Consider the following 144,179-nt stretch of genomic DNA (forward strand, 5'->3'; position numbering starts at 1 on the left):
TACTGCACAGAACAGGCACTTCGGCCCTCGATGTTGTGCCTACCTTTTATCTTACTCTAAGATCAGACTAACCTACACACCCTTCATTGTACTATTATCCTATGCCTACCCAAGAGTCGTTTAAATGTCCCTAATGTATGACTTTGCTATCACTGCTCTGAGTGAATATTCTGAAGGATGTTGTGATGGAGCTTCTGTTAGTCTGTTTACAGGGGATTATTGTTGCGACAATCGCCTTACTCTTCAGGCAGATTACTGAGGTGAAGCTGCTACTAATCTGTTTCAGCAGGAGAGGACATTACTGATTAGACAATCCCCAGCAGATTAAACCATGTCTGAGAGATTGGTTCATGTGATATCTGGCCAAGTCACTTTGCAAACAGTTGGTCACAACTCCAGAACGATGCTGCTCAGGCTATTTTACTGTGTTCCTGCAAGAAGGTGAATAACTGATGGAGATTGCCAGAGACCGTGCTGATATCAGGGCTGACCATTTATCAAAAAATACACTCCAGAGCAACATTAATTTCACAGATTGACTGACAGGTAGCCCCTCTGAGAGTGCAGTATTCCCTAACTGTTGGACAGAGTCCCTCTGACAGTGCAGTATTCCCTCACTGTTGTGCAGAGCCCCTCTGACAGTGCAGTATTCTCTCACTGTTGGACAGAGCCCCTCTGACAGTGCAGTATTCCCTCACTGTTGGACAGAGACCCTCTGACAGTGCAGTATTCTCTCACTGTTGGACAGAGCCCCTCTGACAGTGCAGTATTCCCTCACTGTTGGACAGAGTCCCTCTGACAGTGCAGTATTCTCTCACTGTTGGACAGAGCCCCTCTGACAGTGCAGTATTCCCTCACTGTTGGACAGAGTCCCTCTGACAGTGCAGTATTCCCTAACTGTTGGACAGAGTCCCTCTGACAGTGCAGTATTCCCTCACTGTTGGACAGAGCCCCTCTGACAGTGCAGTATTCTCTCACTGTTGTGCAGAGTCCCTCTGACAGTGCAGTATTTCCTCACTGTTGGACAGAGCCCCTCTGACAGTGCAGTATTCTCTCACTGTTGGACAGAGCCCCTCTGACAGTGCAGTATTCCCTCACTGTTGGACAGAGTCCCTCTGACCGTGCAGTATTCTCTCACTGTTGGACAGAGTCCCTCTGACAGTGCAGTATTCTCTCACTGTTGGACAGAGCCCCTCTGACAGTGCAGTATTCCCTCACTGTTGGACAGAGCCCCTCTGACAGTGCAGTATTCCCTCACTGTTGTGCAGAGTCCCTCTGACAGTGCAGTATTCCCTCACTGTTGGACAGAGTCCCTCTGACAGTGCAGTATTCTCTCACTGTTGTGCAGAGCCCCTCTGACAGTGCAGTATTCTCTCACTGTTGGACAGAGTCCCTCTGACAGTGCAGTATTCTCTCACTGTTGGACAGAGCCCCTCTGACAGTGCAGTATTCCCTCACTGTTGGACAGAGTCCCTCTGACAGTGCAGTATTCTCTCACTGTTGTGCAGAGCCCCTCTGACAGTGCAGTATTTTCTCACTGTTGTGCAAAGTCCCTCTGACTGCAGTATTCCCTCGCTGTTGGACAGAGCCCCTCTGACAGTGCAGTATTCCTTTACTGTTGGACAGAGTCCCTCTGACAGTGCAGTATTCCCTCACTGTTGGACAGAGCCCCTCTGACAGTGCAGTATTCCATCACAGTTGGTTGGAGCTGTTGTCTTAGACTTAGTATCTGTCTGGCAGTGGGATCAAAACAGATGACCGTCCGCTCCACAGCACCAGCTGACTCAGGAAAGAGCCATTCAGCAAACAAACTGATCCATGCAGATGTTCCTAGAACAGGAAATGGCTCTGGAAAAATTCAAAGTGCAGCAGTTCATGGAATAATATAAACTTGGGACTGGAAGGAAATACAGACACTGAAATCAGCTGATTTAATTTGAACTATTATTGTCACAGGTACCAAGTGAAAAGTACAATTTTGCATGTTATCCAGACAATTCATATCTTAGCTAAGTACAGAAGGGTAATCGAACAGAATGTAGTGTATAGAGAAAGAAACTGGAGAGGTCTGCTCACAAGTCTGATAACAGCAGGAAGAAACTGTTCTTAAATCCGTCGGTACATGTATTTAAACTCTTGTATTTCCTGAGTGGTGGCAGAGGGTGCGTGAGGGTATAACTGGGTGATGGTACTGGCCGCTTTCCCAAGGCAGTGGGAAGTCGAGATGGAGTCGATGAATGGAAGGCTGTTTTTCAGGATGGACTGGGCTGTGTTCAGGACTCTCTGTAATTTCTGATGGTGTTGGGCAGACCAAGCTGTGATCGATCCGGATAGGATGCTTTCGATGGTGAATCTATTAAAATTCCTCAGAGTCATTGTGGACATGCTGGATTTCTTTAGCATTCTGAAGAAGTAGAGGCGATGGTGTGCTCTCTTAACCATTGTTGCAATCTCTCTTTCGATGCCACCCAAACTACTGAGTATTCCTGACATTTTCTGTTTTATATTTCCCAATGCTCACCATTTGTTTCGGGGGTGGGGGGGGGGGGAGCTGAACTCAGTCTCAGGTGAACTCTCCTCCAACTTATCTAAGAGCCAGGTTTAGTCAAGACAATCGCTTTGGAACTTTTTAAATGCCAACAGTAAACTTCCAAAGTATCACCGCTCACTTGGGTAAACACACCGCTATTTGCCGCAAAAGTTAAAGGTTTCATTTCAGCGCAGTTTTTAAGTGAAGGTCTTACAGCCTCAGAGAGATTGTGACAACTCCATAGCAGAGTTAATCCAGACTGCAGAAAATGCTGAAACTAGTTATTTATTACATTATACAGCATTATTTGAATTTCCGGAGGTTTTTGCTGTAATTGTCAAGGGCATTTGTTCAGGTCAACATTGAGATAAAATGCAAAAAAAACTACAGATGCTGGAAATCCGAAAAATTGCTGGAGAAACTCCGCAGGTCTGGTAGTCTCTCTGGAGAGAGAGGTTCTGCAGAGCTGCCGAGTTTCTCCAGTAATATCTCTGTGACTCTCAGCTGGTGGGGCTCCTTCGACCTTCGTTCCCAGGACAGTCCCACAGTCACAATGATCCCAACACGACGGCAGGCTGCACTGCCCTGACCGTCCGCTGGATGGCAGACGTGAGACGGGCTGCAGTTCTCTTTGTGGCCGTGGGAGGCGGCTGTGAGGCCGGGCTGTAGTTCCCCCGGTGTCCGCGGGGAGCGGGTGTGAGACCAGGTTGCAGTTCCCCCGGTGGCCACAGGGAGCGGGGCTGAGCTGAATTGCAGTTCCTCCGGTGGCCACAGGGAGCGGGGCTGAGCCGAGTTGCAGTTCCCCCGGTGGCCGCGGGGAGCAGGGCTGAGCCGAGTTGCAGTTCCCCCGATGGCTGCCGGGAGCGGGTGTGAGACCAGGTTGCAGTTCCCCCGATGGCCGCGGGGAGCGGGTGTGAGACCAGGTTGCAGTTCCCCCGGTGGCCGCGGGGGGCGGGTGTGAGACCAGGTTGCAGTTCCCCCGATGGCCGCGGGGAGCGGGTGTGAGACCAGGTTGCAGTTCCCCCGGTGGCCGTGGGGGGCGGGTGTGAGACCAGGTTGCAGTTCCCCCGGTGGCCGCGGGGGGCGGATGTGAGACCAGGTTGCAGTTCTCCCGGTGGCCGCGGGGAGCGGGGCTGAGCCGGGTTGCAGTTCCCTCGCTGGCCGGTGGTGTCGCGCGTTCCCCTTGGTACAGGCACGCCGCCATTTTGTGACCGTGTCTCCGCCGTGGCCCCGGATCCGGCTTCTCCCGCTCGGTAAGTTCCGACGCCGCCACCCCGGGCCTCGCTTCTCCACGGTTCCAATTCCTTCTGCACCTTGGTGGCCATCTTGTGCCCGAGCCTGGCTCATTGGTCGCAGGTCAGTGCTGCCCGGACGGGGCTCTCGAGCAGAGAGAATGGCAGAGCCTGAGGCCTGGGCCCTGGTCAGTTTGAGGGGATCAGGCGGAGGGAGGGGGGTGTTGTTGTGGAGATGGAGCGAGGGATGCTTGGGTTTGGCATTGACTCCGATACCGTATTCTTCTGGATCCTGAGTGTGAGCGACACGATTCAGCCCTTTATGCCAGCATGGTGTCGCCTTGGCAACGGTGCCCTCCAACCTGGAGTTATTGTTACCGAGAGCACCGCCGATGGGGGATGGGGAGGGGGTGCCCGTGGCTCCGTCCTCAGCCGGTAACGGCACGGACCCGTGCTGTAGAAACGCCAGCACACACACAAAAAGGAAGGCCTCGGCCCCACAACCAAAATCACCCGAAAACGGCCACTTCTCCCCCGTTCCCCCGGCGCTGCCTCAGTGCTGTGTAGCTCTGGCACTTTGGGTTTTACTTTATTTCGATGAGTGATAGACCCTCGGCCTGAGGAAGAGGAATTGGTGGGAAAGCAGAGAGTGCCCAAGCTCTGCACTGGGCTGGTGTCTGAAGGTCTTTGTGCGGTTTGTGCACTCGTGCTGGCTGCTTGAGGGAAGCTGTTGACAAAGGAAGATTCATAGCCTGTGCATTCGTATCACATCTTGCTGTCTGCAGAGATCTCGAAGTCTTTCATACAAAATCCATCACTTTCTAGACTGCAGGTTTCTGTTATAGGAAAATCAAAGTTGACACAATCCATTCTGTGCATCAGCAAATCAGTAATGCGGTGCTGTTACTTTCACAATAGCTCAACATTTTCACCAAGTGTTTCATAAACAAGCCCCTTCTTGTCAAATGTAATGAGTAGCTAGGAACTTTGTGATTTGGTTCAGTAAATTGGAGTATATATCTATGAAACCGTGCTATCAATACTGCTGCACATCACAGGCCCCAGAAGTGAATTGTGTTGTTCGGCATCACTTATCCCCCTCTCCTTTTACGGTATTCAGAAAGCTTGTTGTCCCTGTAATGCATACTTGGCATCACAACATTCTTAGATGTGTGTCCCTGCTTCTGTCGACATCTTAGCATCAAGGCTAAAATGAAATTGGTGCTTTTCTCTCAGTTTTGTAAATTTTGCAACAGCTAGCAGTTAGTTTTACAGAATTGAGAAGCAAGATTTAGATTTGATCTCATTCAGGGAAAGGAAGGTTGGTGAATCAATACAGAAGCTGATACTAGCTAGATTTTGTACTGATAGAACACACACATGGTGAGTCAAGTGCAACAATATTCAGAAGGGACTCTCAGTTCCTGCACGTTCTACACTGAAAGTAGGGGGTGGGTGTGATGGCGATGCAAGACACAAAGTACTAAACTGTGGTAGTCTATTGCATGCCCAGTAACCAACTTGACATTGTGACCCTCTTAATTGTTTTATGGAGGTTTTTCAGATCAGAGAGTGCTTTCTCTATTATCACAGAATTCTCCACAGAGTAGGACAAGGAGTGACTGCCCTAAGTGTTTTTGTGGGCAGCATGGTGGCTCAGTGGTTAGCACTGCTGCCTCACAACGTTCAATTCCCGCCTCGGGCAACAGTTTGTGTGGAGTTTGCACATTCTCCCCTTGTCTGCGTGGGTTTCCTCCCACAGTCCAAAAATGTGCAGGTTAGGTGAATTGGCCATGCTAAATTGCCCGTAGTGTCAGGTGAAGGGGTAAATGTCAGGGAATGGGTGTGGGTGAGTTGCTCTTCGGAGGGTCGGTGTGGACTTGTTGAGCTGAAGGGCCTATTTCCACACTGTAAGTAATCTAATCTTAAAAAAATGCCAGTTTTCAGGGCAGAGTTGGAGATTTTACTGGGAACTGAAATGAACAACAGTCTTATCAATGGATCTGTGATTACCTATAGCATATATCAATGAGAGCTGTGATTTGGTTCACACACACACACTGTAAAATATGATGTGCAGGAACCGCTGTTGGACTAGGGTGGACAAAGTTAAAAATCACACAACACCAGACTATAGTCCAAAAGGTTTATTTGGAAGCATTTGCTTTCTGTTATGACACACCGTAAACCACTCAGCTAATTTAAACCCGACACACAGAGAAGCTCATCTCATGCCATAATCTGTTAAATTTCGAGAGGCAAAAACTATCTCAGAGGTTGCTATTTAAAGTAAAAATTATCAATTTTATTCTTTAAGTCCAAAAGAGAACTTTAGATAACTATTTACAACACCTTTCTCTTAAACCTATCTTTTACCTGCCACTCTACAATACTGGTCTGATTTAAAAAAGAATCCCAATTAAATTTTACAAAAAAAAATCATGTTTCAAAACCAGTCAACTTTGTCAATTCGCCTTTATAGATTTTCCTCTGTAGACTTTTCTAGGTCAGCGTTTCTTTGGTCTTCTGCTGCCCAACTTTTCTGATGGACAGGTACCTTTCAGAGAGCTAATCAGCGAGCAGTCTATACTTGTTGGTGTTCTTGACAGTTCTCCCCCTAACTGTTCAAAATGTCTGGTTTTATATCTCAGCATTAGATAATTTCGTTGGTTTGATGTCATCAAAACATTCAATTCAAATTCAATTGGATTTTGGTATCTGAGGCATAATTTAAACTGATTGGCCGAATTTGAATTTGTTTTTGTTCCATGGCATTTGAATCCCAGCTATTTGTTTCGACCAAGTGTTACATTTTTAAATTGTTCAGTACACTGTGCTTTCAGTCAGTCCTTGCTAGCTTCCTCACTCTCTTGAAGGTATAGTACATACCTACATCTTCATAACACCTCCCTGTTAAGAAAAATTGAACAATCAAAATGAAAAGATGGCTTCATTTTTTTCTCTATTCCTTAACCACATTACTATGACATACATAAGACTTTAACTTCTTATTAACTTCTTCCCACCTATATAACATTGAATAGAAATCAATCTCATCTATACTTTCAGTTAAATCCATGATAACGCATCTGCGATTACATTCTTATGACCTGCTAAATGTACGATTTGTAAATTAAAACTCTGCAACATAAGACTCCACTGAAATAGTCTCATATTCTTGTCTTTAAAGCATTCCAAGAATATAAGAGGATTGTGATCTGTCTCCGACACATTGCTTGTGATGTACAGATTAAAATGTTGTAAGGCCAGAACCAAACTCAATAGCTATTTTTTGATCGTGGAGTATTTCCTCTGGTGGATGTTGAATTTCTTTGAAAAGTGCTCAACTGGCAGTTCATTCCCATCATCTTCCTGTAGCAGTACAGCTCCAACTCCTGTGTCACTAGATCGATGGCAAGTTTGAAGGTTTCAAAAAGATTGGTGTGGCTAAAACTGGTGCAGTGGTTAATATTGCTTTTAACTGGTCGAATGCCTCCTGGCGTTCTGTCCACCGAAACTTTGTGTTGTTCTTCAGCAAATCAGTTAACGGTGCCATTACACTGCTGAATTTTGGAACGAACCTCCAATAGAATCTGCTTAATCCTGAGAATCGAAGCACTTCTTTCTTTGAGGTTGGTTGTGGAAATTCCTCGATGGCCTTCATCTTTATGTTCCATGGGGTCAACCTTCCATGACTGATGTTATGGCCCAAGAACGCTGCTTACATGAATTCAGTTTTATTTAAGTTTATCACCAGTTTTGCTTCTCATAGGCGTTCAAATAGTTTAACAACTGTACCATGTGATCTTTCCAGCACTTAATAAAGATCACTACATCATCCAGCTGTAACCCAGCCACAACTCTGTTCATAAGTTTTTGGAATGTGGCGGATGCATTCTTCATTCCAAAGAGCATCACTTTGAATTGATATAGCCCATTTGGGGTTACAAATGCAGAAATTTCTTTCGCTGTCTCTGATAAAGGTACCCCCAATAACCATGCTATAAGTCCAACTTGGTGATGTAACTGGCTTATCCAACTTTCTCGATACAGTCCTGCAATCTTGGTATTGGATATAAGTCCAATTTTGTAATGGCATTGACCATCCGATAATCCATGCCGAATCATTGAATCCCGTCCAGTTTGGAAACTAAGACAATTGGCAAACTCCACTCATGCTGGTTTGGTTCAATGATATCCTCATTGAGCATGGCCTCCACCTCCTAGACCTGTCCGGCTTTGAAAGGATTAAGCCGATAGGGGTGTTGTTTTATTGGAACAGTATTCTCTATGTCTACCTCATGAACAATAGCATTATTCCTCCCCATCTGTTTCCTACATATGTTCTCATACTGCAGTAACAAACCCTTTAACTGTGTTCTATCCTCCTGAGACAGATAGTTTGCTAACCTATTCCACTCCTCAAGGACTTCATCGTTTTTTAACATATTTTGAGGCACATCAAACTCCACAACATCTGGATTTGATCCTTCACTCTGCGGTTAGTAACTAACATATGTTTCTCCAGTTCTTCTAGTTCTCTGGAAGACCTACACAATCAATTATTACCCGCGTGAAAGGTTCTTCGAATGCAGAAATTGGCAACAAAGGTGCTGGTTTTATTACCGTCTGTGGCTTACGTACCATTTGGCATGTATGACACTATGGCAAAAGTTAACCACATCCTTGTGCATTCCCAGCCAATAAAAATGTTTTTGTATTTTAGCCTGAGTCTTTCGTACTCCTAGGTGACCTCATACAGGTAGTTCATGTGCTACCTATAACACTTCCTGTCTGTATGCTACTGGCAACACAATCTGGTGCATTCGGCCCATTTTACCTCCGCACTAACCTGCTGTGGTCTCCATTTTCGTCTTAGGATTCTATCTTTCAGATAATAACCCTCAGGAATATTCTCCGCCTGCTTTTTGGAATACATATCAACATATATATCTTTTATCATCTTGCCTTTCTGTCGCAAGTGTCTTAGCTCTTAAGGACTAAACACTTCAGTCTGACCCTCTGCCTGTTCAGGTTTTTCCTGCACCATTACGTCAAATAGGTAGTCTCTTAACTGAACCTTAACTCCTTCATCTTTCTCTTTAGTTTTTGCTTCATGATGTGACATATGATTTTGGGATCTTGTTACTACACAGTCTGGGAAAATACCAGAGTATTTTTCTTTTAACTCCTCAGCTTCTTGATCTTCCTTGGACTTCTCCACAACAAGAGGTGTCACTCCCACCTTGGACCCTGCTAAATTGTTCCCAAGAACAAACTGGATTCCTGGAACTGACACTCTGTCAATCACTCTCACTGTAACTTCCTCAGTCTTGAGTTGGCACTCCAACCTGATCTTACATAGGGGAATGCTAAATTTCTGTACATCTATCTGATAAATTACCACTTTCTCGGATAATGTCAGAAAGAGTGCAGATTCACTGATCTCTTACTAGTAGAGACTGGTTAGATCCTGTATCTCTCAAAATTTCTTGTGTTGTTCCCTGCCCTCCCCTCACCCAACCGTTCTTTCTGAGTAAACTTTACCCACCAAAGTGAATTCTTTATAGAGATCAGGTACTAATTCCATACCCAGCCCGTGCCTAGGCTGTGCACTCTCCTGCAGCTCCTCGGCTCTTCTTGGGGTTTCCTTTACTACTTTCACTAATGCCACTGGCTTAGCTTCTTTTACTACATTTTTTCCCGCTCTGCCTTTCTTTAATGGCCAGCACTGTGACTTTACATGTCCCCCTTTACCACCATGGAAACATCTGAGGCCTTTCACCTACTTGCCACCCTCTTGGGCTTCTTTTTTAACCTATTATAAACACTTAGCAGTGTTCTGTATTCTTTGTTTTTTGTGTAGGATCTCCCCTTCTCCCAATTTCTATCCCTCACAGGACAAAATTCTGCCCGGAATCTCGGCTTATGTACCAACATGTATTCATCTGTGAATTCTGCTGCCCTTCTCATTTCCTGAACTTTCTGTGAATTAAACTACCCTAGCAGAATAATCTATCTTAGACCCCCATAGGTCTTATCTATCTTTAATGCCCACACCCATCTATCAAAGTGACTATGTTTAATTCTTTTGAACTCAAAATAAATCTGACCTGGTTCCTTCTTTGTGTTTCTGACCTGCTGTGTGTTTGCTTCTGTTACCAATTCATAAGCACTTGAAATAGCCTGTTTGATCTCTTCATAATCTCTTGACCCCTCATCTGACAGCATGGCAAATACCTCACCAACTCTGCATACCAGTTTAGTCTGAACTAGCATTACCCATAAATCCTCGGATCACCCTGTCTGCCTCACCAATTTTTCAAATGAAATGAGGAAGGCTTTTGATATCTTTCTCATCAAAATATGGCAGAGTTTTGACATATTTGTATATATCACTAACTTCTCTTTTAAAAAAATCTCCATCCTGTTAACTTGACTTTGCTGACTAAGTTGCAACTTCTCAAGTTCAAATTCTGTCTCCTTTTGCTCAGCTAAGAACCTTCTATCTCTTTCTTTTACCTCTCTTTTCTCTTCTCTCTCTTTCTTCTCTTTCTCTTTCCCTTTCTTTTCTCTCTCTTTGCACAACTAAAAACCTTCTCTCTCTTTTTCCTCTCTCTCGCTTTGTCTATCTTCTAAATCCATTTTCCTCAATTGTAATTTAAGTTTTTTTTTAACTCCACTGTACTTATCTGTTTCTCTGGCATGCCTAAATGTTTGAGTAATTCCCTACAATTTCAGCTTTGTTTTTGTCCTTGGTTAAACCCAATTCTAATCTCTTTGCTAATTATACAAGTATGTCTTTACTTTTCTTTCTAAACTTTCTTGGCAAATTTGGGATTCATCTTCAAACCCCAGAACTTCTTTAGCAATTTTAACAGCCATTCCTCTCACTTTTAATTGAACCAACCCCAAGTAACCGAGATTAAACAAATTGTCCCCCACGTTTTATTTAAAGATCTAGGACACTAATTGGTAAGTGTTTAAATGTGCTAGGCTTTTGTCAAACCCCAATCTATTCAAATCTGTCCAAATCTCAGACTGGATCTGTCTAAGCCCGTTCAGATCATGAATCCGAGACCCAAACTGTTCAAATCCTGGCATGGAGCCCCCACACTGTTATGACATGAGGTAAAACCCTCTGCAAATTTAAACCTGACACACAAAAGCTCACCATGCGCCATAAATCTGTTAAATGTTGAGAGGCAAAGAACTATCCCAATGGTCACTATTTAAAAATTAACAATTTTATTTGTAAATGTCCAAAAAAGAACATTAGACAGCTATTTAAAACTGGTTTTTCTTAAACCTATCTTGCCTCCCACTCTACAATACTGTTTGGATAAAAAAAGTTAAGATTTCCAAAAAAAAATTATGTTTCAAAACCAGTCAGCTTTGTTGACTTGCCTTTGTAGGTTTTCCTCTGTAGATTTTTCTAGAGTTAAGGAGATGTCCAGCATGGAAACAGACCCTTCGGTCCAACCTGTCCATGCCGATCAGATATCTCAACCCAATCTAGCCCCACCCGGCCCATAACCCTCCAGTCCCTTCCTATTCATATATCCATCCAAATGCCTCTTAAATGTTGCAATTGTACTAGCCTCCACCACTTCCTCTGGCAGCACATTCCATACCCGTACCACCCTCTGTGTGAAAAAGTTGCCCCGTTGGTCTCTTTTATATCTTTCCCCTCTCACCCTAAACCTATGCCCTCTGGTTCTGGACTCTCCGACCCAGGGAAAAGACTTTGTCTATTTACCCTATTCATGCCCCTCATAAATTTTGTAAACCTCTATAAGGTCACCCCACAGCCTCCGACGCTCCAGAGAAAACAGCCCCAACCTGTTCAACCTCTCCCTATAGCTCAAATCCTCCAACCCTTGCAACATCCTTGTAAATCTTTTCTGAACCCTTTCAATTTCACAACATCTTTCCGATAGGAAGGAGACCAGAATTGCAAGCAATATTCCAACAGTGGCCTAACCAATGTTCTGTACAGCCACAACATGACCTCCAAACTCCTGTACTCAATACTCTGACCAATACAGGAAGGCATACCAAATGCCTTCTTCACTATTCTGTCTACCTGCGACTCCACTTTCAAGGAACTATGAACCTACACTCCAAGGTCCCTTTGTTCAGCAACACTCCCTAGGACCTTACCATGAACTGTATAAGTCTTGTTAAGATTTGCTTCCCCACAATGCAGTACCTTGCATTTATCTGAATTAAACTCCATCTGCCACTTTTCAGCCTATTGGCTCATGTGATCAAGATCCTGTTATAATCTGAGGTAATCTTTTTCGCTGTCCACTAGCCTCCAATTTTGGTGTCATCTGCAAACTTACTAACTGTACCTCTTATGCTTGCATCCAAATCATTTATTTAAAGACAAAAAGTTCTAGGTCAGCTTTTCTTCGGTCTTCTGCACAACTTTTCTTACGTACAGGTACCTTTCAGTGAGCTATTCGGCTAGTAGTCTATACTTGTTGGTGTTCTCGGCAGTTCTCCCCCTAACTGTTCAAACTGTCTGGTTTAAACCCCAAAACATCAGATCATTTCATTTGTTTGATGTTATCAAAACATTAGATTCAAATTTGTTTGGATTTTAGCACCTGGGGCATAATTTAAAGTGATTGGCCGAAATCGGATTTGTTTTTGTTCCATGGTATTGGAACTCCAGCTACATGTTTCAGCCAAGTGTTACATTTTTAAATTGTTTAGTGCCGACTGTGCTTTCAGTCAGTCCTTGCTAACTTCCTCTCTCTCTTGAAGGTACAGTACACACCTACACCTTCAAAACACTTTTGCGGTGCTGCTCCTTCAGGTAGCCGTGGAGCAGGCTCATGGACACAGAATTTATAGCAATGCATTACAGTGTCATGCAACTGAAATTATATATTGAACAAACCTAGATTGCTGTTAAGTCTTTCATTTTTTAGAATCGGTTACAGGTTTGGATCATTAATATGTAAATCCCAGAACTTCTTTTAAGTCACATTCTCAAGATAACTTAAAGTTTTATAAAACAAAGTGGCATCTCAGCTCAGATAGTGCATTAAAGGTATGCAGTTAGAGTCTGTCTGTATCCCCATCTTGAGTTGGACTGGTTCTATTTCCAAAGTAGGAATTTATAAAATATTGCGTGGATTGATTGTGCCTGCATTGACTACTTGTAGATTATGTACTTTTTGAGCAAAATAGAACATATCTGCAAATATAATTCTGCAAAACTCCATAGACTTATATGTGTGTGTGTGTGCATGCATGAGAGACTGAGTGTGTGTGTTTGCATGTGTGCATACTTGGTAAAGTGTGTGTGTGTGATGGAGTATAAGCCTGTGACAGGGTGTGTGCATGGATATGAGTGTGGAGGGTGTGTGTGTGTGTGTGTGTGTGTGTGTGAGCGTGAGCGTGTATGTGAGAGTCTCTGCGTGTATGTAAGAGTGTGTGAGGGAGAGAGTATGGTACAGTGGGGTCACCTGTAATGTGACATGAACCCAAGATCCTGGTTGAGGCCATTCTCATGGGTTCTGAACTTAGCTATCAGCCTCTGCTCCGACTTTGCGTTGTTGCTTGTCCTGAAGTCCGCCTTGCAGGATGGTCACCCGAAGATCCAAGGCCGAATGTCCCTGACTGCTGAAGTATTCCCTGACTGGGAGGGAACACTTCTGTCAAGCAATCCCTTGTCGTAGTGTCTGCTTGGTCTTGTCGATGTAGAATGCCTCAGGACATCCTTGCCTGCAACGTATGACATAGATAGCATTGGCCAAGCCTCATGAGTATCTGCTGCATACATGGAGGGTGGTTTCCCCACATGTAATGGTGTACATGTGGGGGCACCACCCACCATGTACACGGCAGTTTCACATGTGACTCGGCTAACCTTGTCTATCTCATCTGCTGCAGGCAAGGATGCCTTGAGGAATGGTACATTGGCGAGACCAAGCAGATGCTACGACTACGGATGAATGGATACTGTACAACAATCGCCAGACAGGGATGTCCCTTCCTAGTCGGGGAATACTTCAGCGGTCAGGGACATTCGACCTTGGATCTTCAGGTGACCATCCTCCAAGATGGATTTTGGAATATGCAACAACGCAGGGTGGTCAAGCAAAGGCTGGTAGCTAAGTTCCAAACCCATGAGATTGGCCTCAACTGGGACCTTGGGTTCATTCACACTACAGGTGTCCCACCACACTATTTGCTCTCTCTCTCGCGCGCACACACACACCCTGTCACAGGCTTATACTCCTTCACACTCTCTCAGACACTTTACCAAGCATGCACACAAGCAAACACACACTTTCTCACGCACACTCACGCACACACCTCTCTTGCTCATGCATGTACACACACTTATAAGTCTGAGGTAAATTTGCATTTGCAGAACTATTTTTGCAGATATATTCTATTTTGCTCAAAAAATGTACACGTCTGCAGGCAGTCAATCCATGCAATATTTTGTAAATTCCTACTGTGGAAACAGAATCAGTTTGACTCAAAATTGGGATATAGACAGACACTAACCTCAAACCTTTAATGCATTGTCTGAGCTGAGATGTCACTTTGTTTTATAAAACCTTAAGTTATCTCAAAAATAGGACTTAAATGAAGTTCTGGGTTTTACATATTAATGAACCGAACCTGTAACCCATTCTAAAAGATGAAAGACTTAATAGCAATTTAGGTTTCTGTTGCATAACACTAATCTTTTGCTATAAATTCTGTCTTATGATCCTGCTCCACAACCACTTGATGAAGGAGCAGCGCTCTGAAAGTTAGTGCTTCCAAATAAACCTGTTGGATTATAACCTGGTGTTGTGTGATTTTTAACTGTAAAACATACCAATACACTATTTAAATGTCTAAAAATTACAAATTATCTGTTAGTTTATTTCAGCATTACTTATGGGAGCTTGATGTTTACAAACTGACAACTGCTTTTTCTACATGACAGTAGTGACTGAATCTCAAAACAATAGCATCTCATTGGCTAAGGTAGGATTTCCTGAAGCACTATATAAACAAATTCACTCTTTGGTCTTTTGTCCAGTGTAGTATTTGTATTTATTTAATAATATTCAGTAAAGCCAGTTCTTTCTTACTGTTATTTGGTAAAGTGAAAGTGAATTAGTGAAAGTGAACTTCATTTGCTAGAGACAGCAGAGTTTAGAGATGAATTGACTGTTCATTACAAAAAAAATATTAAGAATACCAGAAATGCTTCATTGCAATCATTGATCTGACAAAAACATTTGATTTATTAAAAATTAGGAGGTTCTGTGGATTATGTTCCTGGGATTAGGATGCCTAACAAACATCCTCACAATCTAGCAGCTGTTTCATGATGATATGACTGCAACCATCTTGAGTAGGAGATCTGAAACAGATGGCAAACTCTTTAACCGCAATCACTTCTGTGTACCAAATTGAAATAACTACCGTAGACATACATGATTTACAGTTTGTGGATGATTGCTGTAAAGCTGCTCATTCTGCACCACGTTTGCAAGTCACTGAATCTTTTGAACTTTGCACACAGGAAATTTGGTTTGACCATGAGTGTTTCCAAAACAAAACTTATGTCAACCCATACCTGGTCAGACAAATATTCTACCTTCCAAATGTGCTCAATGTGGAAAATGTTGAGCATATGCCACCTTTGATGAAGAGATCCAAGATAGGAGCGGTTGTGTCTGTTCAACCTCCTGTAAATTACAACAAGAGTGCTGATAGCAAATACCTCCACAAATTAACAGAAGTCCTAGTGTACAGAGCAATTGTATTCACCAAATCCCTATACTGCAGTGGGATTCAGATAGCATATTAGTCACGCACAAAAACATAAAAGAAATTCTGTCAGCAATCTCTCTGCCAAATCCTTAAAATTCAATGGAAGGATTGTTGAATAAATGCAATGTCCTCCTTGAAGCCAGTTCCATAGCATTGAGTTAAAACTCTTGCAGAATAATTTTCCATTGGCTGGACATTCTATCTGAGTGACTAGAAACTATCTTCAAGATGAGGTTGAGGAAAATGCTTCAAAGAGACTCTGAAACTCTCTTGAAGAATGGCAGCATTGATCACCAGGTGGGGCTTTCTGCCAATCACTGGTGAAATTCATCTCTCACTGTATCAGGTTTTGAGGCCAAGTGATGGTGATGAAAAGAAAAGGTAAAAACCAGGATTGTGGTTTACTTCGCTCATTTTGTAAAATATTCTGTGGCATCTCTCTTGACCTCAAATCTAAAAATGATTAATTCAGCACTCTGGAATCTTGCTGTGCATAGATTGACCACTGCAGTTCCTGTGTTACAATATCTTTGCTACTGCTCCCACATGGATGTCCTACCCTGTCTGTCCAAAGATTGAAGGGTTGCGATTTGACCTGTGAAGTCAAGTGAAAACATCATCCATAAATGGAGGGGCAACCAATGATGGCATCATGTGGTGGGAATTATGATAAATCATAATGTGTGGTGATCAATGATTTATTTACCAGGCATATTTATTTGGGGTATTGATGACTGCTGCTCCATTCGGCACCTCAGACTTTCATTTCTTCCAATGTTTGCCCTCCACAAGATATACGGCAACAACTCACCAAGATTCTTTTGACAGCGTCTATATCATTTGGAAGAATAGGGCAGCACGCACACATACCATGTTGCCTTCATCGTTGCTGAATCAAAAGCCTGGAACTCCTTCCTTAACAGAATTGCACACACAGCTGCATCAGATGGTGGTTCCAGAAGTTAGGTAATCCCCAACTTCTTAAGGACAATTAGGTTTGGACAATGAATGCCTACACGTGACATTGACATTTCAAGAACAAATAAAGTTGAAGCTAAAGATGGGAGGTATGGATAAGGATGTTAAAAAAATTTAGGTGAAAGGTTAGGAAAATGAAAGGCAGGAAATTGAGGTGAAGGAGAAAATGGAGGTGAAAATACTAATGTCTGAGTGAATGAGACAGAAGATTTGTTCATTCCTAGCATCTCAGGGGAATGAAGTTTAGCATGAGACATTGAAGGATTCCTTGCAGCTATTGAATTTCCTTGAGAGGTTAGGTCGTATGGAATATTTTGTCCCCAAGTAAATTTGAGCAGAGGTTTAACCTGGATCCTACAATGCATCAGCACTGTCACAAAACTAAACCCTTTTTGATACTAACAAATATGCATCATGCTAGTTACTTCTAAGGGGAATTCTCAATTCCATTGAACTGTGCTGGCCTGTTTGTGAAGTGGGAATATTTCTTGAATTATTTGGAAAATCCCTCACTTCAACCCTAAAGTGGAGCTGCTGGTGTTGGACTGTGTTGGACAAGTTCTTGTCTGATTTTTGACCTTGTTGAACCCTGAAGTAAGCTACTAAATGACTTTTGTCTATGCTGGGAAGGTTGTTTCAATGATTTGGAAAGTGACTGTGTTATATCTGGAGATGTTGACTCACCTTACCCACAGCATGTACCTGTACCATCATTGAATCAAATTATTGTTTAGGTATCGTGTTACCACTTAAAATGAGTAGTTATTTTTACAGCACCACTGTGCTTTTGACACTACTTATAATGCAGTGTAAATGTGTATGCACTTTGTTATACAGAGATGTACACGGATTGGTGACATAGCAGCTGATACTCCCCTCATACTGCTCAGGCATTTCACAGCGTAAGATCACTTTTTACATTCTTTACCAAAGTTCAGTGGTTAGCATTCTCATCTGAGAGGTCAAGTCCCACTCCCGGACCTGAGTACAAGAATATATACTCTGGCTCTGTAGCGCTGACGTGAGAGAGTGCTGCACTGTCATATCTCAGATAAAATGTTAAACCAAAGACCCATTTGCCCATTCAGATTATTGTAAAAAATCCCATGGTAGTATTTTGAAGAGAAGCAGGGAAGTTCACCCTTGTGTTCTGATCAGTACTTATGCCTCAGTTACCATCACAATGTGACAAATTATTTGAACATGGTTACATTGATTATGGGATCTTGCTGTTTGCATATTGGCTGCTGCATTTCCTACATTGCACCAAACAGGGATTACACTTCAGAAGTACTTATTGGCTATAAATGATTTTGAAATGTTTAGTAGCTATGAAAGTGCTGTATAAAATGTACTTTTTTCAATCGCATTATATGCAGGGCTCTGTTTCTGTTTGGTCCTGCCCCATGGAATTCATTTCTTCCTTCTTTGATTTGATGTTTTCTTCCCTTGTCCAGTCCCTTTTCACTTTAATCCATAATTCCTCTGATGCTTTATATCAGTTTCAGAATTTCTAGATCCAGCTGCCTTCTCTTTACTATGAACATCCAAGCCCTTTACACATCCTTCCCCTCATCAGGATGGTCACGGGCTGTCTCTTTTTTCCCGGAAAACAGGCCTGAACTGTCCCTATCCACCACCACCAACTTCCTCCACCTGACCAAGTTTGTCTTCTCTCTGAACAACTTTTTTTTTAAACTCCTCTCGCTTTGATCTGGTCTAAGGGATGACCATAGGTACTTGGGCACTAGTTATGCCAGTCTCTTTGTGGGTCATGTAGAACATTCCTTGTTCCAGTCTTACTCCAGCCCCCACTAATAACTCTTTTTGCAGCAGATCGATGATATCATCTATGCTGCTTCCCTCTCTTGTCCAGAATTAGAAAAGTTTATCTATTTCCCTTCCATTTTCCCCCTTGCCCTCCCAGCTTCACCTGGTCGATCTCTGGAGAGAAGAACAGTTGGGCAGACAAAGGAATTGGTAAAAGTCAGCGTGGGAGAATCAGTAAGTGTCAGTGGGGACCAATAGTGGCTTGTTTGTGAAGGTAGCCCATGTGATGACAATGTCTGGTTTGTGGCACTTGGGTGAGCAACTTGGAGAAGATGCTCAGGCCCTAAAATTATTGACCTCAATATTGGGTCCAGAAGACTCCAAATCAGAAAATGAGATGCTCTTTTTCCAGCCTATGCTGAGCTTTGCTGGAGTACTGTAGCAAGCCTGAGACAGAGATGTTGACTAGGGAATGAGTTAGTGGGTTGAAGTGCGTTAGTGGGTTGAAGTGGCAGGCAATAGGAAGCTCATGATTATTTATTTATTTATTGCCACGTGTATTTTGCTACAAAATACTGTGAAAAATGTTGTACAGTATCGCTCCTCTCTTGCGCCATCTTAAAACACAAATAAACCAAAAAATAGAACACAAATGCAGAAAATAAAGAAATAGTGTTCAACTTTACAGTTCTTCAGGTTAAGTGTTCTGCCATGATCCTGGTGGCCACGTACGAGTTCCCTTCGCAACTGCACTGCTACTCTTGCAAGAGTCGCCACTCTTTGATGCCATCTCGCCTCCACTGATGTCCTTGCCACTCTCGGGCCTCACTGGACATTGCCAATGCAGTCGTCACTGATGCCGCTGAGTACTGCACCAGCCCAAACTTGACTCTGTTGCTGTGAGTTCGCTTCATGCCCACCTCGTGCTGCAGCCTCTGCCATTGGTTCTTGTATTGGGCCTAAACCCATCTCTGCTGTCTCCTCCATGAACCTGCGTGGAAAGCAAACGCTGCCAGGGACCCAAACTCATCTCCTTCACACAAACATGAATCAATGCGAGGTCCACCTTGTCGATGCAGAAGCTCTGGGCTCACTTGTCAATGTCGTCTCCTCGACTGAGCAAGAGGTAAGTAAGAGAAAGGAGAGAAAAAGGAAAAGAAACGAAAACGGAAGCCAACAGAGCAGGCAGTCCCCGAGCTCAGGAGCCCTACCCTACTGCCACCTTGGACCTATTTGCATTTTTTTAGACAGAACATAGGTGTTCTGCAAAACAGTTGCCCAGTCTGAATTTCACCTCCCCAGTGGACAGCAGACCACATTACAACCAGCGAATACAGTAGACTAGATTGAGTGAAAGTTCATGTAATGCTGTTGGAGATTGTATACGTACGTGTTTCTAGAACCTTGATAGCAGGAAGCTCATGACCAATATATTCATCACACTAACTTCAGTTTTTTGCCTCAACTTTATGCAAATTTCAACAACTTCCAGTTTAAAAGTACTGAAACTTCAGAACTCACTGATTTTGAGCAGACAGAGAATCAGCAAAAAAAAAGTCTGCTTGCTTGAAAGTCAAACTTCATTCTGCTCATGCAGGATAAATAAAGAAATAATGAAAAAGTGACTCTTCAGTTGAACAGAGTAAAAGGTACAGAGAGGTTGAAAAATGTGGAATGCAGTTAAGATTTGGGAGTTCTGAAATGAAGCATCCTGTATTTCTGCCCTCCACCATCAGCAGTTTGCATTCGGACAGCACAGACGTGAAATCAGGCAATAATGAATGGTAAAACAAAGAGGAGATTAACTTTAGGAGAGGTGGTTGAAAGCTTCATGAACAAGATGGATTTTACAGGGCTTTAATAGAGAGGATTGAATAGGGGAGGAGTTTTAAAAGAGATTCACAACATGTGTGGCCTAAACCTGTGAAGGAACAGCTTCAAAAAATCCAGATGTCTGAAGATTACAGATAAAACTGAAGGGATTTATGTGCGAATGAGAATCCTAAACCTTTGCAAAAATGGCAACTATTGTTCCTTAACAGAGACAGTAATGGGTTGTGAGCAGGCTGGTGTAGTGTAAGGTAAAGATAGCAGAGGTTTTGATGAAATGCAATATTGAGGTTAGGGAATGGTATTGTTGAGTGTGGGAGATAATATAAATCTGGAAGAGATTTTCAATGGTAATTGAACTGAAGCTAGGGTATGGCCGATGAATAAATTGGAGGTGCGTATTGCTGAAGATTCTCTGGCTACAATTGGATTGAGAAAAATGGAACCAAGTGTGAGCAGTTTTACTGTGCTGCATTATGGAGGAAATGATTGGTATGATTGAGTGTGTTAGAGACTGCAGAGAGGTTCAGATGAAACAGTTCACCACACTCACAGTGGGTATCATGCTATTATGATTAGGACCATTTCAAGCTACAGCAGTAACAGCACATTAGTTGAGTTCATTGGTCACAAGCACTGTGATTTTGAAGAAGCTAGATTGTTGAAGACCTTTGTGGCGATCAGAATGTTGGAGGTGAAACATTAGTTTGCTACTTGTTATTGTCTGCATATCTTGCTTTAAATCTGCTCTCTGACCCACTATACCCAAAGATTACTGTTGGTCATCCTGTGTGGAGGGTCAAATGAGGTCAACCAGTACATTGACATAACCAATCAACAAATAGCATAGTTTAGTGTGACTCTTTATCCAATTGTCAGAATGCCCTAAAGTAGCTGTTAAAGTGTAGTCACTTTATAACAGATAAGGTCCTATAAGTCGCATTGCAGTGAAAGACCAGATGTATTTATTTTTGCCAATGTTGAAACAGGGGAAATGGAGGTCAGGACAGTGGAAGAAGTCCCTGGTCTATAAACAGTACTATATGATCTTTATCATCCTTTTGAATCGCTGGTCCAGGAAGATGGTCTCCATTTAAGGTTTCACATTACTTCCTTTGTATTTCATTGGAACATCTGTTAAGATAATGTGCTTCAGTCTTAGAACACAACACTGCATCAATATAACATTCCTATTTCTCAAGCCACCACTACTGAGACCTCTCCAAATGAGTGATTGTTTTGACTTAATTCTGAACAACATAGAAACATAGTATATAGGTGTAGGCCATTCGGCCCTTCAAGTCTGCTCCGCTGTTCACTATAAGAATGGCTGATCATTCAACTTAGTCTCCTGTTACTGCTTTCTCGCCATATCCCTTGATGCCTTTAATCCAAAGCAGTATATCTACATTATTCTTGTGAGTGTTCAAAACTTTGGCTTCAAAAGTTTCCTGTGGCAGAGAATTCTACAGCACACTCTGGGTGAAGAAATTCTTCCCGAGTCTAAGTTGTCCAATCCTGTTAGAATTTTATAGGATTCTATGAGATCATCTCCCCCCCCCCAACCATTCACTAGTGAATGTGGAACTAACCAATCCAGTCTCTCTCCAAATGCCAGTCGTACTATCTCAGGAATCAGTCTGCCGAAATCTTCTTTGCACACCCTCAATAGTCAGAATATCATTTTCCAATAAGAAGGCCAAAACTGCACACAGTACTTCAGGTGTGGTCTCGCCAAGGCACTATACAGTTGCAGCAAGACTTCCTGGCTCTTGTACTCAAATCCTGTATGAAGGCCAATGTACAATTTGCATTCTGCATCACCTGCTGCACCTGCATGCATAATTTCAGCCAAAAGAACGGCGAATGCTTTAAAACAGAAACAAAAATAGAAATTGCTGGAAAAGCTCAGCAAGTCTGCCAGCATCTGTGGGCATAAATTAGAGTTAACATTTTTGGTTGAATGAAGGGTCACCCAGGTTTTGTTGCACCTCCCCCTTTCCCAAGATATCTCCATTCAGATGATATTTTGCCTACTTAGCTTGCCCACATCTCTCTGATGCAGCTCTGCATCTTGCTGTCAAATCACCCTCTCATCCAGCTTTGTATCATTTGCAAAGTTGCAGATATGACATGTGGTTTCCTTATCAAAGTCATTAATAGATATTGTGAATAGCCACGGCCCAAGCAATGATCCCTGCAGTACCCCCACTAGTCACTGCCTGCCTTTTGGAAAAAGACCCATTTATTCCTACTCTGTTTTTTCTCTCTCTGCCAGCCAGTTGTCTACACATTTCAATACATGACCTCCAATCCCATCCACTTTAATCTTATGTGGGAATCTCTTATGTGGGTCCTTATCAAAAGTATTTTGAAAATCCAAGTAGATCACATCTATTGGCTCCCCCCTTATCCACTCCACTAGTCACATCCTCAAATGATTTCAGCAGATTTGTAAAGCATGGCTTCCCCTTGTTAAATCCATGCTGATTCTTTCTGATCTTGTCACTATTTTCCCAATTGTTCTGCTATTATATCATTCTAATGAACTCGAGCATTTTTTTCCAGTACCAATGTCAAGCTAACCGATCTACAATTGTTTTCTCTCTGCCTTCTTTCTTAAATAGTGGGGTTACATTAGGCATTCTCCAAATCATAGGAACCCTTCCACGATCTATAGAATTTTGGAAGGTGATTACTCACCCCTCTGCTATTTCTCTGGCCACTTCCTTAAGTACTTTGGAATGAAGCATAACAGACCCTGGGGATTTATCTGCCTTCAATTCTGTTCGTCCTCCAATACTATTTCACTACTAATATTAACTTCTTTCTTTTTCTTCTTCCAGTTAGATCCTGTAATTCCCCCATATTTTTAGTATGTTACTTATGTCCAAGTTCAGTTTGAGCATGTTTGAGGGTTATAAACCTACGTTTACAGCCAGAAAAGAGAGAGAGGTTTTCACATTTTTTTTGTTGGAAGTTAGAGGTTCCCAGTTCAATTTGTATTTGACCAAAGACTCCGAAATGAAGGTTACGTGCTGATCCACCATATCAACCAGTGCCTTTGTACCCCATGTCACCCTACTTGTCACCTCTGTGTCTCTGTAACCCATACTACATCATGTCTGTCTGACTTGTGTTGCCCAATGTCTCTGTGACCCGTGTCACCTAGTGTTTTTAAATCAAAACAGACAAGTAATGATTTCTTATTGATGTGGGCTTTATGATCAGTGTGACAGGGGAGAATGGGCTCAATTGCTAATATTCTATTAAAGCTCAGAGCTGAACAGGGAATGAATTTCCTGATAACATTATTTAACACACTGTCCAGATCATTTTGAAAGGAAGCCAAGAATAAGCTGAGTTTTCCTGCCAGATCATTACATGAATATGAAACTTTGCTGTTTCACTTGTATATCCATGGGTAAATTTCACTACACCAAGAAATGTATTTCACCCACATTTTCATTTCTTTCAGTCAACTGTCTGTGTTGGTTTGTGGTGTTTATCCATTTCAGTATGTGGAAATGCTAGATGTAATGCAGTATAATGTCCCAGACTCCTATTCCAAGCAATAGGAAATGTGCAGTATAGTGTTGTATCCAGGGTGAATGAATAGAGTTATAGAGTCATACAGCAAGGAAACAGAGCTATCGGTCCAACTGGTCCATGCCAACCATAATCTCAAACTAAATGAGTCTCATCTGCCTTTGCTTTGCCCATATTCCTCCAAACATTTCTCATTCATATACTTTTTCAAATGTCTTTTAAATGTTGTAACTGTACTCTCATCTGCCACTTCCTCAGGAAGTTCATTCCACACACGAACCACTCTGTGTAAAAACATTGCCTCTCATGTCTTTTTAAATCTTCATCCTCTCACCTTAAAAATATGACCCTTTGTCTTGAAATCCCTCACCCGAAGGAAAAGACACCCCATACCGTTAAATGTGTTTATAAACCTCTATGAGGTCATCTCTCAACTTCCTACGCTCCAATGAAAACCTCCATTCCCAACAACATTCTGACACATCTTTTCTGGACCCTCTCCAGGTTAGTAATATCCTTCTTATAATAGAACTGGACACAGCACTCCAGAAGATGCTTCACTAACACCCTGTACAATATCCATGTGACTTCCCAACTCCTGTATACCAAAGGACTGAGTAATCGTGCTAAATACCCTCTTTACCACCCTATTGACATGTGATGCAAACGTCAAAGAATTACATGCTTGAACCCCTAGGTCTCTCTGTTCTACAACACGACCCTGGGGCCTACTTTTAATTGTGTAAGTTATTTGCCCTTATTTGTTTTACCAAAATGCAATACCTTGCATTAATCCAAATTAAACACCATCTGCCACTCCACAGCCTATTGACTCAACTGATAAAGATCAGTTTGTAATCTTAGATAACCTTCACACCAATTTTGCTGTCGTCCACAGACTTACTAACCATGCCCTCTATATTGTCATCTAAATCATTTATATAAATGACAAACAAAAGTGGACCCAGCACCAATACCTGTGGAACACCACTGGTAGCAGTCCTCCAGTTTGAAAAACAGCTGTCCACCTCCAGTTTCTGTTTCCTGCCATTAAACCAATTTTATATCCAATTGGCAAGCTCACCTGGAATCCCATTTTTTAAAAACTTTACAAATTAGTCTATCATATGGAATTTTGTCAATGGCTTTACTGAAGTCCAAGTAAACAATGTTTACCACTTGTCCTCATCAATCTTCTTGGTTACTTCCTCAAAAAATTCAGTCAAGTTTGTGAGACATGGTTTCCCTTGCACAAAACCATGCTGACTATCTCCCAGCATTCCATCCTTCTACCAAATGCATATAAATTCTATTTTTCAGAATCACGTCCAACAACTTGCCCATCACCAAAGGTTCCCAGGTTTTTCCTTACATCCTTTCTTAGACAAAGGCACAACATCATTTAACTCCTCACCAATATTTATAGATGATGCAAATATTTTTGCAAGAAGACCCTCAGTTTCCTCCCTAACTTCCTGCAAAGTTCTGGGATACATTAGACCAGGGCCCAGAGAATCATCCATCTTTATATTTTCTAAAATCTCCACAAATTCCTCTTCTGTAATGTGAGCTATTTTCAAAACATCAATGTTTATTTCCCAGAGTTCTCTAGCCTCCATTTCTTTCTCTGCAATAAAAAGTGACACAAAATATTCATTTAATATCTCCTCCCATGTCCTAAGGTTCAAAGATGACCTCTTTCATCTTTAAAAGGCCCTATGTGCTCTCTTGCTCTTAATGTATTTGTAGAATCTCTTTGGATTATCCTTAAAATTATTTGCCAAGACTGTCTCATATTCTCTCCTGGCCTTCCTGATCTCCTCCACAAGAATGCCAATACACTCTATACTGTTCAAGCAATTCATTTGAAGCCAGTTGTCTGTTGCTAAATGTGGTTCTTCTTTATTCTTATGTGATAAGCTCTTCATCCCTGCGGTAAATCTTGTGATGAACCCTCTGGACTCCCTCCAACACAAGAACATCTTTTCTTAGATACAAGGCCCGAAAACTACTTACAATATTCCAAATGAGGTCTGACCAGAGCCTTTTATAGCCTCAGCAGTACTTCTCTGCTCTTCTTTTCTAGCTCTCTTGATATGGATTCCCAGATAAGGACAGGGATTGGTTCATTTAAAAAAATCAAGTGAAAATTGTTTGTTCTTTGTGAGATTCTGGAAGAAGTTTGAGCATTTGGTAGAGTTTGATGGAATGGCACCATTATAAATTCTTTGTAATCTTGAACAGTTGGAGCAAACATTTGGAAATTAAACGACAATGCAAATATGTTAGCATACCAGGATTAACAGTGTGTTGGATATGCCGGAATTGATAATGAAAGTGTATATAAAATACAAGGATTGACAGTGTGAGTAACATCAGGATTGACCATAAAGCCCAGGAGTTGAAATAACCCATTTCCAGCCCATCAAGTCTGCTGCACCATTTGACATTGCTGATATGACTCTCAACTTTTTTTCCTGTCTTCTCCCAACCCTCAATCCCCTCACAAATCAAGAACCTATCTGTCTGTGTCTTAAATACATTCAAAGATTTGGCCTCCACAGTCCTCTATGGCGATGAATTTCATAGATTTACCACACCTTGTTTGAAGAAGTCCCTCATCTCAGTTCTGAAGGTTCTTGCCTTCATTCTGAGGTTGTATCTTGGGTGGAAACATCTTCTCCATGTTCACTCTAACATGGCCTCTCAGATTCTGTAAGTTTCAATGAGCTCCCTCCCCTCAGCCTTCTAAATGCCAGAGACTATGTATTTATTAACCAGGATTGGTATTCCAGGATTGATAATGAGAATATGGGATGTACTGTGATTAACAAACAGTATGGCATAATGAGAGTGTGTGTTAGTAAATGAGAATTGACATTTATTGGTAAACCAGCATTAACAATGAAGTGATTTGGAAATCCAATACAGGGAGCTCATATTTTGTATGATTTTTGCATTTTATTAATCAAGGAAGTTTTAGGAATGTGATTGACTGGAAGTGTTTTCACTTGAAGTGACTCTGAAAAAATTCTCATATTTCAGTGTACAGTGACTGCAGTAAATTGTGGTAACATAAATTCAACAAACCACAGGCACAGGAGATGATGTTGTTGGATATCCCATATATTTGAGGTTTATCAAGCCTTATGTTTATTTGGGACTGAGGGAACATGAGATATTTTAAAGTTTCAAGAGAAAACAACTCCAAAATCATGAGCAGCACACATGAGCAATTTTCCTTCACTCCTTTTACATGTTTGATTGTTTAAGGAATACTTTTAATGTGAACATTGCACAATTTTCATTGACGCGGGGAGGGGGGATCTTTCTGGGGGAAAGGGGTCCTGGACAAGAAGTGGGAAAGAGGACTGGTTTGATTGCTGAGAGGAGGGTCTGGCCATGGGAAGACTTGGTTTTTTTTGTTTTTTTTTCCCCAGACAACTCTTTGTTTTAAGAAGCTGCAGACAGGAAGAAAACTTGAGGCTGTGTTTATTTACAGAAAAGTTCCCTCTGGAGTTGAGCTAGAGCAATAAATGCGCCTTATCTTGCTTGCAATTGAGGAAAAGCCAATCTGTGCAAATTAACCCAACTTTCCAATGGAGTCTGCTTTGTGGGCAGAGGCTGGTATTTCTGACATTGTTGGTGTATTTCACTCATCATATCAACACTATACTTCACAAGCATGCTCTTTAATCAGTGCAGAGCAGACAATCACCTCGAGCAATAAAATAGCTGCTTCACCTGGGAAAAAGATTGTAGAAACAAAACATGCTCAAGCATGCTTAACTACTGCAAAATGGGATTATAATAATTAGGTGATTGTTTTTGACCAGCACAGACTCCATAGGCTGAAGGACCTTTTTCTGTGCAGTAGCCCTCTATGACTGTATAAGCACTCTGCAGTTTATCATTTCCCCTTTCAGTTGGATATTTAGAAATATATGTAAGTCAGATGAGGACAGGAATGTGCTATTCTCATGGTTAAATAGCAATTATAAATAGGGGAGACTTCATTCAGATGTTGATTGATTCATAGTAACCATGGAACCATAAGCTTGCAAGGAATCAGGTTTGTGAGATCAAGGAAGGGAAAATGGGGATGCATTTAAGAATATAAGCATACAGTGGATGAAATTGTACAAACTGTTATGTGTCAAATCAGATTTTAGTGGCCATCATCACTGAAGAATTAAAGGAAATCAGAAAGAAAAATGTACAATGGTGATTACGCTGTGGAGATTTCATTAAAAATTATTGCTGGAACAGGGTTAAGGATATTTTGTGAACAGAAATAATGCAGTTTAGTTTCAGGTGCTTTGGACCAGATGGTTCATGTGGAGAAAATGCTGGCATTTACTTCAAGATTATTGAACGATGTGTATAACTTGATCCAAGTTACAATGTGTAATTAGTCAGATGCTGAAATTAGTTTACCTTAAAAGTTGTTTATCTTATATGTGTAACCAGACTTTCAACAGTGTTATTTTTAACTGAATTCTGGAGACCTGTTTAAAGTGCACTCCATATTAATTAAAAGCACTTACACATCTCCAAGAAGAACTGATAATTGTAAATCAGCTAACAGTGCAAAACCAGCCATAAATATATGCTTGTGAAGAAAACTGCTGATTTACAGATGAATAATTCACATCCCATTTGTATTAAGTGGGGAAGGGGAGATTTTGCAGGTGTTTTGGAATTGTAAAATAACGTGGCTCGTAAGCACAGACAGAGCTTTCTACATAAACAAATTGCATGCACCCAATGGCCCCTTGTTCCTAATGTTCACCCCATTATATACAGTCAGAGATCTAGAAATTTCTCAGTGTACGCTTTGAAGGAATAAGATTTCTCATTGCCCCAGCTTTACTTGTCCCACATCTAAAAAATATTTCTCTTGATACAGTTTGCAGTAGATTCAGATATACTTGCGCACACACTTCACCATCGCAACAAAAGAATTTGCTTAACATAGCTGGCAGGAGGGAATTTTCTGATCAATATTACTGTGGATTACACTGGAGCACTGGTCACCACCTATCCATCAGTCAGAGATTTCACATCCAAACCACAGGCCAGACTGCTTTACAAACAAGGAATTTAAAGTGCAAGCTTATAATTTGAATATTAATTAATGGTAAATGACTTATGTAGTATGAGCACAATGCTAGACCAATGCACATTTTGAAATTGTGACAAGTTAGCAATCTTGTTTTAATATTTGAACAAGTTTTTAGTGTACTTGAATAAAGTGTAGGAAATGCAATGAGTTTGTAATGACAGAAACTGAACTAATACCAGGAAATAAAGAGACAATGTAAATCGATGTTTTAAACCTGAAAATGTGTAAACTTAAAAACAATCTGTTGTATATTTTGTAGAATGTCTGTGTATTCTTCCAGAATCCTGTAAGTAAGCTGTGAGATAGTTGGCTGGACCTCCAGTATAATATTATTGGGTTCACATACTTATAAGTGGATTGAGTTAAAATTCACACAACACCAAGTTATAGTTCAACAGGTTTATTTGGAAGCACTAGCTTTCTGAGCGCTGCACCTTCATTAGGTGGTTGTGGAGTGTAAGATCATAAGACACAGAATTTGTAGCAAAAGTTTGCAGTGTGATGCAACTGAAATTATATTTTGAAATTACCATGTTGGTTTCAGTGCTTGGTCATTCTAAAAGATGAGAGACTTAACAAACAATCCAGGTCTTTTTCAAAATGTAATTTCAGTTGCATCACACTATAAACCTTTGCTATAAATTCTGTGTCTTACAATCTTGTACTCCACAACCACCCAATGAAGGAGCAGCGCTCAGAAAGCTAGTGCTTCCAAATAAACCTGTTGGACTATAACCTGGTGCGTGAATTTTAACTTTGTACACCCCAGTCCAACATTGGCATCTCCAAATTATAAGTGGATTGTAATTCACACAAGACAATTGACATTCAATTCAGTATCTTTCTGCACGTATATTGACTGGGAAAAAAAAATCAGAATAAATTTAAATGTCCCAGTCTGGTTATTTCAAAATGTCCTCTACTGTGTCATTTTGGTGGGGTGAAAAAGTCTAAAAAAGTAACCACAAGGTTGAATTGAAATCCGCTGCGCTGAGATGGTGGGGTGAAATGGCCAGGGCATCTTTGGAGGACCCGATGAAAAGAATGGATTGGAGTAGGCTGGATCCAAATGGAATGACGACTGATGTTTTATTTGTATGGTTGAGAAAACAGTTGTGTTTTGAGATCAAATCCAGTCAACAATTTCAGCTGGAGTGTGACTGGTTGTGATGTTATCAGAGTGGACTCTCAGGTGCACGAGCTCTGTCTGAGTATAATGGCGTGATTTGATGGCTACCATCGTGGTTTGAGCTATTGAGATATTCACCATCTTCCCGGCCACATCCTCAAGTGGTTAAGAGTTGTCCACAATTTCCTTAGATCCAGAAACCTGGATCTTCTCTATTCAGTTCGGTTACCAGATTGTGATTGGTGATGTTTGTCGTCACCTGGATGGTAGGTCATGGAAAGGCTATCAACAGTTTGTTGAGTGAGGAGTATATTCCAATAAGAGCTCTGGGAATTCAGATGAGTACATGATTTTTTTGTGTTTCTGGATTATTGGGAGTGTTTTGTTAGCTGTGGCTGGTTGTGCTTTTGAAGAGGGTGTTTCCCCCTTTGCATGAATGTAATTCACTTTGATAAATACACAGATATGAGAGTGTCAGTTCTCCTGAAGTTATCACAAAAGTTAAAGATTTAATCAAATTACTCAGTTTAACTGCCTGATGGACTTAGATTAATAGAAAACACAGTCCAACTTTCTGTATTTACCATGGTGATATAGTGGACAGTGAAGAAGGTTATCTAAGATTACAAAGATATGTCGGTCAATTGGGTCAGTGGGTTGACAGGTGAAAAAATTGAGATTAATTTGGATAAATGTGAGGTACTGTTGGATTTTGGGTAATACAAACAAGGACAAGACTTACACAACTAATGGCAGGGCCCCAGATAGTTTTGTAGAACTGAGACACCTTGGAGTTCAGGTACATAATTCTTTGAAATTTGTGTCACAGGTACACAGTGGTTAAGAAGGCATTTAGCACATTTACCTTCATTGCTCAGATGTTTTGAGTATAGGGGTTGGGATGTTGAGGTTGTACATGATGTTGGTGAGGACTCTTCTGGAGTACTGTGTGCAGTTCTGGTCACCCAGTTAAAGAAAAGAAATTATTAAACTGGAGATGGTTCAGAAAAGCTTTATGAGGATGTTGCTGAGCACCAAGGGTTTGAGATAGAAAAATAGACCGGAGCATGGGAGATTAAGGGATTAACTTATTGAAGTTCATAAAATCATGAGGGGCATAGATAAGGTGAATGATAAGGTATTTTTCCTAGGGTGGTGGAGTTCAAAACTAGGGATATATTTTTAACGTGAAATGAGAAAGATTTAAAAAGGACATGTGGGGCAACTTTTTTTTACACAGAGTGATTCATGTGTGGAATAAACTGCCAAAAAAAGTGGTGGATGCAGCTACAACATTTAGGAGAAATTTGGATGTTAATGAATAGGAAAGGTTTGGAGGGATATGGGCCAAGTGCAGGCAGGTAGGACAGCTTCTATTTGGGAACATGGTTGACATGGACTGGTTGGACCAAAGGGACTGTTTCTGCATTGTATGACTCTATGAGCTATTATTTATTGCAAGTAAATCAATTCTAACCACAAGCAATCACAAATGTGAGTAATCAACAAATAACTCAATGAGTTGAAATTCTTAATCTCTTCCTAAACCCTTACATACATGCAGACAAGCGCAATAAACATATTATTATGTGAAACGGAGGGAAAAGTATTGGGGAGATGCAGGTGACAGGATTTGATAAGGCACCACTTCTGTTTCTAAGTCTTCTGATCTTCGATTTCCTTACTTCTGGATTTTTTCAGTTCTTTGCTGAAGGCACACAGTGGTTGATGCATTAATTACTCAGTTTTCTGGTCACTGGATAGTCAACAGCTTACAGCAAATGGTGGAAGAGTAGAGCTTGCTATCTTCCAGTTTTTGATAACTTCACTGCAGGGAGAGAATAAGAAAGATGTAAAAAGTGTAGCAGCTCCTTCCATAGTCCTTGGTTTACAGCTGTTTCCTATGTCCATTTTGATTCACAGTCAAAAATAACAAAAAATACAGTCTTTACAATGTCAGGAGGCTCATTGCATCCTCGCACAGGAAGCTACACAATCTGTCTTGGTCTCAGTACTCCAGAAATAATCCTCATGACTTCCTGGAGAGTTATCCACCATGTTTATGTAACCATTCTTGAGCCAGATTGAGCAACAATACTCTGCTATTGGATAAAACAGTGCAAGTGAAGCAGAGTGCGCAGTGGGTTGATTCACTGTCTCCTATGATATACCTATAAAACTCACAATATGACAAGCTGTGGCGATAGGTAATGACTGAAGACAATATGCCCATTGCTCTTTAATTTAGACAATTAAGTAAATACACCTGAAACCAATAACAGATCTGCTCAATGAGAGGGTCAGCATCATCGTCTCCCTCCAGGATGGTACAGGCTTCTTCAGATTTGTTCTTGGCAAGATGACTAAATTGCTTCATGTATCTCATTCATCAGGGATGATGTGGAGGTGCCAGTGTTGGACTGGGGTGGGCAAATTGAAAAATCACACAACACCAGGTTATAGTCCAACAGGTTTATTTGGAAGTACTAGCTTTCAGATGAAGGAGCAGTGTTCTGAAAGCTCATGCTTCCAAATAAACCTGTTGGACTATAACCTGGTGTTGTGTGATTTTTAACATTTTTAACCATACTGTGATTATGTCATAATACATCCAATATACATCACTTAATTTCATGATGTTGAGCTATTGTGAATAGTAACATGGTATTGTAGTCACACAATACTCCATTGCTTTAAATATAGTCAAGATGTTGCAGGGAGCAGTTGCAATTTAAATTTCTGTATGGAAAATGGTATACTCATTGTGAGTGAGAATTATTTACAGCCTTCCTGTGGAGAACCCAGTCTGGTTAGAGCATTGTATTAGGTTTCATTTCACTGGTTTCTCTGCTGCTAAATTCAATAGTGATTGCTCTATCTCTGCATCGCACATTCCTGTGCCTTTCACTTGGCTATCTGCCAAAGACAACTGGTCTCTCCACCAAGTGCAGCAATCATATAGCCCAGTAGTGTAAATGAAATAGAAAGCAGTAGCTCAGGAAATGTTCTGAACTGAAAGTTTGTACTTGTGTTTAGCAACAATGCAGATATTAGTCTGATATTTGCAAGCACAGATTCCATATTTAACTGATGCAATTGTTTATGGTGTCATTTTAACTAGTGATTCATGTTTAATTGGATACCTGTATATTTTTCTTTGTAGTAATGGAGAGTCTTTTGATTGTTATCTGGCTGATATTGATTAAAGGTATTTGCCAAGATTTGATTTTAGAGCTCTCACTCTTTCTGATATTTCTAAAAGCCTGACTTGGGTTTACAGGGCATCATTGTGGGCGGCACGGTGGCACAGTGGTTAGCATTGCTGCTTCACAACGCCAGAGACCCGAGTTCAATTCCCGCCTCAGGCGACTCTCTGTGTGGAGTTTGCACACTCTCGTCGTGTCTGTGTGGGTTTCCTCCGGTTTCCTCCCACAATCCAAAAATGTGCAGGTTAAGTGAATTGGCCATGCTAAATTGCCCGTAGTGTTAGGTGAAGGGGTAAATGTAGGAGAATGGGTCTGGGTGCATTACGCTCCGGCGGATCAGTGTGGACTTGTTGGGCCGAAGGGCCTGTTTCCACTCGGTAAGTAATCTAATTGCAAAGTTTGTAGGTGGCACAAAAGTTCAGCAGTGCAGAAGATATTAACAGACTTTAGGAATATATAAGCGAGTGAAATGAACAGGGATGTGCCAGATGTGATTCAGCACAGAGGTTTGTGAAGTGATATTTATTGATTGGAAGAATGGGAGAGGTAATATTAACTAGATGTAATGATTTTAAAGTGGCAAGCAGGCATAGAGAGATGTGGTTATGTATACAAATCTTTGAGGTTGGCAGCACGAGTTGAAATAGCTGTTTAAAAAATAGACATGGATTTTGGAAGTTATCCTAAACGTTTATAAATTATTGATTTAGTTTTAGCTGGAATATTGTGTCGATTTCTGAGCACCACAAATTTGTGAAGTCTGAGGAAGGTTGCAAAGGAGACTACTCAAATGGCGTCTGGGACATGAATATGTATAGAGACTGAGTTGTTCTTCTTAGCAAAGAGCAAGTGAAGAAATTTAATATAGGGATTCAAACTCCTGTTTTTTGAAAGTAAATAAGGAGAACCTGTTTTAACTCAGAAACCAGAAAACACAGGTTTTGATTTATGTTATACTAAAAGGGTGGTCAAAGCAGATACAGTAGGAACATTCAAAATGGAGTGGGATAAATGCTTGAAGGGACAGAACAGGGTCATGGGACTAAATGCATGTATCTTTCAAAAAACTGGTAGAACAACGATGGGCTGAATGGATACATCTTGTACAAATTGATAGTCAATGCAGAAAAATTATACTTTCAGGAATTTAGTTCCTGGTATTGTAACAAGGAATCTCTGATATATTGTGCTTTTCTGATTCAATGGTAGGTCTGAATCCTGGGCGTAATGCTGATTTGTTAATATTAGATAAGTCAGATCCTGGAGTGAAATGTGGTCTCACAGGCTCTAACTTTGTTTTTTTAAAACTGTGGAAACTAGTTACTGAATTCATTCACAAGCATACTTAGAATAAAACATATATTACACTAGACAAATAGTTTGGAAAGATTTAGTTATAAATACTGAAAAGGTTTCAAGCTCACACAATTCCTTTTGTCCTGTGTCCAAAGACAATGAGATGTGGACATCATTCAGGCTTGCGCTGATAATTGACGAATAAAATCCACACCACACAAGTGCCAGGCAATGACCATCTCCAATGAAAGTGAATCTAACTATCACCTTTGATGTTTAATGGCATTATCATATCTGAACCCCACACCATCAACATCTTGGGAGTTACCTTTAATCTGAACCTGAATTGGACCAGCCATATAAATACTGTGTCTGCAAGAGTTGGTCAGAAGCTAGAGATTCTGCAGAGTAATTCATCTGTCTCCCCAATATCATCCACAATCAACAAGGTACAAGTTAGGTGTGATGGAATGTACTCCACTTGCCTGTCTGTGTGCAGTTCCAACAACACTTAAGCTCAAGACAATCCAAGCCAAATCAGCCTGCCTGATTGACACTGAATCTGCCAGCTTCAACATTCAGTCTCTCCACCACCAATTGACAGTAGCAGCCATTTAGAAGGTGACTCACTATCACCTTCTCCAAAGCAATAAGGATGGGCAATAAAACAAATTAAAAATAATCTCTCTGTTGCTTAAGATGTTCGGCATACATGAGTTCAAACAATGACAGTTTCCAGTATTGCAGGATTTCTTACTCGGGAGTTTAACATTTGTGCTTCTACTCTTATTAGAAATTGAAGTGTCAAACTATGGGCAGGATTGGAAGACATAAGTGAGGTTTTAATGAACCTTTTACACTTGTAATCACGATAGAGAACAATGATGTATGTTTCAAAGTCATGGAAAAGGCTGTGATATACTTGACCAAATTACATTTGGGAGGAAGGAGCTATTAGCGGTTTAGCAGACGCCCCAGGTCCAACTGAGGTGTATTCCCCACTGCTATGTGAAGAAAGGGAGGAAGTTGCAGGGGCTATGACATTAATTTTGAAATCCTTACTAGACAGAGTGGTGCCAGAGAATTGGGGGATAGCTCGTTCAAGGAAGGTGATATGGATCTATAGGCAGTGAGTCTAACATAAGTGGTGGGGAAACTCTTGGGAAAACAATTTCTGAGGGACAGAATTAACTCGACTTAGAGAGGCAAAAATTAATCAAGCATAACATTGTTTGGGGAAAATCACGTCTGATAGATTTGAATCAGTATTTTGTGGGGCTACTAGATGTGTGCACGAGAATGATGTGTAGATGTAGTCTACATGGACTTTGGTAAGGCTTTTGGCAAGGTCTTGCATAGGAGACTGGTCAATAAAACAAGAGTCCATGGGATCCAGGACAGTTTGGCAAATTGGATTCAATATTGACTCAGCAGCAACAGCAGGAAGGGTGTGATTGTTGAAGGTTGTTTTTGTGACTGGAAGCCTATGTACATTGGTGTGCTGCAAGACTTGGGACTGGGTCCTTTACTGTTCGTAGTGTATTTAGACATGAATGTTTACAGATGACACAAAAATTGGTGGCGTGCTAAATAGCAAAGAGATAAGCCTTAGACTACAGAATTATTTAGACAAACTGGTCAGTTGGGCTGAATAGTGGGAAATGAAATTTAATCCTGAGAAGTGTGAGGTAATGTCCTTTGGGAAGACTAATAAGCCAACAGAGTACGTGAAAAATGTGAGACCCCAAGATGTGCAAAGGATCAGAGGTACCTCTGTGTATGTATCCACAGATCCTTGAAAGCAACACGTGAATGAAGTGGTTAACAGGGCATATTGGGATATTTGCTTTTGTTAGTCAAGCCATTGGAGGTTATGATGAATCTGTGTAAGACATGAGTTAGGCCACAGCTGGAGCGCTGTGTGCAATTCTGGTCACCAGGTGAGGAAGAATGTGATTGCATGTGAGAGGGTATAGAGGAGATTCCCAGGATGCTGCCTGAAACTGGGGCGGTTCAGCCACGAAGTGTGATTAGGTAGGTTGTTTTCCTTATAGCAAAGAAGGCTAAGGGGTTCCTGATTGTGGTGTACATTTTTGTTACTGTATCTTTTTAAGGATGAAACTGCTAGTCCTCACTTCATTTTAAGACTTGAAAAACCTCATTAAAAATGAATGTAACCAAACTGCCCTCAGGTTTCTCACCAAGCTTACAAGAGCAACTCTTAGAAATAAAACTATAATATTGCACCCCACCCCCCCCCTTTTATTTAACACACACAATACAAAATACAACCAATGTTCCTAATGGTACTCCAATCACGAGTACACACACCTGAAACAAATCTGAATAAAGCCCAGTGTCAGGCAGTTTGCTGATTTGGTTATATGTCACAGATTCTTGCATCAACTGAGTCAGAATGTTTAACGTCGCTGGAATGCTTATCAACATTAAAGGTGCAAAACAAATTAAAATTTGGTGTATAGGCCATTGGACCAGGCCAGTCCAATGTGAGGCCATGCATGTTAAATAGAGACACATTTTTCCTTTTCACTGTTTTTGTGAAAAGTTAAATATGCAAAACTTTTACCTGTTTAACTTTACTGCATGGTAGATAAAATTATCATCGAACTGTGGAAAATTTGGTCTCACTGAATTTCCTGTTAATTTGAATCTTTCCCGTTTTTGAACTGTCAGCCAAGAATGTAACATTCAGTTTCTACATTTATATGTTTCAGAGAAAACATAAATCTCTGCTGTATGACAGTATTGTTATAAGTTTAGAACCAAGATTAATTGGAGAAACGTCCATTACTGACAACAGTGTGGTATAGTAAATTGAAATGGTACTCTCACAACTTTTGTTACATAAGGAGTTCCAGTATTCCAATCCAGTGATGATTTTATTCAAGACCTTGTGGTAAGCCAGAATGGGTTGGTTCATTTTTTTGTTTTGTTGTCAACTTTACTGCATTATGTGGTGCAGTTACAAACTTAAGATTCCATGTTGGCCACTAATTATTTCTCTCAGGACAGGTTTGGTATTCTGCATGCAGACTTTTTTTTATTTTCCATCTTCTGAAGTAAAAATATAAAATAACATTTTGATGTTTTTGAAGATTGCAATACATCTAAAAATATTGCTTGTTGGTTGCAATAGAACCAGCCACTTCTGTTGGCAATTGCTTCTTCAAAAGAATTGGAGAATTTAAGCTAAAGTGAGAGGCTGAATTGGGTGGGGCTGTATTCCCTGGAGTGAGGGAGGTGACCATATAAAGAGTTATAAAATCATGAGGGGTGTGGATAGGATAAATAGACACAGTCTTTTCCTTGGGGTGGAGTAGTTCAGACCTAGAGGGCATCGGTTCAGGGTGAGAGGGGAAACATGTAAAATGGACCTAAGGGGCAACTTTTTCACTCAGAAGTGGTGTGTGTATGGAATGAGCTGCCAGAGGAAGTGGTGGAGGCTGGTACAATTACAGCATTTAAAAGGCATCTGACTGGGTATATGGATAGGAAGGGTTTAGAGGGATATAGGCCAGGTGCTGGCAAAGGGGACTAGATTAGGTTGGGATATCTGGTCGGTATGGATGAGTTGGACCAAAGTGTCTATTTTTATGCTGTACATCTCTGTGACTCTATGATTGCTCAGGCAGTGGTCATATTAACCTTACAAGATCATTTGAAAGTCTATGATGGTCCCTTAAGAGGCAACAACTTTCCAGGATGACCAGTGAACGTCATGGCAGTTTGGAAAGGCTGAGATAGGAAATGCTGGAGCACAAGCCACGGTCAGTCTGTCTTCTGACAGTTCATCTATATCAGAATGGCATTGATATCTTTTAAAGACGTAAAATCTAGTAGGGTCTTCTGTACACCACGGGCAGCATCATAGTGTTGCAGTCCATAATATGTTCATTCATGTAGAGATTCTGAATGCACTTGTCAGCTCCCAGCTCCTGACCTAATGTAAAAGCTATGGTGATTGATGAAACAACTTTCAGTGGTTGGGGCATGGAAGCTTTGCTGAGGAATTTCTATAGTGATGCTGTGTAGATTGATTTTTGAAACATTTTCCTTTGGTTTAGGTTATAGCCCGTGCCAAAAGATTTTACTTTGACCTGCATTGACTTCATGTTTGAGATGAAGTGTTTTAGATTAGATTAGATTAGATTCCCTACAGTGTGGAAACAGGCCCTTTGGCCCAACAGTTCCACACCGAAGAGTAAACCATCCAGACCTATTTCTCTCTGACTAATGCACCTAAGACTATGGGTAATTTAGTATGGCCAATTCACCTGACCTGCTCATCTTTGGAATGTCGGAGGAAACCGGAGCATCCGGAGGAAACCGGAGCATCCAGAGGAAACCCACACAGACACGGGGAGAATGTGCAAACTCCACACAGACTGTCGCCCAAGGCTGGAATCGAACCTGGGTCCCTGGCGCTGAGAGGCAGCAGTACTAACCACTGAGCCACCGTGCTGCCCATTGAAAGTGATTTTTTTTCTGTCCAGTCAGGTGACTATAATTGATTCTATGAACAACAAGAAGAAAAACAAAGGAGTTGTTTTAGAATCTTGGCCAGCATTCTTCCCAAATTGAATATTCCCAGAGCTTTTCATCTGATAATACATTTTGTTTCTGTTTATGGGATTTGACTGTCACTTCTGCTTTGAATTGCTGCACGCTGTTTGGTGTAGGTACACCCATGGTGCTGTTAGGCAGGATTTTGCACCACAGTTTCTGAAGTGATTTAATTCCAAGCCAGAATAATGTGTATTTTAAGAGGAATTGGCGGTGATGGTGTTTTCATGTATCTGCTTCCCTTGCCTTTCTTGATGGTAGTTGTCATTTGTTTGGAATATGCTGTTAAAAGAGTTTCTGCAGGGCATCTTGTGGTAAACACTGCTACTACTAAGCATCAGTGATGCAGGGAATGAATGAATGTGGATATGGTATCAGTCAAGCGGGTTGCTTTGTCCTGGATGGTGTCAAACTTCTTAAGTGATATTGATTTGAATTTATCCAGGCAAGTGGGGAGTATTCCATCATACCATTATTTTGTGCCTTACAGATCATGGACGGGCTTTGAGGAGTTGGGAGTTGATTTACTTGCTGCAGTATTTCTAGCCTATAATATGCTCTTGTAGCCGCAGTACTTATAGGCTGGTTCAATACATTTTCTGGTCAATGATAACTCCATGGATATTGATGTTGGGAGACTTAGTAATGGTACTTCTACTGAATGTCATGGGATGTTGGTTAGACTCTCTCTTATAGGAGATGGTCATTGCCTAGCATTTGTGTGGCAGAAATGTTATTTACTACTTATTAGCCCAAACCTGGATTGTCCAGGGCTTGTTGCATTTGGACAGAGTCTACTTTCGTACTGAAGAGTTGTGAATAGTGCTTAGCATTCTGCAATCATCAATGAAAATCCCCATTTCTGACCTTATCACAGAAGGAAGGTCAGTTTAGGCAGTATATTCTAAATGGCATCTTTATTTTATGGAAAAAAATGATTCCTTATGATTTTGTTAATCTCCAAAAATATGTAATCTGATCCTTCTGCTCCTGAAGACATTTTCTTCTTATTTATTCTTGAAATCATTCAGGATGTTGAACTCCTTCATCAAATTCTCTACTCCAAGGAGAACAACCTGAGCTTCTCCAGTCCCTCTTTAACAGTGGAGTGCCTTATCCCAACTAAATCCCATCAGCACAGTACCAAGGTCTTGATATCCTTCCAAACATGTATTCCCCAAAACTAAATTATTTATCCAGTTATTTTAATTCATTAAGAATAGGTTATGTTTGATCAATGAGCTTATTATGTATAATTACCCAGAATTTGGGATCAAGGAACAGTTGACTGTGGGATAATTTGCCCACACATTTTGTAATTATGATCTCTCAATGTCAAAATGCCTGTTTATAAGATATGTTATGTTGTTGAAAAGAGACATGTTTTTGTCATGTCTGCATCAGGATTACACAAGAATGCAAAATTTTGAATGAACATAACAATTTATAACTCGAGAAAAGGTGCTGTTTGATTGATAGCCTGACAGCGATTGGCTCAGATGTTGCCACGGAGAAAGCAACATATTCTTCAAGCTCTCAGGTAATTGTCACAGAAATTGCAAATTGAGAACATATTCCTTGAGAATATATGTCACTTCCAGAAGTGTAAATAAACTATGTTATGAGCTCAACTAATTGTCTAACTAGACTGTTAGCACATTCTGGACTACTCAGCAAATGCAGCCAAAATGCAGAATCACATCTGACAGTGCATGTTGTATTTTGGGTTTTGATTTTGCATTTGTGGGCTAATTGCACCAGGCTGTTGCTTATGAACAACAAAAGGGACCAGCAATAAAATGAAGAACTGTGGATGAAGACCTGAATCAAAAACAGAAATTGCTGGAGAAACTCAAGGTCTCAGTAGGACCTGCAATTGGATTTGACTCATGTACATGGTACTGTACACTTGTCAAATATATATAATATTTGGTAGGATCTGGAATGCATGGTCTATCACAATGGTAAATGCAGGATTAATTGTGGTTTTAAAGAAAGATTTTGACAATTATCTGGATAAGATATTTACAGAGCTACAGATAAAGGACACAATTATGGGATTAGGTGGGTAACTCTTTGCAGAGAGGATAAGTGGCCTATTTTTCTTTACTGTAGTCATTTGATGAAAATTATAAAAGCTTGTAACTATTCAAGATGCTCTGGAAATAACTGCAGCATATGTTATGATGCTGTGCAACATAACTGAGATTTACTTAGCATTTATAGTGTAAACGTAACTGAAGGACGAAGGGCATGAATGATAAAAGTATTAGTCACTTGGCAGGAAGTCAATGCTCTTGTTCAGTTGCAGGATTTAGATGAAAGTCATTGTAAAAGTTAGAAAAAAATCAATTAAGGAGCCTCAGGTCGCATCATATTCCAGGTTTATGATACAGTTGATTCCCTGGATTGATTACCAGATCCCAGGAGACAGCCTCCTTCTGTTTATTCCCTCCCCTTCCAGTTGTAGACAATGATGCTCTGCATGAGATGAAAACCTATACGTGTACTTTCAGAGTCATCTCTCACGCAGCTTTCCTTTATAGACAAGTGTTACAGTGCTTCTGATTTGTACATCAATACCAAACATGTTAAATCTTTTTTCTGTTAGCATATATCTGATTGAAAATCTCTTCCAATCGATGCCACTGTGTAATCTGTTTCCCTAAATGTAATCTCCCTACTAACTCCTGTTTTCATCTAATCATGGCAGGCATCCCAATGGAATATCACAGTGTTTAAGTGGTAGAACTCATGTCTGTGAGGCTGGAGGTTGTACGTTAAAGCCCTGCTTGAAGATTCAGACAAATAACCTGAGCTGGCACCTGATACATTGTTAAGTTCTTGTCTTACTTCTCTGGTGATTTCGGTGAATGTGAAAGTCTTACAAAATAGTTTGAAGATGGTCAGGCTGTTCTCATGCTGTCTTGACCAATGTTGTTCCCTCAGTGAGCACCTGTATGATTTGCAACGTGTTGCAGTATTTGCTCCATTGACAATCACTTTTTGCAGTGATTAGATTAGATTAGAATAGATTCCCTACAGAAATGAAACAGGCCCTTCAGCCCAACAAGTCCACTCCGACCCTCTGAAGAATGACCCAACAAGACCAACTTCCCTACTCTATATTTACCCCCGAATAATGCACCTCACACTATAGGCAATTTAGCATGGACAATTCACCTGACTGAACATCTTTTTATATTGCGGGAGGAAACTGGAGCACCTGGAGGAAAGAGCTGAAAAATGTGTTGCTGGAAAAGCACAGCAGGTCAGGCAGCATCCAAGGAGCAGCAGAATCGATGTTTGGGCATAAGTCCTTCTTCAGGATGAGGAAGCTGTGCCAAGCAGGCTAAGATAAAAGGTAGGGAGGAGCGACTTGGGGGAGGGGCATTGGGAATGCGATAGGTGGAAGGAGGTTAAGGTGAGGGTGATAGGCCGGAGAGAGGGTGGGGGCAGAGAGGTCCGGAAGAAGATTGCAGGTTAAGAAGGCGATGCTGAGTCCGAGGGTAGGGACTGAGATAAGGTGGGTGGAGGGGAAGTGAAGAAGCTGGAGAAATCTGCATTCATCCCTTGTGGTTGGAGGGTTCCTAGGCAGAAGATGAGGCGCTCTTCCTCCAGGCGTCGTGTTGCCATGGTCTGGCGGTGGAGGAGGCCAAGGACCTGCATGTCTATGGCGGAATGGGAGGGGGAGTTAAAGTGTTCAGCCATGGGGCGGTTGGGTTGGATGGTGCGGGTGTCCCAGAGGTGTTCTCTGAAACGTTCTGCAAGTAGGCGGCCTGTCTCCCCAATGTAGAGGAGACAACATTGGATGCAGCGGATGCAGTAAATGATGTGTGTGGAGGTGCAGGTGAATTTGTGGCGGATATGGAAGGATCTCTTGGGGCCTTGGAGGGAAGTGAGGGGGGAGATGTGGGCGCAAGTTTTGCATTTCTTGCAGTTGCAGGGGAAGGTGCAGGGAGTGGAGGTTGGGTTGGTGGAGGGTGTGGACCTGACGAAGGAGTGTGGAGGGAGTGGTCTTTCTGGAACGCTGATAGGGGAGGGGAGGGGAGGGAAAGATATCCTTGGTGGTGGGGTCTGTTTGGAGGTGGCGGAAATGACGAAGGATGATACGATATATCTGGAGGTTGGTGGGGTGATAGGTGAGGACCAGTGGGGTTCTGTCCTGGTGGCGATTGGAGGGGTGGGGTCCAAGGGCGGAGGAGCGGGAAGTGGAGGAGATGCGGTGGAGAGCATCATCAACCACGTCTGAGGGGAAATTGCAGTCTTTGACTGGGTTGTTCGGTATTGGAATTGGTTCTCCTGGGAGCAGATGCGGCAGAGGCGAAGGAATTGGGAATATGGGATGGCGTTTTTACAGGGAGCAGGGTGGGAGGAGGTGTAATCTAGGTAGCTGTGGGAGTCGGTCGGTTTATAGTAAATGTCCGTGTTGAGTCAGTCGCCCGAGATAGAAATGGAGAGGTCCAGGAAGGGGAGGGAGGGAGGAGTCTGAGATGGTCCAGGTAAATTTAAGGTCGGAGTGGAAGATGTTAGTAAAGTTGGGATGAACTGTTCAACGTCCTCGTGAACAAGACTGACTGAACTGGTCCTCACTCTGAACAACCTCGTGCTCCCACGAGGAGGTTGAACAGTTCATCCACTTTACTCACCTTCCACCCCGACCTCAAATTTACCTGGACCCGTCTCAGACTCCTCCCTCCCCTTCCTAGACCTCTCCATTTCTATCTCGGGCGACCGACTCAACAAGGACATTTACTATAAACCGACCGACTCCCACAGCTACCTAGATTACACCTCCTCCCACCTTGCTCCCTGTAAAAATGCCATCCCATATTCCCACTTCCTTCGCCTCCGCCGCATCTGTTCCCAGGAGGACCAATTCCAATACCGAACAACCCAGATGGCCTCCTCCTTCAAAGACCGCAATTTCCCCTCAGATGTGGTTGACGATGCTCTCCACCGCATTTCCTCCACTTCCCGGTCCTCCGCCCTTGGACCCCACCCCTCCAGTTGCCACCAGAACAGAACCCCACTGGTCCTCACCTACCACCCCACCAACCTCCAGATACATCGTATCATCCATCGTCATTTCCACCACCTCCAAACAGACCCCACCACCAAGGATATCTTTCCCTCCCCTCTCCTATCAGTGTTCCAGAAAGACCACTTCCTCCGTGACTCCCTCGTCAGATCCACACCCCCCACCAACCCAAACTCCACTCCCAGCACCTTCCCCTGCAACCGCAAGAAATGCAAAACTTGCGCCCACACCTCCCCCCTCATTTCCCTCCAAGCCCCCAAGGGATCCTTCCATATCCGTCAGAAATTCATCTGCACCTGCACACACATCATTTACTGTATCCACTGCACCTGATGTGGCCTCCTATACATTGGGGAGACAGGCCGCCTACTTGCAGAACGTTTCAGAGAACACCCCTGGGACACCCGGACCAACCAACCCAACCGCCCCGTGGCTGAACACTTTAACTCCCCCTCCCATTCCGCCATAGACATGCAGGTCCTTGGACTCCTCCATCGCCAGACCCTGACCACACGACGCCTGGAGGAAGAGCGCCTCATCTTCTGCCTAGGAACCCTCCAACCACAAGGGATGAATGCAGATTTCTCCAGCTTCCTCATTTCCCCTCCCCCCACCTTATCTCAGCCCCAACCCTCAGACTCAGCACCGCCTTCTTGACCTGCAATCTTCTTCCCGACCTCTCCGCCCCCACCCCCTCTCCGGCCTATCACCCTCACCTTGACCTCCTTCCACCTATCGCATTCCCAACACCCCTCCCCCAAGTCGCTCCTCCCTACCTTTTATCTTAGCCTGTTTGGCACAGCTTCCTCATTCCTGAAGAAGGACTTATGCCCGAAACGTCGATTCTGCTGCTCCTTTGATGCTGCCTGACCTGCTGCGCTTTTCCAGCAACACATTTTTCGGCTCTGATCTCCAGCATCTGCAGTCCTCACTTGCACCTGGAGGAAAGCCATGCAGACACGGGGAGAATATTTGAGATGTCTGTTATAGAGATGAACTGCTGTATAAAGCAACACTTACTTTTTAAATAATGCAGTGTCTATGTTGTGTGTCAGATTGCAATGTTGTGTGCTTGTTACTGTGTTCAGTTAGTGTGTTGAATAGTGTCTGTTGCAGTGTCAGCCTATAGTGTCTGTTGCTTGCACAGTGTCGGCCTCTAGTGTCTATGTTGCAGTGTGTCGGACTGTCTCTTTGTTACAGTCTGATACATTGTTCAATCTAATACTTACACAGAACTATGCCTCTGTCACAATTGTGTCTGGGTTATGTCTCTGTTTACAGTCCTTGTGTATTGGCTATCTGTTTAAAATTCTACTGTGTGCTTAATCCTAATGCTTATTTTTTAATTATGTTTTCCATGGTCACTAATTACAAATGTTTTATTTGTTACAGCGCTCTGGAGCATGGTTTTAAGGCATTGACTGGTCGTTCAGTCATGGCTGATAAAAGGAAGTTGCAGGGTAAGATATCAGTGTGGATTATTGTATTTTCTTGGGAAGGGAGGGAATTAACACTGTCAGTGCAGTCATTCTGGTTCTTGTCCGTCTGATCTGAAATCTTGTATATGTGTTTGCAGATCTGCATGTTGAATAGCTGACTTCTGAAGGAGGATAATATCGGATTCAAAATATTAACTATTTCTCTTCAAGTAGATGTTACCAGAACTGCTGAGATTTTCCAGCACTTGCTATTTTTGATATAAACACTAAATCCTGAGTCTCAAATGTAGTCTTTGCAGTAAACATAAAACAGGGATAAGTATGTAAATTAGTTCGCTGAGCTTGAAGGTTTATTTTCAGACGTTTCATCACCATACTACATAACATCATCAGCGAGAGTCTTCAGTAAAGCGCTCAGTATTTATAGTTCTTAGTTTCTTAAGGTGGGTGATGTCATTTTTGTTTTTTTCGGACAAGCAGACTCAATGCAACCCACATTATTTTACATCAAAGACACATCGGAAATGACTTACAGACTACTCAGACCCCTTGGCATAATGGTAGCCCACAAACCTACCAACACACTTAAACAGTGACTAATGAACCAAAAGGATCCATTAGATACTACCAGCAAAACTAAAGTCATTTACATCGGACAAACACTACATCAAACAAACTAGCAGGAAACTTGCCACCAGGATACATGAACACCAACTGACCACCAAAAGACACGACCTATATCACTAGTTTCTATACATACAGACAAAGAAGGACACCACTTTGACTGGGACACACTCATCCTACTTCAGGCAAAATAGAGACATGCACAAACATTCTTAGAGACATGGCATTCTAACCAGAATTCCATCAATAAACACATCAATTTAGATCCTATCAACCTTCCCTTGAAAAAAAGAGCCAGAAATGACTTCACCCACCTTAAAAGACTCTCAGTGATGATGTTAGATAGTATGGTGACAAAATGCCTGAAAACAAACCTTCAAGCTCAGTGAGCTAACTTACATACTTATCATCAACATGAGCTACAAATCTTCACAAAATCAATAAAACAAAGATTTCAGTTGGATCCAAGGGCTCTGGGAAATATCCAGGTGTGCGGCGACATTGACGAGGGGGTGAAAGACAGTGAGCTGGGGTTGAGGTGACAGTGAGGAAATGCTGCTTTTACTATGAGCAGGGAGTTGTATGGATGTAGGCCCAGAGATTTTGAGATGAAGGAACATTGAGGATGTGAGAATTATTTGTGTTCCAGTGAAGAAAAGCATGGTTTGCATAAGAGTTTTAGTTTTTGAGATAGTGTGGAATATTTCTGTGTATCTAAACTTTGAAAAAGTCCATTCTCCTTTGTTGAAAGCAAAGTGGGCATTCGTAACATGGTTGTGTGTGCCTGGGGTTTATCTGAAAGTTTCCTTTAAGCATTTGATTAGAGGTAAAGTCACCAGACTCGAAGTGTTAATTCTCCTTTCTTCCCACAGATACAGAATTGCTGAGTTTTGTCAACAATTTCTGTTTTTGCTTTAAGTCTCTAGTATTTGCAGTTCTTTGTTTTATGATTTTTTTTCCCATCGGTTTTAAGATTAATGTAAAATATAATTAACGATATAAGCTCACAGTGGATACTGAAATTCAAAAGAAATGTTAACAACTTCAATTTGCTGTCATGCAGGGGAAATTGACCGCTGTCTGAAGAAAGTCAGCGAGGGTGTAGAAACCTTCGAAGACATCTGGCAAAAGGTAGAGTTGGTCAAAATTGGCTGCTTCCATTTTGCAGCAGGGTGAGATCAGATCCCTCTAGGTTATTCACATGCGGATGTGCTTCTTTTCTGTTATGGTGATTGAGAACAAACCATTAAAGGTTTTACATCTCACAATAAGTAATTTCCTATATTTGTGTGTCTCAACAGCAAAACTAATGATCAGAATTTCTTCTGGAAAGCTGTTGATCCAGTCATCTCTTGCCATCAGCAGACACTTTTGGCCCTGTTTCTCAAGAGTCCTTTCATGAAGCAATCATTTTTGAAATTTAAGAAATATTTTTGACAATTAACTGCTTACATAAACCACACGCTTTGTTAGCAGCATTTTCTGATATTCTTGTCCCATAACATCAGGGTACAATTTGTGCTTTTTGTTGTAAAACAGAAAGAATTAACATTGCACCTATGATTTTTTTTATTAAGGAAACTAAACTAGATACAAAAGGCTGAAGAGGGAAGTGTTACCACATTTGAAGGAATCTCTTGTGTGACTAGAAAGAGAAAATTTGGTAGTATATAGAACTAAAAGCTGGTATATAATTCAAACAAGTTTAATTTGACTAAGGAAGAATTACTGATGACAAGAATTTCTGGAGACACTCCCAGGAATATAGGGTGTTCTTCACCTCTGTTTATTAGATTTGACAGTTGCCCTGTGATGATCTAATATTGCGCTTTGAGGGCAAAGGACACCATTATTGGTGAGTCCAGGTTTTCTTCATCTCTGTGTCTTCCTTTTTTTTCAGTTGTCTTAAATCTCTGCTCTTTTTGTTCATTCTTTTTGCTTCACCCTTTTTCTCTTCTCCAACCTGGCTTGACATTATGGTGTGGGGCCTTACCCGATGACGGTGAGATTATGAGATCTGAGGGCAGAAAGAATACTTTGAATTGTTAAAATTAAATTCTGTTTGTGGTATTTAAGTCCTGTCTTGAAACTGTTGTATGATTGTAGATGCCACAGAATTGTAAGAACTAGCTGCCCTCCAGTCACCGGTGGCTATAACTTTATGGTTTTGTATGATGGTATTCTGAGGTTCTTTCCATTTTTTAAAAGTCGGTATAATTTGTTGAGTTTATACTTCATGGCTAATTTATTTTTATTTACCAATCTGAGTAATTTTACACAAACTCACTATTTTAAGCCTTCCAACCTTATGTCCTTCCAGCAACAGATGCTGTTACTCCCTGATGTAGAATTAAGTTTATCCTCTCCTGTCTTGTATAGAATCAGGAAAACCTCTACAATCTCTAAACTAATGGCAGGTAAGTGACAGTGATGGAGAGCTTGAAGACTCTGATATTGAATATTAGAATCTCTATAGTGTGGAAGCAGGCCACTTGGCTTATCAAGTCCACACTGACCCTCCAAACAGCATCCATCCAGATCCACACACCTACCCTATCCCTGTAACGCTGCATTTCCCATGCCTAATCCACCTAGCCTTCCCATCTCTATGGGCAATTTTCCCATGGCCAATCCACCTAAGCTGCACATCTTTAGACTGTGGAAGGAAAGCGGAACACCCGGTGGAGACCCACGCAGACATGGGGAGAATGTACAAACTCCACACAGACGGTCACCCGAGGGTGGTTTTGAACCTGGATCCATTGTGCTGTGAGGCAACAGTGCTAACAATTGACCCACCATACCACTGTTACAATGTGGATTATAACTAATGGGATTTCATTTATGGGTTGCATTCATGTCATAACTGGAAGGTAGCTAGAATGGACTGTCGAATATGGATGTGAGCAAAAATGCTTCTTCTATTTATTAAGGCCAGTAAAATAATCCAAATTCAGTTGCTAAATATAGTGTGTATTATCAATTCATACCGCTGAACATTTCATTAGCTTGCAATTGAGTGATTAACTATTCAGGTACAGACAGTTCAAAACTTCTGATGCAATGCAAGTCATGTGAGCTTTAAAACTATCAGTCTGGTAGCTTCATGTCAATTAAAGAATCCACAATGTGAGTTTTAGACAGAAGAGCAGTGTTCGCAGAAATTGACTGTGGAGGAAATCCAACTGGAAAACTTAAATATTAATTAAGAGACATTAGCTGTAACTGAAATACTGAGGAATTGTTTTAATCTTAATTTCTTAAATAACCAGTTGAAGTTTTTATGATGTCTAAATATAGCACAAACTAAAACACAGGAAAATGAATTGATCAATTCATTTGTGATAGAAAGTCAGTGATTTGCTGTAAGCAGAGTCTTGGTGGCTTGATCTGCGTTGTCAAAATGCGATTTAGCTGTTCCTACTTCACAGAGCAAATCTAAATACTGAACTAGTGACACATGCCATTAAGGGTTTGATTAACAGTGACAACAGTGCCCATTTAACGGCATCTTCTTATAAACAGGTTCACAGTGCAGCGAACGCAAATCAGAAGGAAAAATATGAAGCTGACCTGAAGAAAGAAATTAAAAAACTACAGGTGAGAGGAAGGGCCCAAAGTGAAGGCTTTTATTTTGCAGAACGTGACTCTACCAGAAAGAGTAATATGCAGGCAGGTCACTGCATTTACTCAGCTGATCGCTTCAAAACAGCTTGTCTCTTCATAAAAATAATGTTTCCTTATCTCCAAAGTTGGGTACCTTTTTAAATTCTTTAGGGCATTGCTGGTGAGGCCAGATTATGTTTATCTTCCATAATGCACTTGAGAAAGTGGTACTGAGCAGACAAATTGAATATTGCAAGTATGGGCATTCCCATGATATTTTTGAGGAAGAGAGGTACAGGATAATGATCCAGTGACAATAAAGGAATGGTGATACATTTCCAAGTAAGGGTTACGCATGTGGTTTGGAGAGGAACTTACAAGTAATGATCTTCCCATGTGTCTGCTGCCCTTTCCTTCCATGTGGTAGAGGGTTGTGAGTTTGGAATAATGCTGTTGAAGGTGCCTTAGTGAAATACTCCAGTATATTCTGTATATAGTATACACTGCTGCCATTATGTGTCAATGGTGAGGGCAGTGAATGTTTAAGTGGGTGGCTGGGCTACCAGTCAGAGTCATAGAGAAGTACAGCATGGAAACACCCTTTGGTCCAACCCGTCCATGCCAACCAGATATCCCAACTCAATCTAGTCTTACCTGCCAGCACCCGGCCCATATCCCTCCAAAACCCTTACTATTCATATATCCATCCAAATGCCTTTTAAATGTTGCAATTGTACCAGTGTCCACCTTTCCTCTGACAGCTCATTCCATACACATATCACCCTCTTGTGTGAAAAAATTGCTCCTTAGGTCTCTTTTACATCTTTCCCCTCTCACCATAAAGCTATGTCCTCTAATTCTGGACTCCCCAACCCTAGGGAAAAGATTTTGTCTATTTATCCTATCCATGCCCGTCATGATTTTGTAAACCTCTATAAGGTCACCCCTCAATCTCCGACGCTCCAGGGAAAACAGCCCCAGCCTGTTCAGCCTCTCCCTATAGCTCAAATCCTCCAATCCTGGCAACATCCTTGTAAATCTTTAATGAATCCTTTCAAGTTTCACAACATCTTTCTAATAGGAAGGAGACCAGTATTGCACACAATATTCCAACAGTGGCCTAACCAATGTCCTGTACAGCCGCAACATGACCTCCCAAGTCCTGTACTCAATACTCTGACCATTAAAAGAAAGCATACCAAAAGCCTTCTTCACTATCCTATCTACCTGCGACTCCACTTTCAAGGAGCTATGAATCTGCACTCCAAGGTCTCTTTGTTCAGCAACACTCCTTAGGACTTTACCATGAAGTGTACAAGTCCTGCTCAGATTTGCTTTCCCAAAACGCAGCACCTTGCATTTATCTGAATTAAACTCCATCTGCCACTTCTCAGTCCATTGGCCCATCTGGTCAAGATCCTGTTGTAATCTGAGGTAACCCTCTTCGCTGTCCACTACACCTCCAATTTTAGTGTCATTTGCAAAACTTACTAACTGTACTCCTTATGCTCACATCCAAATCATTTACGTAAATGACAAAAAATAGTGGACCCAGCACCAAATAGAAAGTTTTCTCATTGTGTGTTGTCAAGTTTTTTGTGGAAACTGCACACACTCAGGCAAATAGAAAGTATTCCATCACATTCCTGATTTGTGGCTTGTAGGTGGTGGACCGGCTTTATGGAGTCAATGATGAAATACTTCAGAATTTCCAAGCTCTGATCTTTTCTTGTAGCAACAGTATTTATATGTCTGGTCCAGTTTCAGTTCTGGTTAATAGTAGTCCCCGGAATGTTGATGGAAATACCATCAGGGAGATGTTTTAAATCTCTCTTGTTGGAGGTGGCTGTTCTCGAGCGCATGTATGGTATGAATGTTATTTGCCATTTATTAGCCCATACTTGAATGTTGTCGAGTCTTGCTGCGTTCAAACACGAACTGAGGGCTTACTAATGGAGTTGAACAACATCTAATGAAAAATGACAGAGGAAAAGTCAATGACCCAGTAGCTGAAGATGGTTGAATCAAGGCGCATAATGAGAATGCCTTGAAACTGATATGTTTGATCTCCAATAATCACAACTGTCTTCCGTTACGCTAGTTATGACACCAACCAGCAGAGAGTTTCCCCTGATTCCTTGATGCCATACTTGGTCAAATGCTGCCTTGTTTCAAGGGTAGTCACTGTCACTTCATGCCCCCATCTCTTTCAGCTTTTATATGGGGAGTTTTAAATTATGCTGCAGCTCAGTGACAGCAGATTCAAAATCATTCTCATACTTTATACAATGAATTATGGTAAAGATTTACGGTCAATTCAGCAGCTATTTCAAGCACAGTAAGCAAAATTCCAACAAAAATGGTAGAGACGGGTGATGAGCTGGTACGGTTAAAGTCTTCTTTAAATGTGACAAATACTTCATTTTCTAGCATTGGCTTCTTAGTTTTCTGTCACAATGTAAAGATGCCATTATGTTACACCACATGTTACTAATGAGTAAAATTAAAAGCTGAGTAGGAGAACTCAACAATGGGACAAACAGCTAGATAGATCATAAAAGGTGTTCCTTTGTTAGAGTGTAGCAGAGAATCAAGCTTCTGGTGAGAGTATGAATCGCTTGACCTTTGTCAGAATTAGTGAATTATGACACAACAAAGCAGCCTCTCAACATTCTGTGATTCTCTTGGACTCATTGCCTTTGTGTATATCAGAGGCTGATGAGTTGTGCTGAGGTGCTGCATCTGCAGCTTTGGAGGTCTCACACACACTTCTGCAGCCTCTGGGTGACAGGTCCAGTTACTTGGGGGGAATAAATTGAATTGGAAATGGATTTAATAAACAGGTAAGTTATTGACTAGATAAGCATTCAAAGGTAGTAAAATGAACAATTAATTTACAGTTCATACCAAATCATTGATCTGGTTGTAATTTCTCATATAACTTTACTAAAAATGTAAAGTTTGAATTAACCTTTTTCTAAGTTTGAACCTATTTGAAATAAATGCTGCCTCTTAAAGTCAGTTTACACAGATTGGAAAAGAATCTGATATTATGAAAATAGTTTTTGTTACTTTAAATCCTGCTTTTTTAATCTCTAACTCAACTCAAGGTGAATGTTGAATATCTACATTAAAACAAAATGAGATGCTGGCATCATTGAAACTGTATCACAGAAATATTTGTGAATGTGTTAATGCATTTGCTAAAAATAGCACACAGTGGAATATATTGGCATTCAAACAAAAATACAAATAAGGAAACTTTTAAGTAGTCCTGCCAGTACAGAATAGTTATCCCAGGAATCCCCAGGGTTAGACCAGTCTCCTCTGATTTTTCTGTTCAGCTTTAAAGTCTTGATGCAGTGCATTTACAGACTTTCCATTTCTTGAAGGGGCCTTGGATCAGTCTGTTATAAGCTATGATTTGAATACAAGGGCAGCAAGTTTAATATCATTGTCTCCCTGCCAGTGGTTTAACTTTGTTCTGTTCTGTCCGCAGAGGTTGCGAGACCAAATAAAGACATGGGTGGCCTCCAACGAAATCAAAGACAAGAGGCAGCTACAAGAAAACCGAAAGTTAATTGAAACGGTAATGTACTGTTGCTGCACTTTCCAGTGCCTGTTTGCTCTATCGCATCATTTGGAGTACCTCTGACACTGTTCTGTACCACACTCACATCTTGTGTTCTATACAACAGCATGTCCTTACTCCACTGCAGGTGGTCAGGGCATTTTCTAGCAAGTCTTTGTGTTGCTTTACTGTGACTTTGTTTATGCATCAGACAGTAAGGCAGAGATTGGAGCACAGCGTCAACTAGAAAATTTGCTGGTTTCTGTCTGCTCTTGTGCTGAATTTTGTAATTTTTTTCTTTGCTTTTTGGCTGTTGCATAAGAATATCTTCCCTTTAGTCCCACTAGCTATGCTGATATTGAATCATTTTGTGTCATCGCTTCATTATCTCTTTTCCTGAGCTCTATTTTATGCCTAATCCGCACTGTAGTATTTAACATCGTTCACTCTTAAGCCAAGATACATTTTGTCGAAGTTTTTTGATTTGCAGTCATCAGGACAATTCACAAATGGACCATTAAAGGGAAAAACTAATGTTTATGCTTATTGATAGGAGACTGCTGATTGGTCAAGAACTTGCCATGGACAATGTAGAACTTAATACCATTCAATCAGCATCTCTTCTCAAATCAGTGTAAATGTTGGTTTTCCCCTTTATGGTCCGTTCGCAAATTTTGGAAGTCAAAAATCTTTGATGTGTCTTGTTTCTGCAGTAATCAAGTTCTGTAGGACCAAATGATTTTAAATAATCCACTCTATTCAAAGCCGTACTTCCTGTCTGTTCTCAGGAGATCCACATGGACTTGTCCCTGCAGTCCGTATGAAGTACACTGAACGGGATGTATTAGTTAAGGACAGTGTCAGTTTAAGTCAAAAATGCAAACTGAAACTGAGAAGCTATGACTTTATTTTAGATTAGATTACTTACAGTGTGGAAACAGGCCCTTCGGCCCAACAAGTCCACACTGACCCACCGAAGCGGAACCCACCCATTCCCCTACATTTATCCCTTTACCTAATACTACGGGCAATTTAGCATGGCCAATTCACCTGACCTGCACATCTTTGGACTGTGGGAGGAAACCGGAGCGCCCGGAGAAAACCCACGCAGACACGGGGAGAATGTGCAAACTCCACACAGTCAGTCGCCTGAGTCGGGAAATGAACCCGGGTCTCTGGCGCTGTGAGGCAGCAGTGCTAACCACTCTGCCACAGTGCCGCCCACTCACTGCCCTCACTGTAGGTCTCACTGAAACTGTAGGAGAAAAAGTCCAGAAACACATGGGTGCTGAGTACTAATGGCAGTGATGCATGTCTGTGACATGATCACATGCTGAATTTTGGTTGGCCTTAACAAGGGGAATTCTTTAATTTCTGCATGTACTTTAATGCTTACGTTTTAATGAAGGATGAGTTTAATGCGTTACTGCAATGATAATTTATGTATTTGTGTCCAGGTTTTTGGTTCCATCAACGAGTGATCTCCAGGTTTGAGTGCTGGGTGTCATCCTGACACTCTACTCTCTTACCCTCACCTATTGGGAGTTTGGTTGGTCTCCTTATTCAAAGGGAAGATCTATTAGCATTGGAAGCAATCCAGAGAAGGTTAACTAGGTTGATCCTGGATATGGGGGATTTTTTTATGAGGAGGGGTTACGTAAGTTGGCCTTGTTCTCATTGGCATTTAGAAAAATGAGAGGCGACCTTATTGAAATATATACGAATCTTAGAGGGCTTGACAAAATAGATGCAGAGAGATTATTTGCTTTTTTGGGAGAGTGTAGGCCCAGAGGGCATAATCTCAGAATAAGGGGTCACTCAGATTTTTTTAGCCAATAAGACATTCAAGAATAATGGGGAAAAGTTGGGAAGGTGGAGTTGAGGATTATGAAATCAACCCATGATCTCATTGTATGGCAGAGCAGACTCAATGGGTTGAATGGCCCACTTCTGTTCTTACATCTTATGATCTCATGGTCTTGTTCTGTATTGCTTTGAGATTATTGAGTGAAAGGAGGAAAACTCGCCACTTCATTGCAAATATAACTCCATCAGCCAGTCGCCAAGGAATCTGTGGTTTGTCTTGGTCAGCTGATATGAGGCAGTGAGTGTAAAGAATGAAGAGTGTGGTTTCTAAATCTCAATTTATGGTTCAAGTATTTAAATCTTCTCTATAAAGCAAATGGAAAGGTTCAAGATAGTGGAGAGAGAAACGAAGACCAAAGCCTATTCTAAAGAAGGGCTGGGATCAGCGACGAAGGTGGATCCCGCACAGAAGGAAAAGGAAGAAATCTGTCAATGGCTGACGGTGAGTGATGGCAGTGTAGTCCAGGTGCTTTCCAGTGGGCCAGTGCTGATGCAGCTCAGGCCAGCTCAATAAGTCCACTGCTGCTCCCAGTACTCTCATCTTGGAGCCGAAAAGAAAACAGTAATGTGCCATGTTTGAAGTCCTACGTTTTTGGGAGCACTACTAGATTCTCTGGCTGCTTTTTCTTCATTTGCATCTTTTTGTTAATTTTTTTCTTTGCTTTTGGGGATTGCTTCCTTTATTTTCTGTTATTTTGATTTTATTTATCCTCAGTTTTCTTTTATTAGTATTTTCTTTCTTGTACAAGTTTCTTCGGCATCATTGTTACCTCTTCCTTGCCCTGGGATAACTTACCAAATTAATGGCACTGCATAAATGTTTTTATGCACAGACCTGATGCCAGCAGTGCCTCTACACACTCAGCTCTGAGTGTGACACACACTGAGGCAGTTTCTTTGCTGCTGTCATTCAGGAAGTCTTCCCTTCTAGTTTTACTCTGTGGAATCACTATCATCTTGTCTTTCCACAAGTGCAGCTGCAGAGGACAGAGACCAGCAGTGTGTGCATGAAGGAGGTGGTAATGAACTAACCATCAGTCAGAGTCCACAGGGGAGATGTTAGATGGGTTTTGCTGACTCACAGTTAAATGGTCCATGTCAACATTGTTATTATGTTCCTTTCTAATTAGCTGGAATTATTAAAAAGTATAGATCAACAGAAATGTTAAATTTAAAACAGATTGCACAAATCTGGAAATGAAGAGGCTAGCCTGAGAGTTGATAAACTATTTCACTGATTTCATGACTAGCTGGTATATTGAGATGTTGGTTTAGTGCTTTGCTTATGACTTTGCTGCAATTATAGTTATTTTACAATTATAGTTATTTTAATCAACCTGTTTAGACATGCGATAGCACATAGCAGGCAGGTGAGGCATGAACCAGATCTTCTGGCCCTGAGGTAAGGACACTGCTGCTGTGCTACAAGACACATCCATGTTTCAGTTATAGATGTTTTTAAACAACCTGTTCAGATATGTAATGACACCCCGAAAAAGGTAGGACTAGAACCAGGCCTTCTGTCTTAGAGATAGGGACGTGACCACTGCAAGAGCACCAAAAAAAATCATAACAGGACCCAAATTTGCAATATTCTGATAACATCACAATCCACCCCAAAATCAGATGCATTATCCATTACGCCATGTGACATCAGATTAATGGCAAAGGCAGCAAATGTTGTTTTGAGAGTAATGAGACAGTAAGTATCAGAGGATGATTTGAATCTATTGAGCACTGACTTATGGACTCAGCACACTCCCGCTGCACCACTCTGCCAAAGTTAACTAGCTGGTTTGGACATGTAATGACACACTCTCGGGCAGGTGGGACATGAACCCAGATCTTCTGGTCTAGAAATAGGTAATATTTTCTAATTAACTAGTCCAGAGATGTTATGATACACCATTGAAGCGGGTGGGATTTGATCCTGGGCCTCCTGGCTCTGAGTTGGGGACCACTGTACCACTAGGCCCATCTGAGTTGTAATTATATCCCTACTGACTGACAGCTAAATGGCAGATCAGTGTATGGTCTGCTTGCCTTGCAAGGCTTTTTGCTGAGCAGTCCTGAGAGTAAAATATGTAAAATATTGACAATTGGAGAGGGATTCTAATTAATTGTGCAAACCTGTTTTTTCAAGATCTGTCTTTCATTTCAGAATACGATAGACACATTAAATATGCAGGTGAGTCAGTTTGGCCAATTTAATTTTGAATTTCTTTTAAACACAGTTAATTTATTTTTGAGCCTCATGCAATGCCATGTAAATATGTGAAGATAATCATCTTTTTGCACCCAGGTTGACCTTTTTGAAAGTGAAATGGAAACTTTGTCTGCGGTGACAAGGAAAAAGAAAGGTGAAAAAGAGGTAGGAATTCAGTAAATACTTTAGTACGCAGCCGACCATTAGTGAGAGACCCTGTGATGTATTTCACACTCCTGCAATAACCTGTGCAAAGGTACCACCTATTGAATATAACACCAGGCTTTCTGTGTATTCATTTTGTGATTGCAGTTTTCTTTACCTTGTTAACTCAGCGTGTTATTAGTTATGGGTATTTCTAGTTTATTCAGCAAGTCACAGTTGTCACAAGGATGTATTGTTAACATGTTTTCTCCTATTAAACATTGAAGAGACTGAAGTCATTATCTTCAGTTCCTGTCACAATGCTGTCGCTTCCCTTTAACAACTTTGGTGCCCATTCTGTTCAACTGAACCAGGTTGTTTGCAATCTTAGCACAATATTCAACCTGCAGTTGAGCTTCTGACTTCTGTTCCTCACCTAAATTAAGTACCTCCACCCTTGTAACATTGCTCATCTAACACTGAAAGCTTTTTTTTTATTTCCAATCTTGGTTCTTCCAATATTGGCCTTCCATTCTCCACAGTCTAAAAACTAGATGATTCAACAGCCTTCTGCTCATGTGTTATCCCTCACCAAGTTTTGATCACTCATTGACCCTGTGTTACTGCTTCCAGTACTTCAGTGCCTCAGTTTAAAAATTCTTACTCATGTCTAAAGCTTTCCATGCTTACCCCTGCCAATCTCTGAAATCATCACCAACTCAACAGCCTTTCCTCTCTTGCCCCTACCTCAAGCTCTTATGAACCTTTCATTCTTTGAGACTTCTCACTTTATAAACCCCTTTAGCTCCTATCTATCACTCCTTTTAAAACCACTCTCTTGAATGAATCTTTCATTAACTCTCCTAATATTTTCTCGTCTATTTCATAAAATCTAAAGTAGAAGGGACATTCAGCCTATAATGTCCATACCAGCTGTCTATAAAAATTAGCCCAGCAAATCCCCTTGTCTTTTCCTGTCACTTTGGAATTTTTTTCTCTTCTTGAATACTCATGGTGTTTGTTTCTGTCTGATTGTGCCACTGAAGCTCTGAAACATGTTTCTTTCCAGCAAAAAGTGCTGTATAAATGCAGTCATTGACAGCTTTAGTAAGAGCAATTGTCTAAACCTTTGTTAAAAGAACCTTAAAACTTTCTTTACAAGACTTGTTTACTTCAATACTTTTAATGAATATGTTTTCAAACAGCTTATAGGTCAGCACTGTGATTGCTGTAAATACTATTTGGTCTGTCATACCAGTTTTAAAGGTACATCATGATTTTTTTGCCTGGCAGCCAAGCAACAGAGGATTGTTCACAGAGATGCTGTCAGAAACTTACTGTGAAGCAGAAATATGTCATGGATTTTAGGCTGTATCAACTTGGCACAGTCAGAGACATCGTAACCTTTAAGTCAGAAGGTTGTGGGTTCAAGCCAAGTGCATAATCTAGGCTAGCACTATATTGCAATACCATGGAGCACTGGAGTGTCAGCTGTGCAGTATCTCAGATAAAACATTGAACTGAGTCAGCACTTCCCTATTCAGGAAGATATCTAATATTCTATGGCACAGTTTTGAAGAAGAGTAGATATTTCTTCCAGTGACCTGATCAGAATCCATGCTTCAACTAACATCTCCAAAACAGATTAACCAACCAATCATCTTGCTGCCGTTTATGGGACCTGGCTTTGTATAATCTAGCTGTGGCTTCTGCCAAGAAGACTACAGTAACAACACTCTGAAAGGAATGGCTGAGAGAACAAGAAAAGTCATAGAAATACATTGTTGATGTGATATGAATCACAATCCATGGACTAATTATATTTTGATAGTTTATGTTATTACTGAGATAAAGTGTGTAAACATCCACTCATCTTGAAATAATAAGGTAGTCTTTTTCAAGTGTGATTTTCTAAATCTGAACTGATTGCTTAGCCCTTTATTTAACCCATGGAAATCTTTCTGCAGAAACAAGACAGGTTAGAAGAATTGAAGCAACACATCGAGAGGCACAGGTATCACATTAAAATGCTGGAAACTCTGCTGCGCATGTTAGACAACAGCACGATAGAAGTGGACCAGATTAAGAAGATCAAAGATGATGTTGAATACTATGTTGATTCATCTCAGGACCCGGACTTTAAAGAAAATGAATTTTTATACGATGATCTTGATCTTGAGGAGATAGGTAAGAGTATTCTCATTTTGCTGCATGTCAGGTGGCATGCCTCCAACCAATGGCAGAGCTACTGTAAGCTGACCAATGGGAGGTGACTTTTACTGGCTAAAGCAGTCATGTGCGGACTGTGTGCCTGTATTTAGAAGAAGATCTATAGGTTGCGTTTCTACCTGTCAGTTTGGACTTGTCTGAGTTGGAGATTATTCCCTCAGAATTTTTATTTTAAAGATTTGGTATGTCTTATACTCTTTGTGTCATGTAAAGCCGTCAAGAAGTACTTCTTGTTGGTGGAGCTGGTAACAAGCTGTTAAGAATGAATAACAAAGGATAATCGGTGAGTTCCAAGGCTCATATTAAGTTATAGAAGCTATAAGCCCACTGATTATAGTGACTCAAGTTGGTCATAGCTGTAGGCTGGCTATTGCAAGTGAATACAAATAGATCAATATTTCAATAATGCTAAGATGATAGTCATGACTTTAGTCATCCCCATTATTGAGTACAGGTGGAGTAAAGAGCAAAGTAATAGAAATTCAAGGGATTCACAGATGTAGTAGCTAGACATGGAGAGTGCAAGGTGTTCTCTTGAAAAGTTTAGTAATTTCTCTTTAAAATAAGAGCAGATGTGATACAAATAAAGTATTAATTACTGAGTAACTTGAATGGAGTGGTTGACTGGACTGGATATTAATGGGAATTAGTCACTTCTAATTGACAAATGTTCACTGACATGATTAGCAAATCGTTGGCAGCTGTTTGGAATAATTCATTGAGAAGTTAAAGGCATAGTGATGAGCACGAGTTAGATATGATAAATAGCAGTAAACCAAAGTTGGAATTTAGAAGGAGAAAGAAGCATATAAACTACCAAAGCCTGAGCCTGAGCATGATGTATGATGTAACAAGATTCTGAATTGGCAGGTTTGACTTGAGAAAAATAGGTTGATTAGCTGCTGTACAGTGTCACTGACAAGCCAGCCATTTTAATCATTACAGCTGAGTCCTGTTTACCAATCAAAGAAAACAATTAAGTAATTAGTTTGGCTTAGAATATCCAAATTGGTATATGGATTGGAGGAAGCGTCAGGTGGTAACTAAAGGGTGTGTCGAGTGTTAGGCCAGGAGGCCTGTTAACACTGAGTAAGGAGGGGTATACTCCTCCCTATTATGTCTCAGTAAGACTACTATGCTTTGTTGTGGATGTATTTGAACCTGAGCAATTATATGCTGGTTGAAATGAGTCTCATTCCATTTTTCCAGCACAAACTTCAATAATGGCAACATCACCAGCAAGCAATAGTAACAGCAATGTGGAAGATGAACTTTTTAACCAGTGTAACAGCACTCCCACGTCTACAACCTCAAGTTCTCCTGTCCCCCTCAGTCCAGCCAATCAGTCTGTGGTGAGTAACTGTGCTTTGTGATAAATGTGAACCTTCTGCTCCCATGTCCACATTAGAGACATCCTGACATCTGCCCCACTCAGTCTGGAAAGAGAAGTATCTAAGTCAGAAGTGGCTGTGAAGGTCAGACAGTAATTTTATGTTAATGTGTACTACATGCATCATCAACCCCCCCCCGCCACCCAACTCTGGATCATAGTTGGGCAGAGGATAAACTTTTTTTTAACTTGTTGCTAGTCAATGATGCTATAGTGCCAATGAAGTAATCGGCCTTGCTTAATTGTCCAGTGTAAGATGCTGGTTAGACGTTGATTTTTCAATGTTATGATGCATGCCCAAATTACTTTGATTTAGAATTGAGCTACTACATTTGGAGCAGAATTTTTTTCCAGCACTCTCCTAGATGTGTTTGCTGGGCTGTCCCATCCTACAGGCAGCAGTGTGCTACCGGAACCTAATTGTGTCTGAACGTTGGGTGTTAGGTCATTTGATTAGGTTTGTCACTGGCAAGTCTGCTTTTATCTACTCATGGCCTTTGGCCAACATTGGAAAATCTAGAAAATTTGGCACAGTTCAACTGGTGCAGTTATTTTGAACCCCATTATGCCCCTATTGTTTAAGACAATCTAATTCCCAATGGAATATGGATGGAACTTAAGTGTTTCCTACTGTGGTCTGTACGAAGGGAGTATGTTAATCCAAAGAATCATTGTGGTGTTGAAATTTTTACCAGTGCTAACTTTGAAATGCTTCATTCACAGGAAAATCATGAAGATGAACGCAAGCGGAGTAGGTCAGACAGCGAAATGAGCTTGGTCAGTTTGCTTTTCAAGCAAGTAATTTGCACATCTTTCACATGCGTTCTTAATTACATGTTACACTAGATAGAACTTTGTTATGATTGCAGCTATTCCGGGGGAAGAAAACTCATTATTGATTGGATTTGTTTTACTCATTCACGGGATGAGGATATGGCTGGCTCAGCCAGCATTATTTGCCCATCCTAGAGGGCAGTTAATCAACCGGACATAGTTACTCAACAAGGCACTCAGTTAAAACTGAATTGCAAAGCAGTTTGAGGCTATTGAATGTCTGAAATTCCCTACCCCAGAGAGCTTTGGAGATTAGAGAGTCGATAGGTTTTTGAAATGTCAGGGGTTGAGGGCTGTAAGCTGGTATGAGAGGAATTGAGACCTTGCATGAATCCGTCAAATCAGTTGAATAGCAGGGCAGGTTTGAGGTGTCAAATGGTCCACTGTTTATATTCCAAATCCCCTGCCCCATCACAACTAGATTTGACGGTAATTGTGTTTTTAAATTTCACCAGCCGCTATTTGTCTTGAGTCCAGGCAGGGATCATATCTTTGCCTGGAGCATACCTTAAGTGGCTACTGGGAGACAAGATGCATCCAAGAGCAGTTTGTTCTTTTAGTTCCTTTTGTCTCTGAGAAAGCATTCATTTTGCTTTTATTAGAAAATGCAATGTACTGGAATGCCAAACACCCAAGGAAATAGAGTAGCAGGTCTGACTCCATCTGTGGAGAGGGAAATAGTTCATTTCAAGTCTAATCTGCCTCATTTCTTCTCCAAAGCTTCATCTTGGTCTTAACATTTTAATTCTTACATCTCTCTCCACAGGTGCTTCCAGACCTCCTGGGTTTCTCCAGCGCTTTCTATTTTTATTTCACTGTCCATTTTCTGTCTCCTTCAAGTAGTAGGTTAATACTTGAATTTGCACTGAAGCATTTTAGATTGGGATGTCTGAATACCTCTCCCATTGTGACTTTGAAATTCCCCCTGCTCTGAGGAACTGCAATCATCACTGTGCCTTGCTATATCTTTCTCATCATACAACATAGACAAGTCATGAGCTTCACTATTTCCCAGTTTCTAATTGTGTAGAAAAGTCTGCCTTAAAAATGTTGTGGATGCTGGGAATTCGACATAAGAGCACATGCTGAAAGCACTCAACCTGTCAGGCAGGATCTATAAAGAGAATGAATTAATGTTTTATTTTGGTGATGTTATATCAACTGGGAGGTGAAAAATTAATAGTTTAAAAGCAAGTGCAGTGGCAGGGAAAAATGAGAAAAGACTATCTAAGGGGAAAAGTTTGCCATCAGGTAAAGATTTCTCACACTTGCGTTGTATTTATACTTGTTTGCTTTTTTTTCCATCCTCAGTCTCCTGCAAAGGTTCTTGGCAGCAAGACTCACCATGGTAACAATCTCCCTCCATCCATTTCTATTTCCCAGAGTGCGCAGGGGTTGAACAGCACAAAAACACCGACCCTGCCCTCGAATGGATCCAGCAATGGGGGAAACAAGCTGCTGCAATCCAGCAAGACCTATTCTCTGTAAGTGCAGGCATTGTCCTGTCCCAGTATTGTCCTTTAGAAATTGACGCTACTTTTAACACCTTTTAAAGTGTCTTACTCTTTAACATCGCTTTAATAAGTAAAGAACGACACCACATCTGTATCATACTTCCAGTGGCCATTGGAGAATTTGCCTTTTCATTGTATTAAAGTGAAAGGTGTACTTGGTAGTTCTGATCAAATCCAGCTTCAGTCAGTCGATAGTTTTTTTTTGCATCAGTCAGAAGGTCAAATTCCAACCTCACCGTCATGCCCGTCTAGAGTCTAAAGGAGCTGCTGGGAGGTAAACCTTCCTCTAAATAATTACCTTGTGAATAGGCGGTGCGAAGGCTCAACAGTAGAATACACAGACATGGGAATTGCTGGGCACGTGAACAGATGTTTGGGCTGTGGCTAAACCCAAGAAGCTGCACGTGTAGTGTTTCCCACCCATCCTCACCTCTAAACAAAAAAAAACTGTGTGGAGGGTTAGTGAGGTAAGACTTTTTTGTTTTTCATTTATTCAATATCTCTTGGCAATTTAGAGCAGAAGGGATGGAGCCTAGTGCGTTTGCGTGCTCCTCTTGCAGGATTTCGGCGGTGAGGGTCACCATTGATGTCCCTACTAACTTCATCTGTAAGAAGTGCAACTAACCCCAGCTCCCCCCACACTGCATTAGGGAGCTGGAGCTGGATGAACTTTGGATCATTTGGGAGGCTAAGAGGGTTACAGGGAGGTTGTCACAACTAAGTTGCAGGATAAAGGTAGCTGGGTACTTTGGAGAGGGAAAAGGAATAGGCACATATTGAAGGGAACAGCCACAGGTGCTCCCTGCACGAATAAGTATACAGTTTTGGATACTGTTGGAGGTGACCTACCAGGGGAAAGCCACAGCAGCCATATTTCTGGTACTGAGCCTGGCTCTGTCTCTCAGAAGAGAAGGGGAGAAGAATAGGAGAGCAATAGTAATAGTACATTCAATCGTGAGGAGAAGACAGGAAATGCTGTGATGGTGAGCAAGACTCCTGGGTGCCAGACTCCTGGGTGCCAGAGTCAGGAGTGTCTCCATTTGAGTCTACAGGATTCTTGAGGGGGTGGATAGCAGCCAGATGCTGTGGTACACATCAGTACCAATGACATAGGTAGAGAAAGGGCGGTGGACCTGAAAATACAATACAGGGAGTTAGGTTGTAAGCTAAAGCCAGGATGAAGAGAAGTAGTCTCAGGATTGTTACCAGTTCCACAAGCTAGTGGGGCTGAGAATAGAGCATGAGTACAGGTAAACACGTGGTTGAGGCTGGTGTAGGAGGGAGGGCTTAGTATTTGGATCATTGGGGTACCTTCTGGGGAAGGTGGGACCTGTCCAAGAAGGACAGGTTGCACCTGAACTGGAGGGGCTCAAATATCCTAGGCGGGCAGTTTGCTAGAGCTCTTTGGGAGAGTTTAGACTAGATTGGCAGGGGTTTGGGAACCTGAACTACGGGTCAGATGGAGTAGGTAGTGAACAGCGCGATACAGCATGCAGAGTCCCTGTGAGGAGGGATAGGCCCTTCATAGGGCAAAGGTGGTCAGTGTGATGGGTTGAAATGTGTCTATTTTAATGCAAGAAGTGAGAAGAATAAGGGTGACTAACTCCTGAGAACGTTGATCAGTACTTGGAATTATGTTGTGGTCATTATGGAGACTTGGGTATCACAGAGGCAGGTATGGTTGTTGGATGTTCGCCTTTTGAAACAACATCAAAAGCCTGGTAGAGGTGGAGGAATGGCTTTGCTAATCAGGATAGCATCACAGCTGCAGAAAGGGAGGTTGGTGAGGAGGGTTTGTCTACAGAATCAGTATGGGTGGAAGTCAGAAACAGGAAAGCAGCAGTCACTTTATTGGGAATTTTCTACAGGCCCCCTATTAGCAAGGCAGGAGCAGATTTTCGAAAGGTGCAGATGTAACAGGGTTGTTGTCATGGGTGACTTTAATGTTGATTGGAACCTACTCAGTTCAAACACTTTGGGACAGTTTTTGATAGATATGTCCAGGAAGGGTTCCTGACATAATATATAGATGAGCTTATTAGAAGGGAGTCCATATTGGATTTCGTGCTGGGCAATGAACCATGCCGGGTGTCTGATCTCTGTGGGAGAGCATTTTGTGATAGTGATCACAACTCCCTGACCTTTTACTGTACTCATGGAGAGGGATAGTTGCAGATGGTGTGGGAAAGTATTTAATCAGGGGAGGGGGAATTTCACTATTAGGCAGGAACAGGTGCCTGAATTGGGAACAGATATTCTCAGGGAAAAGCACAACAGAAATGGGAAAGTGTTTTAGGAAGCACTTGCTGATAGTGGGACAAACCTGTCCAGCACGGAGGCAAGGAAGGGATGTTAGGTTGAAAGAACCTTGGGTGACAAGGATGTGGAATGTGTATTCAAGAAGAAGGAAGCTTACTTAAGGTTGAGGAGGCAATGATCAGACAGAACTTGAGGGTTACAAGGTAGCCAGGAAAGAACTGAAGAGTGGACTTTGGAGAGCTAGAAGGGGGCATGAAAATGCCTTGGCAGGTAGGATTAAGGAAAACTCTGAAGGCATTCTCCATATGAGGACAAGAGATGGCCAGAGTGAGGTTATGGATAGTGGAGGGAACTTGTGTCCGTGGTCAGAGAAAGCAGGGGAGAATCTTGAGTGAATACTGAAGCAAAATATTCATTAAGGGACCTTGAGTTTGAGGACCGCATGAAACAGACTGATATACTCAAACGTAGAAAGGAGGATGTGCTGAAAATTTTGGAAAATGTAAGGATAAATAAATCCCTTGGAGCAGAAGGAATGTACCCAAGGTTACTTCAGGAAGAGATTGCTGCACCTTTGTTTTTGTATCCTCACTGTCCACTGGAGTAGCACCAGATGATTAGAGAGTAGCAAATGTTATTCCCTAATGGGGATAATCCTGGGAATTACAGACCAGTCAGTCTTTTGTCAATGGTGGGCAAAGTTTTTTGGAGAGGATTGAGGGACCAGATTTATGTTTACTTGGAAAATCATAGTTTGAAAGCATGGCTTTGAGAAGGGCAGGTCATGCCTCACAGACCTAATTCTTTGAGAATGTGACAAAGCTCATTGAAGGTAGAACAGTAGCTGTGGTGTACATGTATCATAGCAAGGTGTTTGATATGTTCCCCAAGGAAAGCTGCTGTCTGGATACAGAATTGACTGGCCCATCGAAAATAGGGTGGTGATAGATGGAAATATTCAGCCTGGAGCTTGGTGACCAGTGGTGTTCCACAGCGATTGGTTTTGGGACATCTGCTCTGTGATGTTTATAAAGGACTCGGATGAGGAAGTGGAAAGGTGATTTAGTAAGTTTGTGATGACATGAATGCTGGTGAGTTGTGGAGGGTTGTTACAGTTTGCAACGGGACCTTAACAGGATGCAAAACTGGGCTGATAAGTGGCAAATGGCGTTCAACCTGAAAAAGTGTGAAGTCATTCACTTTGGAAGGCTAAATTTGAATGCAGAATACAGGGATAAAGGCAGGATTCTTGGCAGTGTGGAGGAACAGAGGGATCTTGAGATCCATGTCCTTAGATCCTTTAAACTTGCCACTCAAGTTGAAAGGGTGAAGAAAGCATATGGTGTATTGGCTTTCATTAGCAGGGGAACTGAGTTTAAGAGCCGTGCGGTTTGCTGCAACTCTATAGATTCCTGATTAGAGCACACTTGGGATACTGTTCAGTTCTGGTCGCCTCATTGGAAGAATGTAAGAGCTTTAGAGAGGGTGCAGAAAAGATTTACAAGAGGCTGCCTGGACTGGAGGGTGTGGCATATAAGGACAGGTTCATTGAGCAAAGGAGGATGAGAGGTGACTTCATAGAGTGGACAGCCAAGAGTTTTTCCCATGATGAATGTCTATCACGAGGGACATAATTTTAAGGTGACTGGAGGAAGTTAGGGGAGGTATCAGAGGTAGGTCATTTACATAGTGGCAGGTGCATGGAATGCACTGCTGGTAGTAGTAGTGTAGTCAGAGACATTAAGGACATTTTAAGCAACTCTTGGATAGGCACACGAAATGTAGTACAATAAACGGTTGGTCTGACCTTAGAAGGTTAAAAATTCGGCACAACATTGAAGGCCAAAGGGCTTGTACTGTTCTAAAGTTGAATTCTGGTGCAGTACTGAAGGAGCACTGTTTTGTGTACTCCATGTGGAAATTTAAATTGAATTTCTGTGTAATCTGAATCAGTTGTTAAAGATCTTGTACATTTGTGTCCTTTTGGTACTTTGACTAGCTTTTCCTTCAAATGATATGACAATTTGAATAAGCCCCCTCACTTCTGCTATTTATGTAAAGGAACTGATGCACTTGTCTATATAGTGTTAACTGGATTTCAAAGTATTTTGCTGGGTATAGGGCTGTTTTGGAGATGAGGCCTGAAAGATGATACATCTGACTATCCAGGATTTCCTCCATATGCACTGGATTGTCAGCTTCATCTGCAAAGTGAATCCTGAAGTGTGGCTTGCATTCACCAACATTTATCTTTACTCTCGGGTTCTGAATCCGGTCCAGATAAATTATTGTAGTCTTTCCCTCTATCTGTGATTGTCATAAGTGAAGTGAGTTATGCTGAAAGTTTTCATCTTGCACTTACACACAAACAGGAAAAATGCAGAATTTCAAGCAACAGCAATTTATATGCCTTGAGAAAAGGGAACTGGTTATTTGGCAAGTCAACTGAGAGGTCAGTGGTTGCCATAGAGAAAGCAATGGAAAACCATAGACTTCCTAACCTGGGTATTTCAAAAGGCACAAGGTTGATGCAGCGATTGAATCACTGCATGTGTGTCATTTGTAATAAGCACAAATGAGCCATGTTGCAATTTGAAACGTGTTTGAGCATTTGACCCAGTTCCTTAGGAAATTAGTCCACTCTAAATTCCTGACCAGGACAATGTATTATAAGTGGGTCTACAGCAGAGTTTGCAATTATTCAGCATTAAATGGCAGCTCTGATGATAAAAGGATATCTGAGGTGAAAAGGGTTTTCACTGATTTGGGGGATGGTGACTTTATTTACCTTCTGGATTTGTATAGGCCAGTGTTTTCAGAGCTTCCAAGCCCACCTTCCTACAGTGAATTAAATGTGTAGAGATCTGAGAAAGGAACGAATAGTGTAGTCTTGTTTGTCCTCCTTGGGGGTGGTTAGATGCCCTAATGTCCTAAGAGTTGAGTATAAAATAGCCGTTTGTTCTAGATTAATTAGTGGGACATAAGACACATTTATGTTGATTTTCTTTAAGATTGTTTGGACTCTGCTCCAAAATGATCCAGGTTTGATCCTATATGACCTTATTCTGACACCCTTTCTTCCAGCCCCATACCTGTGGTCTCCCTCTGAGGTTTTCATTGCAGTAATTCTTAATCTAGAATTACGCTTTGATTCCAATCAGGAAGAAAATAGTGAGACTCTCCTGATGAGAAGGGTGTAAATGTTTGAGATTTAACAGTATTGTGTATTTGTAAGCTTCCTGAAAGTTGAGATACAATTTGAGGACCTGATACTGAAATTTGAAGTTTGAGGCTGTTATAATTTCATGCTTTAAACAACTTACATTTTTTTAAAAGTGCAGACTGTTTCCCCAGAGTTGGAGTGTTGAGCTGTGAGCAAACACTGACAAAACCTGGTTCTTGCAGTCAAGGCAATGTAACCTTAATTAGGACCAGGTGGTTCAGCATTTCCCTCAAAAGCTCCATGAAATCTAGAAAGTTTTGCTGTTAAGGTTGGGTGTGTTTAGAAAGTGTTTAATTGAAAATTTCAGATGAGATCTTTAACATTTTTAGAATTTTTAAGGGTTGTGCATTATGGAGTTTTTAATTCCCACACAGGATGTGGGTATTGCTGGCTAGGCCAGAATTTATTACCCATCCCTAACTGCCAAGGGGGCAGTTGAGAGTCGGCGCTATTGCTGTGGTCTGGAGTCATGTAGGCCTGACCTAGGTATGGACAGCAGAAGGACATCTGTGAGCCAGCTGGTTTTAAACAATCGACAATGATTTCATGGTCATCATTTAAACTCTTAATTCCAAATTTTTATTATTATTTCCAAGGGGCAGGATTTGAACCTGAGTTTCCAGAGCTTGGATCTTTGGATTGATACCACTAGGCTATCGCCTCCCTGCTCCATCTGAGCAAAAATAGAGGCACAATATCTCATTGAATGTGGCACAACTATGAGGAGCTGAGTGATCATCTTTTGTTCCTGTAGAAGGTGATGACTCCGGCAATCTTCAAGAAGTAGATATGGTTGGAAGCATTCTTTTTTTTTAAGAAAACAATTGAAGCCAAAATTCATTCCCTATGGCACTGGAGCAAGGCAGAGAGCAGTTCACTGGTTTACTCAGATACCAGGGAATGCATTGTGCAAATAGGATAGACTAGGTAAGTAGCATCAGAAAATCAGCCTGCTTGAACAATAGGTTGCTAAGAATCACTCCTTCAATTTAATTCAGTAATTTGAGGCAACAATTATTGATGGGTTTTCTTCTCCTTTTGCAGGACACAAGGAACAAATTCAGCTTCTGCATATGCAGCAGCTGTGGCAGCAGGAACCACCACAATCAATACCACCAGCTCATTCCAGTCGAGACCTGCCAATGCTGTGCCTATTCCCACTAACAAGCAGCAAAATGGAACTGCAAGTACGTAATGCCTGCTGTCACTGCAGTTGTTTAATGTGTTAAATATCCATTGTCAGTGTTTCCTGCTAGCCTTAACGGTGTAAAATTGATTGGCATTGTCCATTGCATTAACCTTTCCCCTCTGGATCCAATCTTGTCTGATAGGCTAAAAGTCTCTTCTGATGAGTCCCACATCAAATCAATTTAAAACAGTCTCAAGCCACAACACAACTGACCCTAATTGGCACAAAATTGACTGCCTCACTTGGGGAGGTAATGAGTTAGTGACACGGGTTCAGAGAGGAGTTTTCTTCTGAAGTTTGGGCTGAGGTATGTTATTGGAGCATGTTGAACCTATAAGGTCTTTTAGTATTTCCTGAATAATACTATTTAGGATGTGACTGATGCTATACCCATCGTCTGGGGTGATGCTTGAATTGAATTCCCTTTTTTTAAAAATTCAGGTTATAGTGCAGTGGTTGCTGAGAACAGTGTGGAACATCAGAACAATTACAGTCTTCCTTCCAGTACAAACAGCCAACCAACTGGTTCGACTCCAATACAGAATAATGTGTGAGTACTGCAAGCTTTGTTCTTCAATAATTTGCTGTTTACTACAGCACTGATGCAGTAACACAGTGAGCTCACTGCTTCAATCATCTCTCTAATACTGTTCTCCCCATCTTCTTCACACCATCCTGATCTAATTATGTTAGGTCTTTAGAAACTGACTAAAGAAAGCAGAGGTTTTGCTGGAGTTTGATATCCAAGAGCTTGAAGGTCAGAAACCCCAGACTGAATTGTGAAACCAAATCCATTGCAACTTCTGCCTTAAAATGTTATGACCTTTAAAGCTGTTTCATTTGCCCCTCCTGGATCATCTTGTGACCCAATTTGCACACTGGGTGACTGATTCTTTCTAAACTGGCCTTGTAAACTGCTCAATTGTTAGGATGGGATAGTAAATGTACTGTTTGTATATGGAGAGCAAACTTACAAAAACATGTATTGCTTTTAGTTTTGTTGAATTTGTGGTTGACTTTGTACGTCAAGCAAATGGGGCATAGTTATCCATGATGCAGTTGGTTAGTTGAGGTGATCAGTTAATGTAGGTTAGTGAATACGAATGTTTGTGTGCTTTCATTAAAGTTTTTCTAATTTATGAATGCTAGCTTTAACTGTGTCATGCAGGAAAGAACCAGTCAGTGTATCTGTAGCCAGCACAACAAACATCATCCCTGTGCTTGCAGCCAGTCAAGTCAACACTCAAGCCTCAAACTTCTCCGATCTTAAACCAACACAAGCCCTGATGAATGGTCCCTTACCTTTTGTCTCCCAGGATTTAAAGGTAAGCACAAAATGAGATGGGCCAGGTGAAGACATTTCACAACATTATTTCTTTCTTGCAAAAGCTGTAAAGTTCAAGCAGATGTACTGTTTTCCTGATTCATTCAAGGGGAAGCCTATTTTTGTTGCTATACCTGGGTTTCTTTGTGGGATAGCATTCTCAATGTATGAAAGTGGTAGCTGTCGTCCTCCCATCGAAGCTGTCACTGTCAGCACATGGTAATGTGTGCCAACTCTATTTGCAGCATTGATTTCCATGCTGTGCATGGACCTTGGAGGTCTGAACAGAAGGGAAAAACATTAGCTGGAACACTGGTCTTGAACTCTATTGAATTTAATCTACCTTGCAACATCCTTTATTCAGCAATCCTAGTGCTGATTTTTTTTTTACTGTTTCCCAAATAACACATAGGAGCAGAGATAGGTAATTTAACCCAGTCAGCCTGCTCCACGATCAATAAGATAATGTTCAACTGATTATGGCTGCAAGGTTAGAGTGGTGCTGGAAAAGCACAGCAGGTCAGGCAGCATCTGAGGAGCAGGAAGATCGCCGTTTTGGGCGAAGGCCCTTCATCAGGAAAAGCTTTTGCCCGAAACGTCAATTTTCTACTCCTTGGATGCTGCCTGACCTGTGTTTTTCCAGCATCACTCTAACCTTGACTAATCTCCAGCATCTGCAGTACCCACTTCTGCCTGATGATGGCCTCAGCCTTTTCCTTACAAGACAAGACCATTCTTTCATCCTAGGGATCAGCCTATTGAACCTTCCCAGAACTGCTTCCAAAATAAGTATATCCCTCCTTAAATAAGGAGACCAGAGCTGTACACATACTGTACATACAATCTTGCCAGTGCCCTATGCAGCTACTTTCTATAATCTATCTTTGCAATAAAAGCCAATATTGTTTGCTATTCCTAATACCTGCTAACCTTTTTTGTTGCTCTTGTTCAAGGGTACCCTAGTTTCTCCACTACAGCATTCTGCAGTGGTTCTCCATTTAAATATTCTGCTTTGCTAGTCTTCATGCCAAAGTGGTCAAGCTTGAATTCTCTTTCATGTCATTGTTTAACTGTTTATCCAATCTAAGTCCCTTTTGACTCTTTGTATCCTCCTCATGTTTGATGCAAAGGTAAAGAGGAAAATCAAGTTTAACTACAATATAGTCTGCTCTTCCATCTGTATTATTTATGTAGTTTAAGTAGCCCTCAATATGCGTTAGTTTGCCAAGCTGAAAATCAATTTATGCTGACTTTGCTGGTAGCCAATCTTCTGTCCATGCTAATATCAATTCAGTGAGTTATTTACACTAAGTGCCATATTGAACCCCATTTAGCAATCCAGATTATATCTTTTATCCACCCTGCATTTTTATACCAAAGAATTCTAATTGAATTTTAAAATTGATAATAACTCTGCCTAATTTGTATTTTGATTTGTCCTGCAAGTATATCCTTAATGGTGGATTCTAACAATTTCCCATTGACATTTTAGACAAAATTGACTATAGTTTCCTGCTTTTTATCTCGCTCTCTTTTTTTTTATTGAATCGTGATATTGTTTCTGGTTTTTCAATTCACTGCCTTGTCAGAATCCTAGAGTATATATGTTAATATCAAGGTTATGTCACGCACTTGTCATGATGGTGCAACTGGTTTTGGAACTAGAAACAAAATTGGGAAAACTGGGCTGAGTCAATGCAGTATTGCAAGCTGTCTCCATTTTGCACAAGTTACTCTCCTCTAATTGTTTTTAGAGATGGGATAATTCAGATTTGCAATTGCATTGGGATTTCACATTCTAGGGTTAAACTGCATGGTACATGATTACTCAATTTGATATTTAAAAGACTAGCTTTTGCTTAATGTGTGGTTAATCACATTGTTAATTTTTAAGGATGATGTATTGGCTCTTAATTGCCTGAGTGCGCACAGGGCACACCTGTAAAACTGATGGTGGGGAAGGAGGTGGAAGACTGACTCAATGAACTGCTTGGATTTGAATTGATGACTTCGGGCAAGATTCAATCCTGTATCTCTGTCATTGTACCTATAGATCATGGTACTCGGGCTGTCATCAGAGAGCTTTCATTTTAATGAGCAAAGTTTTTTTATGGTTTTCCTACAGCTATCAGTAATGTTTAGAGCATGAAAAATGTATAAAGATGTTTTAGACAGAAGGTCTCATGTTAGTCTGGTGCACTTGGCTTAATTCCATGTCAAATTTTCAGCAAGTTTGATCCTGTGGGGTGGCCCTGATTCAGAGAAAAGTGCACAGAAGGTTAATTTTGTAATGTATGTTGTCTATGGCCAGTGAAGTTGTGGTAATCACTAAGGCAGAGAGCAGTTGTGGTCTGCTGGAGAGGCCACCTTACAAGGAGGAAAAGGTCCAAAATGTTTCAGACCCTTTTGTCTAGAAGTGAAGTCTGTTTGCTACTTTTGTCTTGGATTGTTCATGTAATTGAAGATTTAACTTTTCCATCTAAAAATCAATCTGTCTCCGATGATAAAACCTGGTATGCATCTTATGCAACCTGCTTCCAGCAAATGAGGAGAAATGGAATATGAGGGAAAAATTAAATATCTGTAGTCACCACTAAAGGGGCACTTTTACACCTAAAGATCCTGTCTGGTGCAAGTTAACTGATTGATTGGAAAAAGAACAATATTTGGTCTGTCCTTATTATATTTCTTTGTAGTTGCTCTGAAAAGGGTATTCTCAATGTCTAAATGTTAACCAGAGCCAGTAGTATCTCCCCTTGTCTCATTAATACTAGAGCATGACTTTTAAAATCTTATCAATTGTTGTGAACATATGAAAAGTGGGAATAGTAAGTCTTTCAGTCCACCGCCCTACCTCATAGTACGCTTTAAAGTCAAGAGCATTTGCTCAATTTAACTCCCAAATCATTCCAACAGATTCAAATATTTGTTTCATATCATTCATGTTTAGTTATTTTTGTCACTTAATAAAATATTTGAAATGATTGCGTTGGATTGTTTTGTCAAATTGTAAATGAAAAGGTTAATGTAAATTTAGAATGTCTGACTTGAGATGTGATTTTTCACAAGGTAATTTCTCTTGCACACTGTTGCTAGAAACATCTGCACTGACCACATGTATGGTTTCAGCCTAACACTTGTGCAGTTTACACTTTTGACTTTATCACTATCCATCACTACCAGATCATGTCACTGGAGTAATAATTCAAGGATGAGGCTGATGTTTTGGGATATAAGTTCAAATCCTATGGCACTTTTATTAATTAGCTGGTAGAAATTAATTCTGGATCCTACAGTCTAGTGATCTGTAAAATTATCATAAATTGCCGTTTGGTTCTTAGCCCTTTTTAGGGGAGGAAATCTGCTGTGCTTGCCTAGTCTGGCCTATGTGAGTTAAATCCACAATACTGGTTGTCTCTTGGCCACCCTCTGAACTAACCTCAAATCACACAGCTCAAGGGCAGACAGATGGGCAATGAATGCTGGCCTTGCAACCAATGCCCATAGCTACAAGTTTTTTTTTTCTCAGATGCTCTATGAACAAAAACAACAGTTTTTATTTGGGTATTATCAGGATTTCCTTATAGTCGTCATCCAAGCACAGACAGAAGGCTGAATTCCAGAGCTAAACTGAATGACTGACATTGACATCAAGGCACCATTTGACTGTGGCATCAAGGAGCCTTAGTAAAATGATAAATTGGGCAATGGCCGCAACCAGTCATCTCAGCCTTAGGATTTTGTTGTAGGATTGCCTACAGGCCAGGCATCATCGTCATTTCCCTCCTTCCCTTCATAATGTTGAACAAGTCCACTTCTGATTTTTTTTTTACACTTTTCACTGCTGCTGAGAAAACAGAAGCATTCCATGTCCACATGAAGTCAATCAGAAGTCACATTACACCAGGTTTATTTGAAATCACAAGCTTTTGGAACACCGCTCCATCAGGTGAAGGAGCCTGACAAAGGAGCTGTGCTGTGAAAGCTTAGATTTCAGATAAACCTGTTGGACTGTAACTTGATAACATGCGACATCTTGACTGTTGACCCCAGTCCAACATCAGCACTCCACATCATAGGACGTAAGACTTTGACTAAATTCACGCTAAGGCTGATCAGTGGCAAGTAACAATCTCAACTCTTGTTGATAGGAAATTACCACCTCTAGTGGATGACTAAACAGATTAGAGGTAGGTAATTCTGCAATGAGTAACTCCTTCTGTGACACCATCTGGAGGGGGCTTAGATCTACAAGGATGTTGTCGGGACTGGAGATTTGAGTACTGGAGTGTAGGAGGTTGAGTGGTGATCTTAAAGGTTTATAAAAATGAGGAGCGTAGAAAAAGTGAATAGAGGGTTTTTCTCCAGCACAGGAGAGTTCAAAACTAGGGAGCATATTTTGAAGGTGAGGAGATTTAAAAGGAACCTGAGGGGCATCTTTTGTCATACTAAGTAATTTGAGTGAACTGTCAGAAGAAGTGAGAGATGCAGGTACAGTAACAACGTGTTAAAAGCCATTTGAGCAGTTACACGAATAAGCAAGAGTCGGGATGGGTCAAAAGCAGGTAAGTGGGACTAGTTTAGTTTGGGCAAACTTACTCAGCACGGATGAGTTGGACTGAAAGGTCTGTTTTGGTGCTTTATGACTATCTGAAAGGCACAAAGTCAGGAATGTAATGGAATACTGTCTGCTGCAGGAGTAGTTCCAACCACACTCCAGCTCTACACTGATCAGCACTACGTTCACCACCAACACCTGATGACTCATTGTGTGCTGTATTCTCTGTATTGAAGCAACTGTTGAAAGATCCTTCATCAGATCTTTTCCAAACCTGTGACTCCTACCACCAAACAAGGGCAGCAGGCAAGTTGGAACATTTGCCTGTCATGTTCCCCTCCAAGTCTCCAACTTTGAAGTTGGAACTTCGTCATGCCTTTACTGTTGCTGTTATCAAAATCCTGGCACTCCCTTCCTGACACCACTGGGTTTAGCTATATCACAATGCTAAAATGAAAAGAGACCATAAAACTGTCACATCTGTGCAGGCCCTCTCTGAGCCATTTCAGTGATGCGACCCCTCTGCCTTCAAATGTTACCCTCCAAATGTTTTTCAAATAATGATCCAATTTGCTTTTGAAAGCCTTCAGTGAACCCGCTTCCACCACACACAGGTGGTGCATTTTAGATCCTAACTAGTAACCGCATGAAAGAGCTTTTCCTCCTTTATTGCTTCTTTTGTCTTTAAATTTGTCCCCTCTGGTTCCCAATCAATAGGAGCTGTTTTCCTCTATCTACTGTCTGGTCCCAAAAGATTTGAAAGATTGCTATCAAATTCCTCCTCTAGAGTAGACCAATCCCCAACTTTTTCAATCCATCTCATAACTGTTCCTCATTGCTGAAGCCATTCTTGTAAAGATCACGTGGACTGTAGTTCAAGAAGGAAAATGGTAACAAGAAACCTTCAGTGAATTTGAGATGAGCTTTAAGTACTATTCGTAAGTGCTATCAAAATGCTCCCATCCCAAGAATGAATTCCAAGAACTCGAGTATGTATAGAAGCATTCAGTTATCTAATTTGTTAATTGCATGTCAATACTCTACCTTTTTAAAAGTGCAGGAAATAAACCACGAGTGCCTTGGACAAAAACAAATTGCTGCCAAAACTTAGTAGGTCTGGCAGCAAATCTGGGCAGAAAGCAGAGTTAACATTGAATCCAACATCAGAAGCTGCTAATCTTTTCTCATGCCAGCCCATCCAATGAGTATTAATTCTGTCTTAGCATGTTGGATTTATTTTTTCCTGAACCCCTCAAGGAAATTTCCACTTTTTGTTTCTGAACTCGCAAAGTTGCTTTTCTTTCAATCAGTCGGAAGTTCTGACCAGGGATTTAGTATCCTGTGTTCGTCTTTTTTGATGTAATCCTCAAACTGAGAATGTTCATTCATCACAATTGAGTTTTAAACCAAATGGTTTTACAAGTTCAGTCTCACTTTCGAGGAGGCTGTAAATAAGATCTGGCTGTGATTTTTGTTTGAAAGGGTAAGAACTGTTGGTTAGAATGTTAGGGTGTGTTAGGTCACAATCTGTGCATCCATGAGAGTTGCATTTTAAAGATAAACTCCAGATTATGCCCAACTTGCATATTCAGTGTGGGCTGTCCCAGTGACCAGCTTGTTGCACCACCTTACTCTTACAAATGGTTTGTTTTGTGCTTTTTGATGGGATATTCTTTTTGTGAATATTCAGTATTTTAACTTGGTTCCTCTTTCCACCTCTCATCCCACTTCCTAATTCGCTGCGTAATGCTGGTTCTGATCTTCATTCTTTGCCCTCTCTGGTGCTCCATGAGCATGCAGCGGTGTTCCTTTCAAGCATCTACAATGGGACTAGAGTGCAAAGTCTAGGCTGAAAAGCAGCATAATGTGGAGGATTCTGCACTGTTGGAAGTGCTGTCTTTCAAATAGTCATTAGGCAAAAGATTGCATGGTGCTGTTCAAAACACAAGGTATCCAGCTGCTAATTCCTCAAGTGATGCCACAGATTGATTGATCTTAATTGCTATTTGCAGGGTGATACTGTGCAGATAATCACTTCACGACCGCTTCAGATTATTCATTGTATGTGAGGCACTTCAAAAATGTTTGAGATGTTTTAAGTTTTTTTTACCCTCTGTTCATTTTTTAATGTGTACTTAATTTCTGCTCATACAGCAGGCTCCAGAGACACTCAGTTCCTTAAAAAGCATGGCAGAACGAGCTGCTGTGAGTGCAGGATTGGAAGAACAGGTTCAGTCTTTGCATTTGAATGAGAGAGGTGAGTAGTTCCCTGCTAGCATTTCTTGAAAAGGTATTGGGGAAGGAGAACTAAAAGTCATTCTTTTAGTTCTTGTCGTATGCCAGTGGGCAGGTTGGGTCAAGTTAGCACACCACGTGCTTGTAGTTGACCATGGGGGAAGAGTTGAGGCAGAAGGTTGGCAAGCTGCCTGCAACTGGGAGAGTGGTCTGAGTTAGCTGACCGCAAAGGTGGTACACGTTAATTGTCTAAAATAAAACCAAAGAATTGCAGTTTTTAGCAATCTGAAAGTGAAAATGGAGAATGCTGGAGAAAGTTACAAGTTCTGGCAGCATTAACATTCCAAGCCCAGTGACTCCTCTTCGGAACCAGACTTGAAACGTTAACTCTCTTGCTGCCAGACCTGCTGAGCTTCTCCAGCAATTTTTGTTTATGCAATAATTGTCCTCTCGAGTTGAGACATTGATCTGGGAGTGAAAATTGAACCACTTTCCAGCCCTGATGACTGGTCCCTCCTGGATGTTGGGTGAGGACCTGCAGGCTCTGTTTATACACCATCATGGTTTTTGGAAGAGGAAAAGGGGGGAGAAAACTTGTAGACATATAATGTTTGTGCAAAATATCTATTTCCCAAGCGCAATATCACTGGCTGAGTATTTGGCAGGATTTTTCTGGGATCGAATCTGTTGTAATCCACAGAAAAGCAAGAGTGTGAATGAGCTCAATATTACGCAACATGTCTAACTGAAGAAAAAAAACCGCTGAGAAATTTATGGGCAGCTCCGCCATGTTCAGATCAATATTTGATTGTCCTAGCGTGCAGTCCATTAATCCTGTTATCCTGATGCTGTAAGTCCAGCTGTCAGTTTTAAAGAGTGAATGTTAAGTTTTAATACACTCCTGCAATGTGAACCAGGGCAGCCCTCCATCAATCTGAGCCTGTAGGATTGCAGGGAACTAGACTACAATAAAGATGATGACTTAGATAACATGAACGTAGTGGCTGGTATAGAGGGATGACTTGCTGTTGTTTCTGTAATTTATTTATCATTGGATCGTCCCAAAAAGTACACTGACAAAGGTCAAATTTGAAAAGAGATCATGACTGTATCCAACAATTCGCAATCATATGAACATAATATGGAAAATCCAGCCCAAGTTAGCATTTATCTGCTCGATTGTGCGGTGAGCAAATCATTAAATTGACCTGCAGTGGTATCCTGGTCTCTGTAGGTAGTTGAGGCCCAACTCAGCATTGAATTTTCACTGGATGGCAGACTGAGATGTAGAGCACATGCAGCTGCTCTCTTGTAGCTCCAAGCAACCTCTTCAAAAGCAGTCTAGTTAGAAGCTGGGGGCTTAAGATAGGAGCAACTTGAGTAGTGTAAGAATGTTTTTTAAAAAATTGTTTGGTTCATGTAATTATTTACTGACATTTTATTCTCTCTTGATGTGATTGTGGAATGTTGGTAGGTCCATATGGGTTAGACTTAATTTCTTTACTTTAAGAACAAAGAACCATACAGCACAGGAACAGGCTTTTTAGCCTTGCAAGGCAACACATTTTGCTTTTCCATATTAAAACTGTCTTCACACACAAAAATCTGTATTCCCTCTCTTCCCTTCCTAGTCATGGATTCATTTGATGCTTCTTGAATGTTTATATTCTTGAAAGCCTTGTCAAAGGCTTTATTGAAGTCTATCTAGATGTCAACATCTGCTTTTTTCCTAGTCAATCATCTTCGTTACAACCTCAAACATGATCAAATTATCTTGGCACAACCCCCACCTGGCACAAAACAATGTCCATTTCTAATCAGCCCATTTGCTTTTAGTATGTATAGATCTTATCCCTAGAATCTTTTCCAATAATTTTCTAACCACTGATGTGAGGCTCACTGACCTGTGATTTCCTGGATTATCCCTGTTATCCTCAATCAATGGGACAATTATTAGCTGTTCTCAAGTCCTCTGGGACTTCACCTGTGGCCAAAGAGGATATAATAATGTCTGTCAATACTCCAGCAATTTGTTTTCTTGCCTCCCTCAATATTCTGGGATAGATTCCATCAGGCCCTGGGAACTTGCCTATTCTAATACCTTGTAAGACTCTCAACACCTGTTCCTTTTTTAATAGCAACTTGGCTTAGAAATTTGACTTGACACTCCCCTCCCCTGAGATCGTCGTCCTCCAATTCTTTCTATTCAGTGATCACCAATGCAACGTATTCACTTAGGACCTTTCCTACCTCTTCTGGTTCCGCACATTAATTCCCTCCTTTATCCTTGACTGGGCCAACCCTTGACTGGGCCAACCCTTTCCCTGGCTACCCTCTTGCTTTTGATACGTGTATCTGACCATGATCAGACTGGTTTCAGCCATCAGCATCCGTTTAGTCATTCAAGGCGAAGGATAAAGTTGCTGTAAACTTCAAATGGTTCAAGTTTTTAATTTAAGATCTGTATTAAAAGTGGTGGGGTCTTTTCCCCCAGATCTCTTCAGCACCCCATCATCGCAGAGCAATTCAATGACTTCTAATGTTCCACAAACAACAGAAGTTCATCTTCAGCCAATGTTGGGTGTGTGCCCTTTGAGCCCAGTACATCTTTCGAAGGACCAAGAGTATCAGCTGCACATGGTGGAATCAGCCTGGCTTCATATGCCTCACCCTTCAGACTCTGAGAGGATACGGTCAGTAGCAGGTCGAGCTCAAAAAAGTTAAATCCAGGGAATTAGCTATAAAATGTTTGTCGGCTTGCTATCTAGTTACTGTGATAGGATTTGAGTTAACTGAAGCAATGTTTTTTGAAGTGAACCTATTGTATTTTATACTGTACACCCCAATTTCATCTATTTTTAATGTAATGTTTAACAGGGTGGTTACTGTAGTTATTTGTATTGGAGTAAGAACAGTTGATAAACCTAGAAATGAAAATTTTGGATATTTAAAAAGTCTGTTTTCACTGGCTGCTTATAAAGCACCTATAAATTCAAGTCTTTATGTAGCTTTGCTTTACTCTTTAACAGGTTATAAATTTAATGTATGTACAGGAAAGAGGTAAAATTGTCTGAATATCATGATCTGCCTTGTCTGCTGAATAGGATTTATGAACAATTAGACCATTCAGCTCCTTCTGCTTTCTCTTCCATTCAGAAAGATCATGGGCAATTTGAGGCTTTAATTCCATGTTTTGTCTGCCCTCCGTAACCCAAGATGTGTTTGTCTATATCAAAATTCAATCTAAAGCAGCTTCCATTAATTTCTTGGGCAAGTGAATTTCATAGACTACCAAGCCCTCAAGTGTTCTCCTTGTTTCCATTGAAAAGCAAGACCTCGTATATTCTTAAACAGTGCCTCCTAATTGTAGTATCTCTAAAAAGAGTAGATCAGATCCTCTTGGGATCTTGTTTTTCAAAATATCACTCCTCATGGTGGTCAGCCAGCCAGTGACATATGTCCCACAGGTAAATCCAAAAAAACCTCAATACTTTAGTGGGTATTACAATTTTTGAGTCTCTAGCCGTGGCAGCAGGCAGACAATTCAGCCTTCAAGACTCTCACCCCACTGCAGAGAACTGTCTTTGACTAAACTGGCTCCTCCTAGCACCACATTGCTTTTGACTTTCACCTTCAATAGCTTCCTGAGCCATGGTGTCATGGTCAGGTCACCCATCCTCAAATTTTGCTTTCATCATTCAGGTACAAGAACCTTGAACTGTTCAGCTGTTAGACAGGCTAAGGCTACTCCACTCCTTTCTCAATCCCCATGCTTGCCTCACTTGCAGTGACACCCTCCTACCTCTGATCATGGGCAAAATTAGAAGACCGTATCCTAGATATGACTGCCTTTTGGAGCAAAGCATCCAGGTAACTAACCTCTCCTTGATGTATTGCATTGGCTCAGCCTCTTGCTCATTGATTGAACAGAAATTCCTCCAGCCCACCCACTCGCTGCACACCTGTTTGCCTTGCATCATGCCAGTACCAACAAGTCACTGCTTAACCCATCTCTTCTTCCCCCCCCCCCCCCCCCCCCCCCCCCCCCCTCCAACTTTATAGTCACGGCATGTAATTTGGCCCATTTTCTTTTTCATTATCTAGCTGATTAAAATAAGGTGAGTATTTCCAATGTATCTTAACTAGAGACTTTCGATTGGAGCAGAAATAGTGAGCATATGCAGGACTAGAACTTTTTAATATATTCTCAGCCAACTTGAAAAAAAACTCTTTCATGTGCTCATAATGTCAATTGGAGTGGAATGTTAATTGAAATATTACAAGAAACAGACAATTCTTGCCAGCCAATCTAATAAGCTTTAGTACAATTAGTTAATATCTACTGAAAACGCTAAGAATTACTAAAATTACCCAAGGCTCTGAAAGAGAAATTAGAAAGGTGTTTCCTTATCCTATTCCACCTGAATTTTCCAGAATATAGTTGGTAGGTTCCCTCTGGAACAATAGTCTGGATGTAAGTTTCTCAGGATCTTCTCCTAGCCTACTTAATTGCTGACTGCCTATCCTGGGAGTGGTGCTGACATGTGGCCCTGGTATTATAGATAAATGGAGACCAAGGCACAAACTGTCATGGATATAAGAGGTTTTTAAAGGATGCTGAAAACTGGAATCTTTTATTAGCTGAACGTGTGACTGTTTGCATGTTTCGCAGCTAAATGAGTAATTAGAGAGAACGAGAGGCACTATTTAATTTGTATCTGCGTGTGCTGGAGTCAGTCATATAACATGAAAACACCATTCGGTCCAACTCCATCAGACCACCAACTGCTCTTGTGGTTAGTGATGTTGGTTTGGAATTCACTTGACCTCTGTCTATCCTGAGTTTCCCTGATATTACATTTTATTGACCTATTTAGCTTTGAACTTGTGTAGGAAGGGAATTTGTAGGTGAAGAGTTGGAGTATTCTAGTGACTGTAGATTGGCTTTTGCCTCTATTGATTACTGTACCTTTTTAGGCTGGCGTTGTCGTCTTTTGCATTTTGCAGCAAGGACTGGAATAGGTCATAGTTGGATTGGGACAGCACTGTTTAATATTGCGACATGAATAGGCTTTGGCTTTGGCCTTTTGCCAAGGCTGTGACCCTCGGATTCTGGCGATGTCTACGAGGCTAAATAATTGGTTGATATTTTTCAGAATATAATGGCTTTTCTATCCAGCACTTCTAAAAATGCTTTCTATATGTGCTTTTGCTATGCAAGTTTTACTAAGTCCTGTAGTGTGACACTGTTTTAATTTTGATTTGTTTTGTTGCCTGCAGACACTACCTCCCACGAAATCCATGTCCCACACCACCTTATCACCATCAGATTCCCCCCGTCCATTCAGATACTTTGGAGTTCTACCAGCGATTGTCCACTGAAACACTCTTCTTCATCTTTTACTACCTAGAGGTGAGTATTGGTCTGAGTTCTGACTGTGCCATAAGGCCTTACTCAGGTTTTATGCTGAATCCTGCATTGGGTGTGCTTGGGTTACACCAAAACAGGGCCCTTGGATTTGGCAGTAGCACAAGGAAATTTCATGCTGACCTAACTAACCAGAGCCCATTTATTATTTTCATATGCCCACAATTCACACAACTGTTCTCTACACTGTGGTGTGGAAGCCCATTACCAGAGGTTTAACATAGATCCTTAAAGCTTTGCCCAGGGTTATGTTAAATCATTCTGATAAAAGTCCCTTTGGTTAATTCAGGGTATGATTCCCCTACAGTTAACTATCCTGCCAGCACACAATAGCCAGGCTACTGTGTGAAGAATGATTTTTGTAGGGCTCCCATTACCAATATGAGTCACAATGAATCCCTTCCTTTTGAGATGAGAAAGCAGTAATGTTTAGAAAAAGGAAATGGGTGTAAGTTCCAATCTTTAAGGAGACCTCTGACATGGAATCTGTGTCAAATGTGTATTCCATTGCTTGGCCCCATTTGCATTCATAATCTGCCAGGAAGAATTGCTCATCTGTGCCATTTTTGGTCTTTCTATCCCTTTAATTCAAGCTGTGTACTGTAAATTAGCGACAGGCATTAAAGGTTAATGTTTCAGCTGCAAATATCTGGTATGCCTGCTCTGAAGACTTGGTGTTGTAAAGTCTCATGTTGTCTCAAACACAACTCTTCCTATTGCAGTCGAAAAGTGTGGTGCTGGGAAAGTACAGCTGGTCAGGCAACATCAAGGAGTGCAGGAGGGTTGATGAGAGATAAATGGAGGGTAACCCCCTTGGGTGGCCACCTTCATCCAGATGATGAGTTTATGCTCGAAACATAGACTCTCCTGCTTGAATGCTGCTTGGCTGTCTGTGCTTTTCCAGCACCACACTCTTTGACTCTGATCTCCAACATCTGCAGTCCTCTTTCTCCTCCCTATTCTAGTGCAGTTAGTTCTTTTAGATGAAGATGCAACTGTCTTGTGCAGGTGTTCTAGCAACTGCAGCAAGTCAAGTTGTGTTGTGGTTCTGCTCGCCGAGCTGGAAGTTTTTGCTGCAAACGTTTCGTTCCCTGGCTAGGGAACATCATCAGTGCGGTGGGAGCCTCGTGTGAAGCGCTGCTTTGATGTTTCTTCCGGTATTTATATTGGTTTGTTCTTGCCGCTTCCGGGTGTCAGTTTCAGCTGCAGTGATTTGTATCTGGGGTCCAGGTCGATGTGTCTGTTGATGGATGTTCTTGCCGTTTCCGGGTGTCAGTTTCAGCTGTAGTGGTTTGTATATGGTGTCCAGGTCAATGTGTCTATTGATGGAGTTTGGGGATGAATGCCATGCTTCTAGGAATTCTCTGGCTATTCTCTGTCTGGCCTGTCCTATGATAGTGGTGTTTTCCCAGTCAAATTCATGTTGCTGGTTGTCTGAGTGTATGGCTACTAGAGATAGCTGGTCGTGTCGTTTTGTGGCTAGCTGATGTTCGTGGATGCGGATTGTTAGCTGTCTTCCTGTTTGTCCTATATAGTGTTTTGTGCAGTCCTTGCATGGTATTTTGTAAACTACGTTAGTTTGGCTCATGCTGGGTATTGGGTCCTTTGTTCTAGTGAGTTGTTGTCTGAGCGTGGATGTTGGCTTGTGTGCTGTTATGAGTCCTAAGGGTCGCAGTAGTCTGGCTCAGTTCTGAGACACTCCTGACGTATGGTAGAGTGGCTAGTCCTTTTGGTTGTGGCATGTCCTCGTTCCGTGGTCTATCTCTTAGGCATCTGGTGATAAAGTTGCGTGGGTATCCGTTTTTGGCGAATACCTTGTATAGATGTTCCTCTTCCTCTTTTCGCAGTTCTGGTGTACTGCAGTGTGTTGTGGCCCTTTTGAATAGTGTCCTGATGCAGCTTCGTTTGTGTGTCTTGGGGTGGTTACTTTCATAGTTTAAGACTTGGTCTGTGTGTGTTGGTTTCCTGTGTATCCTTGTGGTGAATTCCCCGTTGGGTGTTCTCTCTACTAACACGTCTAGGAATGGGAGTTTGCTATCCTTTTCTTCTTCTCGTGTGAATCGGATTCCTGTGAGTGTGGCGTTGATGATTGTGTGTTTTTTCTATATCTGTGTTTTTGATGATTACAAAGGTGTCATCAACATATCTGATCCAGAGTTTGGGTTGGATTTGTGGTATGGCTGTATGTTCTAATCTTTGCATAACTGCCTCTGCTATGAGTCCCGAGATTGGTGATCCCATGGGTGTTCCGTTGATTTGTTCGTATATCTGATTGTTGAATGTAAAGTGTGTGGTGAGGCACAGGTCCAGTAGTTTAAGTATGCTGTCCTTGTTGATAGGTTCGGCCTCCTGTGTTCTGTTATGTATGTCCAGTAGGTTGGCTATTGTTTCTCTGGCTAGAGTTTTGTCAATTGAAGTGAACAGTGCCGTCACGTCGAATGATACCATGGTTTCTTCTTTGTCTATGTGTGTCTTCCTGATGACGTCCAAGAATTCCTGTGTTGATTGTATGGAGTGTTTGGATCCGCTGACTAGGTGTTTCAGTTTTTGTTGTAGTTCTTTGGCCAGTTTGTATGCTGGTGTCCCTGGTAGTGATACTATGGGTCTGAGTGGGATGTCTGGTTTGTGTACTTTGGGTAGTCCATAGAATCTGGGGGTGTTGTTGCTTTCAGGTTTCATTCTTTGCTGGTCCGCTTTGGTTATCTGTCCGTTTTTTTGTAGATTCCTTAGTGTGTTGATTATTCTATTGGTGAGTTGTGGTGTGGGGTCGGAATCCTTCATTTGGTAGGTGTTGGTGTCTGCGAGTAGTTGTTGTGCTTTACTGATGTAGTCAGATTTATCTAGGATGACCGTCATTCTGCCTTTATCTGCCGGTAGTATGATTATGTTTTTGTCATTTTTCAGTGCTTTCAGTGCTTCCCTCTCCTTGGTGTTGAGGTTATGTGTATGTCGTTTTCTTATCATCATGGGTACTACCGTTTGTCTCACTGTTTGTTGTGTCTCTTCTGTCAGTCCATTGTTCCTGAGTGTGCTTTCTAGTGCTGCTAGGAAGTCTGCTGTGTTGGCATCCCTGTGGTTGTATTTGAGTCCCTTGGCCAGTATAGTTCTTTCCATGTCTGTGAGCTGTCTGTGGGAGAGGTTTTTAACCCAGTTGTGTGTTGTAGTGTCCTCCTTTTTGTGTGTTAGTTTGTCCATTTTTTCTCTTAGTGCTGTTTTTTTGCGGAGTGTTGTCCTGTTCTGTCCTATAGTGATAGCCTGTTCTATGGTCCGGGTCCATTCCTGATTAGTGGTTTTTGAAATTAACGACTTTTGGCGCGCAATTTCTTGTTTGTATCTGTGCAGTCGGTTGTGAGCGTCTGTGATCATTACCTGGACCATCCTGAATCCGTTCTTCTTGGCTGTTTCCCTGGCTTGTGGGTTATTTACTGGAGGTCTGTACTTGACACATTGTGGAAGGATTTGATTTTTTCTGCATTCGTGGAGGAACCGGAGTTGTTCATATGTTGCGCTGAGGCGGTTAGCGCAGGATTCCCATCTCCTGGCTTGTTTCAGCGTTTCTCGCCCGTAAGTGTTTAAAATCTGATTGAAGATTTGTAGCTCGGGTGTCCGTTGTTGTGGTTCTGCTCGCCGAGCTGGAAGTTTTTGCTGCAAACGTTTCGTTCCCTGGCTAGGGAACATCATCAGTGCGGTGGGAGCCTCGTGTGAAGCGCTGCTTTGATGTTTCTTCTATGAAAGTAACCACCCCAAGACACACAAACGAAGCTGCATCAGGACACTATTCAAAAGGGCCACAACACACTGCAGTACACCAGAACTGCGAAAAGAGGAAGAGGAACATCTATACAAGGTATTCGCCAAAAACGGATACCCACGCAACTTTATCACCAGATGCCTAAGAGATAGACCACGGAACGAGGACATGCCACAACCAAAAGGACTAGCCACTCTACCATACGTCAGGAGTGTCTCAGAACTGACAGCCAGACTACTGCGACCCTTAGGACTCATAACAGCACACAAGCCAACATCCACGCTCAGACAACAACTCACTAGAACAAAGGACCCAATACCCAGCATGAGCCAAACTAACGTAGTTTACAAAATACCATGCAAGGACTGCACAAAACACTATATAGGACAAACAGGAAGACAGCTAACAATCCGCATCCACGAACATCAGCTAGCCACAAAACGACACGACCAGCTATCTCTAGTAACCATACACTCAGACAACCAGCAACATGAATTTGACTGGGAAAACACCACTATCATAGGACAGGCCAGACAGAGAACAGCCAGAGAATTCCTAGAAGCATGGCATTCATCCCCAAACTCCATCAATAGACACATTGACCTGGACACCATATACAAACCACTACAGCTGAAACTGACACCCGGAAACGGCAAGAACATCCATCAACAGACACATCGACCTGGACCCCAGATACAAATCACTGCAGCTGAAACTGACACCCGGAAGCGGCAAGAACAAACCAATATAAATACCGGAAGAAACATCAAAGCAGCGCTTCACACGAGGCTCCCACCGCACTGATGTTCCCTAGCCAGGGAACGAAACGTTTGCAGCAAAAACTTCCAGCTCGGCGAGCAGAACCGCAACAACGGACACCCGAGCTACAAATCTTCAATCAGATTTTAAATCAAGTTGTGTTCTCAACTCAAAAATTGGCCTGCGCAGCTACTACCTTTTCTGAACTGTTGCACTGTGCTCTCTGTTGGCCGCAAGGTCTCCACACCAAAAACCTGACACTTCAGCTTGAATTCTAAAACCTTTTCAAAGCTTGAAACTTTTTTAGCTTCCTTTCATTACATCTTTAGCAATTTTGCTGAGAATAGGTCCCAGGACGTACAGTATCTTGTAGGTTGCCCTCTTGTCCTACCATTCCATGTCTGTCAATAACCATTGCTGACTAGTCGGCTATTTAACAATGGGGACAAGGACAGCATCATAGCTGACTCACTTTTTTTTTAATAGATATTTTTATTAGAAGTTTAACATTTTGACAAATTTACAAAAATAAGCAGAATTTTCAAGCACAAACATTAATATAAAAATAAATCTTAAATATATAATCATCAAAATTCAACTAATCCACAATCATCCAGAGTGTATAGTTGAGTCGCTTACATCCGTCAAACAAGAGAAAATGTTCTCTAATACACTCATAACAGTATGACAAAAAGGAAGCTATTTCCAAACAATAAGAACAAAAAATTAAACATTATTGAATGGAGATCTTCCCCCTTGTCCTCAGGGGGCCTTACTACCTTTCCAACGTTCCACCATATCCTCTCCCAAACGGTGTCCCACCCTCGACCCGGGCGCTCCTTAATAGGATTTAGATATAATACCGAGCTAGAGTTAACAGTGAGTGCCGCACCCCCACCCCTCCCCACCCATACCTGAGTATATCTGATAGCATCAATGCCACGTACAAACATACATAACTATAAAATTACAACTCCAACAGATTACAGTTAAGTATAATAACATAAGATAGCAAGGAAGACAACCCCGCTCCCAGAGGCAAAAGTAAAGTAGAATAAAGTATCCATTTCTCCCCACGGAGTGTGGGAGAGGCAAGCCAACATAAATTGTCTCTTACGATTTATTTAACCGAGTCTAAAAGTTTCTTGGCCTCTTCTGGTGATCTAAAATTATACTCTGATCCTTCGTGGGTAAAGCACAGCGTCGCTGGGTAGCGTAAGGTGTATTGAATATCTAAGCCCCTTAAACATTTCTTCACCTCATCAAACGCCTTCCTTCTTCGTGCCAGAGCCGGGGAGAAGTCCTGAAATAACATAATCTTGGATCCTTCATGGATCGTGGCTTTAGGATCCTTTCCAAGCTTTCTGGAGGCATCCAGGAGTATCTGCCTCTCCCTATAACTCTGCAGCCGGAACAGGAACGGGCGTGGGTGCTGGTTTGGGCCAGATCCCCGTGCTGCTACCCGGTAGGCCCACTCCACCCTTACCCGGTCCGTTTCAGCCCCCAGGTTTAAAAGTTGCGGCAGCCATCGCTCCAGAAATGCTATTAACTGTCCCTTCTCTTCTTGCTCGGGAAGGCCCAGCAACCGAATATTTTTTCTCCGATTTCTGTTGTCAATATCATCGATGTAAATTTCAAAGGCCCGGACTCTCTGCTCCAGAGCTCGCACCTGTTCTGCAGCTGTTTGAGCTGCAGCCTCGGAGGTCGTGGCCTTTAGCTCCGCCCCCTCCACTTGGCCCTGTAGTTCTCCGATAGTTTGATTCTGTTTTTGCAGCTTTTCTTCGAATGCATTCCATCGCTGTCAGGATTCTGTGATGAAATTGACGAGTGTCGATTCCAATCTGGCAATCATCTCTATAAGGCCCGTTTTTACATCAGCTGCAGCCGGAGGAGAGGAGGGTGGGGGAGGGGTCTTTGTTTTCTGAGAGCTGTGGGGTCCCTTCGATTTACTCATTATCCACAGTATTAGACTGTTTAAATATAATATTCAGCAGCTAATTGAGATTAAAGAAATTTTTTGGGTGGTTTGGCAAGTGTGGTGGGGGCAGGAAACCCACTTTGCCCAGATTTTGGGAAGGGCTGTGTAGACTCAGACTTGCTGAGTCGCCGCCATCTTGGATCTCGCCAGCTGACTCACTTTTTAGACACCTATTCTAGCGGATAATGAGCTGCATTTTTCCACTCAGGCATGTACTTAACCACCGACCCCAGACTACTGTTGTAGTGGCTATGCCCAAATATAGTAGGTCAACAGCAATTTTGTTCGTATGGTTCAAGTTTTGATTATATTCAATTTGATTAAATTCCCTACAGTATGGAAACAGGCCTTTAAGGCCCAACAAGTCCACACCAACCCTCTGAAGAGTAACCCACCCAGACCCATTCACCTAACGCTGAGCCATTTAGCATGGCCAGTTTACCTGACCAGCACATATTTGGATTGTGGGAGGAAACTGGTACACCCAGAGGAACCCCACACAGTTGACTGAGGTGGGAATTGAACCCAGGTCCCTGGTGCTGAGAGGCAGCAGTGCTAACCACTTGGATTTTAAGAAAAATATTATTGGAAACTTAGGATTATTATTTGGGTTCTAATGTTTTTCATGTTTGTTCTTGGAGAGAATGTAACAATATTGTAGAGCATGAATCCAGTTTCAGTTCCTAGTTCAATTGTAAACTGTCAACTGGTTATTCCAGCTGTGAGGGAGAGAATATTCACCTGGGAGATTTCCCCTGGATTGGTCAGTACTTATTCAGGTGAAGATGTTCGGCTGGTGTGAGTCCCTTCACATAGTTTAAAGACTATTGGTTAAGTATATGAGGACCCATCACTTATGGGTTTGTACCTCTGAAACCTATCCCTTCAGGAGGGAGAGAGAAGAGAAAAATGACAGGTTAGCTAAGAACCAGAGAAGCTGGGAATGTTTCTTCAGAGCTGAGGGAGATTTAATAGAACTGTTTAGAATGTCTTTACAGAACAAATAGTTTGGGAGGAACTGTTTCCAGTGTTAGCTGCCTGTAACCTGAGAATACAGATTCACAATGATTGGAAAAGAACTGACAAAAATGACTTTTACAAAGAGTCATTGTGATCTGGAATGTGCTGACTGTAAAGATAGTAGGAGATTTAACTGCAATTTCCAAACACAATTAGGTAAATATTTAAATTAGAAATTTGCAGGGTCAAGGGAATTAAGCAGCTGAATGGAATAGTTTGGAAAGCTGCTTCAGTTAGCTGGCATAGGCTTAATCAGCTGAATGGCCTGCTATGCTGCATCTTTCCATGAATTGATTTAACTCTGCTTTCAGCTTTCTTTTATATTTCCTTTTTGTTAGGGGACCAAGTCCCAGTATTTAGCTGCTAAAGCTTTGAAGAAGCAATCTTGGAGATTCCACACCAAGTACATGATGTGGTTCCAGAGACACGAAGAGCCAAAAACCATCACCGATGAATATGAACAGGTACAGTTTGCATCTGGGCTCTCAGGACCAATTTCAGATCATTTAGTCTCTAACAAAATACTTGTGAAGAAAATTGACTGGTTTCTGTGCAAAGAATTGTACTTTTAATAATTCCATACATTACAAATTGTGCTCATTTCTGTGGAGAGAACAGAGAAACCTGGACAACTTGTTCTTACAGTAAAGGTTAAGGGAGATGGAATAAGTGTTCAAAACTGAAAAATTTTGTTAAAGCAAATGGAGAGAAACTATTTTCATTGGTAGAATGGCCAGTAATCAGAGGGTAGCATCTTCTGGCAAAAGAAGTGGGCAGAGAGATGAGGTTGTCTTAGACCATAAGATAAAGGAGTAGAATTAGGCCATCTGGCCTATTGTGTCTACTCCATCATGGTTAATCTGTTTCTCAACCCCAGTCTCCTGCCTTCTCCCTGTAATACTTCATCCCCTTATTAATCAAGTGTCTCTGTTTTAAGTACACTGAGTAGATCTTAATTTTCTGTAGCAATGAGTGCCAGACATTCACCACCTTGAAGATGTTCCTCCCTAACTCTCAGTTCTAAATGGTTGTCTCTTCATTTTGCGGCTATGCCCCGAGTCATGGTCTGTCCTACAAGTGGCAGCATAGAGTCATAGTCATCTTCATGTCCACTCTGTCCAGGACTCCTGAGACTTCTATAATGTTCAATGAATTCCTCTTAAACTTAAGAGTGCAGATTCAGACTTCTTAAAATATTCCAAATATGGTTTGAACAGAACCTTGTACAGCCTCAGCTATACATCCCTCCTTGTATTCTAGCCCTGTTGAAATGAATAATATTGCATTTGCCTTTGACTACCATCGAATCTACATGTTAACCTTCAAAAAATCCTGAACTAGGACTCCAAGCCCTTTTGTGCTTAATTTCTGAAGCCTTTTCCCATTTAGAAAATTGTCTATGCCTGTACTTTTCCAAAGTGCAGAGCCCCTCTCTTTCCCACATTGCATTCCATCTGCCATTTCTTCTTTGCCCACTCTCCTCATATATCCAAGTCCCTCTGCAGCCTTCCACTTCCTCAACACTACCTGTCTCTCCACCTATCAGTGTTATCTTGATCAGAGAAGCATGGCCACATTTGGTCAGTGGATGCAGATTCATTGGAACTTTGAAAAAGAAGATTGGATGAATATTTGGAACAATAAGAGTATAGGGAGTAGCTGGCAGCTTACCACCACCTTCTCAAAGGCAAACAGGGATGGGCTATCAATGCTGGCCAGCCAGTAAAGCCCAAGACCCACAAATGAATAAAGGAAAAAAAGTGAGTTTGTTTAATCTCTTTCAAAAAGCCAGTACTAATCCACTGAACTGAACAGGCTCCTGTGCTGTATGATTCTCCTTATTCGCATTCATCCTGTGCTGTTTCTGTAACTGGGGTTTGCTCCTGTGAAAGCCGGAGGCTGCAGTTTGAGCTATGTCACTCAGGTTGTTGCGGCAAGTCTGAAGTTTGGCTCTTTATGTAACTAGTTCAGTGGCACCAACAAAGGCAGTTTTTGTCTTCAGGATGGAATGCTGCAGTAATTATGGGTTACTCTGGAATAATTTAATTTGTTTCCTTATCTTTTTGTCCATCTGAATATCTGAATCACATTTTTTTTCCTTTTGAATGTTCTTGTTGCTGTAAGATCTTTGGAACATATCTGGGATTGGGCTTTTTGTCTGTCATCTGGTTAGCCACATCTTTCCTGTCCCCATGTGTAGGATTTTTTTCTAATGGTTAGTTACCTTGTGATGAGAGTTTAAATATTGCCAAACCTTATCATTGCATCACTCAGCAGCAGTGCAAATGTGAAAGGGATGCACCTCCGTTTAGTGTTTAATGGGCTGGAGGTTCTGTGGCTGAATGTGAGGGTTCCTGTGAATCATGGAATCCCTATAGTGTGGAAACAGGCCATTCAGCCCAACAGGTCCTCAGCAACCCACTGAGTGTCCCACCCAGACCCATTCCCCTTCCCTATTACTTTACTTTTACCCCTGACTAACACACTTATACTTCCCTGATCACTCTGGGTAATTTAGCATGGCCATTTGAATTGTGGGAGGAAACCCACAGACTGGGAGAATGTGCAAACTCCACACAGACAGTAGCCTGAGGCTGGAATCTAACCTGGGTCCCTGGTGCTGTGAAGCAGCAGTGTTAACCACTAGCCACCGTGCTGCCCCTATCCTTGTGTATTGGACAAGGTTTAATAGTGTCCTGGATTTCTGATAACTTTAATTAGACATCAGTACTTGCCTGAATTCCATTCTGATTACTCACCTCTGCACATCAGACTCTCTAACTAGTGGCCTCCAAATTAGGGATTCAGTAAGTATTGAAATAGGTGATGAGACGTCGTGACAAAGCGGATTGGTCAAACTTCAGACTCTTTATAACTTATGCCCCATACAGATGTTTACATCTTACTAGGCTTTCTTTCTGACCCAACAGGGAACATACATTTACTTTGACTATGAAAAATGGGGCCAGAGAAAGAAAGAAGGCTTTACGTTCGAGTACAGATACTTGGAGGACAGGGACCTGCAGTAACCAGGACGCGAACATCCTGTGACAGGGTGAAGTTCTCTTCCCCCATGCTGCTGATTGACCCTCAGTAACCCAGTGTTGGGCTCACAGTCTGAACGAATGAAAGAATGCGCACGCACGCACGCACACACGTGCACATACACACGTTCTTGGAAGAGAGCTGTTGTTTAGAGACCTTGTATAATTTTGAGAAAAAAAGAAAAAGACAAAGAAATCAAATGTTGTACATCATGTATTTTGTTCTAACCTGTGCATAAGATATTGTATTGGAAAATACTTTGTCAGGAATCTGTACAGTTCTGCGTTTAAAAAGCAGTTAGTGCTTGTATGAAAAAATAAAACATTTTTCATGTATACTTGTGGATGTTTATTCAATGAGGTTAGAGCGCTTTTATTGGCTGTTTGGGTTGTCCACTTGAACTTTGCATTTTACTGTGGGCCAGTAAAGACCTGTGCGTTTGCATCTATATAAGATCAGCTGTTAGGGCATCTGTCTGCCTATTGTCTTGCCTGTGTTTACCATTGCATTGTTCTTTGATCCCATCTGAGACACCACATTTGTCCATTTTCCCTTGACTGCAGTTTTGCCTCCAACTTATTTCCAATTCTCCTGTCTCAAGATCAGTCTTATTGGGCTTCCTCCTCATCTTGTACTGAAAGTGAAGCTTTTATTAGCAAAGAGAATCAAGAAAGCATCTTTATAAATAATCCCAACAAGGAGAAATGATGGGCGATATCCATTGTCATGGGACTGCTGGGTCTACACTGTCACTGCAGAGTTGCTGCATATGTAAGCAATGATGTCCTTCCATTTCTGGATGCTAAGGGACAGCTCTAAGTGAAAGAAGCTGGAATTGAGGAAAGTCAGTTTTGATCTAATTAAACTTTGGGTAAGTCTTGCAAATTCTCCATGATCCTTTTAATTTTGTGGAAACCTCAGCTAGAAGTTAGCTAGAGGGAGATACAAGCACGACTGTCCACTCTCCTTGAATTTAGATCCGCATGTATAAGTTTGTCCTTGCTGTCAATGCTTTAATGTTTCCATCTTATAAGATGGTAAGGATTAGTGTGGTACTGAACTAAACTACCCTAAGGAAATTCTATCTCATTCACTTGCTCAAATCTTTTCAAACTTGATTAAATCCCAGCCTTCCTGGCTTCACTCTAAACTGTATCTTGACTTTGTCCTTCCCAGTCCATTGTATCATTCTGGTAAATGCATTTACTGTCTGGTGTGAATATCCTTCAAATGTAGCACCCAAAGCTGCACGCAACTTGCAATGGTCTGCTTAACTGAGAGATCAATCTTGTATTTTTGTGTAAGTGTATCATTTCATTCTTGTAGGATTTCCCATTTCTGACGCTATTAGACCTGTATTGTATCTACCTGTCCATATATAGCTACATTACCTGTTTTATCTCAATATAACTTAAGCATACTGAATTGTATCTGCCTGAGCATGCCACTGATCTGTCTTGTACAGGCCTCATCAACAAGCCCTCCATCTTATGTTTATAATTGTGCTTCTTGAGCCTAAATCGTTCACGTACACAGAAAAAAGAGATTTCTAGATGGACAACGTTGCTCAAATCTGAGCAATTTTTTTTTACTGGCTACTTACCCTGAGATAAATAGATCAGTATTAAAGGGATACTGTTCAAATCTGTTACATGTGTGTGAATTACAGAATCAACTGGCGTCAACTTTAAATATGCTCCTTCCTTTGCATATTTCCAAAGAAATAAATTATATGCTCTCTTCCCTTGGTACCCTCTCTTGAAGCTGGTATCTTATCTACTTAATTAAAACTTTTTTTTTTCTCCTTTTTACTTCCCAGGCTGGATTGAGCATTCTCGGTGTTTTTCAAATGCTCGAATACTATTAAGTAGTCAATAGTATAACAAGGTAACACGTTTTTTACTCTAATACAAAAGCCAATGCAGAGAAAGCTCGACTATTTGAAGGACACAGGTGGGGGAGTATTTCATTTGGATAGTCGAATGCTGGATAACAGAAGTTGGCCAAGCATTGGGACTTTGCCAGATAATCGAGATTCCTTTGTACTGCAATTGTTGAAAATACAAAAAAGCAATGCAGGTAATTGACCTGAAGCATTAACTCTGTTTGTCTTTCTACAGATCTGCCTGACCGGAGTATTTCTAGTTGAACACTCTTAGATCCCATTTCACCTGATGTTAGTCTGATGTAATTGGGAGTAGATGAGTCTGAGGAGTTCCACCTTGTTGGTTTCTTTGCCAGTGTCGAGGAAGGATTGCTGTTTAAAAATGAGAAACACTTTGTCAGAAGCACTTCTGAACAAGAACTGCAGCTCCATTGATTTCTGATGCTGTCAGGGCTCTCTGTATCTTGATCTATAAAAGACAGTTGGAAGGAACTTCAATTTGGGGTTTAGTATTGGGGTCTGATTTAATTGGCATTTCTTGTAGCAGAACAATTTCATTGTAATCTGTTCATAGCACCTACGCCAGAGGATATGGAATGTGCTTTATGTGGCTACAGCAATTAAAAAGAAGCAACTTGGTGAGAGTCCAGGTGTTAGTCTCTGGGTGCATTTATATGGTGAGGTTAAAAGATTCTCTCCATGTAAAAACTGGTGAGTTTAAGCATAGCAATAACTGATCTGCCTAACCATTTGTGCTCTATTTTACTAGTATAGAGGAGAGTCGGCGGCTCTGTCCTGAGCAGTGAATTAAAGTTTTGAGTATGCAGCATATATCAATCCTAAATGTTTTTTCTCTCCATGAAAATTATTGAATTTTAAATTTTGAACTATTCACCCACAGACTTCTCTAAAATAGTGCTACTATCTGACCGTATGCTGTTGGTCAAAAGTTTCAGATTTTCAGAGATCAAAACAGAAAGTGATGCGTGAGGAATTCCCAATCAAAGGAAATGTCATAACCTTGAGCTCATTGAGAGTGCCGAGGAGGGGAAAGTGATTTGAAATTATTTTCTTGGTATGTTATCTGAGAGTTGAATGTATGATCCACAGCTATTTCAAATCCAGTCTAATGTTTGAAATTTAACATTTGAGATGCCACATCCTTTTGACCCATTACAGTATGAGTGGACCAGGAACAATCTTAACATAAGACCATAAGAGTAGAATTAGGCCATGTGACCCATTGAGTCTATTCTGCCATTTTGATCGTGGCCAATATGTTTTTCATCCCCATTCTCCCTTCCTCTTTGGTTTCCTAACTGATCAAGAATCTAGCGGTCTGTCTTAAATGCACTGAGACCCGGCCTCCACAGCCACCTTTTGCAATGAGTTCCACAGGTTCGTCACCCTCCGTTTGAAAAATTCCTCAGCTAAGTTCCTTTTCATTCTGAGGCTGTGCCCTCTGGTGCTAGTCTTTCTGACTAGTGGAAACATTTTCTTTGTTTCCACTCTAGTCAGTCCTCTCAGTATTCTGTAAGTTTCAATCAGATCCTCCCTCATCCTTCCCAACTCCATTGAGTATAGACCAAGAGTCTTCAACTGCATGTCATAAGACAAGCCTGTCACCTCCAAGATCATTCTTGTAAACCACCTCTGGAACCCTTCGAAGGCTAGTAAATCCTCCTTTTTGATTTGAGCAAAAACTGCTCATAATATTACAATGGGGTTTGACCAGAGCTTTAGAGTCTCAGCAGTGCATCACTGCTGTCATATTCTAGCCCTCTTGAAATGAATCATTTCCCCCCCCCCCTTACAATCCTAGTTCCAAGCCTCCAACTTGACACCACCCTCCTGACCTATCCATCACCTTTCCCACTATCCACTCCACCCTCTGACCTATCGCCTTCTCCCTCACCTTCTACCTGTCACATTCTCAGCCAGCTTCCTGCCAGCCTTACCCCCCTCCCATTTATCTTTCAGCCCCTCTCCCCCCAACAAGCCTCATTGCTGATGAAGGACTTATGCCCGAAATGTCAATTCTCCTCATGCTGCCTGACCTGTGCTTTTCCAGTATCACGCACTCGATTCTTGAAATGTGCGTTAATATTGCATTTGCCTTCCTAACTGTCATAGTCCTATCGATGTACAGCACGGAAACAGACCTTCAGTCCAACTCGCCCAGGCCAACCAGATATCCCAACCCAATCGAGTCCCACCTGCCAGCACCTGGTGCATATCCGTCCAAACCATTCCTATGCAAGAGGCCCCTAGTGAGATCAATTGAATCTGCATGTTAACATTAAGAAAATTAATGAATTGGAACTCTTAAATGCTGTTGTGCTTCAGATTTCTGAAGCATTTCCCCACTTATAAAATAGTCTGTGCCTCTATTTTCCAAATAAACCTGTTGGACTACAACCTACTGTGATTTTGATCTTTGTCCACCCCAGCCCAACGCTGGCACTTCCAAATCGCACTTTCCCACATTATATTTCATCTGCCATTTCTTTGCCCATTCCCCTCATCTGTCCAAGTGTTCTGCAGCCACCTCGCCTCTAACACAATTGTTCCTCCACCTATCTGTCAACTTAGCAGCAACATCCTCCGTTCCTTTTGTCCAGATTGTTAGTGAATAGTTATGGTCCTAACACTGACCTTTGTGGAACTCCAGTACTCACCAACTGCCATGCTGCAAAAGACTCTTTGTCCATACAATCTGCCAGTCAGCCAATCCTCTAACCATGCTATTAACTTGACCCAACACTATGGGCTCCTATCTTATCTAGAGGCTTTCTGGAAATCCAAATAGATTATGTCCACTGGTTCTCCCGGCTTGTTACCACCTCAAAGCATTCTAACCCGTTTGTCAGGCATGACCTCCCCTTGATGAAGCTGTGCTGACTCAGCCCTATTTTACCATGTGCAACTTTTATTTATAAAACCTCTTGTTGAGATGTCCCAAGAAAATACTCGTGGTCAAGACATAACATAACATTGAATCATGTTATGTACATGGTATTAGGGAAGATTCAAGTAAAGTGGGAAAAAAAAAATTGGGGGTGCATTTTGGGGGAGGCGGGAAGTGAGGTGTAAAAGGAGGAAACTCCAGAGTTTGAGATCAATACTGATGCCACAGCCATGGAAACCTGCAAGAGACCAAAATTGAAGGAGTGTTGAGATTTGAAAGGTTGTAGGACTGGAGCAGATTGAGGTCATGGAGGATTTGAAAATGAGGGTGAAGAATTTAAAATGTAGTAGACTGGGTGGAAATGCTAATCACCCAGCACAGCAGTGATGTGAACAGAAGAGAGGGCAAACAACACAGTTTAGTATTGAAGTTTAGAGCTTGGAATGTGGAAGGTTGACTGCAAGAATTGTCAAACCTGGATGTAACAAAGGCACAGGTGAGGGCAAGAATGAAAGCTTCTACTGATGAAGAAAGGCTAGAAGAATAATGTAACAATGGGCAAAGTTTGAGGGAAAGGTGGAAAGATCCAAACTGAGTCAAATGAAGACTAATCCATTGCTTTTCAGATGAGAATAAAATGAAGTTATCACAAGGGATGGTGGGGTTTGAAGGAATGTTTGTTATTCGAACATGGGATGCAGGTGTCCTAAACACACTAGCATCATTTGGGAATTGAATATAGAATTGAAAAGCAATAATTTTAAAGGATATAGCGAAGAAGTGAAGTGTCTGTCACGAGAATAGTGTTCAGAACTGTTCAGCTCTTATTTTTTTGTTCATAAGATGAATATTGCTGGCTGGGAGAGCCTTAAATGCTCATCCCTGTTGGTCATGAAGATGTTGGTGAATGCTGCCTAGTTTCCAAATATGATAAATTGTAAACGTAAGGATTAAATATTTTGAGCCTTGTGGTAAAATGGGCGCTAAGGGAATGTTGGTGAAAGCTGGACGTGGCTGGTATAGAGAAATGAAACCTAACAGGAATTTGGTTGAACTTTGCTTTAAAATTTATTGGTTTAAGCTGTTCTTACATTAGACTTGGAGAAAATGGTAGTCTTGGGTTCCCATATGTATAATATGAAAACTCTTCATGATGCTAAATCAGATTGGTATTAAGGACACAGATTTAGTACACCATTTGAGAAAAATTGTTTTGACATTGGTTAGGCCACTGTTAGAGTATTGTGTACAATTCTGATTTTCCTATTGGAAAGATGTTATGAAACTTGAAAGGGTTCAGAAAAGATTGACAAGGATGGTGCCAGGGTTGGAGGATTTGAGCTAGAGGGAGAGGCTGAACAGGCTGGGGCTGTTTTCCCTGGAGTGTCAGAGGCTGAGGGGTGACCTTATAGAGGTTTATAAAATTGAGGGGTATGGACAGAGTAAATAGACAGTCTCTTCCCTGGGGTGGAGGAGTCTAGAACTAGAGGGCATAGATTTAGGGTGAGGGGGGAAAGATATAAAAGAGATCTAAGGGGCAACTTTTTCCACACAGAGGGTGGTACATGTATGGAATGGTGGAGGCTGGTACAATTGCAACATTTAAAAGGCATCTGGATGGGTATGTGAAAGGAGGGGTTTGGAGGGACATGGACAGAGTGCTGGCAGCTGGGACTTGATTGGGTTGGGATATCTGGTTGGGTCTGTTTCCATGCTGTACCTCTGACTCTGACAGTTGCCTTTGTGATAACAGTTTTCATTGTGGTGAATTATTCCACAGCCTGATGTACCAAACCTGGACGAAATGTTCCAAGACCCAGGTCTTCTGGTGAATTAAAAGATGCATTGTTTCTTAGTATAGGTATTTGCATTGTTCATTGGGATCCTCTGCTGTTACAAGGATGGTACTGCAGAAGTTCTTTAGTAGATTTGTCCCTGCTAGTTGGGGCTATTTGATTTATTTTGAATTTCTTTATTTACTCCCTGGGATGTTTGTATCCCTGGCTGGCCAGCATTTATTATCCATCCCTTGGTACCACTTGAGAAGCTAATGGTGAGCTCCTGCCTTGGACCACTGTAGTCCATATGCTGTAGATAGACCCCACAATGCCATTAGGGAGGGGATTCCAGGATTTTGACCCAAGTGCAGGGTGGTTAGCCCCACGACTGAAATTGGGAAAATCTCCAGATGTTGGCTTGCATTTGCAGCAGACCGAGACCAATATTTAAATGTAGCTGAAAATGTGTCGCTGGAAAAGTGCAGCAGGTCAGGCAGCATCCAAAGAGCAGGAGAATCGACGTTTTGGGCATGAGCCCTTCTTCAGGAAGTGACACTTTCCTAATCCCTGAAGAAGGGCTCATGCCCGAAACATCGATTCTCCTGCTGTTTGGATACTGCCTGACCTGCTGCACTTTTCCAGCAACACATTTTCAGCTCTGATCTCCAGCATCTGCAGTCCTCACTTTCTCCTCTAATATTTTAATGTATTCCAGTAACTGTTAGTTATTCTGTTTGTGTGAAGCTTAATAAATTAACACCAATTTCTGGTCCAGTAGGTGGCACACTCAGTCCACACAATGACAATGGAATCTTCTGTTAACTCAAGAGTTCATCCTCCAAGCTGAGTCTCATGCAGCCTAAGTGCAGAGGGTAATTCTGGGTAATGGAGAGAGTTGTTTGATCCATGAACAAACATCGCAACATATTTTAATAGGATGTTAGCAAAGCCTGCCAGGCGGTGAGCTACCACCTTGAACTGCTGCAGCTCATGTGTTGTTAGAAGGGAGTTCTAGGATTTTTACTCAGCAGCAGTGAAGGAAAAGCAATGTATTTCCAAGTCAGGGTGGTGTACAGCTTGGAAGGCAATTTGCATTGGCTGCTCTTGTTCCTTTTAGCAGGTAGAGGTTATGGTTTTGGAAGGTACTGCTAATGGAGCCTTGATGAGTTACTATTATGCATCTTCTGATTCACACTGCCTCTATGCATCAGTGATGGAGGGATTGAATATTCATCTGACAGATAAGGTGCTGATTAAGTAGATTAAGCTCTTGTGGTTCCTGGATTTTAGCTTCCATATAGTGGTCACTTTCAAAATTAATGTCTGACTTCAGGAAGTAGATGGTCCTTTTGTATCTCTCTGAAATGTATATTTCTATAGTATATGCCAGGATTGGAAAACTGTATACATCTTTATGGGATATAGGAAATTTGTTTCTTCTGCAATTCTAAAATTCATTATATAAAAAATAACAACTCCATCAGTGTGTAATTGTTTCAGCCAGGAGCTGAGTCAACAAAAATGTGAACTCTGTGGAGGAAATGCTAATTGGTTTGCTAAGGATGTAACAAATAGTAACCCCAGTTAGAAGGGCTTCGTGATAAGATGCTGTGAAAACAGACAGTTGGGTTCAATATGCCTGTAATAAGCAATTGGTGTGGATGTCTGTTTCCCACTTTTGCAGAGGTGCAGGAGCAGACCACAATTAAACGAGTCTTGATGGCAGGATGCTGAGAGGAGCAGCACCAATGGAAGAAGTAAATCATGGTTAGGGAAGCAGGGTAAGGGCAAACAGCCCTGAGAATAGGAATGAGCATCTTTTTCACAGACAAGACCGGGTAAGACATGAGATAAGCAGGAGGGTCTCAGGGAAGTGGAGGATGTAAACGGGGGGGGAAACAATGAAATAAGGAAAAAAATATGTGGTAACCAAATTGTATAAATATCGAGTATTTGTTGAATTCGGTGTGTTTTGTCCCTGCCTTGTGGACATCACACCCACTTGCAAGTGTGAAATAAAGAGCTCTGCTGATTCAGATCTTGTCTCGGACTGTAATTACTGCAGTGTGTGAGCTTTGTTTCTCACAATTGGCGCCTGACGTGGGGCAGTCCGGGATGTTCTTCCATCACCGGGGGGGGAGTGGCTGGCCCTGGACACTGGGAAGACGCGTCCCGTTCCCCATTGAGGAGTGGTCTCGTGTCCCGGTTTGGTCTGCTCCCTTAGGCGACTGGTACGAATCCCACAAGAGAGATATCTGAATCTGACAGTGACAGACGGTCAATAGAATATACGGCGGAAAAGGGTCAGGCAACTCTGTGCACAGACCAAGGTAAGAAAACTGACTTTTAAGTATTGCCTTGGTGGCTGGGATAGAGTTTTAGTAGTTAGTAAGGGACTAACAAAGGAACTCAATACGAATTGTGCCGTGGATAAGGGACAAGCCTCTGGGGATAACAAGGCAATGAAAGAGGAGGCGGGGTCCCTTGCAGTATACCTCCTGAAAGTCTGTTGGGGAGGATGTTGCGTGAATGGACATGCAATACTTGTACAAGGGGTAAAGGATAAAAAGAAAATGATTAAATATTGTTGCTTTGTATAGACTGAGGAATTTTTCGTCCAGCCGTCTTCAGGCCAAAGTATGGTTCGGATGAGGATTGAGTATGTCAGTATTTAGAGTTGTATGTGCATGCAAAGCAACCTTTTAGCCAAGAGGAGGCGGACTCTGCGTCCTGTTGGAAGGACAGTTTGGGAATGCTGGTAGTGAAGACAAAGGATTCCCCCTCTGCCCCACCCAGTCCCTGGGATTCCCCCCGTCCGTAACATAGAATCAGATTAGGTGACGATGCGGAAGGAGGGGAGATGGACAGGGAACAGCTGACTCACAAGAGGAGGACGAAGGGGCGGTGGACAGGGATGTTGTTGTTCCTGACCTTCACTCCTCGGCAGAAGAAAGAGAAGCTAAAGTAGGCGTAGAGGAGGCCTCCGGAGAACCTAAACCAAAGCCTAAGGGGGCAAAACAAAAAAAAAGGGAAGAATGTAATGACTCCTCCCCTTCGGGAGGTACCAATAGGGGACAAGGAGATTGGGTTTGTGTGAGCCCCCCTCACCAGTGGGGAGGTCAGAACAGGTAAAAAGGAAATGAAGGTCCTGGTTGAGGATCCGGTAGGATTGTCTGAACAAATCGATCAATGTTTGGGGCCCAGTCTGTATACGTGGGCTGAACGTGGGTTTTGAATATACTATTTACTGGGGAGGAAAGGGGACTTATGGGGATGCTGGACAGGGAGAGATGATCTTCCCACCGGGGGTCTGAGGGGAAACTTCAAAACCCGGAGCATAGAGCAGAAATGAGGGAATTGAAAGACCTGATTCTAAAAGGAATGAGGGCAGTTCTGAAGTCGCAGAATCTGACTAAAGCCTTTGAAGTTAGTCAGGAGAAAGATGAGACTCCTTCAGCTTTCTTGTAGAGTTTGAGACTCGATGCGAAATATTCTGGCATGAACCCTGAGGACCCAGTGGCACAGGGTCTTTTGAAAGTACACTTTGTGACAAAGGCATGGCCGGACACACAGAGAAAGATACAGAAGATAGAAGGGTGGAGTGAAAAACCATTAGATGAATTGTTGAGAGGCACAGAAAGTGTTTGTAAAGAGAGAGGACGAGAGACAGAAACAGAGGGTGAAAATGATGGTAGCTGCGGTTGATGAGGTTATTAAGAAAAGAATGGAACCAATAGTGAGCAACCGGAGAGGCGGGTGACAGCATGTAGGGCAGAGGAAAGGGAGAGGGAGACACGAGGGGGAGCATTTGATAGAGGGTTCGAGCGACAGGGGCAGAGATGGGGGTCTCCACAGGCAGGATGCTATTATTGTGGAAAGATAAGGCATTTTAGGCGGGAGTGTCCTGATCTACAAAGGGAAGCAAGGGCCATTCCGCTTATGAATTTTGATAATGAATAGGAGTGCCAGGGGTTCCTGCCCTCAGGGACCCACCAGGAACCCTTGATAAACTTGAAGGTGGGACCCTGTAGGGAAGAGGTAGTCTTCCTAGTAGATATGGGGGCAGCACGGTCATTGTTGAATTTTAAACCAAAGAAAGTAGAAATGTCGACACAATCAATTACTGTTTCCAGGGTGAAAGAGGAGGGATTTACTGTCCCAGTATTTGAACCTATGATGATAGAAGATCCTAAGGATAGGGTCACAGGGGAATTGTTGTATATCCCTGATATAGGAAGTAACTTATTAGGGAGAGATTTAATTATCCTCTTTGGACTGGAGATTGGAATTCAGGAAAAATAATTAGTTGTACAAATGGCAAAGTTGACAGGGGATATGGAGAGAGAGATAGACCCTATTGTATGGGCTAGGGAAGGGAATCGTGGAGAACTACAGATCCCTCCCCTTGAAGTAAATTTAGAAAGGAAAGGGGACATTGTCTGTGAGTGACAATATCTCATTTCCCTAGAGGGTACATGAGGACTGCAGCCAGTAATTGAGGGACTGATTATAGATTGAGTAAGATCCCCCATGACCACAAATGGTTTAGTGTGATAGATTTAAAGGAGGCCTTTTGGGCTTGTCCCTTGGCGGAGGAAAGTAGGAATTTGTTCGCCTTTGAGTGGGAAGACCCCAAGACAGGACGGACACAGCAATACTGGTGGACTGTGCTCCCTAGGGGTTTACGGAATCCCCGAATTTATTTGGACAGATGTTGAACAAAATGATGATGTGAGAGATTATGGCTGTCCTACACCAAGGCAGCCACTGGGGAGTACAAGCAATGTGTGATTTAGTTCTTAGGGAATATGGATGTAAGGAATATATACAATTGATAATCAGCAGAAAAGTAAATAAAAAAGTCTTGAGAAAACAGACCCCAGGAGGAAGAGACCCAGGATTGAGACCCTTCCAGAGTATACAAGTAGATTATACTGAGTTAGCCGGGGAGGGAGACTAAAATATATGTTGGTCATAGTAGATCATTTATCCGGTTAGGTTGAGGCATACCCCCCTAGCTACTGCCACCGCGAGTGGGGTATCTAAAACAATATTGGAAACACTCAAACGACAGCTCTCTAAATTGATAATAGAAACCAGATTCCCTTGGACCAAATGTTTACCTATAGCTCTTTTGCGAGTACGAACAGCCCCAAGGAAACATTTGGGACTATCCCCCTATGAAATCTTATTTGGATTACCTTATCTGGGAACGAATGGAGAATTGCCAATTCCCGAAATTAAAGATTTATTCTTAAAGAAGTATATACTGGGCTTGTCCTCATCTTTGTCTTTCCTCAGGAAACAGGGTTTATTGGCACAGACTCCACTCCTAGAATTCACCGTTCATTCCATCCAGCCAGGAGATTGGGTCTTAGTAAAATCATGGACAGAGACTAAATTGCAGCCGGACTGGGAAGGGCCGTACCAGGCTCTTTTAACGACTGAAACGGCGATAAGGACGGCGGAGAAAGGCTGGACCTACTACACTCGGATCAAAGGGCCAGCGGACTCTCCAGTTGAGGAAGAAGTCTGGACAGCCGAATCAACGCAAGACCCGCTGAAACTCAGGCTAAAGAGACTTTGAGTAACTGATTATACAGTGGCGACGCAAGCGCGGGGTTATTTCTGTAGGATTGTATATTGAGTCATTCTGTGCTTCAGTATGATGTTTAAAGTACTGGGACTGCTTAGAGTTATGATGCTAGCCCTCTTAGTATTGGGATTTTGTCAAATATCCTTTTCATATGTATTATAAATGGTTCCTGAGTCTGATAATCCACAAGTAATAGACGCTGATGCATGCAGCTTAGTCAATTGTGGGGATGTAGATATTCAGAGACAGTACCGCAATTCAGAGATACATCTTAAGTCCTATGGGGATGGCCTTGGGGATGGTACTTGGTATAATAATCTCGTCACAGTACACCGAACCCCCTTTCAACCAGCTCGCGATTGTCCCGATAAAAAGTGTAACCCAATGTTGTGGTTCTGTTCGCCGAGCTGGAAGTTTTTGCTGCAAACGTTTCGTTCCCTGGTTAGGGAACATCAGTGCCATTGGAGCCTCCTGTGAAGCGCTGCTTTGATGTTTCTTCCGGTATTTATAGTGGTTTGTTCTTGCCGCTTCCGGGTGTCCGTTTCAGCTGTAGTGGTTTGTATATGGGGTCCAGGTCCATGTGTCTGTTAATGGAGTTTGTGGATGAATGCCATGCCTCTAGGAATTCCCTGGCTCTTCTCTGTCTGGCTTGTCCTATGATGGTAGTGTTTTCCCAGTCAAATTCATGTTCCTGGTTGTCTGAGTGTATGGCTACTAGGGATAGCTGGTCGTGTAGTTTTGTGGCTAGCTGATGTTCATGGATGCGGATTGTTAGCTGTCTTCCTGTTTGTCCTATATAGTGTTTTGTGCAGTCCTTGCATGGTATTTTGCACGAGAGAAGAGGAAAAGGATAGCCAACTCCCATTCCTAGACGTGTTAGTAGAGAGAACACCCAACGGAGAATTCACCACAAGGGTACACAGGAAACCAACACACACAGACCAAGTCCTAAACTATGAAAGTAACCACCCCAACACACACAAACGAAGCTGCATCAGGACACTATTCAAAAGAGCCACAACACACTGCAGTACACCAGAACTGCGAAAAGAGGAAGAGGAACACCTATACAAGGTATTCGCCAAAAACGGATACCCACGCAACTTTATCACCAGATGCCTAAGAGATAGACCACGGAACGAGGACATGCCACAACCAAAAGGACTAGCCACACTACCATACCTCAGGAGCGTCTCAGAACTGACAGCCAGACTACTGCGACCCTTAGGACTCAACAGCCACACTCAGACAACAACTCACTAGAACAAAGGACCCAATAGCCAGCACGAGCCAAACTAACGTAGTTTACAAAATACCATGCAAGGACTGCACAAAACACTATATAGGACAAACAGGAAGACAGCTAACAATCTGCATCCATGAACATCAGCTAGCCACAAAACGACATGACCAGCTATCCCTAGTAGCCATACACTCAGACAACCAGGAACATGAATTTGACTGGGAAAACACTACCATCATAGGACAAGCCAGACAGAGAAGAGCCAGGGAATTCCTAGAGGCATGGCATTCATCCACAAACTCCATTAACAGACACATCAACCTGGACCCCACATACAAACTACTACAGCTGAAACTGACTCCCGGAAGCGGCAAGAACAAACCACTATAAATACCGGAAGAAACATCAAAGCAGCGCTTCACAGGAGGCTCCAATAGCACTGATGATGTTCCCTAGCCAGGGAACGAAACGTTTGCAGCAAAAACTTCCAGCTCGGCGAACAGAACCACAACAACGGACACCCGAGCTACAAATCTTCAACCAGACTTTAAGTGTAACCCAATATTCCTGACAATAAAGAAAACCACATGGCACAAAATAATTTTGGGCGGGGGCACCTATGAGATACAATTAAATGAAACATTTGGGATAGAAATGAAAGCACATGGGAAACATTTTGTGGGCTGTTGTTTTCGAATTAGCGTAGGAAAAACGGGTGGAATTACTGGATAATGAGATACAACCTTTCACCCCTCCCACTGATCCTAAAGTAGTAAAAATTATAGAGGTAAAGGACTTGAAACAGACTCTTGAAATAGAAACTGGATACAGGGATGCAAATGCCTGGGTTGAATGGGTAAAGTATACTGTAAAAAGTCTGAACAAAAGCAATTGCTATGCATGTGCCTCCAGTCGGCCAGTGGCCCAGGTGGTTCCCTTTCCGCTCGGGTGGAAGCGAGACAGGCAGGGCATGAAATGTATGATAGCCCTGTATCAGGATGAGACTGCATGGAATGATAGGAATTGTTCCTCCCTATCTCTGATGTTCCCTCCCTTGGAGAAGAAAGATGTACAAGTTCCCCCCACATTTTCCGCCGCAGTTGGAAACCACACGTCGTGTGTGCATAGACGAGGCACAAGTCGGTCTAGAGATTTGGGGGAGCTGAAATTGTGTACAGAGATTAAAAATGTTACCGAAACGAACAAAGGAGGGAACTACTCAGCACTGAAGGTTCCCTGAGCGGATCTGTGGTGGTACTGTGGAGGCAAAATATTGAGACCTACCCTACCTCTGGATTGGAGAGGGATATGTGCAATTGTACAATTGGCAATTCCATTTACCCTGGCATTTGAGAAGGAAAAGATAGTAGGGAAACAGGGAAGGTGTAAGAGATCACTGTTAGACACTTCTTTCGATGACAGGATTTATCTCGATTCGTTAGGAGTCCCTAGGGGGATACCAGATGAGTTCAAGGCTCGTAACCAGATTGCGGGAGGCTTTGTGTCAGCTCTCTTTTGGTGGGTAACAATTAATAAAAATGTAGATTGGCTAAATTACATTTTCTATAATCAACAGCGATTTCTAAATTATACAAGGGATGCGGTTAAAGAAATATCAGACCAGCTTGATGCGACAAGTAGGATAGCATGGGAAAACAGAATGGCCCTTGATATGATTTTAGCAGAAAAAGGATGTGTGTGTGTGATGTTAGGAGGAAGCTGTTGTATCATACCCTGTATACGAGGGGTCACCCAGAGACTGATTGAGACAACCTTAATGAAACAGGTGCCCTTAAAAGGAAATCAGACAGAAGAACTTTATCAACTAAATATTGAGGAGATGAGTGAGACCAAAATGGATGAAATTTCCTGAATGATGCTTGCAAATTTCGGGAGCAATACTTAAAAAAACAAAATGCAGAAGGTAACAAATGGTAAAGAAAGAAAAAGGGGCAATTATGGGATATAGAAAATTTGTTTCTTCTGCAATTCTAAAATTCATTATATAAAAAATAACTGAACTCATCAGTGTGTAATTGTTTCAGCCAGGAGCTGAGTCAACAAGAATGTGAACTCTGTGGAGGAAATGCTAATTGGTTTGCTAAGGATGTAACAAATAGTAATCCCAGTTAGAAGGGCTTCGTGATAAGATGCTGTGAAAACAGACAGTTGGGTTCAATATGCCTGTAATAAACAGTTGGTGTGGACGTCTGTTTCCCACTTTTGCAGAGGCGCAGGAGCAGACCACAATTAAACGAGTCTTGATGGCAGGATGCTGAGAGGAGCAGCACCAATGGAAGGAGTAAATCATGGTTAGGGAAGCAGGGTAAGGGCAAACAGCCCTGAGAATAGGAATGAGCATCTTTTTCACAGACAAGACCGGGTAAGACATGAGATAAGCAGGAGGGTCTCAGGGAAGTGGAGGATGTAAACAGGGGGGGGAAACAATGAAATAAGGAAAAAAATGTGGTAACCAAATTGTATAAATATCGAGTATTTGTTGAATTCGGTGTGTTTTGTCCCTGCCTTGTGGACATCACACCCACTTGCAAGTGTGAAATAAAGAGCTCTGCTGATTCAGATCTTGTCTCGGACTGTAATTACTGCAGCGTGAGAGCTTTGTTTCTCACATCTTGGAGCAGCGTATTGGCTGGGAGAGGTTATAGTGTCAAGGATCTGGAGAGGTTGGAGTTAGATTATGAATAGCAGAGTTTTGGGGATGAGCTGAAATGTATTAGGAATGACGATGGGAGGATATGCAGGAGGACATCTCCTGGTGGAGTCTGAACAAAGGCAGAATGAAAGTTTGGCAGCCAGGAACAGGATGATATAGGGCAGTAAAATCCTCTTCAGTTCCCTGCCCGAAGGTAGATCTGACTGTGTGCTGCAACCTCTACTCAAGGGTATGGTGAGGAAGCGGGAATAGTCTGGCTGGAACGTGGATTGAATCTCGTGCAGTTGGCTCTGAACTGATTTATACTGACTAACCGAGCCAGCAGGTCTCCAAGGAGTCTGAATTGCTGTGGCAACCTTTATCCATGTGTTTAGTCAGGCTATTCATGGCAAATGCTCTTTTTTTCTTCTGTCACACCCGGAATTGACCAGAAGTCTCCCACTCTTACTGCTTGCCGTAGGTATTTGTTGGAAAGATTTGAGTTGATACTGAATCTAATTGGCTGTGTTGTGAACACACCTTCTGTGGTGATCAAAAGGAGGGTGGGGCTCATCTGGCACTTCTGCCTCTGAGGCAGAGACACTGCTCAGTGTGCCACCAGACCTTCTATTGGGCAAAATGCAGCTGAAATTCAGGGTCATGGTGTAGATCTTTGAGAGTACCAGAGCTAATGGTTTGGGAGCAAGAAGAACTATTTAGGCTTTTAAGTTGACATAGTGGAATTAGGCAAGGACAATTCTGGAGAAATCATTTTGGACTTGGAAAATTAACTTTTTTCCATTCTGGAGATACTGCCAGACCTCCTGACTTTCTCCAGCTTTTTCTGTTTTTGACTTCCAACATTTGCAGGATTTTGTTTTTATAATCTCTCTATTGAGTTGGGTGGGAACACCAGTCAGACACGCCAGTCTGTAGACAGTTCAAGCAGAAGGAAAATCTTGTATTTCTGCAGGGACTTCAGGGCACTCAAACTCTGACACACACGGTATTTTGAAATACAATCACTATTATAGAGAGCGCAGCAACCAATCTGTGCACGGCTTTCTCTCAGTTTCACAGAATGTGATCATGATCATAGTCATGTGGATTATTACAGGGATATTCAGACTAGATCAGCTTTTAATGACTTCCTGTGATAGCAAGCATTGGACCTCCTGATGTCTGCTAGAATAACATCCTTTACGTGGTGTTAAACTGAGGAATGTGGGTAGGGGCATGGAATGGCCTGCCTGCAACAGTAGTAGACTTGCCAAGTTTAAGGGCATTTAATTGGCCATTGGATAGGCATATGGACGAGAATGGAATAGTGTAGGTTAGATGGGCTTCAGATTGGTTCCACAGGTTGGTGCAACATTGAGGGCCGAAGGGCCTGTACTCTGCTGTAATGTTCATGTTCTAAAGAACATCACTGGCTGATAGCTCATGAAACATTGCGAATAATGTAGGATCTCAAATTTAACACAGCATGTACGTATTTGAAATCCCCTAGCCCCTACTGGAGCATGTTCTACAACCTACAGTCAGTGCTTGACTGGTAACTGACCTTATTGGTCAAAACCCAACCTTCTAGAGAAAATCTGGAGAAGCCTCAACTGCATGAGTGAGCTAGGGGCAGTGTGGTCACAAGTTTGCAAATGCAATAAGAGGAACCTCTCTCTCATTGTGACTGTAACTCTCCAAGAATATTGCCCACATAGTGAACTTCCCTGAGATGTCCATCCATTCATGTTTGCAGTTGGTTTGCCAAATTTGTTGAATAAATAGTTGGTCGAAATTAACAGCCCACTTCCCCAGGCACAGGTATAGGAATCTTTCAGTGATGTTGGTTGATTGGTGAGTGTAGGGGTGGATTAGCACTTTGCATTGGTTTGAGAGATTGGACTATGATAATTTTGGAAAAGATGGGCACAGGTTTGGGAATCTCCTGGTCCAGGATCCCACTTAACCTCTCTGGTCGTCATGTGCCAGCTGTCTCAGATGCCAGTGGTCATAAGTAAACAAAATACCCAGTGCAAGTGGCTCATTTTGTGTACTTGTACACAAAACTAAAATAACAGATTCACAGGTTATCATTGCCAAGGCCATCCCTACTTTCCCCTGAGAAAGTGTGAGCTGATCTCTTGAAATGCTGCAATCCTGGTAAAGGTAGGTATGAAGGGTATTGCTGCATTACAACAGGCATAAGTGAAATCAGGAAAAGGAGGAGGAGGTTAATCTGTTTTTAAGAGAGCTCTATTCAATTAGATAGTGGCTGAAAGTCCCATCAAAGCCGAGTCTCACTTTTGTGTCTTAAAAAGGTGATAAAGAATGCTTTTGTGTTCACTGAAGTCAGTTTCCTTCCTCAGTCGTGGTTGATATTTTCGGACTCTCTGCTGTGTGATTTGAACAGAATGGAGAGAATGCTATCCTCCCAAGAAGAGGCAAGCCATATTGTCTAAATTATTCTGTACCTGTTTGAAGCATGGTGAAATATTGTTAAGCTGTGCCTGGAGGCCTTGCTCTCAAATATTGACTAAATCAGCAGCTGCTGATCATGAAAGAGCTACCAAGGGAAATAACAACTTTTCCAAAACAACAAAAAATTGGCTAGCCATGCTCTACCTGTGGCAGCAGCTGCTCTGCTCCCTGTGGCAAACAGCTCCTAGTTCCAGACCAGGTGGGAATGTCTCCAACTAATGTCTTACCGCCAGATTCCTGCCATCATGTCATAGTACCCTGCCATCTCAAAAGTCAATCATTATTGATTGTCATCTGCAGCATTTTACTCATTGCTGATTCTGTTAGTACTGCGTAACATGGTATTCTCAAACTGTGTGCAGTTCTGGTGGCCATATTATAGAGTAGATATGTTGTCAGTGGAGCGGTTACAGAGAAGATTTGAAATGATGATACCTGCAGTGCACGAGTTTACATCCCTGTAAAGGATTGACCGGTTTCTGCTTCTGCTATAATTATGTCATCATCACAGGCTCATGTGTTCTGCTGTTTATAGGAGCTGATACTGATTACTATTGCAAATCTTTGATCAAGGATGTGACACTGGTGTATTTCCAAGTAGAATTGTGCAGCACGTGCTGGAATTCTGCATCCAGCTTACTCCAATACCAGACTAACAAATGCTTGTTGAATTATAATTCTAACATTTGTGTTGCAATACCAAACATTCTTCCTCAGAACTTGGTCTCTTTCTTCTTTTGAAGAAATAAGGCTGAGGGGTAACCTAATAGTCTTTATCAAAACTTCATAATTTTGTGTATTTTTATTTATTCATTCATAGGATTTGGGCTTCCCAAGCTGGGCTGGTGGCCCGGAGAAGGTTGTGGTGAGCTAGCTCTTGAAGAGCTGCGGTCTTTTAAAATATAGATATCCCCACGATGCTGTTAGGGAGGGGGACATTCTAGGATTTTGACCCGTTGACACTGAAGGAACAACAATGTTTCTAACTCAGGATGGTGACTGGGTTGGAGTGGGACTTGCAGGTGGTGGTCTTCCCCTTTAGTTGGTGCCCTCGTTTTGCTAGATGGTAGTGGGTGTGGGTTCGGAAGGTGCTATTAAGGAACCTTGAAGATCTGCAGTTGGTCTTTTAGAAGGCATGTACTGCTTTTACTGTACATTGGAGGGAATGGATGTTTGTAGATGTCCGTTTCCAGCAGGCTGCTTTATCCTGGATAATATTGAACTGTTTGTGTGGTTGGTGCTGCATTCATCCAAGCAAATAGCAAGTAATCCATCACATTCCTGATCTATGGATAGCAAGTAGTTAGGTGAACAATTCACTGGAGGATTCCTAGCTGCTGACTTAATCTTGTAGCCACAGTATTTACATAGCTGATCCAGTTCAGATTCTGGTCATTGGTAATGCCAGAATATTGACAGTGGCGATTGGATGATGGTTTTGCTATTGAATGAGAGGATGGAGGTTAGATTTTCTCTTATTGGGGATGGTCATTACCTGACACTGTCATGGAGAAATATAAAGAATCACCAGAAGACAGCGTTCTTCAAGAAGTAGGTCTTTTATTTGCAAACAAAAAGCCGTGACACTGGCAGATTCTTGAATGCCCCTGGACCTCGGACTGTGTTTTTTTAATATTTATCATGTTTCTGTTAGCTTATCAGCATGTCCAACTATATTAATCAAAGTACCTCACTCTAGCTACACAATAAACCAGTGATGTCAGTTCCCATTATCTCTTTGGTTATACATTGTACTGAAAGTTATTCTAGTGGCACAGTTAAATATTTAGTGGTAACTTTTGCAACAATGGTCTTTCATTTCAGACCCTACTTAATATTTTCCTCATGTCATGATTAAATATTTATTATCACCTCTGCTACAGTGATCTTCTGTTCCAGACTAACCTGTCATGATTTAGATATTTAGCTATTCCAACTATTACAATAGTCTCCTGTCTCCAGCTGACTCTACTAACTATTAATTAGATATTTTAATGTCACGTCCCAAATATTTATAGTCCCAATCTTGTCATAATGACACTTAACAGGGAGACTACGTTTACTAATTGTTACCTCCTCTCGCTTCAACCTTACTCTGCTAATTGGTGTAAGAGCATTCCACTATCCTTATCCCATCCAGCCTTCCACAGGCCACAGATTGCCAGTGGTGTTCATGCTTTAACCCTTCCCAGGCTTTCATGCTCTTTATTTTCCATAACACTTGTCATCCCAAACCTGGATGTTGTCCAGATCTTGTTGCATTTGTTGCTTGGTATGAGGACCACAGAGCTGAATCATCAGCAAGTATCCCCACTTTTGACCTTATCATGGGAGGAAGATCATTGATTAAACAGCCGAAGATGGTTGGGCCTATAGCAATACCCTGAAGAACTTCTGCAGAGATGTGCACCAGCTAAGATCTTCAACTACAAATTTTCCCCCAATAGCCGCCATCAGTAGTTGAGGCAGCTTGATACTACATTTGGTCAAATATGGTCTTGCTCAAGTGCTGCTGCACTCTTCACTCACTACCCCCTCTATGTTTGGATCAATTACTAAAGAGGTCAGTAGCTGAATAGACCCAACTGAACCCAAACTGAGTGTCCGTAAGGTTATTGTTAAGGAAGTGCTGCTTGATAGCACTGATGACCTGAGAGCAGACTACTGTGACTCTAATGGACTGACTGGTTTGGCTTTGTCCACCTGAGCAGTTTTCCACATTGTAGAGTAGCTGCCAATGTTCTTGCTATAGTGGCACAGCTCAACTAGGGGTCTGGCTACCTTTTAAAGCAGAAGTCTTCATGACTATTGCAGGAACATTGTCATAGTCTTAGCTGTGTCCATTGTCTTCAGCCGTTTCTTGGTATCTCATGGAGTGAATGGAATTGGGTGAAGCTGTGATGGTGGGTGTGGTGTGCAGAGGAAAGATAATGAGAGCCGTTGTATCGTCCAGGGGGACTATAGCAATTTTACTGTTTTTTAACAGGTAAATGAGAAAGATCATCCACGTCTGCCTGAAGATTATTGTGACTGCAGCAACCTTCTGTTTTGCACTGACGTGCGGGAACCCCCCAGCATTGAGGATGAGGATATTTGAGGAGCCTACTTTTAGTGAGTTGTTTAATTGTCTCCTCCCATTCATGACTGGATGTTGTAGTGGGCTGCTTTCCAGGACACCAGAATGGATTGCAACTAATTTAATAGTGCTTTCAAAGAGCTGTCGCAGAAATGATGGGTTAAAAGGTCTGCGTATATGCTGTACAATTCTAGTTGCATGTCCCATTTTAAATTGCATTATCTCAGTGGTATTGTTAGAATGAAAGCAAACTGAGTAGCAGCAGAGTGGATGATTTTTATAGTCCCAGGTTGGCATTTGCTGATTTTAGCATACTTATTGAGCATTTGCTTACGTTGTAGATAATTTACTGGATCATTTATTGGAAAGACCGATATTAGTTCAGATGATATATAAAAATCTAGAAGTAGAAGTTTGGGATCAGTAAAAAGGAAGCTGCCAGATTGTTCTTGCTTTCTCTAAAAATCCATCTGATCCATAAATATTCCCTTTCTTGAAGGAAGTCAGTCAATTTTATCCAGTCTGGCATGTGACTGTGGTTCTGCACCAAAGTGCTTGAGTCAACTGCCTTCTGAAGGGGAACAGTAAGTGGCATCAAACTGCTACAAGTTGTTCAAGCCGACTCCCCATAATTAGTTCCTCAGGACTATGAGGGATGTGCACTCCCCCTCAAAATGAAGAGAAAATCCAAGCAACAAAATGTTTACTAAATAATCAATGACATGTTTGTCATCTACTGGTACCAAGGCTTGTTCTATTTTAAGTTGAGCCTTTTTATAAGTTTGTATCTCTTGATATTTATTGAGCTAAGAATGTAAGCCCAAACCTGTTGAGCAATCAAATAGTTTCTGTTTAGTCAATAATTAATCTGCCTTTTTAGTTTCCGATTATTCCAGCTCTCGTCTTGAAGGTGCTGAGTTTTGATAAAAACACCCTTTGCTGCCTCTGTGTCACTGACGTGCCTACAAAGTGGATTTGGACAACAGAGCTGATCCTATCTCAAAATTGTTCACACCCCGTGAGCTCCGGTGGGAAGAGCAGAAGATTGAGAGATGGAACTATTGTTAAATTCCTCTTGTTTGTCACTTTGTCATTGTTTTGTTTTGATAACATGACAGCCACAATGTTAATTAGAACAATATTCTGTCCTGGGCTTCCTTGTTGAGGGAGGCTGCAAAACAGTCAACAATGTCTTTATGCTTTATTTCGGGCATCATAGGATTACCTGAAGGTCAAAGTATCCTTCACAACTTTATATCCAAATGTGCTGTTCTCCCCTGCAAGAGGAGGGAGTCATTCAAAAACCCTTTTGCATATAGTTGTGAGCATTACTGCCTAGTGGAGGGTTTATGCTGAAATAAACATACAAACTATTTAAACTTTTTAAAACTCTCTTCCGCTGCACCATCCTGCCTGGTCTCCTCCAAGTGGAGGTTTGTGGCCCTGTCTGCACCTGATCACATCGTGTAGCTGCCACATCCAACCATCCTCCCCCAGTGATGGGGCGTAACCTGGAGTCAGATGGTGAGGGCCTGTCAGGAGAGGTTCAAGTAAGATGTAAAGGCGATTTAGAAATGAGGCCCAAGTTCTGGGTTCACAGGTTTTGGGGAAAAATATAGATTCTGCTGATTAACATTAAGCACTAATGGGGTCAACAGATGAGATTCCTGCAGAATATTCCGGTTTACTATATAGGACTTCACAAAGGACTTTGCAACTTTCAAAGTATTTTTGAAATGCTGAATTCCTGTAATTTGGGAAACCTGATGAGCTACTTGTAGGGCTCCCACAAGCAGCAATATATTGCATCTGATCATCTGTTTTAGTGACATTGATTTGAAGTATAAAAATTGGTCAGGACACTGGGCAAAGAAACTCCCCTGTTCTTTTCAAAATTATGTACTGGCATCTTTTAACAGTCAATTGTGCCAGTGCAAGTCTCTATCACCATGCTGGGAGATTCGAGTGTCTGTAGTGGGACCTGAACTGAATGCTTTGGTTAGTTGTCTGTTACTGAGTCATTGCACAAATGGGAAAAGATGAATGTTTGCAGGAGTTTTTCTGCTTGCTGCAGGATCAGAATAGCTGAAACCAAGAGGAAAACAAAGTGGGAGATGGGAATGGTTCAAGAGAAATCATTCAGTAACCGATGTATTGATTCTGCAAGTTACCATGACTTGTCAAAACTTGTGGTGGAGGGTTGGGTCTATCTTGTCTTCAGAGTAATGCCATTAGAATTTTGTTGGAGTACTCTGTACATCAAAGCGACTGAAAATACCTGATTGTAAAGTGATGGTTTCCTGGGAAACAACTGCTCACATTGTGGAGATTTCCAAATTCTGAAAATATTTGTGATATCACCAGTTAGAAAGCCTTGAACAGCAGCAGCTAATGATAAGGTGTGTCTGCTCCAACAGCAGCTAAATTGTCTCAAAGTCTGGATGATATGGGCACTAAGATTTTCTTTTACTTGTGGAGACCTCAGTATGTGAGGAATATCGGTGCCTGGGGGGTACAAAATGGAAAAAAATTGCAAAACTGCAATTTTTACAAATAAACTATTTGCAACAAGCTGTGCCTTTATTTAGCTTCTGTTGATTCTGTGGTTCAGTTTCTAGCAGTGATTCGCAACGGTTTTCCATGTCCCCAGGTGTTTTCACACCGCCATTGGCAGCTGTGCCTTCAGCTGAGGGTCTAATCTCTGAAATTCTCTCTCTGTACCCCTCTGAAAGGGTGTCAGTTGCCTCTGGGTGATGTGTAGTACAGGATAATGCCAAGCGTGGGTTCAATTCTTGCACTGGCTGAAGTTACCATGAAGGACCCGCCCTCCACCTCTGCCCTCAGAGACATGCTCCTCAGGTTAAAACGCCAACACCTCCATATCTAATAAAAGAGCAGTGCTCTGGAGCTATGGTGATTTTTACTTTTTAACTTTACCTGTCTTGAAAGATTCTTGTTAAAATCTAAAACTAACATCTGCCATCTGCTCTGCTATCCCCTTGTATGCTTTAGTGTATTAAGCTGCTGTGTAAACGCAAGTTGTTCTAAGTCATGGGAATCCTGTACTCGATACTGTCACATGTTCCAGTAACTCCCTAGCTTCCTGAAGTGGTTGGTTTACATTTATTTATTTGCAGTGATTGTTCTGTGGCTAGGCGTGATACACAAATTGGGAAGTGTTGAATTAGGAGGATACTAAAGGTGCAGGCATGAATCGAGCAATAACTTCGGGTTTTTTTTGCCATGATCCTGTTTTCCTTCATTGTTCTGTTTGTTTATGCTGTGCCCTGTGCTGATGTTTGTGTTAAAACAGTGTGTTTTTGTGGCTGGGGGACTTAGTCACAAAGGCACATGGTGCAGAATATGCAGGTTTTGGAGTCACTGAGGATCTGAAGTGTTTTCAGGCACAATCTCCTTGCAGAATACTCATGGCCTTTTCTCGACAGAGTAAACAAACCAAACATCAAAAAATAGGCATTATGTTGGGATTTGACTGTAATTATTCTCCTTTTAAGGGCAACTGATAATCTGATAGCTAAGCAATGCCCTCTGCACAGTTTTACTATTTTAACCCCTGCAGTTCTCTTATACCACCTTTAAAAGTGTCTTCTATAAAACCACTTGCTTCCCCTTCGCTGTTTCCTACATTAATTAAAGTTGAGGCTTCACTCCTTTAAACATTTAACCATTACCAGAAGTCCATCCATAACTGAATGAGAGTCTTCATAATGAAGCTACAACTGGATCAGGCTACTTAGTCAAACTGGATCAGGCTACTTAGTCAAACTGGATCAGGCTGTTTAGTCAAACCAGTGCACTCTGATCCTATTTATTTCTGAAAACACTGGAAGCAAAATAAAAGTCAGGAAATGAGCCTCCTTCCTGATGAAGGGCTCTTGTCCAAAACACTGTTTCTCCTGCTCCTCAGATGCTGCCTGAGCGGCTGTGCTTTTCCAGCATCCCACTCTTGACTCCGATCTCCAGCATCTGCAGTCCTCACTTTCCCTAGGAAATTATCAGAATCCGAGGTATGATACCAGTACGTAGGCCCAGTGTTTAACAGGTGGGAGAGCATGCAAAAGAAATTAAAGCAACCAACTCCTAAAGTGAACACCAGGTCAAATGGACCGCAAGGAACTTTGGTTACTGTTTTCCAGTTTGACCTCGGTTGTTTGATAGTTGATTCAATTAGATAGGAGCATTAAATTTCTGTTGATTTATTTTAAGGTGGTTGATATATAAATGTTCCCTCTAAGCTGCACTCATTCCAACAGTGAAGCAGCTGCAAGGGGCTGAATGGCTGCCTCCTGTTCCTATGGCAGTTAGTGAAATTTCAGTTCAATAAAACTGAAATGAAAGGGTAGTCTAACGATGAACATTGATGTAAAACAGATTTAGTTCATTAAATCCTTTAGGTAGGAAATGTGACATTGTTATCTAGTCAGGTTTACATGTGACTCCAGACTGGTGATGTCAGGTACATAATCTTCCCTATCCTCTAAAATGACTTAGCAAGTTATTCAAGGACAACTAGGGAAAACAGCAAATGTTGGCATGAATAGTGGTGCTCACATTCTGTACAAGAATAAAGAAAAAATACATTTCCTTCTCTATTGTTGACCAGTGTCCATCTCTCCCAGTCTGAAGTGAAATATCCTTGCCTTTGCTCAAAATGTTCCTTCCTCCTGCAGTATCAGTATTCAACTTGGAGTGTTTCTATGGATTTCTGTCAATGTGGGATTTCCCTCTATGCATGCAATTTCAAAGCTTTTGTCAACTCATTCCTACCCTGCCAACAACCCCTATGATGAGTTCTGCTCCAACCTCCATTACGTTCTGATTGCGCAGGACATGAAAGCGAATGACTCAGTTTGAAACTCTGACTGGTTCCCTGCCTGAGGGTAATCCACTTGTGCTCATTGGGTTGGTGGAGTTTCAGGGTTGGTTAATTGTTAATCACTGGCCAGGCTGGAACTGAATCTTTTCCACTTTACAATCACTAAACAAGTACCCTACCCACAAGCAAACCTTGGCATAAGTGAACATCAGCATTAGTAACTATGGTAACTGCTGTTTACAGTGCAAGGTATGTTATCACGTTTAATGTTAAGTGATTAAGACTGTGTTATAAATGCTGTTTCTTTGATTTACAGTAATTCCTGAAGTATGATGTCTGCACAGATTCTCCCATGGCTCATTTAACCAGTTCCTATCTGTGGAAAAAGAATTTGTTTTCCCCCCAAATGTTTCCTTCACATCCTGTGAAACAGTTTCAGTAAGCAGTGAGGAAAAAAGGTCCATTCTGAAAGATGTGATGGTAGAGCCTTGGATAACCATGACAGCATTGGCCAGTCAGCATGGTTTTATAAAAGGGCCATTGTGCTTTGAGGAACAAACTGGGGAATTGATTGTGGCTTATGTACTTGGACTTCCAGAACGTTTTTGGTGAAGTCCCATGTAAGAGATTAGCATGAAAAATTAAAGCTCATGGGATGGGAGGTCATGTACTGGCATGGGTAGAGTACTAGTTAGCAGATGGGAAACGAGTAGGAATAAACAGGTTTTTTTTCCCCTGAGAGGTGGGCAGTGACTAGTGGACCCTAACTATTCATAATATGGTAATGATTTAGATGAGGAAACTACATGATAGATATCTAGGTTTTCAGATGATACAAAGCTGGGCGGCAGGCTGAACTGAGAGGAGGATCTAGAGATGTTTCAGTAGATGTGGGCAAGGATATGGCAGATGCAGTATAATGTGGATAAATGGGAGGTTATCTGCTTTGGTGGCAAAAACAAGGCAGGCAAATTATCTGAATGTAGATTAGCTTGAGGAAGGTGCAGCAAAACCTTGGTATCCTCCCACACTATCACTAAAAGTAAACATGCAAGGGCAGCAGGTGTTGAAGACAAATTGTATGTTGGCTTCATCATGACAGGATTTGAGTACAAGAGCCAGGAAGTCTTGCTGCAATTGTACAGTGCCTTGGTGAGACCACACCTGGAATACTGTGTGCAAGTTTGGCCTCCTTTTCTGAGGATAATGTTCTAGCTATTGGTGTGCTTTGACTGTTTACCAGCCTGATCCCTCAGATGGCAGGAATGACCTATGAAGAGGGACTGAATCAGTTATGACTGTATTCACAGGACCTTAGAATGAGGGGGACATCATAGAAACCTAAAATTCTAAATGGACTAGACATGGTTAATGCAGGAAGGCTGTTTCCAATGACAAGGGAGTGAGAACCAAAGGTCGCAGTTTAAGGGTAAAGGGCAGGCCATTTTAGAACTGAGATGAGGAAAATGTCTTCAGCCAGAGTGGGAACCTGTGGAATTTTCTCCCACAGAAAGCAGTCAACGCCAAAGTATGAAATGTTTTCAAGGCGTTAGATATAGTTGTTAGACAAAAGGGAATGGGGAGAAAGCAGGAATGGGGGGGCTGAGTTCCTGAAGAAGGGCTTATGCCCAAAACGTCGATTCTCCTGTTCCTTGGATGCTGCCTGACCTGCTGCGCTTTTCCAGCAACACATTTTCAGGCTGAGTTGGGTAATCAGCCATGATTATATTGAAGGGTGGAGCAGGGGCAAAGGACTGAATAACCTACTCCAGCTCCTATTTTCTGTTTAATACAACTCTTCTCCACCCCATGCCCCACTTTCATATTCACTTCACATTAAATTGATCTTTAAAGTTCTGACAAAGGTAGGGACAAAGTTTCCAAATGTGAGATGGAGTACAGACCTGTCAGCTTTGGCCTGTAGTTGCTAAGGGTTTAACAACCACAGTGAAGTTATATTAAAAAAAATTGAGGATACATTCTATTTCTTACTGGGGCACGGTTTTTGTAAAGGACAAGCTGAGAGAGAAAGAAAAACAGGGAGAGAGGGTGTGGTGAATTTTACACGCCTCCATTACACGTCTCCCCCAGTATCACCAAATTCAAGTGTCTCCCAGTAATTGCTGGAATCACCAGATGTCAATCTCAGAATAAGGAGAAAGCGGTTTTGGATGGAGATGGAATTCCTTTACTTAGAGGGTGATGATTTGATGAAATTATGGAAACTCACCCTGAGTAAGACTCAGATTTATGTTCTGTCTGTAAATTTACTCACAAAGCTTACATCCAGAACTACAAATCTTCTCAAAATTTGCCAACTCAGATTTCAATATATTACGGGCATTCGGGGAAACGGGGAGGGTATAGGAAAAATGTTGAAATAAATTGCCATGATCTCAGTGAATACCAGAATGGTTTGAGGGGCTAAATGGCCACCTTTTGCTGTTAGTTCTTACCTGAGCAAAGTAAAGAATAGCGAGTTTGAATGAAGACTTTTTAATGACCTGTTTCCAACAAGAAGGTTTCTATTAGAAACATGTGTGTCCCTCAACCACTTTATACAGAGACCACACAGTCACAGATCCCTAGTCCCTGAAGTGAACAATTTTCTACACACCCCCACCCTCCTCTAGCTTATCTCTCCACGCTTCAGGCTCACTGCCTTTATTCCTGATGAAGGGCTTTTGCCCGAAACGTCGATTTCGCTGCACTTTGGATGCTGCCTGAACTGCTGTGCTCTTCCAGCATCACTGATCCAGGAACTTTCTACAGTGGATGGTTTGGTCGCTGTGAAGGGCTTTAAACAGACCAGCTTTCACCGTTGCTGTGTCACTCTGATCATGGCTGTGCAGCAGATGGGGATTGCTAGTTAATTAGCAATGCCCCAGACCCTGTGCATTTAAGTGGGCTGCTCCCAAGACTGGGGGTGGACTATTACTCCAGGATTGAAGAATACACAAAGTGTAGATAGAGCAGCTGCCTGACCATCAGTTACAGAACAATCCAACCCCACATGCTTCCCTGTTCTGTTAAGAAATTGATAGATACACTACACAATTTTTAAATAAACTTTATTAAATCTACAAAAATGCCCTTTAGTTTAACAAAGTAATTTAAAATAAATATTTACGTAACATTACAAAGAACTGACAGTTGTACATTAAGTATATCCATGAATTCTCCAAGTGGAGGAGCACTGAGAGCATGAGTGTCAGTACAATGTCACCTCTGACCTTTCATTTATAGAACTTTAATTTGGCTTGTGATCCCTCGGTTTGAATCACCGAAGGGAGAATGGGTTTTGTTCACAAGGCCTCAGTGTTGAGCTGGTAGCCCAGTCCTCAGGGATGGTGCTCCTGTGATTTGGAGTCTTGAGGTTATAGTGCAGTCTTCAGCTTCTGAACATGGAGACACACCAGGTGTCAGTGTTCAGTTTTGTTTTTCAGTGCATTTGGTGGTGAAATGGGCGCTTCTCCCTCTGACCCATAGGCAGTAACACACAAACAGTGACATATGGGAAATAACACTCAGGCAGACAGAGCCAGCACCAGTGAGAGGCTAGTTTCACTGATTACAAATATCTGGCAGTTATGAGTTACAAATCAAAGTAGAGAAAAAGGTAAAGTTCCTAAACACAGCAAGATTATCAATGATTTGGGCAGTAAGGCAGTCTGGTCCACCACTGCCCTGCGGGGTATAGGGGAGTGGTCAGAGACCAGGTAAAGCGAAGGAAAAAACAATAAACACAGTAAAGACTGGATTTACAGCCAGAGAGAAACCAAAGGTTTGTTAGAAAGCAAGAGTGAGAAAAAAAACTGTAAAGCTAAAAAGGTTATGCTAGCTTAGTGTTTCTAACCGTTACACACTTGAATATCACCGCCAGTAGCATATCTACTTGAATGAGTGCAATGCAGCAAAATACATTTCAGGGTAGATAATCAAAGTCATTGTAGATTAAAACATTCATTTTGATCAAGTTTTTTGGTTATTGATAATTAGTATTGGATATATAAAATGAAGCTTCTTCCCAGAATATTCAGCAATGAACAAAGCCATGCTTTTAGCCATCGGGTTCACAGTTCCAGCACTTCCTGCCAATGAGCAGCAACCAGGAAATGAGTGAATGATCGTTGGCAGCTGTCTAAATACTTCACGCGTTAAAGGAGAGAGGTTTCCCATATCAATAAGTTAATATCAACAGGAACTGAAGAATTTTGTTGGAATCCAGCTGGAAGTAGTGACTGAATGGTGTGGGAAGCTCTGTACCAAAACCAGCCTGCTACCTCTATGTGAGGCTGTAATATACTAGAAGGTGGTCTGTCTGTTCTGGTAGTTGAGGTAAGGGTCTTGTAGGAGGGGTGTAGGAAGGTAGCTGGATCTGGCATGAGGGCGAGGAATTGTGAAATCCTGTGGTGCAGAATATACCTGAAAACAGAGATCAAAACATTCAGTCAGTCATGGTGGAACATGTAACATTGGAACCATTTCCCAGGATTCAGAACTTCTGACCTTAGTTCATCTGACAGTTGGTGTGTGATCCCTCAGTATGAAGCACTGAGGGGGAGAATGTGTTTGTTCACAATGCATAGATCTTCATTGTTCTGGAGCTGGTAACCCAGTCTTCAGGGATGGTGCTCCTCTGATTTGGAATCAGTTACAATGCACCTTTTAGCTCCTGAACATGGGATATGCCATGTATCAAACGGCCTGACCTTTAGAGGCAAGTGCCAGTGAGGTTAACCAATGCTTTTCAAAGTTAACAAGGAGTTTAAGTAGACTGGATACAGAGAAATCTGTTCTAGCAATTGGAAAGTCAGTAACTAGAGGGACATCGATTTCAGTGATATTGTAATTGGCCAACGAACCAGTGGAAAGATAATTTGGTTTAAATCTAAACACAGATTGTGTATTGTTTGAAATTGCACAGATTCAATGATCTGGATGGTCTCCTCCTGTGCTTCTGTAACGGAATACTTTAATCGGCAAGTGAGAATCTCCATTTAAAGCCAGCATTTAAAAAAAGACACAAACCAAATGGTTTTTAGAATACCCCACCTCCTCCTCATTGTGTCTCTATGTCCCAGTGAGGGTTCATTACGATCAGTTTTATTCTTTATTCATCTTGTCTGCCATCATGGAGTTAATAATTGGGTGGAAAGGTGAAGGATCTGAATTTTGTCTACAGCTATCCTGCTTGGTGACTGTATTTGATGTAATTTCAGGTCTCTAGTCCCAGTGTGAACAATTGAGCAGGTGGTTTATCCCATACTATCCTTGAAACACTAAACTGTGCTAAGTAGCAAGTTTGGAACTCTTGTGGTTCTGTTTGCTAAGCTGGGAATTTGTGTTGCAGATGTTTCGTCCCCTGTCTAGGTGACATCCTCAATGCTTGGGAGCCTCCTGTGAAGCACTTCTGTGATCTTTCCTCCGGCATTTATAGTGGTTTGAATCTGCCGCTTCCAGTTGTCAGTTGCAGCTGTCCGTTGCAGTGGACGGTATATTGGGTCCAGGTCGATGTGCTTATTGATTGAATCTGTGCATGAGTGCCATGCCTCTAGGAATTCTCTGGCTGTTCTGTTTGGCTTGTCCTATAATAGTAGTGTCGTCCCAGTCGAACTCATGTTGCTTGTCATCTACGTGTGTGGCTACTAAGGATAGCTGGTCATGTCGTTTCGTGGCTCGTTGGTGTTCATGGATACGGATCGTTAGCTGTCTTCCTGTTTGTCCTATGTAGTGTTTTGTGCAGTTCTTGTATGGGATTTTGTACACTACATTGGTTTTGCTCATGCTGGGTATCTGGTCCTTTGTTCTGGTGAGTTGTTGTCTGAGAGTGGCTGTTGGTTTGTGTGCTGTTATGAGTCCTAGTGGTCGTAGTAGTCTGGCTGTCAGTTCACAGAGAATTCCTAGAGGCATGGCACTCATCCACAGATTCCATCAACAAACACATCGACCTGGACCCAATATACCGGCCACAGCAGCAGACAGCTGGAACTGACAACTGGAAGCGGCAGATTCAAACCACTATAAATGCCAGAGGAAGCATCACAGAAGCGCTTCACAGGAAGCTCCCAAGCACTGAGGATGTCACCTAGACAGGGGACGAAACGTCTGCAACACAGATTCCCAACTTGGCAAACGGAACCACAACAATGAGCACCCGAGCTACAAATGTTTTCACAAACTTTGGAACTCTCTGCCTCAGAAGGCAATGGAAGTGGGTCATTGAATATTTTTAAAGTGGAGGTAGATTTAGTCCATTGCCCAATGAGAAAGGAAGGTCAGTGGGAGGAGATGGAGGTGTGAAATGCAAAACACAAACTGATCAGCGATGCTTTTAGTGAATGGTGGAGCTGAATGGTCTATTTCTGCTCTTATTTTACATGTGTATTCCTCGATCTGGTAAATGTTGCGTTGACAGAGACAGTTCCATCGACTGTTTGTGCAATAAATAGACATTAAAAGGGACTCTGGGACAACTGGTAACCCTCCAATTGTTTAGTTTGATGTGCTGAGCAGGTGACAATTTTTGGATGACCTGCAGTGGCCAAATTAAAATCAATCCATGTGGGACAACAGGCGCAATACACAAGATAAAACATTCAATGACATTCGAAGGTAGCACTTACGTTGTGACTGATGGGTGAGTGACTGCGGTATGAAGGCGAGGGAACGTTATCGTCAAGATTCCCAGAGAATCCTATGGAAGCAAATAAAATCAGGTGAGGTAGAGCAGTTTTTAAAACCCAACACAGCCATTCCATCTTCTTGATCCCTTCTCTACATTTACAAAGAGCCAGCGATGTCCTGCCATTCCTTCTACTCTACTAAAAAGGGTACCAGGAGCAGTGTAATGTCACAGCCCAGTACAGAACCACAGAGGATTAAATCAAATCACAATGATCCCTTTTCCACCTGCTTTTCTCTGGGATGGTTATAGCTCATCCCTCATTCCTGAGCACACCCAGGAGGATAATGTCTTGATCCAGATTTCAATTATTGTCTAATCTGCATATTAGTCCCTTGCAGGCAGCACCACAACTTCTGCTCCTTGTGCATTCTATTGTTAAAAAGTTACTTTGCAGAGACAAGTGATAAACAAGATTAAAAAATCAATTTGCTCTCACTAGAACGTCACAGACATTTCTAAACCAGAGTGCTTTTGAAACAGGAAGTGAACCTGCTTTGATCAAGTGTTGCTGGAGCATAAGGACAGCCTGTCTCCATAGTCAGAATCCATTCTGTGGAGACTCCTTGAAATGGGAGTCAGTTTAATGCTACTCAATTAATGAACCCTCAGATGAAACCAAGTTAGGCCTGGGTGAGGAGCAAGTCTAGTTGTAGCTAATCACAGGCCAAGCTGTGTCTCACCTGAATTTCTTCACTACGAGAGTGGAAGAGCTACCAGGGTGGGGGCGCTCAGAAACTAATGCTTTGCCATTGTCTGGTTGAATTTTGAAGCACAATCTCATGCCCCACCCTCCCCTGCAGGGCAAACATCAACAACACCTCATTAATATGCTTATACTGTACTTGACATTGTTAGATTGAAGATTCTAATTTGCCCAATTATCCAGCATCTGCTGCTCTTTTGGTTTCTTTTTTAAATATGCTCCTGCTTTCCTTCAGTGCAGCTTCACAGTTAACAGGTTCATCAGAATCAGGCAGTGTGGAAGGCAGCTATATGGGCCATCCTGCCTGTGGTGGGTCTTTGAAAATGGGTGTCCAATTTGATCTCTTCTTGGCAGCTCTGCTGGTAGTTCTCTCCCTAATCCCCACCCCATTAAAACACAGTTTACAAAATTCTCTTCACATTGCACGGTAAAAATGTTTCTTGATCCTTATAGCAGTTTCAGTCCATTTTAAAAATACTGGACAGAGCTAAGGGAAGTGAGGGACAAGTCTTCAGTAAATGAGAAGTATTCAAGTTAAAGTTAGCCAGTGATGAAGAGTCTTTCTCAAGCCTGGGAGATGGGCTCCAAATTACATTCTCAGTTATTCAGATGGATTTTTATTGTTTTTCTCTTAATCTGGATGTAATCTCATGCTCTTGCTGCAGCAGGAATGACTCACCTCTGCTTGGCTCCTCCAAGAAGAAGACTTGGTTATCCAGACCCTTCATTCCTCCGGTGTGCTGACTTGGAGCAACACTGTCTTGTGGATCATCTTCGGACTTTGCGGGGCAGGTGATATGTCGGATTTCCGGAAGCATGTACAACAGGATGAAGACCCAGCCATTGGCGACCAGGGCGATGCTGAGTGTGGGATCATCCCACTCAGGACTCCTGTTCAAAGCTGCGTTCCCACGAACAAACATAACAATCCACACCACCCAGATGGCTATGGAGAAGAACATGGTCACGAATATGTGGGCACCGTGTTTCTTCCATTTTTTATAATGGCCACAAAATGTGAAGATGGAAAGGATGAACGTCAGTGCCATCAGGAACATAACGTAGATCAATAACATGACAAAGTCTTTGTTCTCATAAGAACAGGAGTTTCTGAACCGGACAATGGTAAGCACTAGGTACTCAATGGCAATGATGACCTGCACCAGAGTCAGGATCAGAACCAAGCTGATCATGTTACAGATTGTGGGACCTTCCCCTGTACGCACCAACTTCAGCAGCCTCCAGACATGGGTCAGCAGACAGGAGAAACAGATGGTGAAGAGAACTCCCCAGAGGAATAGCCTGGTTGGACACGTTCTTTCATCGAGTTTGATAATGAAAGCGAAGGTCAAGCCAAAAATTCCCAGCGTGCCGGTTAGGAACAGCAATTGGATAGGGACACAAGCTTTCTTCCTCTTGTCGAGAATGAATGGAGTGATGCCCAACAGAACCACAATTAATATCACCGTGATGACAATTCCCACGGCAGCAATGGCTTCCAGAACAATCCCCCAAACAGCATCCAGGTCACACAGATTGAAGTAAACAGGCAGCAAGTCAGAGCCACACCCTCTGGGAGCTGGCGACTGAGCAGATACACAGTCAAATGTGGACAAGAGAAGCAAAAGCGGCAACATCATTGTCTTCAGATCCATCCTGAAAAAAAATTTATTATCAGCAAAATAAGCAAACATTAACTGTGTAGTTTATCTGCCTGAGCAGATTTCAAAGTCAGTAGAAGGGCCATTGCTAATCCAATAATTTGTTTATATTTTACTTTGCAATGCGGGCGGTGCCCAGCCCTACTTCCCCTTGGAGAGCCGACGACAACCTTTCTGCTAGATCACTCGTTACCTTTTGTAGGACATTTAAAACAAATAGTGAATGACCTTGGACTTAAAACACTGAGCATGGACCAAGAGAGTGCTGCGTGCTCATCTCCTTTACTCAGTATTTCACTGCATCACTTTGTTTGGATTCTGTGCTGTATTGCTATTTGCCTGAAGCTAAATTTCAGATTTATAAATAGACTAGATGTATTTTTAATCTTTCTTTTGGACTGTAAATCTTTTTCTAACTAGTCAATATCATAGCCATTGTCTCTCGGCTCCGTTTTTACATCGAGACTTACATTGAGGTCCAGGCCAGGAGTCTAAGCACCTTACAGGTTCTCCACCCAGGAACCTTAACCAGGAGGGTTCCAGTCTGAGAGATGGAGCTAAAACAGCCACGTGACCCAATCCACTTGATGCCCATTTCATTAGGGAAGCTGTTGCTTGCTTTAGGAAGCAGGAACTAGAATCAGAGTTCCTACAGTGTGGGAGCAGGCATTCAACCCATTGAATCCACACAGGCTTTCCAAAGAGTATCCCACCCAGGCCCACTCCCAACCCTAACCCCATATTTCCCATGGCCAATCCACCCAACCTGCACATCTTTGGACTGTGGGAGGAAAACTGGAGCACCCAGAGGAAACCCACACAGACACAGGGAGAACATGCAAACTCCACACAGAGGGTGGAATCAAACCAACGTCCCTAGTACTGGGAGGTAACAGTGTTAGCTACATGCCACCTCTGGATAGTGTATTTCCCCCCACCCTCCCAAAACCAAGGGCACCAAGACTCAGCCTTGCGGTCATAAAGTCACTTGCAGGTTTGAACCTGTGGCCTGCCTGGTCAGTACAGAACAAGACTCTCGCTGGTTGCTCCGACACAGATGGGAATGCTGGAGGGAGTAGGAGACCAGAAATACTGTTTGTCTGGCAACTGCTGAATCATTGTGGGAATCATTTTGCAAAATCACTTTTCCCTCAACCCAAAATAATGCAGATGCTGGAATTCTGAAGCAAAACCAGGAAATGCTGGAATGAATCAGCAGGAGACCTGACAGTGTCTAGAAAGATCCAGCAAAGCCACTGGCTGGAGACATTAACTCTCTCTGCACACATGCTGCCAGGTCTGTTATATCCAAGGATATAGTTTCCCCAAGTGAAGAGAGACTTCAGATCATTTTAATTAAAACAGAGGACGAGGAACTGATTAATTACACTAAAACTTTACATTTGCTAATTGGATAAAAGTACACCCAGAGACAGACAATCTGCACGGATCACTCTGGGTAATAGAGTGTGTCATATCCTGGAACAAACACTGAAATAGGAATCACTGCAGCAAGGACAGACTGACAATGTTCAATAAAGTTTAAAATCACATCACACCAGCTTATAGTCCATCAGGTTTATTTGGAAGTACAAGTTTTCAGAGCACTGCTCCTACATCAGGTGGTAAGTGGAGCAGGATCATAGGATACAATTTATGACAAGATCATAGTGTCCACATCAATATTCAATTAAATAGGTAAAAGATGGTGGAAGTTGGCAGAAACAAGTAATTGGTGTAAAACAAAAATGAAGTAGCTCGCCACTCAAAGTGTAATGATTGTTTTTTTCCCAAAACATTATATCAACAAAAATCTGCCCAAGGACAGTGGGGAGGTGATGGCATTATCACTGAATTGTTCATCCAGAGAGCCAGGTAGTATCCAGGAGACCCGGTACAAATCCCATCCTGGCCAATAGTGGAATGTGAGTTCACTTAAACAATCTGTAAGTAGGAAATGGTTGATCAAGAGCGAGCACACGGTCCCCTACAGTTTACCCCAACTCACTGAGAATAACAAAGTGACTGTAGCTCAGATCGGCTCAGAGTTCAAGCGAACCTCTCCCTCCTCATTATTCCTCACTCAATCCCTCCCTCCCTCCCTCCGAGCTGTCTCTGTTTGTCTCCGGATCTCGGATTCAATAATTTGCTTCGTTTTATTTCAAGAACCACAAAACAGGCGGAAACGCAGAATAAAGAAGAAATATCGAATCCAACGCCAGCTTCTGAAACACAGAAAATGAACTTATTTAACAAGAAACAAGTCACTAACTTTCCGAACTCTCCTACCTGGGGCACCGCCTGTTCCCGAGCAGCGTCTTTAATAAACTCTCCCTTTGCTGCTGCCTTTTTATATCCTCCAGGTGGGTCCACCTGTACGTCAGTTCTCTCTGACGCTGCTTGGCCTCAGGTCCCGCCTGGATTCTTGCTGCTGCTGCAGATTCCGGTGGAACATGTTGGGAGTTGAGAGACCAGCCCAATCCTCCAGGCAGCACTGCACTCACCCCCAACTATCACCCACTCATTCTATAAAGGGGGAGGGAGGGGGGGAAACTTGCATTCATGTAGCCCCTGTCTCAATCTCCGCAGTCTCCTTGTGCTTTACAGACAATGAAGTATCCCACTGTGGTAATGTAGGGAGTGTGACAGCGAACTGTGTACAGCCAGCTCCCACTATCAATGATTTGATTTGATTTATTATTATCATATACCGAGATACAGTGAAAGGTATTGTTTTGTGTGCCTTACATGAGTACTTCAGAGTAACAGAACAGAGTGCAGAATATAGTGTTACAGCTACAGAGAATGTGCAGAGAAAGATCAACTCTAATATATGAGAGGTCTACTCACAAGTCTGATAACTGTGGGGAAGAAGGTGTTCTGGAAGCTGTTGATATATGTTTTCAAACCTTTGTATTTTCTGCTCAATAGAGGAGAGTGGGAGAGTGTTTAACCAGGGTGGGAGGGGTCTTTGATGATGCTGGCTGCTTCCCCAAGGCAGCGGGATGTGTAGCTGGAGTCACTGGATGGAAGGCTGGTTTTCAGGGTGCACTGGGCTGTGTAATTTCTGATGGTTTCGGCAGAGCAGTTACTGTACCAGGCTGTGATACTCTCTATGGTGCATCTGGAAAAAATGTGAAGAGTCCTTGTGGACATGCTGAATTTCCTTAACCTCCTGAGGAAGTAGGGATGTTGTGCTTTCTTAATTGTCGTGTCGACAAGAGTGGACCAGGACAGATTCTTGGTGGCCAACGCTCCTAGGAACCTGACGCTCTCAACCATCTCCACCTCAGCACCATTGATACAGAAAGGGGCACATCCTCATCTCCACTTCCTGAAGTCAATGACCAACTACTTCATTTTGCTGACATTGAGGGAGAGACTATTGTCTTTACACTATGTTGTTAAGCACACTATCTCTTGCCCGTATCCTGTCTTGTTGATGTTTGAGATCCACCTACAATGGTGGTGTCATTAAGAAACTTGTAAATGGAGTTGGGGTGGAATTTGGCCCCAAGGTGAGGGTCTGGGGAAGCTGCTGTGGTTCTTATGCCCCAAACATTTCACCAGGACCAGATTCTATTGGATAGTCTCCATGACCCAATCTCAATGACTTGCTCCATCAAGAGTGTGTGATCGAGTCGCCCTGCAGAGTGTGGGCTGGTACAACCCTACTGCTGAGTCACACCAAGCTAACAGATCATAGCCATCCATCACTTACACACAAATTAAACCTCGATTTACAGGAGGTATTTAATAAAACGTGACCAATGGTATAAATTCAGTAGCTCTTTGGCAAAGCGCTTGGGACGAACTGTGGAATGTCAAACATTAAGAGGTGCCAAAGGAACTTCAAGGATCACCCCTTCAAAGGGAGAGATGCAATTCAAACCAAACTGGCCTGGGGATAATGAGGGGCTGACTACTCTCTCCTTCATCTCCTGTTGGTTATGTTACAAACTGCAGCAATGTTTATGGTTTAACCCTCTAGGAACATGCAAGAAAAGATGAAACATTTACTCCAATTCCTGGTCTAAGTGCATTAATGGCCTGATGTGCTGGATAGGTTACAGTTTGAGAACAGCCATTAGACACCTCGCTCTGCAGGTCAAAAAAGATCAACAAGGAGGACATGAGGACTGCAGATGCTGGGGATCAGTGCTTTAAAATGTGCTGCTGGAAAAGCGCAGCAGGTCAGGCAGCATCCAAGGAGCAGGAGAATCGACGTTTCAGGCATAAGCCCTTCTTCAGGAATGAGGAGGGTGTGCCAAGCAGGCTAAGATAGAAGGTAGGGAGGGGTGTTGGGAATACAATAGGTGGAAGGAGGTTAAGGTGAGGGTGATAGGCCGGAGAGGGGCTGGGGGCAGAGAGGTCAGGACGAAGATTGCAGGTCAAGAAGGCGATGCTGAGTCTGAGGGTTGGGACTGAGAAAAAGTGGGGGGAGGGAAAATGAGAAAGCTGGAGAAATCTGCATTCATCCCTTGTGGTTGGAGGGTTCCTAGGTGGAAGATGAGGCGCTCTTCCTCCAGGCATCGTGTTGCTATGGTCTGGCGGTGGAGGAGGCCAAGGACCTGCATGTCTATGGCGGAATGGGAGGGGGAGTTAAAGTGTTCAGCCACGGGGCGGTTGGGTTGGTTGGTCCGGGTGTCCCAGGGGTGTTCTCTGAAACGTTCCGCAAGTAGACGGCCTGTCTCCCCAATGTAGAGGAGGCCACATCAGGTGCAGCGGATGCAGTAAATGATGTGTGTGGAGGTGCAGGTGAATTTCTGACGGATATGGAAGGATCCCTTGGGGCCTTGGAGGGAAGTGAGGGGGGAGAGGTGGGAGCAAGTTTTGCATTTCTTGCAGTTGCAGGGGAAGGTGCTGGGAGTGGAGTTTGGGTTGGTGGGGGGTGTGGATCTGACGAGGGAGTCACGGAGGAAGTGGTCTTTCTGGAACACTGATAGGAGAGGGGAGGGAAAGATATCCTTGGTGGTGGGGTCTGTTTGGAGGTGGCAGAAATGACGATGGATGATACAATGTATCTGGAGGTTGGTGGGGTGGTAGGTGAGGACCAGTGGGGTTCTGTTCTGGTGGCGCCTCAGCTTCCACCTAGGAACCCTCCAACCACACGGGATGAACTCAGATTCCTCCAGCTTCCTCATTTCCCCTCCACCCACCTAATCTCAGTCCCAACCCTTGGACTCAGCACCGCCTTCTTGACCTGCAATCTTCTTCCCAACCTCTCCGCCCCCAGCCCCTCTCCGGCCTATCACCCTCACCGTAACCTCCTTCCACCTATCGCATTCCCAATGCCCCTCCCCCAAGTCCCTCCTCCCAATCTTTTACCTTAGCCTGATTGGCACAGCTTCCTCATTCCTGAAGAAGGGCTGATGCCCGAAAATTCGATTCTGCTGTTCCCTTGATGCTGCCTGACCTGCTGCGCTTTTCCAGCAGCATTTTTAAGGTCAAAAAAGATCCTCTTGTTCTGAGAGCGGGAAACCAGGCAAATCAGTGAGATCACTGTCAGAAAGGCAATAGGAAATAAGCCAATCAGCTCACTTGAAGAGCAAGAGTCTGAAAATCAGCTGTTTCACTATCAATGGCAACAATTTCCATATTATCCAGTTTAACAGCAGCTATCATTCACCATCAATACCTTCCAGAGCTCAGAGAATGATCCTTTTTATTGTTGAGTCTATCTCAGTTCACATTTCTAAACTGGGGCAAAGTGAGGACGGTAGATGTTTGAGATCAGAGTCGAGCGTGTGGCACTATCACATTCTCAGCCCTGATCTCTGCACCATCCCAGGTCATCTCCTCTGCCCTGAAGCAGAATTTCTACAACATCCTTCTTCAAAAACCGCAATCTCCCCCCTCCACATGGCCGACGGTGCGCTTCAGTGCATCTCCTCCACTTCCTGCACCTCCGGCTTTGAACCCCACTCCTCCCACCGCAACAAGGACAGAATCCCCCTGGTCCTCACCTGCCACCCCACCAACCTCCATATACATCACATCATCCTCCAGCATTGCCGCCACCTACAAACAGACCCCACCCCTAGGGATATATTTCCCCCCCACCCCTATCAGCGTTCCAGAGAGACCATTCCTGCCGTGATTCACTTGTCAGATCCATGTTCCCCACCAGCCCACACCCTCCACCAGCCCACACCCGCTCCACCAGCCCACACTGTCCCCCCAACAGCCCACCCCCCCAACCAGCCCACCTCCCCCCTCCACCAGCCCACACCCCCCCTCCACCAGCCCATACCCCCCTCCACCAGCCCACACCCTCCACCAGCCCACACCCCCCTCTACCAACCCACACCCTCCACCAGCCCACACCCCCCTCCACCAGCCCACACCCCCCTCCACCAGCCCACACCCTCCACCAGCCCACACCCCCCTCCACCAGCCCACACCCTCCACCAGCCCACATCCCCCACCAACCCACACCCCTCCCCCACCAGCCCACACCCCTCCCCCCACCAGCCCACACCTCTCCCCCAACAGCCCACACCCCTCCCCCAACAGCCCACACCCCTCCCCCCACTAGCCCACACCCGTCTCCCACCAGCCCACACATTCCCCCCACCAGTCCACACCCCTCCCCCACCAGCCCACACACTCCCCCCACCAGTCCACACCCCTCCCCCACCAGCCCACACCCCTCCCCCCCACCAGCCCACACCCCTCCCCCACCAGCCCACACACTCCCCCCACCAGTCCACACCCCTCCCCCACCAGCCCACACCCCTCCCCCCACCAGCCCACACACCCCCCCCACCAGCCCACACCCACTCCCGATACCTTGCCCTGCCATCACAAGAAGTGCAAACCCTGCACCCACACTTCCCCTCCCCCCCCACACCTCCAATCGAGGCCCCAAAGGATCCTTCCGTATCATCAGAAATGTACCTATTCTCCCACCAATGTCATCTACTGTATCTGCACCTACCATCCCTACTGACCCGCGGCTGCACACTTCAGCTCCCCCTCCCCCTCTGCCGAGGACATGCAGGTCCTGAGCCTCCTCCATTGCCACACCCTAACCACCCGACGCCTGGAGCAAAACACCTCATCTGGGGACCCTCCAACCCCATGGCATCAATGTGGATTTTACCAGTTTCCTCAGTTTCCTTCTCCCCACCTTATCCCAGTCCCAAGCCTCCAACCCGGCACTGCTGTCTTGACCTGTCCATCTTCCTTCCCAGCTATCCGCTCCATCCTCCCCTCTGACCTATCACCTTCTCCACCACCGTTATCTACCTATTGTATTCTCAGCTACGTTCCCCCCACCCCTACCTCCCATTTATCTCTCAGTCCCCCGGCCCACAAGCCTCATTCCAGATGAAGAGCTTATGCCCGAAATGTTGATTCTCCTGATCCTCAGATGCTGCCTGACCAGGTGTGCTTTTCCACACTCTCGACTCATATTTCTAATCTGTCAACATGGTTTAGATTACTTGGTCAGCATGGGCAATTGGGGCCGAAGGGCCTGTTTCCATGACTCTGTGTTGAGTTTTAATATCTTTTATCCTGTTCAATAGTAACTCACCCTCTGTTTAATTGGAGATGACCTGGTTACATTGGCTCCTTTACCAACGTGACAGAAGGATCAGGTTTTAAACAAACTTTGTAGTGGCCAACCTAGAGAGGGGCAGAATGAAGAGGGGAGCCAGGAGAGAAACCCCCACCTCCCCAGTGGGGACTGGTCATGACAATGCATCAGACCACAAAACATGGGAGGCCATTCAGCCCCTTCGTTAACTCCATCCTAGATCCGGTCTGATCTTCAGCCTCAACATAACTGGCCAATCAGAAGCCCAGAAACCTTCATTCCCTAACAGATTGGAATGACTGTGATCTCAACCACAAATTGTTCCGGTGCAGAAGGTGAAGGAGACCATTTAGCCCATTGTATCCTCACTCTCTCTCTCTCTCTCTCTCTCTGAGCGTTTTTATTCAGTGCTAATCCCCTGTCTTTCTCCCCACTCGATTTCTCCCTAAATAACCATTCAATGCCCCTTTGGAATGTACCAAATGAACCTGCCTCCCCCACATTTCCAGGCCGTGTGTTCCAGACCCTAACCACTTTCCAGGTTTTCCTCACGTCGCATTTACGTCTTTCACACAACACTTGGTATCCGTGCTCTTTGCTGCTCGATCATTTTTCAAGTGAGAACGGTTTATCCTGTAAAGACCACATTTTTCATTATTCTTTAATTTTGATTTTGAACTAAAATGGGAAAGGACTGTTTTAAAGCAAAGACTGTGGAAGGAGTTGCTGCACTCTTACAAAGCTGTTCCTGAAACTCTTTGGGTGCTGTGTTTACACTGCTGCTTCTTTTAAACACTGGGGCAAGATCTCCAATGCACCATGACACCGTGGGACTGTGAGCAGAGCAAGTTTCACCCAGAGGCAGCTTGCTGATTGGTTTGTACACTCAGGACCAGTAGAGGCCAGGGGTCAGCAGCATGACAATAAAACTCTGATTGGCTCCTGGGCAGGTGGACAGAGAGTGTGTAACCAATAGAGGGAGAGATACTCCAGAGACAGGAGAAAAGACAAGGTCTCTGTCTCCATCTCTCGCTCTCCTTGTCTCTGTCTGTTTCTCTCTTTCAGTTTCTCTATCCCTGTCTCTCTGTCTCTGTCTCTTTCTTTCAGCAATGGAAGTAACCAAAGCCTGGAGGGCAGTTGGCTGTTCTCTCCCACCAATTGCTTGAGACTGTTGTCTCTAATCGGTGATTGAAAGACTGAACAATTAATATATCAACCACTCTGCATCTTCAGCAAAGATTTGAAAGTATCTGGAAATAAGGAAACCGGAGATGAGGAGGTCTTGGGAAGGTAATGGGACTCCTCATTGAATCCTGTCACTGTATTTCCCCAGTGTTGATTATCCCTGTACCCTATGTGTCTGTTGGTGTCAGGGTTTAAGAAAGGGTTAGAGTTTCAGCTAGCAGAGTTACCTGGTGATAATCCAAGGTTTTGTTTTCCTGTAGTTAGAAGTGATTTATTTGAAATGAACAATAGTTTCTACTTACGTGCAGAAACCTGGTCAGGTCTTCTGTTAAATTCAGTCCAAAAGTTCGGCAGGACAGTAGACGACTTTGGATAAATCTTTAACTTTTGTGATGTATTTGGATCAATGCAGTGTTTCCCAAGTGGGTCCTGATCCTCCCAATCTACCTCCATCTATATTCTTCATGGTTTTGAAAAAAATCTTTCCTGGAATGGTAGGAAGATCTTATGAGGAAAGGCTGAGGCACTTGGGGCTGTTCTCATTGGAGAAGAGAAGGTTTAGGGGAGATCTGATAGAAGTGTATAAGATGATTAGGGGTTTAGATAGGGTAGATACTAAGAACCTTTTACCGCTAATGGAGTCAGGTGTTACTAGGGGACATAGCTTTAAATTAAGGGGTGGTAGGTATAGGACAGATGTTAGGGGTAGATTCTTCACACAGCGGGTTGTGAGTTCATGGAATGCCCTGCCCGTATCAGTGGTGAACTCTCCTTCTTTATGGTCATTTAAGCGGGCATTGGATAGGCATTTGGAAGTTATTGGGCTAGTATAGGTTAGGTAGGATTCGGTCGGCGCAACATCGAGGGCCGAAGGGCCTGTACTGCGCTGTATCCTTCTATGTTCTATGTTCTACATCTCCTGTCCAAGGAGAACTGTCTCACATGTCCATCTTTCCTCACCAATCCCTGGAACCAGGCTCCAGGGTGTAAACATCCTTTCCTAAGTGTGCCGCCCACAACTGTACACAATACTCAGTGTGAGGCCTAACCAGTGTCTTGTGTATGATCAGCATAATGAGGTTAATCCTAACCCTAACCTCCTTCCCATTGTCACACCTTCAGTCTGTCAAATATTATCCTGTTTTTACAAGTCAGTCCAGGCCACCCACCAAACAACAGTTACTCAACACATTGGATATTTTCTTAAGTTTAACTCAAGGATCCTGAGCCTAATTATGTTGCAATTGAACAAAGCCACCCAGGCACACAGCTGAAATAGAATCTGGGATCTTGCTGAACTTCTGGCACTCTCAGCTTTCTGACGTTCTTTGATGAAGAGAATGACTTGTCAAGCAGCGCGAGTTTTATTTTATTTGCAAAAATATATTTTATTTATTAATGAACAGTAAGTACATTACAAAGCAATTCAAATCGACATTGCAAAAAATACAATAACAAAAATCACATTTCCCATTTGAGCATTTCACTTCTATGTACTGTATCCAAATGCAAAATTGAAATATCTACCATATATGACCAGAAACCATTTACCTTGTAACACAAACTACAAGGAGTTCTAAGGGTTAACAGACCTTCATTATTTTACAGCTGAAAAGTAGAAAGCTTTCGGGTACAGTCAGTCAAGTTAAAGTAAACAAAGTCACTGCATCCAAAGATGTACAGCATATGTGGATTGGCCATGCTAAGTTGCCCATAGTGTTCAGGGATATGTAGGTTAGGTGCATTAGTCAGGGGTAAAAATAGGATAACAGGGTAGGGGAACGGGTCTGGGTGGGTTACTCTTCAGAGGGTCAGTGTGGACTTATTGGTTCAAGGGACCTGTTTCCACACTGTAGGGCCATAGAGTTACTGTCTTATTTAGAGTGAGAGAAAAGACTGGTAGTGAGTTTAACCAGAGGGTCAACACACCCCATAATAATTCATTTTCGGTCTCAGATGCTCACTGTCTATTGAGGCCCCACTGGAGATATTTTCAAGTGATTAGGGGTAGATCCTATAAAAGTCAGTTTTCCCCAGAATGTTACTCTACCTCCACTTTCTGCTTCTCAGTCTGCTGCCATTAAACCCAGTTTAAACACATTGTTGAAAATTAATTCATAGGGAGTTTCCAAATCAAAACAATGGCCCTCTAACCTGAAACTGAATTCCTAAATCTAAAAAAAGGAAATTACACAATTATGAGAAGCGCATTGTTTATGACAGATGTTGTGTAACTTAAAAGTCAGGACAGTAGGTAAACAATGTTAAGTATTTCAGGAATGAATGTGTTATTTTCTGGCACAAAAACAGACCAGGAAATGTGGCCCAATTGTGTCCAATACAGTAAGTTAAGGATTATATTAGATCCAAAAGGAAATAATATAAAGTTGCTCAAAAACGTAACAAACCTGGGGATTGGGACCAGCTTAGAATTCAACAAAGGAGGAGTGAGAGATCGATTAAACGAGGGAAAATAAAGTATGGGAGTAAATTTGCAAAGGTAGCTAGGGAGAGAATACGGCCCCTCAAAGATCAGCAAGGCAGCCTTTGTGAGGAGCAGCAGTAGACGGGGGAGATACTAAACAAATATTTTGATCAGTATTTACAGTGGAAAAGGACATGGAGGGAAATAGATGATGACATCTTGAAAAATGTCCATATTCCAGAGGAGGAATTGCTGGATGTCTTGAAACGCATAAAAGTGGATAAATCCCCAGGATCTGATCAGGTGTACTCTAGAACTCTGTGGGAATTTGGGGAAGTGATTGCTGGGCCTCTTCTGAGATATTTGTATCATTGATAGTCACAGGTGAGGTGCTGAAAGACTGGAGGTTGGCTAAAGTGGTGCCACTGTTTAAGAAGGGCAGTAAAGACAAGCCAGTGAACTATACACCGGTGAGCCTGACCTCAGTGGTGGGCAAGTTGTTGGAAGGAATCCTGAGGGACAGGATGTACATGTATTTGGAAAGGCAAGGCCTGATTAGGGATAGTCAACATGGCTTTATGCGTGGGAAATCATGTCTCACAAACTTGATTGAGTTTTTTGAAGAAGTAACACAGAGGATTGAGGAAGACTTCAGTAAGGCATTCAACAAGGTTCCCCATGGGAGACTGGTTAGCAAGGTTAGATCTCATGGAATACAGGGAGAACTAGCCATGTGGATACAGAACTGTATCTACAAAAATAGAAGACAGTGGGTGGTGATGGAGGGTTGTTTTTCTGTCTGGAGGCCTGTGACCAGTGGAGTGCCACAAGAATCGGTGCTGGGTCCACTACTTTTCATCATTTATATAAATGATTTGGACGTGAGCCTAAGAGTATGGTTAGTAAGTTTGCAGATGATGCCAAAATTGGAGGTGTAGTGGACAGCGAAGAAGGCTACTTCAGATTACAACGGGACCTTGACCAGATGGGCCAATGGGCTGAGAAGTGGCAGATGGAGTTTAATTTAGATAAATGCGAGGTGCTGCATTATGGGAAAACAAATTTTAGCTGGTCTTATACACTTAATGGTAAGGTCCTAGGGAGTGTTGCTGAACAAAGAGACCTTGGAGTGCAGGTTCATAGCTCCTTGAAAGTGGAGTCGCAGGTAGATAGGATAGTGAAGAAGGCATTTGGTTTGTTTTCCTTTATTGGTCTCACTTTTGAGTACGGGGGTTGAGAGGTCATGTTGCGGCTGTACAGAACATTGGTCAGGCCACTGTTGGAATATTGCGTGCATTTCTGGTCTCCTTTCTATCGGAAAGGTATTGCAAAACTTGAAATGGTTCAGAAAAGATCTACAAGGATGTTGCCAGGGTTGGAGGATTTGAGCTTTGGGGAGAGGTTGAATAGGCTGGGGCTGTTTTCCCTGGAGCATCGGAGGCTGAGGGGTGACCTTATAGAAATTTACAAAATCGTGAGAGGCAAGGAAAGGGTAAATAGGCAAAGTCTTTTCCCTGGGATCGGGGAGACCAGAACTAAAAGGGCATAGGCTTAGGGTGAGAGGGGGAAGATATAAGAGAGACGTAAAGGACAACTTTTTCACACAGAGGGTGGTACGTGTATGGAATGAGCTGCCAGAGGAAGTGGTGGAGGCTGGTACAATTGCAACATTTAAGAGGCATTTGGATGGGTATATGAATAGGAAGGGTTTGGAGGGATATGGACCGGGTGCTGGCAGGTGGGACTAGATTGGGTTGGGATATCTGGCGTGGACGGGTTGGACCGAAGGGTTTGTTTCCATGCTGTACATCTCTATGACTCTATGACTACATATAAAAGTGGCTTGTAAAAGTTTCTATGAGTATGTAAAAAGAAAAAGATTAATTAAAACAAATATAGTCCTTTATGGTGTGAACCACAAGAATTGATAATGAAAAACAAGGAAATGGAAAATCTTTTGAACAATGTCTTTTGTCTGTCTTCACAGGCAGAGACACAAGAAACATCTCAAAAATGTGAGAGAAGCGAGGGACTGTTGGGAAGTAGGAAATTAATCTTAAAATAATAGTCCTTGTGAAAATACTGGGTTACAAACCACACAACAGCAGGTTATAGTCCAAAAACAGGTTTACTTCGAAGCACTGCTGCTTCATCAGGTGGTTGTAGAGTACTGGCATCTCCAAACTGAGAAAATACTGTCAGTACAAACTGAACCCAGGATCCTGAAGGAGCTGGCCATTGAGCTGGGATGTGTTGGTTATCAACTTCCAAAGTTCTGTCAATTCAATAACAGTCCCAGCAGATTGGAGGGTGGTAAATGCAATCCCCTTCATTTTAAAAAGGAGGGAGGGAGAGAGCTGGGAATTAAGAGAGTGCATAACCCGAACATCAGGAATATGAAAAATGTTGGAATCGATGGAAAGGATGTAATAACAGCATACTTTGATAATACTGACGGGATTATACAAAACAAAGATGGATTTATATTGAAGGGGAATCGTGTTTGACAGATCCACTAGAGAACGTTGATGATGTAACTCTTGTATCATGTCACCTGATACAATGAGTGTGGATCGAGACAGGCTGGGTGGGGGGAAAGCAAAGTCAAGGATTGTCTTTAGGCTTAGATGTTCCTGAAGAAGGGCTTATGCCTGAAAAGTCGAATTTCCTGTTCCTCGGATGCTGCCTGACCTGCTGCGCTTTTCCAGCAACACATTTTCAGCTAAGAAAGAATATACTTACCACAGAGAGAGTGCAGTGAAACCTCACCAGGCTGATTCCTGAAATGGCATGTTTGTCGTATTGGGTCACCTGGGCCTGTATTCACTGGAGTTTCGAGGAATGAGGGAATCTGATTGAAACGGATCAAATTCTGTCAGGGCTGGACAGACTGGAGGCAGCGATGGTGTTTCCCCTGTGTGACTGGGATGGGAGTGGGGTGGGTGGGGGTGGTGGGGGTGCACTCTCAGGATGCATGATAGGCTGTTTCAGACTGAGATGTGGAGAAATGGCTCCACTCTGAGGGTGGTGAGCCTGTAGAATTCTCTCCCACAGCAGGCTGTGAACGTCAGGTCACTGAATATGTTTGAGAAAGAAATAGCTAGATTTCTGTAGAATAACAGGATAGAGGGAGAGTGAGATAGAGGATCAGCCAGGATCGTATTGAATGGTGGAACAGGCTCGATGGGCTGAATGGACTATTCCTGCTCCTAGTTTCTGTGTTTTGATGGAGACTGATCTTTTCAATTTGTAATCTCTC

At 42.3% G+C, this 144,179-nt stretch overlaps 2 protein-coding genes across 7 annotated transcripts; one reads left to right on the plus strand and one right to left on the minus strand.

Moving 5' to 3' along the window:
* Positions 1 to 3,717: 3,717 nt before the first annotated feature.
* Positions 3,718 to 94,596, plus strand: LOC132831405 (CCR4-NOT transcription complex subunit 3-like). Of its 6 annotated transcripts, none has more exons than XM_060849530.1 (20): positions 3,718 to 3,783; positions 45,462 to 45,529; positions 47,196 to 47,263; positions 49,658 to 49,732; positions 53,238 to 53,327; positions 55,489 to 55,617; positions 57,319 to 57,363; positions 57,478 to 57,546; positions 59,493 to 59,712; positions 60,964 to 61,106; positions 61,868 to 61,921; positions 63,290 to 63,462; positions 70,019 to 70,161; positions 70,605 to 70,713; positions 71,332 to 71,488; positions 78,200 to 78,302; positions 80,775 to 80,973; positions 83,561 to 83,693; positions 91,555 to 91,680; positions 94,147 to 94,596. In XM_060849530.1, exons 2-20 carry the CDS (start codon positions 45,505 to 45,507, stop codon positions 94,243 to 94,245), a joined length of 2,160 nt encoding a protein of 719 aa, XP_060705513.1. In that variant the 5' UTR covers positions 3,718 to 3,783; positions 45,462 to 45,504; the 3' UTR covers positions 94,246 to 94,596. The 6 variants fall into 6 exon arrangements, with proteins under 6 accessions (XP_060705513.1, XP_060705518.1, XP_060705517.1 ...); XM_060849535.1 differs by having other exon boundaries at positions 63,362 to 63,462; XM_060849534.1 differs by having other exon boundaries at positions 57,337 to 57,363.
* Positions 94,597 to 123,769: 29,173 nt separating this feature from the next.
* Positions 123,770 to 132,164, minus strand: LOC132831262 (G-protein coupled receptor family C group 5 member B-like). The gene is made up of 4 exons (XM_060849285.1): positions 132,057 to 132,164; positions 128,786 to 129,762; positions 127,342 to 127,412; positions 123,770 to 125,140 (listed from the first exon to the last, which is right to left on the minus strand). Exons 2-4 carry the CDS (start codon positions 129,759 to 129,761, stop codon positions 125,021 to 125,023), a joined length of 1,167 nt encoding a protein of 388 aa, XP_060705268.1. The 5' UTR covers position 129,762; positions 132,057 to 132,164; the 3' UTR covers positions 123,770 to 125,020.
* Positions 132,165 to 144,179: the final 12,015 nt, after the last annotated feature.

This window comes from Hemiscyllium ocellatum, chromosome 33, assembly GCF_020745735.1.
Source record: "Hemiscyllium ocellatum isolate sHemOce1 chromosome 33, sHemOce1.pat.X.cur, whole genome shotgun sequence".
Classification (NCBI taxonomy): domain Eukaryota; kingdom Metazoa; phylum Chordata; class Chondrichthyes; order Orectolobiformes; family Hemiscylliidae; genus Hemiscyllium; species Hemiscyllium ocellatum.

What these genes read in the sequence shown, in the direction of transcription:
- LOC132831405 (XM_060849530.1), top strand. Translation starts at nt 45,505, where the DNA reads ATGGCTGATAAAAGGAAGTTGCAGG. An exon ending in TCTTGATCTTGAGGAGATAG is followed by an intron (nt 59,713 to 60,963) that starts GTAAGAGTATTC and finishes CCATTTTTCCAG; the next exon opens with CACAAACTTCAATAATGGCA. An exon ending in GTCCAGCCAATCAGTCTGTG is followed by an intron (nt 61,107 to 61,867) that starts GTGAGTAACTGT and finishes CTTCATTCACAG; the next exon opens with GAAAATCATGAAGATGAACG.
- LOC132831262 (XM_060849285.1), bottom strand. Translation starts at nt 129,761, where the DNA reads ATGGATCTGAAGACAATGATGTTGCCGCTTTTGCTTCTCTTGTCCACA. An exon ending in CTTGGAGGAGCCAAGCAGAG is followed by an intron (nt 127,413 to 128,785) that starts GTGAGTCATTCC and finishes TTGCTTCCATAG; the next exon opens with GATTCTCTGGGAATCTTGAC. An exon ending in ACTCACCCATCAGTCACAAC is followed by an intron (nt 125,141 to 127,341) that starts GTAAGTGCTACC and finishes CTCTGTTTTCAG; the next exon opens with GTATATTCTGCACCACAGGA.